We start from the raw sequence: 143,433 nt of genomic DNA on the forward strand, positions 1-143,433 counted from the left end.
AGACAGCATGAAGAGAGACAGAGGCATCATGAACGGGAGGAGAATGAGAGACAGCATCAGCATGAACTGGAGCTGGCGAGGCTGAAGGGCCGCGAGACCCCGGCTGCGGTGAGTGAGGGGGGACCCAGGACTGCACGGAGCTTTGATAAGTGCATCCTGGCCCCACGTAAGGAGGGGGAGGACATGGATGACTTCCTGGATGCCTTTGAGACGGCCTGCGAGCTGCACCAGGTTGATCCTGCGGACAGACTCCGGGTTCTCACCCCCTTACTGGACCCCAAAGCCGTGGCCTTGTACCGCCAACTGGAAGAGGCGGAAAAAGGGGACTATGAACTATTCAAAAAGGCCCTGCTACGTGAGTTTGGGCTGACTTCTGAGATGTACCGGGAAAGGTTCCGGAGTCAGGATAAAACCCCTGGGATCTCATATCTGCAACTAGCCGTCCGCATGGAGGGATACGCCAGCAAGTGGGCTGATGGGGCCCAGACGAAGGAGGACCTGGTTAAACTGCTGGTACTGGAGCAACTGTATGAGCGGTGCCCATCTGACCTGAGGCTGTGGTTGAGGGACAAAAAACCAGAGAACCCGCGACATGCAGGCCGGCTGGCCGATGAGTTTGTAAAGAGCCGGTCAGGGGATAACAGGGAGGAGTCCCAAAGGAACAGTCCCACCACAACGCAGAGAGAGAGTCACCATGGGACCTCCCAGCGGGAAAATACGGAAAACCCCTATCAAAGGGGAACATCCGGCATCAGGGCCATCCGACCCACTCGAGGGGACCCATGGGACATGGGCTGCTATCACTGTGGCCAGAGAGGCCACATACGGGCCCAGTGCCCCAGGCTCAGGGACAGACTGAGCAGACCAAACCCACAGAGGGTTGACTGGGTAGAGACCCAGCCAGGCGAGAGGCAGCATTCCCAGGGAAGGGGGGCTGGCAGAGTACCACCTGCTAAGGAGGGAGGAGAGCTCCCGGCCAGCTCCTCTGGGGGGCTGGATGCTCCAGACTCAGGGTTTTTGGTTTATACGGTGGGCGCGGGGCGGTCCCTCCGGAGAGAGTACCTTGTTCCCCTGGAGGTGGATGGGAGGAAGGTCGATGGATACTGGGATACGGGCGCAGAGGTGACGCTGGCCCGGCCCGAGGTGGTGCCCCCAGATCAGGTGGTGCCCAACACCTACCTGACTCTGACGGGGGTGGGCGGGACACCAGTCAAAGTGCCCGTGGCGAGGGTACACCTGAAGTGGGGGGCCAAGGAGGGCCCCAAGGACGTGGGGGTACACCCGTATTTGCCCACTGAGGTGTTGATGGGGGGGGACCTGGAGGACTGGCCAAGCAACCCCCAGAATGCACTGGTTGTGACCCGTAGTCAGAGCCGGCGAGGAGCACTGCGCCCTGGCCTTGAGGAGGGTGCCTTGCCTGAGGCGCAGGACCCTAACCTGGTGGGGAGGGACCACCCAGGGACACGGCTCAGGGAGGCTGCGGCTTCAGACCCAGCCGGCGAGAAAGAGCAGGTGACCATCCCTGTCCCAGCTGCCGAGTTCCAGGCCGAGGTGCAGAAAGATCCCTCCTTGCGGAAGATAAGGGACCTGGCCGACCTCGGTGCGGTACAGACCATGGGGAGAGGTGGCCGGAAAAGGTTCCTGTGGGAGAAGGGGTTCCTGTACCGAGAATGGGCTCCCCCAGGGAAAATGGAGTCGGGGGGATCAGGAGGCAGCTGGTGGTACCCCAGAAGTATCGCCGCCAGCTGCTGTACCGGGCCCATGACACCCCCCTCTCAGGGCACCAGGGAACCTGGCGTACCCAGCAGAGGCTGCTACGGAGCTTTTACTGGCCTGGGGTCTTTGTTACTGTCCGGCAGTACTGCCGATCCTGTGACCCCTGTCAGAGGGGGAGGAAGGCCCGGGACAAGGGGAAAACGGCTTTAGGACCCTTGCCCAGCATAGAGGAGCCTTTCCGGAGGGTGGCCAAGGTTAAAAGGGGGGCTCTGAACCAAGAGAGCCCGAAGCACAGACCTCCAGACTGGAGTGCTGGGAGAAGACCCCAGCCCAGTTGGAACCCCAGGGGTATTGGGGTGGGAAAAGGGCACAGGCCGCATAACCCTTCCCACATGCGAACTGCGAATGCCCTCGAGCTCCCCCGACCTAAGGGGGGGCGTGAAACTGGAGGGGCCTGGTGTTATTCTCACCAAGGAAGGGGAGGGATGCTGGGGCATCCATGGGAACGGGGGTAGGTTCGAACTTCCCCGGGTCACTGGCTGAAGTGACCCCGCTCAGTTCGGTCTCGGAGGGGGGAGAGATGTGACGAACTGGGACTGTTCTTACTGTGGTCTGTGAATGCTGACAGGGGTGTGTGGCTAGGATAGTCTGCATTGGGGGATGGGAGACTGACCTACGGAGAATACCTGAGCATGTAACATGAGAACCCAGGAGGGGGCTGGGGCGAGGTGACACCTTTGCCCTGGAAACTGAACAAAGGCTGTGGGAGGGGTCGCTGAAGGCAGAGTCTCGGAGGCTGGCTAGTGACCATGGCTGGGAGGCAGACAGGGCTCTGATCTCCCAAAGGGGCTAGGGTGCCCGGGGACCCCAAGATGGACCTAACTGAGGGGGGTCCTGTTGTCTGTGCCTGCAAGACCTGTCTTGGACTGTATTCCTGTCGTCTAAATAAACCTTCTGCTTTACTGGCTGGCTGAGAGTCATGGGGAATCGCAGGCCGCCGGGGGTGCAGGGCCCTGAGTCCCCCCATACTCCGTGACAGCTGCCCAGAGAGATTTTGTTTGTTTATCTTTTACCATAGAACTCATAGAATGCACAAGCCTCTGTTGGCAGTGTAGGCCTCACTCAGAGATGTCCTTAGTCAGTCATGTGTTATAGCTGGAGTTATTTTGAGATGATGGGAAATAGGCCAGCTCAGTGAAACCCCAGTTTGTGAAATGGGTTACGTAACAGGCCAGGTCCCTTGCATCATCTGTAAAGCACTTGGCCCTTCAGACCCTTCCAGGCCTGTGAGTGTGTACATGTATTTATAGTGTTATCCTTGGATCGTAGCTCAGCTCCCACCCCTGGTCCGTGGGGGACCCAGGCCTCTCCAAAGCCTGCTCATTGCAACCAGAATTTTGGGTGAGAGAGGAATTGTTGGCAGCAGGTATGTTGGAGTCTTGCCAGGCATTTCAGTGTTTGCAAATGGACTTATTTCTGAGTCTTCACTGTCTCCTCAGGGAGTTTCTTGTGCTAGGGAGCCCTGTGCTGTTGTAGCTCCAGAACAGGCTCCTCTCCAGTGGGGCTGGCAGAACCTGGCACCATCTGTGGGGGTGTAAAACTTCTGAGATTTCCTTGCTGTACAGACAATTGGAAGTTGTGCCTCAACGTCATTATTGCTGTTTTTTTTCAAAAAGATCTACTCTCTGAATGAGCCTGGGGAAGTTCTGGGGCCTGTGTTACATGTGGGCTTGGGAGAGTTTGACAATTAATATGGATTGTTATTTTTTAAAAGTTTTTCAATGTTTAACTATTTTTATTTGTACAGTGGCTGGAAATTAAGGAGGTGGGGTTGGGCTTAGGGCAGTGCCGACAGCGGGGCTGCAGGGGGTTCCCTGGTAGGGCAGGGGCCCAAGACACTTGGGCGCAAGGTGCAGAGGAGACTGCGGAGCAGAGTCCCCAGCCAGGGGCTTGTCCACAGGGGAAGCCATCCTGCTGCTGAACAGCTCCTGCCTGGGGATGGCTTCCACGCCTCTGACTGGTGAGTGAACAGGGCCATGACAGAGGAGCTGCAAAGGGCTGCGTGCATGGCCACAGGGCCAGTGACACTGGATCCCTGCAGTCGCAAGGGTGTAGGGAAGGCTGTAATCCTGGCAGGACAGAGCAGAGACCCTGCAGCTGTGGGCACGAGGAGGAGTCCCTGCGGTGGGGGAGGCCACTTGCTGATGAATGGCTGCTGCCTGGGACAGAGCCATTCAGCAGTGTGGGGGCTCCTCCTTCTTCTCCCAATCCTGGCCCGGAATCTCTGCTCTGCACCATGTGCCTGCGGGGATCAGGTGTCACTGGCCCTGCAGCAGCAAAGGGAACCCTCTGCATCTCCGCTGTCAGATCAAGGGAGCGGGTCTGTGACAATGGGGCTGCAGCTGTGGTGCCAGGGACATGGGATCCCTGCAGACCCAAGGTGTGGGGGGAGGCTGCACTCCTGTTGACTGTTACTGAGCAATATTTTTTTCGTTGATTTCAGTATGTCAGCAGAAATAGATGTTTACTGACATCTGTCAATTAAAATCCAATCCTGCCGAGCCTGCTTATGCAGGGGCGCAGACTAGATGATCGCAGTGGTCCCTTCTGGTCTTGGAAACTAGGAATCTATGCTGCTTCCCGGACCAACAGCAATAAACCAAAACCAAGCAACGCTTAGAACTCATGCTCCAAACTGAGAACTTGCATTCCGGTGGCCTCCCTCCTGGTTTTGCTTACAAAAATGGGTCTCTCAGTTCCAAAATCACTGAGTCTGGGAGTACTGCCATTATGTGGGAGCAGATTATCAGGAATAGCAGAGCCCAGTTTAGTATGCGTAGACAGGGGAGAGCATGTGCATTTTATCTACCCTCTGGGGGCACTGTATAAGCTCTCAAGACTATTTAATTGTATTTTTAAGGGGTATGACTGCAACCCACCTCTCAAGTGAACCAGCTTTTGCAAGGGGTTCCACATTTTAACAGAATCTAGTTTTGTTCCATGGGCTGCAAAGGCAGGCAATATTCCACAGGTGAGGGAGAGGCTGCTCCCTCAAATACTCTGTAGACTAAGGGAAAGTGCAGAGCTGGGAATCAGGAGGCTGTGTGTTCAGGCCTCACCTCTACTGACTGCTCTTTGTGTTTCCACACTCTTCCCTGCCCTTATTATTGACCAGAACCTCATAGCCTGGAGTAGAGTCCTCAAAGGGCTAAGTGGCCTAGCGCTTAGTGCACCCAGTTTTTTTCCTCCCAGACGAAAGGGGGGCAGAAACGTCTGGCTCCTGCCCCTAGGCTGGAGGAACCACAGCCTCGGTCTGTTTTGGGGCCTTGGTGTCAACCAGCTGTGGTGGGGGGACCTGGAGCCTCTCTCTCCACCTGGTCCCAGGCCAGGCTCTATTGGGGAGCTGTACCAGCAGAGTCCTCTACAACAAAACTCCTAGTCTGCCACCCTGGACCACTTCCTACTTGTTCTCGCCTTCAGTTTGGGGTGCAGTCCTCTGCAGTCCAAACAATCAGGAACTTCACAGAGTTCAAAACTGAGCCAGGGTCTCCAAAGGGTGTTGTGGAAGGCACTGCCAGGCAGCCTCCCCAGCCCTGGGGGCCCATCTCAGGCTCAACTTTCCATCTGGTTTTGTTCTAGGGAAGGGCTTATATTTCCTCCAGCCCATTTGCCTCCCCCTTAACCTGGGCTTCTGGGGTCTTTAAGCTGCTCCTCCAGCCAGAGTGTACTCTGCAGGCCTGGGAAGAGGGGGATTGGCCCAGTATTGTCCTTGAGCCCTTTTAGGCCCAGTGCAGTGTGTTCCCCTTCACATACCCAACCTATCCTTCCCCACTTTACAAATAGATTCACACAGTTAACTGGACATTGTTACTGAAACATGCCTGGGAACAGAACCCAGGTCTCCAGCAAGACCAGGCTAAGTTTTAGCTACTTGGCTGCTCTGCCGCTCCCATTAGGTATGCCACATGTATGTCTAGTTAGTCTGGCTCTAACTACCGCACCACATTCTGCTCCCAGCCCCAGTGATAGAACCCAGGAGCACTGCTCTCCAGTATTTACTGCTGACTAGCAAATAGCTGTTTCACCCACTGTCAGAATGTGTTTCAGGTTCCCCTCCAGTGCCTGATCCTAAGGCAACAGGCCCAGGAAGCTGTTACCCATGTCACTGAAGTGATAGAGGTTTGTGCTGTAATCTGAAAACTCAGGCTTCACCCCCTTCTCATGACTAGGGGGCCTGTATGGTAGAACTGAGTTTTCCAGTTTTCTTTTTTTTAAGTGGGTTTAATTCACACAGTGAGACAAACATTAGTTAGGATCTATCAGTTATGGGGTGACAGGGACAGGTGGGTTTGTAAATGGGATGCTCTCACCTGAAAGGCCCATTTGAGGCCTTTGGTCCAGGTTCTGAGTACTAGTGTTACATGCTGGCAGGTCTGAAGTGCAGCGTAGCCAGCAGCCCTACTGTGACTGTGCAGTCCAGCCCAGGAGTTCAGAAAACCCCGTGGACGTGGTAGCACAAGCCAGGAGCAAGGCAGAACCACAGGGTGTGTCTGTGCCTGGCAACCTCAAAACCTCTGCTGCAGGGGGCACTACAATAATGGAGCCACCATTTTTTGAAATTGGTGGATGCCAAATTCTAGCTTCCTCTTCCCCCCCAGTAGAGAGGGCTCAGAGCCAGATAGAGAGAAATATCCTGGTCCTGAAGTCAGGCATGTGAACATGCTGACTCACCCAAAGTTCCTTGTTCCAGTCAGGGGTGAAAGTAATATAAAAGACTTACCGGTATGGGGCCCTGGCTCCAGGTCCCTGGAAGGGGCAGGGCCTCGGGTGGAAGGAACAGGGCTGGGGGTCAGCCTCCCCAAACCAGCCCTTCCACCCTGCCCAGCCCATGCCCCCTAGGGCTCCGGCGGCGATTTAAAGGGCCCAGGGCTCCAGCCTCTGCTGTGGTAGTAGCAGCGGCGGCCGGGAGCCCCGGGCCCTTTTAAATCACTGGGCCCCGGGGCAGCTACCCCTTTTGCCCCCCTCTCCACCCCGTCAGTGGCCCTGGTTGGGGACAAAAGGGGCAGTGATGTTAAAGTGCATGCCATGGCAGCTGTGTACGGGCCGGTACCGGCAGCCACTTCTTACCGGTACGCTGTACCGGCCCACTTTCACCTCTGGTTCCAGTGCATTCTTGTGTACTTTATCTAATCCAGTTTCATGTGAGGCAGGGCTCTTCTCATTTTTGGATACTATTCAGCAGTATAATAGGCCTCTCCATTCACCCCAAATTTTCCTTAGCTCAGTTTCACCCCATAACTACCAACCGGTCAGCCTCACCTCAGTCCCTGGAAAAATCATGGAGCAGGTCCTTAAGGAATCCATTTTGAAGCACTTGGAGGAGAGGAAGGTGATCAGGAACAGTCAACATGGATTCACCAAGGGCAAGTCATGCCTGACCAACCTAATTGCCTTCTGTGATGAGATAACTGGCTCTGTGGATATGGGGAAAGCAGTGGACATGATATACCTTGACTTTAGCAAAGCTTTTGATACAGTCTCCCACAGTATTCTTGCCAGCAAGTTAAAGAAGTATGGATTGGATAAATGGACTAGAAGGGGATAGAAAGCTTGCTAGAACGGGTAGTGACAAATGGCTCGATATCTAGTTGGCAGGCAGTATCAAGCAGAGTGCCCCAGGGGTTGGTCCTGGGGCCGGTTTTGTTCAACATCTTTATTAATGATCTGGATGATGGGATGGATTGCACCCTCAGCAGGTTCACGGATGACACTAAGATGGGGGGAGAGGTAGATATGTTGGAGGGTAGGGATAGGGTCCAGAGTGACCTAGACAAATTGGAGGTTTGGGCCAAAAGAAATCTGATGAGATTCAACAAAGACAAGTGCAGAGTCCTGCACTTAGGAAGGAAGAATCCCATGCACCGCTATAGGCTGGGGACTGACGGGCTAAGCAGCAGTTCTACAGAAAAAGGACATGGGGATTACGGTGGATGAAAAGCTGGATATGAGTCAGTAGTGTGCCCTTGTTGCCAAGAAGGCTAACGGCATATTGGGCTGCATTAGTAGGAGCATTGCCAGCAGATCGAGGGAAGTGATTATTCCCCTCTATTCGGCACTGGTGAGACCACATCTGGAGTATTGTGTCTAGTTTTGGGCCCCCCGCTACAGAAAGGATGTGGACAAATTGAAGAGAGTCCAGCGGAGGGCAATGAAAATGAGCAGGGGGCTGGGGCACATGACTTATGAGGAGAGGCTGAGGGAACTGGGCTTATTTAGTCTGTAGATGAGACGATTGAGGGGGGATTTGATAGCAGCCTTCAGCTACCTGAAGGGGGGTTCCAAAGAGGTTGGAGCTCGGCTGTTCTCAGTGGTGGCAGATGACAGAACAAGGAGCAATGGTCTCAAGTTGCAGTGGGGGAGGTCTAGGTTGGATATTAGGAAAAACTATTTCACTAGGAGGGTGGTGAAACACTGGAATGGGTTACCTAGGGAGGTGGTGAAATCTTCATTCTTAAAGGTTTTTAAGGCTCGGCTTCACAAAGCCCTGGCTGGGATGATTTAGTTGGGGTTGATCATGCTTTGAGCAGGGGATTGGACTAGATGACCTCCTGAGGTCTCTTCCAACCCTAATCTTCTATGATTCTATGATAACTCTTAACTGTAGTCCGCTAGCATTACCCTAAACCAGCCAGTCTCAAATCTGATCCACTGCCCTTTTCCTGGTGGACCTCAGAATGAAGCATTTGAGGAAGCACATTCTGGGGTGATTGAACATTTAGGAGAGGAGGGGGTCTATTTTGTTTGAAGTTGTCCACCTAACAAAAGAGCTGGAAAACCACTGCTGGAAACACCTTGTGAGGGACAAACCTCAGCTAGTTCAGAAGTTCAGTTCAGAGATTAATTCAAATCTCTTTGTTCTGCAGAATCATACTAGAAATGTCATAACAACGAGATTTGTGGTGCTTCCTGCCTGGTCAGAAATACTGCAAGAACAGTCTGTTTCCCACTATCATTTTGTCATTTTGGTTATGGTTCCAGCCACAGCCTGGAACTCAGAGGAAAACAAAAATGGAAAATCTAGGGGAAAACAGAAAATGTTCAACTATCATTGTCAAATATCAACGAAGTTCTATAGCAGTAGAGCTGGGCAAATAAGTGATTTTTGGGGGTTAGTGGCCAAAACCAAAACAATTTCATTTCAGGTCCAATGAAAGGAAACGTTTTATTTCAGGTTTGGGTGTTTGGTATTGTTTTGTTAAATCTAGCTAAATTTCTAAATTTCAGAACATCATTTTAGAAACAAAAAGCCCAAGGGGTCCCAGAGGATGAAGGAGGAAATTTCGTGAGCCCCCAGCTGGTATGGCAGCAGGGTCTGTTCTCCCAGTACCCAGTGCTGCCCTATGTAGTCCCCCAGGGTGTCCAGCCACATCTTATGAGCCAGGGGCTTCCCCTTCAGCTTCTGGGCGATGGTCTCCCCGCTCAGGACAGCTGCATGGCTCCTGGAGCTGGCACCTGGCTCGGGACAGCCTGGGGCCAGGCTTTTCCCTTGCTCCTGGTGCTGCAGCTCCGCTGGGAGCCCCTGGTGTTCTGCCTGGAGTTTCCAGGGTAGCATGGGGCTGGGCTTTCCCCTTGCTCCTGGCCCCAGGCTGCAGCAGCTGTTCCCCTGTGAGCTGCCTGGAGTTCCCAGGGAGTTTCTAGCCACCCAGCCCTTGTGGGGAAGTTTCACTCGCCTTTGGATGCACCACCCCCTCTCCCCCCCCCATCCCCGGCCACCCAGGAGTTCACCCGGCCACGCTCCATGGCGCGCGGGCATGCAGGGGAGCAGGAGTGCCGAGATGGGGGAGAGAGCCTCTGGAGACCTGGCTGCCCTCCCCTTCCACCATGCACTGAGAGGACTTGGCTGTGGATGTCAGATCGTGTGTGCATTGCTGGTGAGGGAGGAGTGACTCTGGCAGGCTCTGGAGCGCCGGGACCGGTATACAGTTTGGGGGCAATGCCCCTGCATGCCCTCCAATCATCGCCTGTGGCTGGCCCCACCGAGCCCTGCTGTGCCCCATTTTTCTGCCCCTGCAGCTTTGCGCTTTGGGCGGCTTTGCACCCTGGGCTGCTGCCCCACTTATGGCCCTGGGGCTATGATCTCTGACAGGGACAAGTAGGGGCATCAGCCAAAGAGGACACAGTTAAGGTTGTGTGGGGGCAAGGTGTGGGAGAATCTATTGCCTGGTTTCCATAGGGTTAAGTTTAGCCCCCTGCATTGTGGAAGAGTACAAGGCAGTGCTAGGCAACCTGAATTCTGTGTTAACAATGGCTTTTGTTGGTGAGTTTCCTTTGCTTTTTGGTGAAGTACTGCTAGTGATGTGGCATGAGAGGCAGCTGTGGTGGGGAATGAAAGGTGTGTTCCTGTGCACACCTCACCCACTGACAGCTCTACTGTCCTAGCCCCTTCCTGCCCCCAGCAGGGCAGGGGGAAGGAAGGTGGTAATTGATGGGCTTTGAGGAGCACATCCACCAGTTGGAGGTGGTAAGGGGCAGGGAGACCCCAGACTCCACTCTTCCTTTGTGGCTAGTGTAAGTGGAAGGGGCTCTGCACAACCCTCTGCAACACTGGAAGATTGCAGAGGTGGGAGGTGTCCCATTCATCTCAATGGGATGTTCGCACCTGAATGGGAACACCCCATGGAGATCAGTAGAGCCTGTCACAACACCTCAATGAATATGCTCCTCCCCCCATCTTGATCTCATGCCTATAGCATACACGGAGCCTGTTTAGTCACCGTCTCTGGTCTCAGTACCTGTGGCATACACTGAACATGCCCATTCTCAGCTCCCAACCCTAAACTCATCTGTAGTGTGCACTGAGTATCCCTGTTCCCAATTCTCAGGGCAAACCTGGTCTGTCCTGCCTAGTGATGCCTGGCAGGAGTTCAGGAAGCTGGCATCATCCAGGCTTCATATTCGACATGCAGTGTTGCCCACCGAGCCATCCCAGGTGGGACTCAGATAGATGGGGAGAGACTTTGGGGTATGTTTGTAGGGTGCTTAAAATGTCACCCAGAACTCACTTCCAGAAGGAGACACCAAGAAAAAGGCTGGTTGAGAGCACAAGTGTGCACAGGACCAGAGCTGGGCAAGTAACTGATTTTTCAGTTCTAAGTTGTTTGCAGGTTAGTTGTAACCATTTTGGCCCCAGGATATGACAGACAAGGAGGATGAGGTCATATTTTTTATTGTATCAACTTCTGTTGGTGAAAGAGACAATCTTTCATGCTCCACAAAAGACCAATCCGGTATGGTTGAACCTGCCAGGAGTAAAAAGCCCCCACTAACACAGACTGAGGTAGAGCAAGCAAGCTGTCCTGCCCTGACAAGGACAGGGAGCCACCTAAAGAGGAAGCAAACATCCAGGAGACAGAAGAAGATCTTGATATCAACACAGACACACCAATTAAGGAAGAAATCATTCAAGCCATCAAATCCTTTAAAAATGGGAACGCTCCTGGCAAGGATAACTTGAATGTGGAATTGTTCAAGCTAAATCCTGAGTTGCCAGCATCTATCCTGGCCCCTCTATTGAACCTGGCAGGTTCAATTCTGTTTCTATTTACATCAGTCTGGGAAAGGGAAAAGCTGTGGACCAATGGAGTTATAGTGAAGATACCAAAGAAAGGAGCTCTCCGTGTTTGTAATAACTAGCGTGGTATCACACTTTTATCTGTGCCAAGCAAAGTATTGTGTAAGATCATAGTCCAGTGTATTTCAGAGGCAGTTGATAGTGTTCTCAGAAAAGAGGAAGCCGGTTTTCGGAGAGGGCTTGGAAGCACAGATCAAATCTTCACTCTACAAAACATAATAGAACAATGCTTAGAATGGCAACGGCACCTCTCCATAAACTTAATAGATTTTGAGAAGGTTTTTGATAGCATTCACAGGACCAGCCTATGGCACATGCTGCAGGCACATGGAATCCCTCTCCATGTAATCAACATAATCAAAAGCTTCTATTCCAACTTTACATGCAATGTTGATCTTAGTGAGCTCAGTTTTGAAGTCAAAACAGGAGTACATCAGGGATGTGTCATGTCTGCAGTCCTCTTCAACATTGCTATCGACTGAGTAATGCAGCACACAACAGAAGACATGCCAGGAGGCATTAAATGGACACCTTTCTTATCCCTTGAAGACCTGGACTTCACAGATGATCTCGCTCTCCTATCACATACCCAACACCATATACAAGAAAAAACAACTCAACTCAACACATTCAGCCAGCAAATTGGACTGAAAATCAACCGCAATAAGACCAATATCATGACCTTTAATATTGCCTCACCATCACCAGTACGGATAGAGGATTATGTTCTCACCAGTGTAGAAACATTCATATACTTGGGCAGCAGCAGCAGCCAGGACGGTGGAACAAGCCAGGACATCCGGAACAAAATCAATAAAGCCAGGAACACCTTAAGGAGCTTAAATACAGTCTAGAAAGCATCAAAATACACCACCAAACCCAAACTCAAGATTTATCAGAGCTGCGTACTTTCAACATTACTTTATAGTGCAGAACGCTGGGGAATGAGAAAGTATGACGTATCCAAACTGTCTTCATTCCATACAACCTGCCTCAGAAAAATCCTCTGTATCTTTTGGCCCAGAACAATCTCAAACCAAGATCTATTGACACAGTGCAGCCAAGAGGATATGAGCACCATCATTGCCAGAAGGCATTGGAGATGGATTGACCATGTTCTTCTGATGGAAACTGATTCCATCACCAGAATAGCAATAAGATGGACACCTGAAGGCAAGCGAGAACGAGACCACCCAAAAACAACAGGGCAAAGAGCTGTGGAAGCTGAGCTGAAAAACCCAGGGCACAGCTGGGGAACCATTGAAAGACCAGACACAAGTGGAGGAGCTTCATCGCTGCTCTAAACACCAGAGGCATAATGGGAACATGATGATGATGATGGGAGTGGGAGGAGCAGCAGCTCTCAGTCTCTCCTGTTGAAGCTATTCCACTCTTTATAACTAATTAACTAGTCATTGGAGCAGGGACTTGAACTTGTCTCCAGAATCATAGACGAGTTTCCTAACCATCTGGCTTAATCATTCTTAGGGCATGTCTATACTACAATCTTAAGTCAACCTATGTTTGGTGGACTTATAGTCACCGCAGAAGCCGTGAAATTGACAAGAATAACAGCCAACAGTCAATGTAAGGGACACAGTGTCTACACAGACACTGTGTCTCCCTAACTACAAAGACATAAGATCTAAGCCTCTCATGGAAGTGGAGTTATTATGTCGGTGTAGCAGGGCACGTATGTCGGCAGGAGCAAGACTGTAGTGTAGACAGTGACATAGGTCGACATAAACTGCCTTTCGTCGACCTAGCCTTAGGCCTTGTCTACACTACACAGTTTTGTCAGCAAAAGGCAGCTTGCAATGACAGAACAGTGGAGGTGTACACACTACCATGCTCCTCCCACCGATTTAACTCTCCTTCTGTGCCGACAAAACTACCACGATGAGAGACGTAGAGCTTTTTGTGGCAAAGTTAGATAGACAAAGCATCAGTGTAGACACTGCGTTCATTACATCACCATAACTGGCCTCCAGGAGGTATCCCGCAATGCCCACCGTGACCACTCTGCTTGCTGTTTTGAACTCTGCTGCCCTGCATCCAGCTACACAGACGTGCACCCTTCCCCTTTCAAAGCCCCAGGAAGTTCTGAAACTGCTCAGCATGGAGAGCTCACATGGCTACTGCCAAGCTGAGCATGCCGGCTAGAGCGGCAAACACACTCCTGCCTGAACTGCAGGGGAGAGGGTGGATCTCCTTGGTCTGTGGGGAGAGGAGGCTGTGGGAGAACTTGGAGGGAATCACAAAATCATCACATTAACATGGAATCCTGCTCTCCCCGCACTACCACCACAGCGGCAGGCAGGCAGATCAGGGGGAAGAGATTAGTGCTGTGGTGCTGTGCAGAGTCAGGGAGGGAGGGAGGGCGGGGGCTGATGCTGAGCTGGGGTGGGGGGACACCAGCTGTCTGTGCACCAGCTTCTGCCTCAGGATTGGTTGCTTCCGGCTGCTGTCTGAACTTAGAGACAGCATGCTGACACACTCACTGTCCCCCACCCCACACACTGTCTTTGTCTCTCTCTCTCACACACACACACTCACTGTCACACACTCCCCCCCCCCCCCCCGCCCACACACACTTCTGTGGGCTTCTTGTGTTAGTGTTCAGCAATATCAGTTGGTCATATTACCAAGTGCTACTTTAAAACGTGATTTACAATGTGTTACTTTTTGGGCACACACAGCAATCATTACACAGTTCCTAGCACGGTGCAAACAAACAATGCCAAGCTCAGCACGCTACAGCAAGACATATTACTGTGGCTCAGTGTTAATATGCTCCTTCAAGGCATCCCTCAGCCCATTGGGCTCCTTTTATAGCCTTGTGTTCATAACGCACAGCACAATGCTGAACAGCAGTGCAGGATCCATGCTTTTTGACAGAGCTGGCTGGCTCGCAGGTTACCAGGGCAGTTGAAAACCAGCTGACAATCTAGTAGGATTCCCATGGAATGATGGAATTGAGAAACCTTCATTATGTGACACTGTACCTGCCCCCATGCGGCATTGCAAACCCTTCTCAAAGCATCCTGTGGCCAGTTGTACAGTGGGATAGCTACCCACAGTGCACGGCTCTCTGTATCGACGCAAGAGGTGCTATTGTGGTTGCACTCCACCGACACAAGGAACATAGTGTGGGCATGCAACGGTGGTTTAATTACAGCGGTGGCTGGATGTCAGCGTAACTTGCATCGACAAAACTCTGTAGTGTAGACAAGGCCTTAGACATATGCTTGCTCTCTCCAGCTGAATGACTATTCCTTGTCATTCATAGTGGCACTTCATGGAGTGAATAGTCATTATGAATGACCGCTATGAATGACAAGGAATAGTCATTGGGCTCGAGAGACAGCAAGTGAGAATAATTCTATAGCCTGGTGGTGGCCCACTCACTGAGGATGTAAGCGACTCAGGTCCCTTCTCCAAGGACAATTTAATTATTTATACACAGTGGAACAGCTTCCACAGGAGAGATTGAGAGGGTGCCGCAGAATATCCCCTAGCCCAGTTATTTGGGCACTCATCTGTGACATACATCTGAGGGGTGGGGCAGGTCTGTGTTCAAATTCTATCTCCACAGCAGGCGGGAGGGGGGGAAGGGAATTGAATGCATGCAAGTGCCCTAACCACTAGGCTAAAGGTTAGAAGGAAGGCACCTCCTCTTCTAACCATCTCAGTCCCACAAAACATTTTGGGTGACATTGTGTAGCCAGTTCATGTCAAATGCATTTTTCAGTGAATTCTCTATTTGCTGAAAAAGTTTCTCCCAGGTCAACATAAAACCCATGATTCTCAGACTCATGAGCCACTGGGCAACATTTATTCCCTCAGCCATCAAGTAGGGAGGAGGGATAGCTCAGTGGTTTGAGCATTGGCCTGCTAAACCCAGGGTTGTGAGTTCAATCCTTGAAGGGGCCATTTAGGGATCTGGGGCAAAAATCTGTCTGGGGATTGGACTAGATGACCCCATGAAGTCCCTGACATTCTATGAAGTGAGTACGTTACTCAAGCGGTGTCACTTACCGAGGATTTTTCTGAAGAAACAAGAACTTCCAGAGATGAGCACTGGCAATGAAAGCTATAACTTTGGAAATATTTCTAAACTGCTTCTTGCTGCTGCTAAATAGCTGAGCTCAGGGGCAGGGCAGTGACATACATTTTACGAGGGGGGAGGCCTTATTTATTATTTTATTGTATTTCTGTAGTTCTGTTAAAAAAAAGTTGACACCAAAAATTTTAAAAGCAGCTCTTTTTTGGAGGGGTGTGGGGGCTGTTTCCCAGGAATCCCTCCAACAAATGACCCCAAATTTGTACCACAACATTTATCATTACTCCTGTTGTAGACCTATTTTCAAGACAAGCTCCAACTGCACATGGCTTTTACAGCACGCAGAAAAATCAGGTGTACAACAGCGAGCTCCACTCTCCCTGAACTGTGGAAGTCATACACTTCTCCATAACACTGCCTGCATTTGGGGCAAAGTTCGCAACTGAGCCGTAGTAGAGAATAGTACAGTATATACCTGACATTCTCAGGAACCTGCAACGGGGAGGACTTGAACTCTCACTCCCTGAAGGTTCAAGTTGAGGTCTACTGCCTGGTCCCTAAGCTGCCAAGGGATAGTAGCACATTCTGACCTGTCTCTACACAGTTGTGGCCACAGCACAGCCTGGCTTGTGACACAGGCACAGATCCCTTTCCGAGATGCCTGCCAATTTACTGAGGTGGACAGACTTGCTAATAACTTCTTCCAATATTGCTTCTCTGCCATGGACCTGGGTGCCAGACACGAGCTGATTTCAAATCCAATTGGATAATCTTAGGCTGGTGAGTGCCATAGTTTGAGCCACGGGGATGTGCACAAAAAGTTACAAACATCAGAAAATTTTACTGATCAGACCCTTTTCCCTGGGTGCTGTATCTCAGGCATATCTTGACCCAATAATCCCAAATTTGCAGCACTAACCCTTCCCCATGCCCCAGTGAGGCACATCAGCTTTCAAGATAATTTGATTATGCATGTGGATTTTATAGCACTTTGAAAAACACCCTCTGTGGTTTTTCCCATGGGTTAGAGAACTTTTAGCACTGTGGAACAGGTGGGTTGCCGGTGATTTACCGTGATTTAGCTTATGTAGAGGACATCATACAGTGCATAGACACATTTGAATTAATGATGATATTCTTTGCTACCTTGGAACATTGGTGTAGCTCACTTGGACTTACAATAAATGCCAAGACAATGAAGTGGTTGCATCTTGGAAAGGGACGATAGGTAGTGTCGAAATGCAGCCGTGGTGAAGTTATTTCTGCAATAGCAAAGTCAGCCTTCGTGGCTGGGCTGAGACCAGAGGAAAGAGCAGTTGGGTCCCTTTAGTTTGGTTCCTTTTGAGTGTATGCAGCGAGCAGGATTCTGTCTCCAGCCTTTGGAGCAGAGTTACGGTGCTTCCTCCCTGGCTCTTCCCTAGAAGGGGGAAGGGGGTCACTGACAGCTGGAGTAACAGCTTTTGGCACAAGATACTCTATGAAAGGAGATAGGTCTGAATCATTTCCCCATGACTGTACCTGATTCTCTGACACATCACTGAGAATATCTCGTTTGGAGTTAACCTGCTCAAGCACCCAGGGGTGAGCGCTGGCAGGTGCAACGGAGCCCTTCTCCCCACACAGCCTGCTGGACAGAGACCGATCCATTCCCACAGCCCTGACCTTCCAGGCCCCTTTCCCATTGACACCACAGGCTCCTGTGGTTGACAGCACAAGCCTCCCTGGGTAGCCACATGAACAGGCTCCCTTCCCTCAACCCAAGTCCGGTCTCCTGCGAGAGAGCTCCCCACAGCATTCCACACCCAAGGCCTCCCTGCCCCTGAGTAGGAGCATCCCTCCAAGACCAACCCCTGGTTCTGGGCTCAGCTGCCTGCAGCCCTTACTGCAAGGGGGCTTCTTGTGATGTTCCACTCCCCTAGGCTCCCTGCCCCAAAGTCCTATCCGTGCTTCTGGATCCACCCGCTAGCATCAACCCTCTTTCCTCAGGCTCAGCTGCCCTGAACCAGGCAGGTTCTTCCTCTGGATCCTAGGGGCCTCTGCATAAGCTCCTACAATTCAGCAGGGTTCTCCAGCTCTGACAAGGCCTCACCAACACTTCCTTCAGTTTTTGTTCTTCCCAATGGTGCCAGCTACCTTCTGCTGCTCCTATTGCTCCCTCTTCTGATTTTGCCTTCTCGGGCAGCTCTGCTCTATTCCTTTTCCCTACTGACTCAGCCACTGTCTCCCTCTCTCACTGTCACAGGCCCAAGGACTCCCTCCCTCAGGGGGTCCCATGGGGAGGCAGATCAGCATTGTATGTTGCTAATGCGGTTGTAAGCATTGCAAGGCATTTTGGGGGCGGGGGAGGTCAAAGGTGTAAGTGTGGAATGGAAGATTCCCTTGCATGGAGCGAGAGGCCAAGAGGGGGAAGGAGAAAAAGAACAGAGAACGGGTTAACTCGACACTTCAGCTAGCTCCGTGTGAAGATAAGATGCTGGCCCCGGTCCAAGGTCATGGGTGCGACCAAAAATCTGCAGCTGCCCAGCTGTGAGAAGAGGAGAATGAAGTTGAGCAGGGCTGCAGAGATAGCAGTGAGAACAGTGAGAGCGAATGAGACGGCGAAGGCCAATAGGGCGGAAAACAAAGTCTCTGGAGCCGGGGTGTTTTGGGAAGCTGAGGAGGCCACAGCGAGCTGGTTTGGACTGGTACAAAGAGCACCAGGAACAGAGGGCCCTGGACGAAAACACCCCCAAAGGAACCCAGGACTTAAAACCCTCCCGAGAGCCAAAGCAAGGAGGAGATCGCAGCGGATCCTGGACGACCTGTGCACGGGGCAAGAACTCCTGTCCACCCCTCCCCCTCTTCTTCTTCCGTTACACCCAGGCTTGGCCAGCCTCGGGTCATGCGTGTGTGAGTATGAAAGTGGGTTAGGGCTGGGGTACTAACACTTTCTTGCTTCCTTTGAGTAACGTGGGAGCAGTCCCAACACTCTCTGCTGTTATTTTATTATTTTATTAATAAAGCTTTAATACTTAGACACTTGGTGTGCTCCTTCATGCCCTCCCGCACCGATCCTGTGGCCTCAGCCTGATCACCTGACGCCTCAGGCAGATTGGTAACAGAAATCTGTCACATCACCATATATAAGGCCCAGGTGTCCTGTCTTAAGCTCTGTTGGGAGGAAGTTAATCAATCCCAGGTGCACTGGACCCTACTCCCTCTTAAGGGAGCCAGTCACACTGTAACACCTTCCTACAGAACCAGAGAATTATGTCCCTCCCTAGGCATTCTCTGGGATGGTGCTGAAAGCCTACAAGCGATAGGATTTGGGAGTACTTTCTATAGCATCTGATTGATTTCTTCACTGTTACATACACCAGGCCTTTTCCTCAGGCTAGAGGTCAGCAGAGTTACCCCGAGGATGAATTTTGCCCTGTAGGTTTAGATAAAGACAAAGTTACAGTAAAATACTCTGCCTCTGTAAGGCCCAAAGCAAAGGCTGGAGGCAGGTCTGAGCCAGAATCCTTAGGAGGTTGCAATGTAGCTCCATGTGCGCCCCAAATGCCCCCCAGTGGTGGTTCAAATAACTGTTACAAAATGGGGTTAGCACAGACTTTGTATCATGGCTGTTCTACACACAGCAGCCATGGTACACCTCATGGTGACAGTGCAGATAAAACTCAGGCCCTTCTGTTCCAAAAGCTCAGCCCCCTGCCACTTCAGCTAAGAGAGAATCTCTGCTAGCTGTGAGCAGCGTAGGGCCTATAGTGCACAGGTGAGCAGGTCTGGTCCCATCCAACAGGGGGCATAAAGACACACTAGCCATTCTGTTACATAGTAGTACTTCTTATTACAGGAAATGAGCTATTGTTCTATGACCCAGGTGTGAGAGAGATGACAATATCCTGGCTAAACCTTATGGAATTAAGTTTACGTATTGTATTGAAATGCAAATGTTTGTGTACTCTTGTGGGATTGTATAGAACTTCTTTAAGGGGAAGGCAGGATTGATGCACTCTCTAGGAGATATTAGGAACTTCAAAGGACGTTTTGGAACAATATGTGGGAAGTGGATTTCCCAGGCAATACTTGGGGTGAGGGGTATGCAAATGATCCACCTCAAATTCATCCTTTTAAAACTGCACTTTGAACAAAGACTGGTTGATTACCTATTCACACTCTTCAAAGAGCCAGCCGGAGTAACGAGTGACTCTCTTACTCATGGGTGTTCCTGTTCAGGGCCAAAGGGGTGAAATAGGAACTTGAAACAACAGGAATACCTCTGGGTGTGGCTGGAAGGACTGTTTACCAGCCAGAGCCCAGGCTGAAGCTTGGGGGTGGGGATCTCTGGTAAGTTTATTAGCATGTGTGTCAGTTCTTTTACTGTTTTAATATATTTTCTCTGTGATGCTTTTACCTTCAAAATAAAATATGCTTGCTTAGGAAGAGCTGGGTAGTACCTTAGCCCTGTGGCAATTACACTGCATACTGTCTCTGAAGAGAAGGCAAAAGAAGCCTGCCTAGACTGCCTGTCTTTCACAGTATAGTCAGGGGACTGTGCAGCCTGGAAATACCCTGGTCAGAAGAGAAAGAGATGAAGGCAGGAGAGCCAATGGCTGGGGAGCGGGAAGCCCAGAGTGGGTGGCCTTGCTGGACAGTAGAGGGGGAATTCTGGTGCAGTTGCCCTGAGCTGTGACACCAGGATTTACCCACACTGCTCAAGGAGCTGGTGAACCAAGTAATCCCACCACCAAGTAATCCCATCTGTATCCAATATACCACCTCTCTGCTCAGATCAGAGGGCTTGCATCAGCCAAGTCTCATTCAGCCAGGCTTTTATTATACGGTCCAGCAATGGCCTATGGTATGTGATGGGCTTCCCCTGGAGCAAACCCAGAGGCAATAGAGCAGGGCCAACCATGCAGAATACCAGTGTTCTTTAATCAGGCAGGGACTCAGACACTCTCTTTCATCCCTAATGTAAGTGGGAACAACTCACCCAAAGCACAGCCCCAAACGTCAACCAGTTCTCTTGGCTACCAGCACTGCCCAGCCACCTGGCAGGCAGCACTCAGCACTAATCAGCCTGAACGTAGAACTGGTGGGAGCTGATACATAAGTCTGAACAAGCTGTTCTGCTTGATATGAAGAGGTGTGAACAGTTGGGATTCTGGGTGTGGGTGGGAGTGGAAGGGGGAGTGATCCTTTTATGGCTGTCTTCCTTGAGGTTGAAAGTTTCTGCGTGGGTGGTGGTATGATAATTGGGCCTACAAATTTACCCTGATTGGGAGTTCAATAAAATGGCACAAGAACCATCTTCTGTGCATGGGTCTATGCTCAGATTTGTCTCTGGCCAAAATAAGCGCCCTGTTACAGTGTACCGATGCGGTTCTGGCGGGACCCAACGGAGAGTGCCAATTCAGGACAAATTGCTTAAAGCTGGGCAGTTATAGCCCAAGGCTGGGGTTTCTACGCACACCCAGGCAAACCAAACCAGCCAAACAGAGAAGACTTTGGTTTTACCCCACTGGCTAACCATAAGTCACACAAGCAATTCCCTTAGACATTCCAGTTTCCCAGTATCACCACCAGTGCCACTCGTTATGGGGACAAATGGTTATGAAAACCAAGACCCCAGTAAAAGAAAAGAGGTTCTCTCGATCCCAGAGGACCAAGCCCCAGACCCAGGTCAATTTACAAATCAGATCTTACCCACAAATCACGCTGTTGCCAATCCTTTAGAATCTAAAATCTAAAGGTTTATTCATAAAAGGAAAAAAAGATAGATGAGAGATAGAATTGGTTAAATGGAATCAATTACATACAGTAATGGCACAGTTCTTGGTTCAGGCTTGTAGCAGAGATAGAATAAACTGCAGGTTCAAATTAAGTCTCTGGAGTACATCCCCAGCTGGGATGGGTCATCAGTCCTTTGTGTAGAGCTTCCATTTGTAGCAAAGTCCCTCCAGAGGTAAGGAGCAGGATTGAAGACAAGATGGAGACGAGGCATCAGCCTTTTATAGTCTTTTCCAGGTGTAAGAACACCTCTTTGTCCTTACTGTGGAAAATTACAGCAAAATGGAGTCTGGAGTCCCATGGGCAAGTCCCTGCATACTTTGCTGGTTACAAGGTGTATCTGCCTTCTCTCAATGGGTCAATTGTATAGCTGATGGTCCTTAATGGGCCATCAAGCCGGCTAGGCAGAGCTGACACCAAGTTGTCTGGAGTGTCACCCAGAAGCATAGCATAAGTTTGAAATACAGACCATATAGAGCCAATATTCATAACTTCAACTACAAAAATGATACACACATACAGAGAGTATAATCATAACCAGCCAACCATAACCTTGTCTTAGACACCCTATTTGACCCCCTTTATACCAGATTAGGTGCCACTACAAGACTTTGGTTGCAACAATGATCTATACGGTCCCAGTTCATGTCAACAACGTCACATACAGCCACGCAGTAAAACCACCTTCCTGAACAGCGATGAGCCATGCCTGACTTACTGAGGTTGATGCAGTGCGAGTGTAGACACTGCATGACCTGTGTTGACCCTAACAGTCCTCCGGCAGCTGTCCCACTCCCTGCGTCAGTGACCACTCTGGTCACAGTTGTAAACTCCACTGCCCAGCGCTCACAGAGTCTGGAAGCCACCTCCACCCCACCCAGGGGTGGCAGGTTTGTAGAAATGGTGGTGGTGCCCAGAACCTGCCTAAGGCTCTGGGAGGGAGTTTGGGTGGGGGGAGGAGGTCTGGGGTGCAGGATCTGGGCTGGGGATTAGGGTGCAGGAGGGGTGCAGGCTCTGGGAGGGAATTTGGGTGCAGAAGGGGTGAGAGGTTGGGCTCTGGGATGGAGTTTGGGTTCTGGGTGCTCCGGGCTGGGGCAAGGGGTGGGGGTGCAGGAGGGGGTGAGGGGTGCAGGCTCTGGGAGGGAGTGCGGAGGGCTGGGGTGCAGGCTGTGGGAGGGAGTTTGGGGGCAGGAGAGGGTAAGGGGGTGGGGGTGCAGGCTCCCGGCTGGGGCAGGGGGTGGGTGTGCAGGAGGGGGTTAGGGGTGCAGGCTCTGGGACGGAGTTTGGGTGCAGGCTCTGGGCTGGGGGTGGGGGTGTAGGATGGGGTGAGGGGTGCAGGCTCTGGGATGGAGTTTGGGGGCGGGAGGGGGTGTGTGGGAAGGGGGAGGGGGTGCAGGTTCTGGGAGGGAGTTTGGGGATGGGAGGGGGTGCAGGGGTGAGGGCTGTGGGGTGGGGCTGGGGATGAGGGGTTTGGGGTGTGGGAGGGGGCTCAGAGCTGGGGCAGAGGGTTAGGTTGCGGGGGGATGAGGGCTCTGGCTGGGGATGAGGGGTTTGGGGCATTGGAGAGGCTCAGGGCTAGGGCAGAGGGTTGGGGTGCAGGGGGGTGAGGGATCTGGCTGGGGGTGCGGGCTCTGGGGTGGGGCAGGGCTGGGGATGAGTTTGGGATGCAGGCAGGCTGCCCCAGGGCTGGGACCAGAGAGGAGGACTCTCCCCAGCCCTCTCCCTGCCGGCAGCAGTGAGCTCTGGGGGAGGGGCCCCCCTCTCCCTCCGGCAGCACACTCACCCCCACCACTGTCACTGCACGTGCTCCTAGGGCCACTCTCAGGTCTAGGAAGCCCCCTTGCCTCCCCTGTGGTGGGTGCTGGGGGGGGCTTCCATCACATGTGCACCTCCTCCCCTGCTGCTGCCCCTCACTGTAGCCTCGCTGGGGGTGGGGGATGGGGCTGCCCCTTGCCCAGCGTGGGGCAGGAGTGGTAACTGCAGGCAGGGGGACCCCCTGTGCTGGTGGAGGGTCCCGCCAGAAAAGGGAAGAGTCCGAGGCAGGGTAAGGGCAGCCTGCCCTGCCACTATCGGAAGGGGGGCACTAGGACCCTGTGGCAGCAGTTGATGCCAGGAGCCCGCAGAGCAGAGTCAGCGTAGAGCTGCAGGCTCCGGGGCCGGGGGAGGTGCGCGGGGGCAGCAAGTGAGGCCGGGGGACACTCGGGGGAGGCGCGTGGGGGCGGCAGGTGGGGCCGGAGGAGAGACCCGTCCCCAAACATTGGTGGAGCCAGGCCCCAGGGCCCTGAATATTGCTGGAACCCGGGCACCACGGGCCAATACAACTCGCCGCCCCTGACCCCACCACACTCTTTTAAAACCCTCTGTGTATTTTGAAATGCCTTTTCCTGATTGCCCACCTTGGCAAACTCACCTAACAGCTCATCCTTGTTGTGTGCAATTGCCCAGCCGACCATGCTGGCTCCACGTGCTAGACATGTTTCTGCCAGCAGTAGACAAGAAGTATTGGATCTCCCGGGCCGGTGGGAGAAGCAGCTGTGCAAGCACTGATACAGACCAGCCATAGAAACATGGACATCTGTGAGCAGCTTGTGCAGGGGTGACAGACAAAGGGGTATGACAAGGAGCAGCTGCAGTCTTCACCAGGGATACCACAAGGCAAGGGAGTGCAACAATAGCTCTGGTTTAAAGATGGCACTCAGCCCATCCCCAAGCTAATGAAATAACCAGGGCCGCCCAGAGGATTCAGGGGGCCTGGGGCAAAGCAATTTCGGGGGCCCCTTCCATAAAAAAAAGTTGCAATACTATAGAATACTATATTCTTGTGGGGGCCCCTGCGGGCCCCTGGGCCTGGGGCAAATTGCCCCACTTGCCCCCCCAGGCAGCCCTGGAAATAACAGTGTCAACTTTTCATTGGTTGACTCATATGAGAAGAGGTTGTTGCACAACAAACAGAGGTAGACACTCTGCAATCCTCTCCTGAAGGCTTCTAGGGAGGGCTGCCAGAGCCATTGTCGGCCTCCCTGGCCTTCTGGTACGTCTGCCACAGCTACTTGGATTTCACACGGCTCTTCTGCTGGTCCTGTGGTAGCCCTTCTCCTGCATCCTCTGAGCAATCTGCTTATAGATATTCATATTTCTATGGCAAGATTGGAGCTGTGCCTGCCCAGCCTCTTCTCCCCACTGGCCCAGGAGATCCAACACCTCCTGTGTACTCCAGGCAGGAGTGCGTCTGGAGTGTGCAGCTGGCATGGTCAGCTGGGCAATTACACTCAACAATGGAGAGCTGCTAGGTGTGCTCACCAAGCCAGGCAACCAGGAAAAGAAACTTCAAAAATTCACAGAGCTTTAAAGGGGAGGGACGGCTTCCTGTCCACCTGACCCCTGGGCAGCGGAGTTCCCAGCAGTGACCAGAGTGGTCACGTGGGGCATTGTGGGACAGCTCCTGGAAACCAGTAACTGTCGATGTCAGTAACGCAGTGTCTACACTGACACTGCGTTAACTAATTACATTGGCCCTGACTTTACGCTGCTCGGGGAGGTGGTGTTATTAAGTCAGGGTAGTGAGGCACTTACGTCAGCGAGAGCCAAATTTAAGTGAAGCCAATTCCAGAGCTAGGTCCAGGTAAGCTGCTGTGCGCCGACCTAACCGTGTGGTGTAGATCAGTGGTTTTCAAACTTTTTTTCTGGGGACCCAGTTGAAGAAAATTGTTGATGCCCATGACACAACGGAGCTGGGGATGAAGGGTTTGGGATGTAGGAGGGGCTCAGGACTGGGGCAGAGGGTTGGGGTGTGGGCTGGGGCCAGGGATGAGGGGTTTGAGGTGCAGGAAGGGGTTCTGGGTTGGGGGGGCTCAGGGCTCAGGGGATTGGGGTGCAGGAGAGGGTCAGGGCTCTGGGCTGGGTGGGTAGGCTCTGGGGTGGTGCTGGGGATGAGGGGTTTGGGGTGCAGGAAGGGGTTCCGGATTTGTAGGGGCTGAGGCTGGGGCAGGGGTTTGGGGCATGGGGTTGGGGTGCGGGCTTACCTCTGGCGGCTCCTGGTCAGCGGTGCAGCTGGGGTGCAGAGGCAGGCTTCCTGCCTGTCCTGGCACCACAGACCAAGCTGCGCCCCAGAAGCAGCCAGCAGCGGGTCCCACTCCTAGACAGAGGCACGTGACTCTCGCCTGTAGGCACCGCACCCCAGCTCCCATTCGCTGGCTCCTGGCCAATGGGAATGCGGAGGTGGTGCTTGGGGCGGGGGCAACATGCAGAGCCCTGTGGCCCCCCTGCCTAGAAGCCAGACCCGCTGCTGGCCACTTCCAGGGCGCAGCGTGGAGTCAGAACAGATAGGCACTAGCCTTAGCTGGGCAGCACCGCCGATAGGACTTTTAATGGCCTGGTCAGCGGTGCTGACCAGAGCAAGGTGACCCAGTGCCTGACATGCTGTGACCCAGTACTGGGTCATGACCCACGGATTGAAAAACACTGGTGTAGACCAGATGTTTTTCAGGAGGGGAAGCTATAAAAAGGAGGGACAAACACCCCAAGGCACCCCCCTCTCTCTCACTGCCCATTGTATTCACCCTGACGAAACAAAGGAAGCATTTGTTGGACTCTGTGGGAGGGGTTCTGACCTGAGAGTTTGGTCCATAATCTTCTGAAACATGTGGTGAGAAACTTTGCTTGGATCTAGTATAGTGAAGTTACATGCAGTGTAGATGTACCTGTGGCAGTCCCAGAATATTAGAGAGACAAGGTGGGTGAGGTAATATCTTTTATTGGACCAGCTTCTGTTGGTGAGAGACACAAGCTTTCAAGCCACCCAGAGCTCTTCTTCAGGTCTGGGAAAGTTACGCCCAGAGTCACAGCTAAATGCAATGTGGAACAGATTGTTTAGCATAAGTAGTTAGCACATATTATAAGGGGTCATTCAAGGTAGAGTGGGCTATAGTCTTATGACCACATGGGTCATTAGCATGGTTGGAACCTTTAGATCCACCACACAGACCTCTGTGACTTGAGCTAATGGAGTAACTGGTTGCAGTGCTAGGTTGTCATCCTCTATATGGCCCAGCACTCGAGGGGGATGGGACCCTTTGCCAGTGGGTTTCACAGCGATTTGCTGGCAGCAGAGGACAATGAGACTCAGGGATCTTGGGTTCCATTCCAGGCTCTGGAGGGACATGTGCTTTTGTGGGCACAGACTCTTCTGCCCCTTCCCCCCCAAGCTTGACCCCTTCTGCCCCATCCCCTCTAACCTGTCCTTGTCCTAGTTCTCTCACTTCCCCACCCTGGCTGCTCATCTCGGTCCCATTCTAGTCACCACTCTCCACTCCTCAGGCTTTTCATCCAGTCCCAATTTCCTTTCCCATACAGTCCCAGTTTCTGCCTCTCAGCTCTTCCTCTGATCTGTTTCTTTCTGTCTCCTGGCCTGCAGTCACTCCCCATCCTGTCCACATTTCCCAACCCCAATGGCGCCGAGTCCCAGTCTCCCTCTCTGAGCTCCCTGTCCAATCTCAGTTTCGTCCCCCCGCCCCAACTTTTTGTCCCCATCTCTTTGCCCAGCTGGACCCAGTTCTCCCCTCACACCCTGACTCTTCATCAGATCTGTCTCGCCTCCCTCTATCTGCTTTGCCCCCACTGGTTTGTAGTCCCAGTCTCCTTGTCTAGCCAGTCCCAGTCTCCACCAACTCCCAGTCCTAATTTTCCTCTCCTCTCCACCAGCCTCCAGTCCCACTTTCCCTCCACCCACAAGCTCCTTGCCTCAACCCACCCCCTTCACTATCCCTTGCCCCAGAGGTCCAGCTCTTATCCCCGCTGCATTTGAATCAGGTAGCTTCCTCAGCCATGTTGCCTGGGCCCAGCAAGGGGATCATTGAGAGCACAGGAGAAATAGGTTCCCTGTTTTCAGTTCCTGTGCACAGACCCGGAACCAGCCCCAGCCCACAGCAACCAAGAGCTGCAATTGCAGGAAAAGTCCTGTTCAGCCTCAGTCTGGAGCATGTTCTGTATGGATGAAATCTTCAGGGGATTTAACTGCAAAGCTCTAGCCAGCCTCTACTGAGCATGTGTGAACTGAAATTTTTCAAAGGCTTGTAACTTGGCAAAAATTTTGACAGATTTTCATGGGGATGGCAAAAGGCACGTTCCTGACACAATGGCATCCTTGTGCCAAATGTTAAGTCCCTGCTCCATAAGAACGGCCGTACTGGGTCAGACCAAAGGTCAATCTAGCCCAGTGTCCTGTCTTCCGACAGTGGCCAATGCCAGGTGCCCCAGAGGCAGAACAAGTAATCATCAAGCGATCCATCCCCTGTCGCCCATTCACAGCTTCTGGCAAACAGGCTAGGGACACCATCTCTGCCTATCCTGGCTAATAGCCATTGATGTACCTATCCTCCATGAACTTATCAAGTTCTTTTTTGAATCGTTATAATCTTGGCCTTCACAACATCCCCTGGCAAGGAGTTCCACAGGTTGACTCTGTGTTGTGTGAAGAAATATTTCCTTTTGTTTGTTTTAAACCTGCTGCCTATTAATTTCATTTGGTGACCCCTAGCTCTTGTGTTATCAGAAGGAGTATATAACACTTCCTTATTTACTTTCTCCACACCAGTCATGATTTTATAGACCTCTATCATATCCCCCCTTTAGTCATCTCTTTTCCAAGCTGAAAAGTCCCAGTCTTATTAATCTCTCCTCATATGGCAGCCGTTCCATACCCCTCATCATTTTTGTTGCCCTTTTCTGAACCTTTTCCAATTCCAATATATCTTTTTTGAGATGGGGCGACCACAGCTGCACGCAGTATTCAAGATGTAGGCACACCATTTATATAGAAGCAATATGATATTTTCTCTCTTATTATCTATCTATTATCTCCAAAGCATTGGAGCCTTAGACTTCTTAAAGAAAAGGTCTCCAGAATTTTTTAACATGGAGAAAACAACATATTTTCACTAACCTTGTTCTTGGAAATGGTGGCAGCATTTGGCTGACATTTTCCCAAAAATTCAGCCTGAGGTAGACACTTGGCATATCAAATTTCATCCCAAATGATTCAAGTTTGACAAAGGTATATGCAGCTGAAAACAGGGTCTTATAATGGGGAATGTCGGGCAACCGTAGCCTTGCCTATAAAATCTGATCTGGGACTCAGCGCTTCCCAGCATTACAAGAAGGAGCTTGCATTTGGGGAGCCAGAGGAGCTTTAAAATGAGACTGATTGAGGACTAATTAAAAAGTGCAATTGTTCCAATTTTCCCAAGTAGCAAGGAACATAACCTCACACAACAGCAGCACCGATGAGGGGGAATGAGAGGCTGGGTTGTGGAAGAGGTCAGCAACTGACCCACATGATAACAGAAATTCTCTCATTTGGGGTAAATTTGCCATTTTGGACATAGATAAAATTTCACCTTTTCCATCCATCAGACTCTTTTCAGGGATAATAGTGTAATTGTGTGTGCACACTCACACATACACACTTTGCAATCACACATGCTCATATACACATATTCACACACACACACTGTCAAACACAAATTCACACACAGACACATACACACTCACAAAACAATACAAATTTAAATTTAAATTAAAAAAGCACACACTCATTCCCAGTCCAACAACACACAAACTCTCACTCACTCACTCACTGTTGCCTTCAGGGAATCATGAAACTTTATAAAGTCAAAGGATGAGCTTGCACTCTCAGTCACACTGGTGTAAATCAAAGTTTACTCCATTGACTGTTCTGGATTTGCTCCATGTTTTCACTGGTGTAACTGAGAGCAGAATTAGGCCCATTATTTGCCTCGAGAGAGAGAAAGAGATGCTTTTGACCTTCAGATCTGTAAAGACAAGAAAGGACTCCAGGTGTGCCAGTGAAAATACAACCTGGAAGAAGCAATGAAGATGTTTCAGACGTGCTGTTTGAAAGCTGTGCAATTGAAATACAATTTACAGTTAACAGAGAAAAAAATCACAACTTTCCCACTCTGTGGCCTGGTCTACACTATGAGTTTAGTTTGAATTTAGCAGCGTTAAATCGAATTAACCCTGCACCCGTCCACACAATGAAGCCATTTACTTCGACATAAAGGGCTCTTAAAATCGATTTCTGTACTCCTCCCCGACGAGGGGAGTAGCACCGAAATCAACATTGCCATTTCAAATTAGGGTTAGTGTGGCCGCAATTCGACGGTATTGGCCTCCAGGAGCTATCCCACAGTGCACCATTGTGACCGCTCTGGACAGCAATCTGAACTTGGATGCACTGTCCAGGTAGACAGGAAAAGCACCGCGAACTTTTGAATTTCATTTCCTGTTTGCCCAGCGTGAAGCGCTGATCAGCACAGGTGACCATGCAGAGCTCATCAGCACAGCCAGAATCAAAAAAGAGCTCCAGCATGGACCGTACGGGAGATACTGAATCTGATCTCTGTATGGGGAGATGAATCTGTTCTATCAGAGCTCCGTTCCAAAAGACGAAATGCCAAAACATTTGAAAAAATCTCCAAGGCCATGATGAACAGAGGCCACAACAGGGACACAACACAGTGTTGCGTGAAATTTAAGGAGCTGAGACAAGCGTACCAGAAAGCCAAAGAATCAAATGGACGCTCACGGAGGGAGGGGCGACTGATGACTGTAGCTATCCCACAGTTCCTGCACTCTCCGAAAACCATTTGAATTCTGGGTTGAGCTCCCAATGCCTGAAGGGTCAAAAACATTGTCGCAGGTGGTTCAGGGTATATGTCGTCAGCCCCCCCCCGTGAAAGCAAAGGGAAAAAAATAGTTTTTCGCCTTTTTTCACTGTCACCGTATGTCTACTGGATGCTGCTGGCAGACGCGGTGCTGCAGCGCTACACGGCAGCATCCCCTTGCCTTGCCTTGCAGACAGCAGACGGTGCAGTATGACTGGTAACCGTCACCGTCGTCCCGTAGGTGCTCCTGGCTGGCCTCAGTGAGGTCGGTCGGGGGCGCCTGGGCAGACATGGGTGCTCCTGGCTGGCCTCGGTGAGGTCGGTCGGGGGCGCCTGGGCAGACATAGATGCTCCTGGCTGGCCTCGGTGAGGTCGGTCGGGGCCGTCTGGACAAAAAAGGGAATGACTCCAGGTCATTCTCTTCTTTAAGTTTTGTGTAATGGAGATTCAGTCCTGCCTGGAATATCATGCCAGCTGGAGGCTTCTGCCTCAGGCTGCTCTCCCAGTCGGCAGCACCGCACGGTCGCACCTACCCCAGCCTACCCCTTGCTCCCAGGGCTCACAATCAGATACTTAGACCGCTACATTTTGCTGCAAATAAAAAAATAAAGCTGCCGTTTAGAACTGTCCCCCAACATACATATCCTGGGACCTTTTGTATTTTACCAGTGTCAACCAAAGGCCCACACACAAATGGAGATTCAGTCCTGCCTGTGCTTATCACAGAGTCCCATTTTCAGCTATAGGCTGAGCAAGTGCAGAATGGTGATTCACTCGACTTCGCTGTAAGCCAACCGCCCTCCCCTCCCCCCTTTGATCTCTGCTTGCAGAGGCAATAAAGTCAGTGTTGTTTCAAATTCATGCATTCTTTATTACTTCATCACACAAATGGGGGGATAACTGCCAAGGTAGCCTGGGAGAGGAGGGAAGCAATGGGTGGGGCTGTTGTAGGGGCACCCCCTGGAATGGCATGCAGCTCATCATTTCTGCAGGATTGGAGATATATCCTATCTCCTAGAACTGGAAGGGACCTTGAAAGGTCATCGAGTCCAGCCCCCTGCCTTCACTAGCAGGACCAAGTACTGATTTTGCCCCAGATCCCTAAGTGGCCCCCTCAAGGATTGAACTCACAACCCTGGGTTTAGCAGGCCAATGCTCAAACCACTGAGCTATCCCTCCCCCCCGGCTGTGTGGGGCTCTGACCTGGAGTGGCCGTTTGCCTCTCTGGTTCTTTAGTAGGCTTGCCTGATATTCTAGGCAGGACTGACTCTCCATTAGACAAAACTTAAAGAAGAGAATGACCTGGGGAGTCACGCTGGAGGGTAGGGATAGGATACAGAGGGACCTAGACAAATTAGAGGATTGGGCCAAAAGAAATCTGATGAGGTTCAAAAAGGACAAGTGCAGAGTCCTGCACTTAGGATGGAAGAATCCTATGCACTGTTACAGACTAGGGACTGAATGGCTAGGAAGCAGTTCTGCAGAAAAGGACCTAGGGGTTACAGTGGATATGAGTCAACAGCGTGCCCTTGTTGCCAAGAAGGCTAATGGCATTTTGGGCTGTATAAGTAGGGGCATTGCCAGCAGATCGAGGGACGTGATCATTCCCCTCTATTCGACATTGGTGAGGCCTCATCTGGAGTACTGTGTTCAGTTTTGGGCCCCACACTACATGAAGGATGTGGAAAAATTGGAAAGAGTCCAGCGGAGGGCAACAAAAATGATTAGGGGTCTGGAGCACATGACTTATGAGGAGAGGCTGAGGGAACTGGGATTGTTTAGTCTGCAGAAGAAAAGAATGAGGCGGGATTTGATAGCTGCTTTCAACTATCTGAAAGGGGGTTCCAAAGAGGATGGATCTAGACTGTTCTCAGTGGTACCTGATGACAGAACAAGGAGTAATGGTCTCAAGTTGCAGTGGGGGAGGTTTAGGTTGAATATTAGGAAAAACTTTTTCATTAGGAGAGTGGTGAAGCACTGGAGTGGGTTACCTAGGGAGGTGGTGGAATCTCCTTCCTTAGAGGTTTTTAAGGTCCGGCTTGACAAAGCCCTGGCTGGGATGATTTAGTTGGGAATTGGTCCTGCTTTGAGCAGGGGGTTGGACTAGATGACCTCCTGAGGTCCCTTCCAACCCTGATATTCTATGATTCTATGATTCCCATTTTTGTCCAGGCGCCCCCGACAAACCTCACCAAGGCCGGCCAGGAGCACCCATGACAGCAGCAGATGGTACAGTATGACTGGTAACCGTCTTTGCCAACTTGCAAAGCAGCAGATGGTACAGTATGGCTGGTAACCGTCTTTGCTAACTTGCAAAGGCAAGGGGATGCTGCTGTGTAGCGCTGCAGTACCACGTCTGTCAGCAGCATCCAGTAGACATACGGTGACAGTGAAAAAAGGCTGAACGGGCTCCATGGTTGCCATGCTATGGCGTCTGCCCGAGCAATCCAGGGAAAAGGGCGCGAAATGATTGTCTGCTGTTGCTTTAACGGAGGGAGGATTGACTGACGACATTTACCCATAACCACCCGTGACAAATTTTTGGCCCCATCAGGCATTGGGATCTCAACCCAGAATTCCAATCGGCGGGGGAGACTGCGGGAACTATGGGATAGCTATGGGATAGCTACCCACAGTGCAACGCTCCAGATGTCGACGCTAGCCTTGGTACATGGACGCACACCACTGAATGAATGTGCTTAGTGTGGCCGCATGCACTCGACTTTATACAATCGGTAGCCAAAAATCGAATTCTGTAAATTCGGAGTAATCCTGTAGTGTAGACATACCCTGTGAAAGCTACAGAGGGGTTTTGTTTCTTTCCTCTGTGTCCATGAAAAACACAGGGGCTGTTTTCCCTTATGCAAAATTGTTTTTGCAGCACCAGTTTGGGAAGTTTGGTTTGCTCCTTGGGCTTCTATGGAATCATTTGTATATTTTAAAAAAATATCATCTGGATGGAGAAGGAGAAATCTCATCGTTGTCCAGCCCGCAAATTCTCTTGAAAAGGAGTGAGAATGTCCATCCGGTCTCAGCCACGCCCAAGCCAGTGCCTGCATTCCCCTCAGAGAGGCTGCTGTTTCCCTGCTGCTTGGGCAAAACGATAGCGTTGTAGCTATTCAAACCCCTGGCAGCTCCCAAAATGCAATGTCCTGTTTCTGATTCTGCTCTGGGGGGCTTTCCAGAACAGCTTCCCAGCCAGCCTGAGTAGTTATATCTGGAGGGCCAGGGGGGCACTGTCAAGATTAGGGAGATTTCATGCTGCCTTCTGGCTCTTTCTCCACTCTGCTTCTCCCCTCCTAGTTTCCCAAGAGCTGTGTCTTCTGGACCAGGGCTTGATCTGATTATGAGTGACCAGCGGGGCCATGTGAACAGCCTCTTCCTGAATGAGGAGTCAGCCAAGCGTCTCAGCTCCAACAGCCGGGTGCAGCGCTTCCAACAGGCAGTGCAGGAGCGGGCAGCACGGGTCAAGAAGCGGATGCACAGCATCACCAAAGACAGCGCCAAGGGCTTCCTCAGGAGAAATGCCTTCGTCCTCTTCACCATCACTGCTGTCCTACTGGGTAGGGAGCCTGTGCTCTGCAGGGCGGTGCTGTGCTGCCTGGGGAGATTCATTAAGCTAGCACAAAGGGTGATTAAAGAAGCGTGCCAGGGGTCAGGGTTCTGCCACAAGCACACTCTGTGCCCTTGGACAAATCCCTTCATCTCTCAGTGCCTCCATTATCAGGCATTGCATTGCAAGAGCATCTACAGATGCCTGTGAAGGATCAGGGCCTTATTGTACTGTCCGTTGTTCCCACCTGGAATGCAGAGCCGGGCTTCGCCTCACAGAGCTGGCTGGCTCTGCACTAGGAATGTTTTCTGGTGTAAGGATGTTGGGCGGGGTGATTCTTTACAACAGTTTGTAGAGGCAAAAAGTGCTCATTTCGTTGCAGTTATTCCAGAAAAAGGACTTCTTTAGATCATTTCCCTTGGGGACCTGTATAGCTTTACTAGCTAAAAAGCCCTGTGCTGCTATAAGCTGTGCCTCCACTAAGGGGGTTTGCTGCTCCTGGGAAAGTGAGGATGATATGAGAGCCTCAGGCACAAGGCACTGCCTATGTGCAAAGCAGCATGGTTCCAGCACACGGTGGCTCATAACAGCCAGCCTCAGAAGAGAACTACAGAAAGTGACACTAAACCTCCGCTGCACAAGGCTCTCTGAGAGCTTTACAGACAGTCAGTCCCTCAGGAAGCCTCCCAGCCCCAACAGGGTAAGTCTCCTTATCCCCACTGCCCAGAGGGGAAACTGAGGCAGGGAGCCGTCCTGTAACCCGCCTTAGGCCAGCCGCAGGACGTAGGGTAGAATCTCCATCACTTGGATTCTTTAAATCAAGACTGGACGTCTTTTTCTAAAAGATCCACTCTAGCTCAACCATTTCAATTGGCTCGCTGCAGAATCATGGGCTGAAGTCTCTGGCCTGTGCGATGCAGGCAGTCAGATGGACTCTTCTAGCCTTGAAGTGTTTGCATGGGGGAGCTGCGTGGCTAGAAATACAACCCAGGAGTGCAGCAGGGAAGTTTAGAGCAGTGCTGTTCCCCCCCTTGCTAAGAGCTGGCTGGCTGGTGCACTCTCATGGTGTGGCTCCTGTTTACCAGACGGGGAGCTCACCATTTACATGAGCAGCATCCCCTGTAATAAGGGAGGGTCCCAGGAAGCCTTATCCTGGGGAAAGGGCCATTCTCCATGCCCGGCACATTCGTGCTCACTGAGGCAATGGCTAAAGGACAGGCCTCTCACAGGGGGCTGTGTTTAACCCTTTGATTGCACAGATTCATTCCCTCCCAAGTCAGCATCTCACCTCAGCCTGTAATTTAGATGTGGTGGCATCCCAGAGATCTGAACCCAACGAGGTGGCTCTGAGCTCTCAGTGCCCGCTGCACAGGAGGAGCTGTGCCAACAGTGGTGCTAGCAAGCTATAGGGAGCGGAGGGGGAGGTGCCTCTCATCGCTGTAGCGCGATCCCTCTGGCTGCCAAGGAGCTGCACTCACAAGCTGAAAGGCAGCTCAGCTGAGGAAATGGGGAGGAAACTGGGGGGAACCCTTCAAGCTTGAGAAGTGGTTTGGAGGGCTCTGCTCCCACAGGGGTGGGACACTCTGTTATTTGTTTTGTAACTCTCCTGGGGAAGGATCACCAGGTTTGGCACCCCAGCAGCATCAGGCTGCCATGCTCATTGTTCCTAGGGACCCGGCTCCACCGTCATGTCTCCAAAGGGCTTGCACCGCTCGTGGTACTAACAGTATTTCGGCATCTCTGCTCTGAGGGACCAATTGGCCCTGTGCCCATTGCAGGAGGGGAAGGACAGTGGGGGAGGGCCCAGAGCCCACCATAGGCCCTATGTGCATGGTGGGGGATGGGTTTAGGAGGGAGGACCCTTAGCCTGCCATTGGCCTTGTGCACACTGGGGGCGTGGGGAGGACAGGGGTTAGCAGGGGAGGGCCCAGTGCCCGCCATAGGCCCTGTGTACATTGCATGTCTGCAGGGGCAGGAAGCACAGGGATGCCAGCCAACCCTCCGGGTTGTCCTGGTGTGTCCAGGAATTAAAGATCAATCTTTAATTAAAGATTAGGTCATGTGATGAAACCTCCAGGAATATGTCCAATCGAAATTGGCAGTCCTAGGGCAGCAGGGGAGGGCCCAGTGCCTGCCATAGGCTCGGGGTCCAGGAGGCAGCAGGGCCCGCTGTTGGGCTGGTGTGCATGAGGAAGGCAGCGGGGCAGGACCCAGGGCCCACATTGCAGGTGCTGTCGCTTTCAGCAGGATTTGGAGATATTGCTGGGGCAGACACCATCCTGTTTCCCTTCTTATCCCTTGTTTCTCAGGGATCATTTTGGCCTTTGCCCTCCGACCCTACAAGATGACCTATCGCCAGATCAAGTATTTCTCCTTCCCAGGAGAGCTGCTGATGCGGATGCTCCAGATGCTGGTTCTTCCCCTCATTGTCTCCAGCCTGGTCACGGGTGAGGGACCTTTCCTGGTGCTTGCAGCTGTCTGCATCCTACAGGCCATGCAGCACCCTGCAAAAGCGCTGCCAGCCATTGACCCAGCTTTCGCTGCAGGTCCCTGCCTGACCTTGTCCAGGCCTTGGCTGGGACTATGGCAAGTGGGATTGACTTTTCTGTCCCCTGGCTGCCTTGGTGTGGAGGTCAGGGGAGCAGGAAGTCTCATGCCTTTCTGGGAAGGGTGAGGGGGAAGCATGATGGTCCTGCCAGCCCCCAGTGCTCAGGCACCATGATCCAGGCCCTGCAATCCTGAGACTTAAAGATGCACTGTGGGGCGGAGAGGGGCTGGAGGTATTCATTTGCCTTCAGGCGTTAGGAGGAAGTGCCCACCCCCAAAGTGTGTGTGAGCATTGCAAGGTCACAGTGCACCTGAGCTAGCCAGGCAAAACTGTGAGTTGCCCAATGGCTGCTTGGAGGGGGCTCCCTTTCCCCTCCGCTAACACAGCAGCCATTCCAGCACCCTCCAGCCCGCTCCCCATCACTGTCCTGGCTCCCTATCCTCCCTGCCCACCTGCTCTGCCTCATAATTCACATCCCCTCAAGGGCTCTCAAAGGCTCCTGTCTCCAGACCCCCTCCCACCTTGACCAGCCCCCATCTTTCACTCCCTTCTCCTTTACCCTACCTCCTCCTTTTCCCTCTGTCACCCCATTTCTCTGCACTCCCCACAGTCTCCTCATGCTTCTCTTCAGTCTGCCTCATATGTCCCACAAAGTTTGCTTTCTGCCCCCACATTTCCCTACACACCCCAAAGCCTGCCTCCCACACCCCATATTCCTCTGCAGCCTCCAAAATCTGCCTCCCACACCCCCTGCACCCAACAAAGTCTGTCTCCTGCAACTCACATTCCCCTGCTCCCACTCAGTCTCCCTGCCCTTCTGCACCCACATCTTCCTGCACCCCAAACTCTGCCGCCTGCCCCCACAAATGCCTGCACCCCAAACCCTGCCTCCCATCCCCACATCCCCTGCCCCCCAAACCCTGCCTCCGACCCCCCACATCTCCCTGCAACCCTGCCTTCCACCCACACATCTCTCTGCACCCCAAATCTGCCTCCCACCCCCACATCCCCCTGCACCCCAAACCCTGCCTCTGACCCCCAATCTCCCTGCAACCCCACCTTCCACCCCCACATCCCCCTGCACCCCAAACCCTGCCTCCAAGCCCCCCACATCTCCCTGCAACCCAAACCCTGCCTCCGACCCCCCCCCAAATCTCCCTGCAACCCTGCCTTCCACCCACACATCTCCCTGCACCCCAAACCTGCCTCCCACCCCCACATCTCCGGGCACCCCAAACGCTGCCTCCCAACCCCACATCTCCCTGATTCCTCCTCAGATTCCTCCTCCCTTCTTCAATTCATATTCCCTTGCACTCCCACAGCCTTCTTCCACACCCCACATCGCCTTAGAGCCCCCAAAGTCTGCTTCCTGCATCCCACAGTCCCCTGCACCCCCAAAGTCTCCCTCCAGCCCCCCCCAATTGAAGAGGTAGACATTCTTGCCTTGTTCTGTGTGTGGCTGCCCAGGCATGGCCTCACTGGATGGAAAAGCCTCTGGGAAGATGGGGCTGCGGGCCGTAGTCTACTACATGGTGACCACCATCATAGCGGTCTTCATCGGCATCCTCATGGTGATCATCATCCATCCAGGCAAAGGGTCCAAGGACAAACTGCACCGGGAGGGCAAGATTGAGCAGGTGCAAACAACTGATGCCTTCATGGACCTGGTCAGGTGAGTGAACAAGTTGGTATGCGGTAAGAACATGCCCCTGTGATAAGGTCACCATCCTGCACTGAAAGCCATTCAAACCCCTGCACTTGGAGAACATGCTCTGAATAAGCTCTGAAAGGAGACCGAGGCGCTGTTTTTCAGAGTTCCCCGAGGGTGCTCGACCTCCCCTGCTCCACCCCAAGCCCTGCCCTCACTCCACTCCATCCCCCAAGGCCCCACCCCTGACCCACCTCTTCCCGTCCCGTTCCGCCTCCCGCCCTGCGTCTTCCCAGCCCATTCTGCCCTCTCCCCCTGCCTCTTTCTGCTCCGCTCCTCCCCTTCCCCCTAGCGCCTCCTGCACACTGCTGAACAGCTGATCACCAGTGGATAACATAAAACGAGCATCTGAGCAACAATATACTCACACCATCCATTGCAGAAAAACCTGAAGTGTTAGTCCTTGTCCTCCTCATCATACTCACCAGAATCATCATCACCAGTGGCCATCGTCCTGGCATCTCCCAAGGCAGGCAGGCTGGGATACAACTTTTATAACGGGTTATGCTGATGTCCCTATGCCTAACGCATGTTCAATAGGGGTTTCAGCCTCTTTTCTTATCTGTATTTCCTCACCTAATAATGCTGAGGTGCGCTTCTCCCATAAGTTAATAGGCCTTTTACCTCAAGTTCATTAGCATATACATCAATTAGTTACCATGACCTTCCGGTGGTCAGACATCTGCTGATGTTCCTAACTTAAAAATATCTAAAACTGATATCAGCAGGCATCGTGTGGTCATCTATCAGCAGTTAGGTCATTACAGCATTCTATGGTGTGATATCTCATGATCTAGGGTTACTGCTGGTTAGCTATCAGAGGGGTAGCAGTGTTAGTCTGGATCTGTAAAAAGCAACAGAGTCCTGTGGCACATTTAAGACTAACAGATGTATTGGAGCATAAGATTTTGTGGGTGAATACCCACTTTGTCAGACGCATGCTGGTTAGCTGTTTATGTTAAGGCTTTTGGGGCCTTATCTCTTGATTAGTTTAGCTAAGCTATTGTCTTATAGGCCTTGAGGCTTGTAGGGTCATTGGATTACTGCCTTAATTTATGCCTATGCCTTACCTAAGCTTTGTCTACACTGGCAAGTGGAAGACAAACTTTTGTCGTCCAGGGGTGTTAAAAAGCACCCTCCCGAAAGACAAAAGTTTGGTTAACCGCTCCTTGGGGGTGGAAGTTTTTTGTCGGCAGGAGAGAACAGTGGCTACACTGCGTGTCTTTTAGCAGCACGGCTGTAGCGGCACAGCTGTGTCGCTAAAAGCTGTGTAGTGTAGACATAGCTTTAGCAAATAATTATACCTATAGGCTACAGCTCATATACAGTAAGAACATAAGAACGGCCATACTGAGTCAGACCAATGGTCCATCTAGCCCAGACTTCTGTCTTCCAGCAGTGGCTGGTGCCAGATGCTTCAGAGGGAATGAACAGAACAGGGCAATTTATCAAGTGATCCATCCCCTGTTGTCCAGTCCCAGCTTCTGGAGTCAGGTATACGGGGGCACCCAGAGCATGGGGTTGCATCCTTGGCTATCTTAACTAACAGCCATTAATGGACCTATCCTCATGAATTCCTTTTTGAACCAAGTATCAGAGGGGTAGCCGTGTTAGTCTGGATCTGTAAAAAGCAACAGAGAGTCCTGTGGCACCTTTAAGACTAACAGATGTATTGGAGCATAAGCTTTCGTGGGTGAATACCCACATGCGTCTGACGAAGTTGCTTTTTTGAACCAAGTTATACATTTAACCTTCACAACATCCCCTGACAATGAGTCCCACAGATTGTCTGTTGTGTTATTTTATAGACCTCTATCATATCCCCCGTTAGTTGTTTCTTTTCCAAGCCGAACAATTCAAGTCTTTTTAATCTGTTTAAACCATTCCATTCCCCCAATCATTTTTGTTGCTCTTCTCTGAACTTTTTCCAATTCTAATATATCTTTTTTGAGATGGGGCCACCAGGACTGCATGCAATATTCAAGGTGCGAGCATACCATGGATTTATATAGTGGCATTGTGATATTTTCTGTTTTATCCTCTCTCTCTTTCTTAATGGTTCCTAATATTATGTACCTTGAGCAGATGTGTTCAGAGAACCATCCACAGTGACTCCAAGATCTCTTTCTTGAGCGGTAACAGCTAATTTAGACCCCGTAGTTTTGTATATAATAGTTCCTAACATTCTGTTAGATATTTTGACTGCCAGTGCACACTGAGCAGATGTTTTCAGAGAACTATCCACAGTGACTCCAAGATCTCTTTCTTGTGTGGTAACAGCTAATTTAGACCCCATCATTTTATAATAGGGCTGTTGATTAATCGCAGTTAACTCACGCGATTAACTCAAAAAAATTAATTGCGATTTAAAAAATTAATCGTGATTAATTGCTGTTTTAATTGCACTGTTAAACAATAGAATACCAATTGAAATTTATTAACTATTTTTGGATGTTTTTCTACATTTTCAAATATCTTGATTTAAATTACAACACAGAATACAAAGTGTACAGTGTTCACATTATATTATAATTTTTATTACAAAGATTTGCTCAGTAAAAATGATAAACAAAAGAAATAGTATTTTTCAGTTCACCTCATACAAGTACCATAATGCAATCTCTTTATTGTGAAAGTGCAACTTACAAATGTAGATTATTTTTGTTACATAACTGCACTCAAAAACAAAACAATGTAAAACTTTAGAGCCTACAAGTCATAGAATCAGAATCATAGAATATCAGGGCTGGAAGGGACCTCAGGAGGTCATCTAGTCCAACCCCCTGCTCAAAGCAGGTCCAATCCCCAACAAGTCCACTCAGTCCTACTTCTTATTCAGCCAATCACTAAGGCCTGGTCTACACTAGGCGTTTATGTCGAATTTAGCGCCGTTACATCGAATTAACCCTGCACCCGTCCACACCACGAGGCTATTTAGTTCGACATAGAGGTCTCTTAAATTCGACTTCTGTACTCCTCCCTAACGAGGGGAGTAGCGCTAAATTCGACATGGCCATATCGAATTAGGCTTGGTGTGGATGGAAATCGACGCTAATAGCTCCGGGAGCTATCCCACAGTGCACCACTCTGTTGACGCTCTGGACAGCAGTCCGAGCTCGGATGCTCTGACCAGCCACACAGGAAAAGCCCCAGGAAAATTTGAATTCCTTTTCCTGTGTTGATCTGTGACTTTGTGGCGGGGGAGGGCAGTTACAGATCTTATGCAGCGGTCCTTGTCCTGGATCACAGAGCCACGCAGCAGGGGATCTGTAACCCTCCTCCCCCTGCCATAAAGTCACATAGCCCCCACATACACGCAGTCCCGCTCAGGAGGGCTGGCAGGCTCCGTTCAAACAACCAGTCCGCCACTGCGAATCCTGTCATTCCTGGAGTTTAGAAGGATCATTTTCATCAGTACACTACACCCGCTCCCCACCACAGTCTGCGTCCCAGGTTTAAAACATTCCCGCGAAAACAGTAATAAAGACAACGGTGTTCATTAACAAAATAAAACTGATTTTATTTTTTTGGAAGGGGGTGGAGGGGGTCTGTAACTGGAGAGGATAGTCAACATTAACTGGGTAAAGAAACGGTGGCAGGTTCAGCTTCTCTGTACAGAAACTTAAAAGTCACTGGTTACCCTGCTCACTGTGGAACCTAGCTTTCAAAGCCTCCCGGATGCACAGCGCGTCCCGCTGGGCTCTTCTAATCGCCCGGCTGTCTGGCTGGGCGTAATCAGATGCCAGGCTATTTGCCTCAACCTCCCACCCCGCCATAAAGGTCTCCCCCTTGCTCTCACACAGATTGTGGAGCACACAGCAAGCTGCTATAACAATGAGGATATTGGTTTCGCTGAGATCACAGCGAGTCAGTAAGCTTCTCCATCTCCCCTTGAGACGGCCAAAAGCACACTCCACCACCATTCTGCACTTGCTCAGCCGGTAGTTGAACAGTTCTTTTTCACTGTCCAGGGTGCCAGTGTAGGGCTTCATGAGCCAGGGCATTAGCGGGTAGGCTGGGTCCCCAAGGATCACTGTAGGCATCTCCACATCCCCAAGACTTATTTTGTGGTCCGGGAAGTAAATACCTTCCTGCAGCCGTCTAAACAGACCAGAGTTCCTGAAGACGCGAGCGTCATGAACCTTGCCCGGCCATCCGACGTTGATGTTTGTAAAACGTCCCCGATGGTCCACCAGTGCTTGCAGCACCATTGAAAAGTAGCCCTTTCTGTTAATGTACTGGCTGGCCTGGTGGTCCGGTCCCAGGATAGGGATGTGAGTTCCATCTATAGCCCCACCGCAGTTTGGGAATCCCATCGCGGCGAAGCCATCTATGATGACCTCCACGTTTCCCAGGGTCACTACCTTTGAGAGCAGTACCTTAACGATTGCGTTGGCTACTTGCATCACAACAACCCCCACGGTAGATTTGCCCACGCCAAACTGGTTCGCGACAGACCGGTAGCTGTCCGGCGTTGCAAGCTTCCAGAGGGCTATGGCCACTCGCTTCTGGACAGTCAGGGCTGCTCGCATCCGGGTGTCATTGCGCTTCAGGGCAGGGGACAGCAACTCACAAAGTTCAAGGAAAGTCCCCTTCCGCATGCGAAAGTTTCGCAGCCACTGGGATTCATCCCAGACCTGCAGCACTATGCGGTCCCACCAGTCCGTGCTTGTTTCACGTGCCCAGAATCGCCGTTCCACAACATCCACATGACCCATTGTCACCGTGATGTCCTCGGCGCTGGGTCCCGTGCTTTCTGACAGGCCTGTGCTACTCTCAGACTTCAGGTCCTCACCGCGGTGCCGTAGCCTTCTCGCCTGGTTTATCTGCATCTGCCTCTGGTAAAGGTGGATGATAACCTGCGAGGCGTTGACAACGGCCACAACTGCAGCGATGGTCGCAGCGGGCTCCATGCTCGCCGTGCTGTGGCGTCCGCGCTGTCACTGACCGGAAAAGTGCGCGAACTGATTTCCCGCCGGCGCTTTCAGGGAGGGAGGGAGGGCGGTAGTGACGGACGGATGACGACAATTACCCAAAAGCACCCTCAACCCTTTTTTTTTACCCAGAAGGCATTGGCGGCTCGACCCAGAATTCCAATGGGCAGCGGGGACTGCGGGAATTGTGGGATAGCTGCCCACAGTGCACCGCTTCCAATGTCGACGCTTTCCCCGTTAGTGTGGACTCACAAAGTCGAATTACTGTCCTTAGTGTGGACACACACGTTCGACTTTGCAATATCGATTCTACATTTTCGATTTAAGAGAAATCGAACTACCCTCGTAGTGTAGACATACCCTAAGTCAAACAAGTTTGTTTACATTTACAGGAGATAATGCTGCCAGCTTCTTATTTACAATGTCACCTGAAAGTGAGAACAGGCAATCACATGGCACTTTTGTAGCTGACATTGCAAGGTATTTACATGCCAGATAGGCTAAACATTTGTATGCCCCTTCATGCTTCAGCTACCATGCCAGAGGACATGCTTCCATGCTGATGACGCTCGTTTAAAAAATAATGCGTTAATTAAATTTTGACTGAGCTCCTTGGGGGAGAATAGTATGTCTCCTGCTCTGTTTTACCCCCATTCTGCCGTATATTTCATATTATAGCAGTCTTGGATGATGACCCAGCACATGTTGTTCATTTTAAAAACACTTTCACTGCAGATTTGACAAAACGCAAAGAAGGTACCAATGTGAGATTTCTAAAGATAGCTACAGCACTCGACCCAAAGTTTAAGAATCTGAAGTGCCGTCCAAAATCTGAGAGGGATGAGGTGTAGAGCATGTTTTCAGAAGTCTTAAAAGAGCAACACTCTGATGCAGAAACTACAAAACACGAACCACCAAAAAAGAAAATCAACCTTCTGAGGTGGCATCTGACTCAGATGATGAAAGTGAACATGTGTTGATCTGCTCTGCTTTGGATTGTTATCGAGCAAAACCCGTCATCAGCATGGATACATGTCCTCTGGAATGGTAGCTGAAGCATCAAGGGACATATGAATCTTTAGCTCATCTGGCACGTAAATATCTTGCAATGCCGTCTACAACAGTGCCATGAGAAGGCCTGATCTCACTTTCAGGTGACATTGTAAACAAGAAGTGGGCAGCATAATCTCCTGCAAATGTAAACAAATTTGTTTGTCTGAGTGACTGGCTGAACAAGAAGTAGGACTGAGTGGACTTGTAGGCGCTAAAGTTTTACATTCTTTTATTTTTGAATGCAGTTATTTTTTGTACATAATTCTACATTTGTAAGTTCAACTTTCATGATAAATAGATTGCACTACAGTACAGTATTAGGTGAATTGAAAAATACTATTTCTTTTGTTTTTTACACCACAAATATTTGTAATCAAAAATAAATATAAAGGGAGCACTGTACACTTTGTATTCTGTGTTGTAATTGAAATCAATATATTTGAAAATGTAGAAAACATCCACAAATATTTAAATAAATGGTATTCTATTATTGTTTAACAGTGTGATTAATCACGCAATTAATCACGATTAATTTTTTTAATCACTTGACAGCTCTATTTTATATGTAGAGTTGGGATTATGTTTTCCAAAGTGCATCACTTTGCATTTATCCACATTGAATTTCATCTGCCATTTTGTTGCACGGTCACCAATTTAGTGAGATCCCTTTGTAATGCTTTGCAGTCAGCTTTGGACTTAACTTGAATAATTTTGTATTATCGGCAAACTTTGCCACCTCCCTGTTTACCCCTTTTTCCAGACCATATATGAATATGTTGAGCAGCACTAGTTCCAATACAGACCCTTGGGGGACCCTGCTATTTATTTCTCTCCACTGTGAAAAACTCACCATTTATGTCAGATTTGTGTCCATTTATTCTTTTACGTAGAGACTGTCCGGTTTGGCCAATGTACATGGCAGAGGGGCATTGCTGGCACATGATGGCATATATCACATTGGTAGATGTGCAGGTGAACGAGCCCCTGATGGTGTGGCTGATGTGATTAGGTCCTATGATGATGTCACTTGAATAGATATGTGGACAGAGTTGTCATCGGGCTTTGTTGCAAGGATAGGGGTTCGTCACAGATCTTGGGAGACAGACCTGTCCTCGCTTACAGACAGCCCCCCAACCTGAAGCAAATACTCACCAGCAACCACACACCACTGAACAAAAACACTAACCCAGGAACCTATCCTTGCAACAAAGCCCGATGACAACTCTGTCCACATATTTGACATCAGGAATCATAACATTCAAAAACCAGTAGGAGAACACTTCAACCTCTCTGGCCACTCAGTAACAGACCTAAAGGTGGCAATTTTGCAACAGAAAAGCTTCAAAAACAGACTCCAACGAGAAACTGCTGAACTTGAATTAATATGCAAATTAGACACTATCAATTTAGGCTTGAATAGAGACTGGGAATGGCTGAGCCATTACACACATTGAATCTATTTCCCCATGTTAAGTATTCTCACACCTCTTGTCAAACTGTCTGTAATGGACTATCTTGATTATCACTACAAAAGTTTTTTCTCTTAATTAATTAGCTTCTTAGAGTTGGTAAGACAACTCCCACCTTTTCATGTTCTCTGTATGTGTATATATATCTCCTCACTATATGTTCCAATCTATGCATCCGATGAAGTGGGCTGTAGCCCACGAAAGCTTATGCTCAAATAAATTTGTTAGTCTCTAAGGTGCCACAAGTACTCCTGTTCTTTTTGTCTTTTCCTAGTAACTTAGTCCCCTCCCCAAGAGGGGTATCCTCAGTGTGATGACATCATCTGGAAGGAGGGTCCCGAGTATGTGATTGTTTTCCTCCACTATAGTTTGATGTTCTCCTTCCCCGAGACTTTCATCCTCCCCAACAGCACAGAGACTGCCAGATGGGGGCTGGGTCTGCTTTGCTGTGTCCCAAGAAGTCTGATCTATGTACCTCTCTGTCTCTGTCAGCTCCTCCAGTTCAGCCACTCTGGTCTCCAGAGCCTGTAAGCAGTCTCTGAGGGCCAAGAGCTGCTTGCACTGCATGCACACATACACCACCTGCCCATTGGGAGAGGGATAGCTCAGTGGTTTGAGCATTGGCCTGTTAAACCCAGGGTTGTGAGTTCAACCCTCAAGGGGCCCATTTAGGGAACTGGGGTAAATATCTGTCTGGGGATTTGTCCTGCTTTGAGCAGGGGGTTGGACTAGATGATCTCCTGAGGTCCCTTCCGACCCTGATATTATGCGGGGTGCATCTGATAGCCCCACTCTGCTACTGGACTTCTGGCTGGGGCTTTTTGTTTGTTTGTTCCGTATGTGAGTGTGTATGAAAGGCTCTCTGTAGAAAGCTGGAGTTTCTGTTCCGATACACGGAAGGAGGGAGAAATCCCTAGTCATGAGGCTGAGCAGTTTCCCTATCATGGGTCAGCATATTTCAGCAGAGCATGGGGAGGTGTCTCCGGGATACTGCAGGGTTCGGTCCTAAGACTGGAGTGATGGTTACAGGGTGAGCTGCAGTTTACGTCACTTTGCAGTCCCTATCGAGTGAAATCCTCGTCTCCTGCCAGGCTAGAACCCTGCTATTCCACCATTCTGGGGCTGGCTCTCTGCCTGTGTAGCCCGCCACCAATTTCTCCACCATGATAACACAACAGGCTTGGCTAAATTTGGCACCTGGAAGAAAACTTCCCTCTGGGAGCCTGGGACCCACAGTTGATTAAAGTGACCCAAAAACAGCCTTCAAAACCAATGTACTGTTCATTCACCCAAAGGCATATAGCAAGCAGAGAAAAGGGTTACCACAGCTAAAGTCTATACACATCTGGGCTCAGCTAAACTTTATCCTCTCTTTGCAAGTTTGGAGAGACAGACAGCCCCCGCACCATTCTCTTAGCATCTTACCCACTCACCCCCCTTCTTCCTTGCTAGGCAGGGGTCTTTATTGGTTCAGTATCCCTTTGATCATAGGCTCTGGCCTGGGGAAAATAAATCTATTAACCTGGCTGGAGCTAGGTAGGTGACATTTCCCAATTAATAGCTCCCCTACTGGTCTCTGAAGGACCCTTGATATTCTCTCTGGAGATATTCGCTCTGTCATCTTCTCATTTCATGTTTGTTCTCCCTAACAGCCTCCTTTGATTTAATGCTGTGTCGGCAGATAGAATAATATCAAACAGGTAAACTGAGGTGCATATCGTATTCATAAAAATAATACAGATATGTCCCTCGTTCTCCTTGTCCAGTCATATTGAATCTCTTTAATCATGCTTGGGAAGAGAATAAAGAGCTTCTCACAAAATACCCTGAGGTTATGAAATCCTCCCTGGGAAGAGCTGCAAATAGTAGGGGTGAGAGAAACAGTGCAAAGGGGGGATTGAAAATAGGGTCAGCAACTAGATCTCTCTGAAATATGCCTGGGGAAAAATAATCTGAGGAAGCCCCTTTTCCACCACAGACACAGGGACACTTGGGAAGCAGGAGCTGCTGAGAAAAACTAGGGCCTTACTCTCCCCTGCCCTGTACTTTGTGCAGTCTTTACACCAATGCAAGGTAGAAACGTAGGACTGGAAAGGACCTCGAGAGGTCTTCTAGTCCAGTCCCCTGCACTCATGGCAGGACTGAGTATTATCTAGACCAGGGGTTCTCAAACTGGGGGTCGTGTGGTTATTATATGGGGGTCGTGAGCTGTCAGCCTGCACCCCAACCCCCACTTTGCATCCAGCATTTATAATGGTGTTAAATGTATAAAAAAGTGTTTTTAATTTATAAGGGGGGTTGCACTCAGAGGCTTGCTATGTGAAAGGGGTCACCAGTACATAAGTTTTGAGAACCACTGATCTAGACCATCCGTGACAGGTGTTTGTCCAACCTGCTCTTAAAAATCTCCAATGATGGAGATTCCACAACCTCCCTGGGCAATTTATTCCAGTGCTTAACCACCCTGACAGGAAGATTTTTCTAATGTCCAACCTAAACCGCCCTTGCTGCAATTTAAACCCATTGCTTCCTGCCCTAGCCTCAGAAGCTAAGCAGAACTATTTTTAGTAGCTGTAAAGTCCTTCTATTCTGATGTGGTAGAAATTTACACCCACTTCACACTCACGTAGCCCTGGTGTAAATGGCTATACAAGGCACAGACACTCAAGAAACCAGCCAATAGGCTTAGAGCTGACAGCGAATTAGACATGAATTTGCACTAAGACATGGCTACAAAAAGCCCAGTGCAGTTTGATGCTGTATGATACAATGGCATCATGTCTCCGTGCATGGAAATTGTAGTGCCTTTCTCGATGGCTCAGGTGTGATGCACCTGAAATGTTGCCTTCAGTTCGGTGCATCCTGCTATCAGAAAGGCAGTGATGAAATGGAGGGAGTTCAGGTGGGCTGGTTGGAACCCCAAATTCCCATTCCACAGGAAATTCAAAAAATTTTAAAAAATTGTTCCATATTGGAATGAAAACTCACAATTCTGACATTTTCCATGGAGCAGGAGGAGTCCAGAATTTTCGTTTAAAAAAATTGAAATGACATTCTGTGTCAACTTTTTCTAAACAAAATTAATGAGACTCCCTGAACTGTCTGTAGCTCTGTCTGCCTGCTGGGGGAGAGTGGGGGCCACTGAGAAGCCAGGAGCTTGTAAGTGATTGATGAGCTAGAGAAAGGCACCATTTGGGCTGAATATTGGGGGTGGGACAGTGAGATGTATCAAGCAGGGGAACTCATCTTGCAGGAAGCAGTGAAAGCTGCACAGCTTGGGACACTTAAAATTGGACTGTGCCAGAGAATGGAGATGGAGAGGATGGTCTGGTCTTTTCCTTCTCTAACTTTGATGATCCTAGGACCCTATCCATAGCTGCATAAAACCTAGCTCACACAGACCAGTGTCCCAGGGCCACGTGCTGCCACTTGGGAGCACAGCCACGTTTAAATGTTTCAAGAAGTAGGACTGAGTGGACTTGTAGGCTCTAAAGTTTTACATTCTTTTATTTTTGGGACTAGAGTGCTTTCTTGCTTGGCAGCATCTGGAAGGGCGCTGAATAACCTGTAAGAAGACTCAGTGCTATTGGCATTGAGCTCTTACTAACCTTGACTATAGCCAGCGCTTAACCATGAGTATCAGGCAATGGGCCTGCTCACCTGGCTCTCAGCCAGATGGCAGCGTAACCTCCTTTTTTTATCTGCTGCAGGAACATGTTCCCGCCGAACCTAGTAGAAGCCTGCTTCAAACAGGTACGGACACCGGTTCCCCATGCCTGCTTCTTTCTGCCCATCACTCTGATTGTCCTTTATGCCTGTGCAGAACAGGCTGCACTCTGAACTGCCCCTTTCTGGAGATGCAGCCCCAGGGATGGGTTTAGGCCACCTTTGCACCTCCCAGAGTGCGCTGCTCCAACAACCACTGCAGCCACCAGTATAAATTAGAGCAGCTCTCAGGCAGCCTTGCCCAGTTGTCTATAGATTGGTCAGCAGCCGGAATTGCTGGAGCACAGACTGGTCTGGCCACTACCCTTCCTGCTCTTGGCTTGCTCCTCTCAGGGGCCTGCCAGGGGGCAGTGTGGGGCCTTATACGCCAGCCCTGTGCTGCCTGTGAACAAGGGGAGGTCCCTCAGGGCTGTTCCCCCGCACCTTTATAGTACCTGTGCACTCAGGAGCAGTATGAAAGGCCCATAGCAGGAGCCCGAATATCTGGCCCAACGGTGTCAGTTGGATGTAAAATGACACCAAATGGAATTCCCCACTCACAGTGCTAGCCATTGCACCATCCCCTGCTGAGCTGTAGAAGAAACTTCTTTCCCTGAGTGTAAGTAGCACAGCATCTAGGTCACTTGGTAAGCTGGTCCCATTCAAACAGTATGTGTTTTAATACAGCCAAATGCAAAGTCAGACATCTAGGAACAAGGAATGCAGGCCACGCCTACAGAATGGGGGGGCCGGATCCTGTATCCAGTGACTCTGGAAAGGATCTAGGGGTCATAGTGGACAAGCCATGGAACACAAGCTCCCAGTGTAATGCTGTGGCAGGAAGAGCTAATGCGACCCTTGGATGGATAAAGAGGGGTGCAGTGAATAGGAGTTGGGAGATGTTTCTACCTGTGTAAACAGCAGTATTGAGACTTGCCCTGGAATGCTGTGTCCAGGTCTGGGATCCACATTTTTAAAAGGATGTTTTAAAAATTGAGAGGGTGCAGAAAAAATCCACGCAAATCATTTGAGGCTTGGAGAAAATGCCTGACAGTGAGAGACTTAAAGAGTTCGATCAGCTACCCAGGGAAAAGGTGGATTCTCATCTCTTGATGTCTTCAGATCCAGACCGGAATCTTTCTGGAAATTCTGCATTGGCTAAACCCAAGTTATTGGGCTCAACAGGGGGAACTGGGTGAAATGTAAGGGCCTGTGCTATACAGGAGGTCGGGCCTGATGATCTAATGGTCCCTTATAGCCTTACACTCTATGATCTAGACATCTATGAATCCTTGCATTGAGCCAGGTAATTAGACAGGCCCAACAGTTGTCAGCCAAGTCACTGGGAGTTCAGGCTCAGGCCCTTTATGCTGCTCAGCAGCTGTGGAGAAGTGCAGGGTTATCGTACAGAGGCTTGTGGGCACAGCTGATAATAGTGTATCATTTCAGTACAAGACGCAATACAGCACCAGGGTCTTCACCAGAACCATCCTCCACAGCAGCAATGTCACAGCAGGGACCACTGCCAACTCACAGGCTTCCATGCCCGAGAATGTCACCGGCACTCTGGAGAATGTCACACGCACCCTTAGGAGCCTGCAGGAAGTGCTGAGCTTTGAGGAAACCATCCCCATACCTGGCTCGGCCAACGGGGTGAATGCGCTGGGCCTGGTGGTGTTCTCCGTGTGCTTTGGCCTGGTGATTGGCAGCATGAAGCAGAAGGGACGGGCCCTGCAGGAGTTCTTCAACTGCCTCAACGAAGCTATCATGAGGCTGGTGGCCATTATCATCTGGTGAGGAGCAGGGTGGGTGGGGCAAGGAGACCTGATGAGAGATGGGGGTAATTTTAAAGGTGACATGCATGGGGAAAACAAATGTGTGTGGCCCCTTAGTGCTGGAGGGAGAAGCCTGGATGGGATTTTCATTCACAAGCGTGTGTTGGGTTTTGTTTGTTGTTTTTATCATAGATATATCAGAGAGGCCAGGACATGACTTCCTTGATGCTGCTTGAGGCCTCCTTGGAGGACTAGAGAACTGGAGTGGGGGGTCACTAAGCCGTTACCTAAAGGGGCAGGCTGTGAGTGTGGCACACACAGAGATTTCCTCCTAGCTGTTTTCCAGGAGCTTTAGTTAATGTTGAATGGTGTTGGGCCAAGTACCAAACCCTGTGGAACCCCACTAGAAACATCCCCATTCAGTGAATCCCCACTGACAATTACTTTTTGAATCTGTCCATTTTTTAATCAATTGAACATGTGCTCTGTTGAGATTGTATAGTGCTAATTTTTAATTAAAATATGTGGTACTAACTCAAATGTCTTACCAAAGTTTAAGTATATTATATCTATGCAGTTATTTTTATCAACCAAACTTGTAATCACTTCAAAGAATGAAATCAGTTTTGTTTGACAAGATGTATTTTCCATAAAACTATGTTGACTGGAATTAATTGTATTCCTATTCTTGGATTCTTTGTTGATTGAATCCTGTATCAGTTTTTCCATTATTTTGCCTTCATGTAAGGCTAACTGGCCTATAGTTACCCAGGTCATCCCACTTGCCTTTTTTGAATATTGGCATAGTATTAGCACTCTTCCAGTGATCTGGAATTGTCCTGGTTTTCCAAAATGTATTAAAAATTAACATCAGCAGGCCAGAAATATCCTCAGCCAGCTCTTTAAGCACTCTTGGGTGCAAGTTAACTGGGCCTGCTAATTTAAAAATATTTATCCCTGGTAGATATTAACATCCTCCTAATTTACTAATCAGGTTGAAAGCACTTCATCATCCCTATGTGATACGAGTACATCATCCTGCCTCTTTCCAAATACAAAATAGAAATACTTATTGAACCGGGGCAGTGGAACAATGGGTGTAGGGGACTAGTGCTCCCTCAAGGGAAATATTTTGGGGGGGGCTTATGTACGTTTCTGTCCCTCCCAATGTTTCCCCCCACAATATCTCATGGAAATGACAGTGGGATTGGGAGGAGGGGCTGGAACATCCTATGAGATCAGGTCGGCCATGAGGAGCAGGTAGGAACACCAGTCCTGTGCCTGCCTTCCAGCCACCGTGGGTCCTGGTGGAGACACTTGGCCCAGAGAGGGGCAGGAACATATGTGCCAGCTGTCAGAGTAGGGTGAGGGATGGGAGGAGCACAGGGCACTGGGCACCAGCTGCCAAGGAACTGCTGTAGGAATGCCAGTAGGAACTGCTGGGACACCCTTTCCCAGCCTGTTGCCAGCTGCCCCTCTCCCATCCCTCCCCACACCAATTCTCAGTAGCTCAACCTCGCTCCCCCTCCTATCCATCTGCTGCTTGCCCATTCACAGCAAGCTTCCGTACTGAACCCTTCTGCCTTTGTGCATCATTATTAACATGTTTACCATGTCCATCTAGTAATGGGCCTATACCATTACTTGGAGTGATTTTTTACCTAATATACTTAAATTTCTTCTTAACATAAGAACAGCAATACTAGGTCAGACCAATGGTCCATCTAGCCCTGGATCCCGTCTTCTGACTGTGGCCAATGTCAGATGCTTCAAAGGGAAGGAACAGAACAGAGCCTTATTGAGTGATCCATTCCCTGTCGTCCAGTCCCAGCTTCTGGCAGTCAGAGGCTTAGCGACACTCAGAGCATGAGGTTCTTGTGTTATGTGAAGGGGTAAATAAAGCTTCCTTTCACTACACCAGTCATGATTTTTTAGACCTCTATCGTATCCCTCCTTAGTGGTCTCATTTCCAAGCTGAACAGTTCCAGTCTTTTTAATCTCTCCTTATATGGAAGTTGTTCCAGCTCTTAATAGTTTTTGTTGCCCGTCTCTGTATCTTTTCCAATTCCAATATATTTTGTTTGAAATGGGCAGCCAGAACTGCATTCAAGGTGATGGCGTACCATGGATTTGTATAGTGGCATTGTGATATTTTCTGTCTTATTATCTATCCCTTTCCTAGTGGTTCCTAACATTCTGTTAGATTTTTGACTGCCACTGCAAATTGAGTGGATGTTTTCAGAGAACTATCCACAATGTCTCCAAGATCTCTTTCTTGAGTGGTAACAGCTAATTTAGACCCCATCATTTTATATGTATAGTTGACATTAGGTTTTCCAATGTGCATCACTTTGCATTTATCAACATAGATTTTATCTGCCATTTTGTTACCCAGTCACCCAGTTTTGTGAGATCCCTTTGTAACTCTTCACAGTCACCTTTGGGCTTAACTATCCTGAGTAATTTTGTATTGTCTGCAAATTTTGCCACTTCCCTGTTTACCCCCTTTTCCAGATCAATTATGAATATGTTGAACAACTCTGGTCCCAGTACAGATCCCTGGGGCACACTGCTATTTACCTCTTCATTCTGAAAACCATATATTCCTATCCTTTGTTTCCTATCTTTTAACCAGTTACTGATCCATGAGAGAACCTTCCTTCTTACTCCATGACAGCTTACTCTGTTTAAGAACCTTTGGGAAGGGACCTTGTCAAAGGCTTTCAGAAAGTCTAAGTGCACTCTGTCCACTGGATCACCCTTGTCCACATGCTTGTTGACTCCCTCAAAGAATTCTCATAGATTGATGAGGCACGATCAGGGCCGGCCTTAGCGAGAGCGGGGCCCGATTCCTGGGGGCGGGGCTTGCCGCTGGCAAGCCCCGCCCCCAGGAATTGGGCCCCGCTCGGGCTGGGATCGCGGGGTTTGGGTCCGGGCCGGAGCCGGGCCGGAGTCGCTGGGCTGGGGAGGCGGCCGGCGCCCCGGGGCCCGAGCCAGAGCCGCCGGGGCCAGAGGGGCTCGGGCCGGGGCCCGAGCCGGGCCGGGGGTGCTTGGCCGGGGCCGGAGCCGTGGGGCCCGAGCCGGGCCGGGGGTGCTCGGCCGGGGCCGGAGCCGTGGGGCCCGAGCCGGGCCGGGGGTGCTCGGCCGGGGCCGGAGCCGTGGGGCCCGAGCCGGGCGTGCTCGGCCGGCACCGCTCGGCCGGGGCCGGGGCCGGCGCCCCGGGGCCTGAGCCAGAGCCGCCGGGGCCTGAGGTGTTCGGGCCGGGCCGGCGCCCCGGGGCCTGAACCAGAGCCGCCGGGGCCTGAGGTGTTCGGGCCGGGCCGGCGCCCCAGGGCCTGAACCAGAGCCGCCGGGGCCTGAGGTGTTCGGGCCGGGCCGGCGCCCCGGGGCCTGAACCAGAGCCGCCGGGGCCTGAGGTGTTCGGGCCGGGCCGGCGCCCCGGGGCCTGAACCAGAGCCGCCGGGGCCTGAGGTGTTCGGGCCGGGCCGGCGCCCCGGGGCCTGAACCAGAGCCGCCGGGGCCTGAGGTGTTCGGGCCGGGCCGGCGCCCCGGGGCCTGAACCAGAGCCGCCGGGGCCTGAGGTGTTCGGGCCGGGCCGGCGCCCCGGGGCCTGAACCAGAGCCGCCGGGGCCTGAGGTGTTCGGGCCGGGCCGGCGCCCCGGGGCCTGAACCAGAGCCGCCGGGGCCTGAGGTGTTCGGGCCGGGCCGGCGCCCCGGGGCCTGAACCAGAGCCGCCGGGGCCTGAGGTGTTCGGGCCGGGCCGGCGCCCCGGGGCCCGAGCCGGGGGTGCTCGGCCGGGGCCGGAGCCGTGGGGCCCTGCTGGGGGTGCTCGGCCGGAACTGGGGCCACTGCCCCGGGGCCCGAGCCGGGCCGGAGCCAGAGCCGCTCGGCCGGGGCCGGGCTGGCGCCCCGGGGCCCGTGCCGGGCTGGAGCCAGAGCCGCTGGGGCCGGGGGTGCTTGGCCAGGGCTGGACTGGGCCGCGCCGCGCCTCCCCTCCCCGGAGCCCTCCTCGCGCCCCCCCCCCCCCAGCTTACCTGTTGCTGCTGCTGCCTGCCCGCCCCTGCTTCTTTTCAGGCTTCCCGCGAACATCTGATTCGCGGGAAGCAGGGGAGGGGGAGGAACAGGGGGCGGAGCGTTCAGGGGAGGGGAGGAGGGGGAAGTGAGCTGGGGGCGGGGTGGACAGCTGCGGGGCCCTCTTAGGCGCGGGGCCCAATTCAGCCGAATCGGCTGAATCGGCCTAAAGCCGGCCCTGGGCACGATTTCCCTTTACAAAAACCATGTTGTCAAGTATCAGGGGGTAGCCGTGTTAGTCTGTATCCACAAAAACAACAAGGTGTCCGGTGGCACCTTAAAGACTAACAGATTTATTTGGGCATAAGCTTTCATGGGTAAAAAACCTCACTTCTTCAGATGCATGGAGGGAAGATTACAGATGCAGGCATTATATAATGACACATGAAGAGAAGGGAGTTACCTCACAAGTGGAGAACCAGTGTTGACAGGGCCAATTCGATCAGGGTGGATGTAGTCCACTCCCAATAATAGATGAGGAGGTGTCAATTCCAGGAGAGGCAAAGCTGCTTTTGTAATGAGCCAGCCACTCCCAGTCCCTATTCAACCCAAATTAATGGTGTTAAATTTGCAAATGAATTTTAGTTCTGCTGTTTCTCTTTGAAGTCTGTTTCTGAAGTTTTTTTGTTCAATGATAGTGACTTTTAAATCTGTACTAGAATGTCCAGGGAGATTGAAGTGTTCTCCTACTGGCTTTTGTATGTTACCATTCCTGATGTCCGATTTGTGTCCATTTATTCTTTTACGTAGGGAATATCCAGTTTGGCCAATGTACATGGCAGAGGGGCATTGCTGGCATATGATGGCCTATATAACATTAGTAGACGTGTAGGTGAATGAGCCCTTGATGGTGTGGCTGATGTGGTTGGGTCCTCTGATGGTGTCGCGAGAGTGGATATGGGGACAGAGTAGGCAACGAGGTTTGCTACAGAGATTGGTTCCTTGTTGGTTCCATGTTGGTTCCTTGTTGGTTCCATGTTGACTCTTGCTCAACAAATTGTGTTACTTTTATGTGTCTGATAATTCTGTTCTTTACTGTAGTTTCAACTAATTTGCCTGGTACTGAAGTTAGGTTTGGCCTGTATTTGTCAGGAGTGCCCCTGGAGCCTTTTTAAAAAATGTGTCACATTAGCTACCCTCCAGACATCTGGTACAGAGGCTGATTTAAGCAATAGGTTACATACTACAGACCTGCGGGTGGCTATCTTACAACAGAAAAACTTCAAAAACAGACTCCAACGAGAGACTGCTGAGCTGGAATTGATATGCAAACTAGATACAATCAATTTAGGATTGAATAAGGACTGGGAATGGCTGAGCCATTACAAACATTGTTTCAGAGTAGCAGCCGTGTTAGTCTGTATCCGCAAAAAGAACAGGAGTACTTGTGGCACCTTAGAGACTAACAAATTTCTTAGAGCATAAGCTTTCGTGGGCTACAACCCACTTCTTCGGATGCATATAGAGTGAAACATATATTGAGGAGATATATATACACACATACAGAGAGCATGAACAGGTGGGAGTTGTCTTACCAACTCTGAGAGGCCAATTAAGTAAGAGAAAAAAAACTTTTGAAGTGATAATCAAGATAGCTCAGTACAGACAGTTTGATAGATAGATAGATTCAATGTTTGTAATGGCTCATTGAATCTATCTGCCCTTGTAAGTATTTTCACACTTGCTTCTTATCAAACTGTCTGTACTGAGCCATCTTGATTATCACTTCAAAAGTTTTTTTTCTCTTACTTAATTGGCCTCTCAGAGTTGGTAAGACAACTCCCACCTGTTCATGCTCTCTGTATGTGTGTGTATATATATCTCCTCAATATATGTTTCACTCTATATGCATCCGAAGAAGTGGGTTGTAGCCCACGAAAGCTTATGCTCTAATAAATTTGTTAGTCTCTAAGGTGCCACAAGTACTCCTGTTCTTTTTGCGAATACTACAGTTAGTAGTTCTGCAATTTCACATTTGAGTTCCTTCAGAACTCTTGGGTGAATACCATCTGGACCTGGTGACTTATTACTGGTTAATTTAACAATTTGATCCAAAACCTCCTCTACTGACACCTCAATCTGCGACACTTCCTCAGATATGTCATCTAATAAGAATGGCTCAGATGTGGGAATCTCCCTCACATCCTCAGCAGTGAAGACCGATACAAAGAATTAATTTAGTGTCTCCGCAATGGCCTTATCTTTCTTCAGTGCTCCTTTAGCACCTCGATTGTCCAATGGCCCCACTGATTGTCCTTAGCCCTGCCAGCTATGGATTTTTCCCTGATGTCTTTACTTTCCTTATTAATTTTCTACCCTTTGTTGTATTTATCTATTCCCCCTTTTTCCATTTGTTATATTATGCTTTTCTATTTCTAATCGCTGCCTTCACTTCCCCATTGAACCATGGATGGGCTTTTAGCCAAAGTTGTCCTCTTTCATGTGGAATTGTGGCTTTGGGGCATCTAATTAATGCTTCTTAGAGAACTCACCATTGTAATCCAGATTTTTCTGTCTACATTTTTCCTCGCAGTCAATTTTGCTCAGACTTTTTCCTCAGTGTTGGGGAATTAGGCCCTTTGAAGTATGTATATTACTGGCTGGGCCTGTCCTCTGTTTACCCATATTGAATGTAACCGGGTCATGATCACTGGTCCTTAGACAATCACCAGCTCCCAGCCCTGTGATTAATTCATCTGTATCCAGTATAGCATTCCTTCATGTTGGATGCAATACCTTTTGTGTTAGAAAATTATCTATATTTTTTTAGAACTCTAACAATGTTTTACTGCTGGCTGAATGCAACCTCCAGCGTATGTCTCCCAGATTGAAGTACCTCATAACAACACAATTTTTCTGAACACACATAACAGACCGAAGTAACTCATACTGTTCTCTGTTTGATTCAGTGGTCTGGGCTTTGCTAATAGCACTTTGATCCATATGCATACAAGATCCTTGGGTCTGAGTTATCGATACCTCTAAAACAGGTAATGGCATCTTTTGCCCACTCAGATCTTCCTAAACAGGTTATAAGCAGTGACTTTAACATTCCAGTCATGTGAATTGTCCTACCAGGTTTCAATAATACCAATCATATCGAATTTCTTCTCTATCAATGAGAATTTCCAATTCCTCTTGCTTGGTACCCAGACTCTTAGCTTTGGCATTAAAACAACTGAAAAATTTCTTCTCTTCTCATTCTTTGCCACATCAGTTCAATTTGTTCCCAGCGTACTGCATTTGAGTTTGTACCACATTTGCCTTCTTAGTATCCTCCCCTTGTGTTGCTAGCTTAATGTCCTCCTGGCTGCTCCAGCTAGTCTCCGATGAATGGGCCACTTCACACCTCTCAGCCACCTGTGCTGCAGATTGATGTGCCCAGCCTCTTCCCCAAACACTAGGACCAGATTTGGGGCAGGGACTCTGCATCTCCAATCTTCTGCCTCCAGCTGGTTCATGCTCTCCTCTCAGCCCCCCCTCCCCCTCCCGCCCCGCTTCTTTCCTCCTTTCTCATAGGCCCTCCAAGCTTACCAGGGCATGAAGTGGCAAGAAGAAGAGTGGAGCTGGTGTGTAGTGTCCGGAGCAGTGGGTGGGCTCAGAGCAGCAGGGGATGTCAGACTGCAATGGACATAGTGCAGAGAATGTTGGATATGGAGCGGCATCAGAGCAGTGGGGGGGAGTCTGAACAATTGCAGAGCATATGGGGTTTTGGAGCTGTTGGGGTATTAGAACAGTGCATGAAAGAGTGGGGAGAAAAGGAGGGGGTCAGAGTTGTGCAGAAGGGGATGCTGGGGTGGTTTTGTCAGTCTCCCAAAACTCTCACATCCATTCCCAACCAAGTTTGTCCACCTCTTCAACAAAAGTCCCCACTGACTCCATGCTAGTCCCTGCACTGCTGCTGCATCCTCACCCTGCACCCACAGCTCCTCAATGTGGGTCCTGTGCTGACACCTGCCTCTCTATGGGAAGGAGGGCGAAGCAGGGTGTGCTGGAGAGGCAGAGACAGGAGGTGATGCAGGGGCAGTGAAGGGACTAATATGGAGCAGCGTGTTCTGTGGCCAGGATAATCATTGCCAAGGAGCCAGAGACAGTGAAGAGGGTGGGAGTACATGGGGGTGCAGAGAAAATATTCTTTTTAAAAGCAAAGGAATTAAATGCTCAAAAACCTTAATGCAGTGTTACAATTGGCCAGCAGTGCCCCATATCCTTCCAGAGTGTGGAGAGAGACTAAACAAAGAAACCTCTGAAAATTAGGAAATACAAAGTTAAGATACATGCCACAACCCTTGTTAAGTTGTTCCAATGGTTAATTACCCTCACTATTAAAGATGTGTGCCTTATTGCTAGTCTGAATTTATCTGGCTTCAGCTTCCAGCCATTGGGTCATGTTAGACCTTTCTCTGCTAGAGTGCAGAGCCCTCTGGTATCAAATTTCTGTTCCCGTGTAGGTACTTAAAAATGTGTATTGTTTGCCTGTGCCCAGCTTCCCAAGCAATCTAGATCACCCTGTGTCAATGCCCTGGCCTTTTTATCCAGATACTCCTGTACTGAGACTAATAACTTGTGATTGACTACGGCACCCTCCAGAAGGGTGTCCAGTCTGGATTTGAGGAGATCAAGAGGTAAAGACTCCACCACTTCCCTTGGTAGTTTGTTAACCTTTAACCCATTCCTAGTGGCTGTTATCAGCTCCGGCAGTTGGCACAGTTAAGGTTGCATTGCAGGGCTGGCATGTACCTTAACTTTGTATTTTCTGATTTTCAGAGGTTTAGGTTTAGCCACTGTTCCCATTCTGGAAGGGCAGGAAGCATCACAGGGCAACTTTAACTCTGCATTAATGAAGTTTTGGGGCATTTAATATATATTTGCCCCTTGAGCTAGAAGTGTTGTTGGTAGCAGTAGTAGGCAGTTATCCTCTATATGGATCAGCCAATAGAGGGGTGTGTGACACACGTTTTATCAGTGGACAATACATTGCTTGCCACACAGCAGTAGAATGTTGGGTATCAGGACTCTTGGGTTCTGTTTCTGAGCCTGGGACAGGAGTGGTTAGAGCAGTTGTTACAGCCAAGAGAGCCAAGTGCATAGGTTCAGCAGACTCTAGTTGAAAGGATGAGTGACTGAATCTTGGATCTGGATATTAGACATCTGGCATCTGTTCCTAATTGCCAGGAGTCCTGTTCGCTGTAAAATGGGGGGATGATACCAGTCTCCCTAAGGCAAGGGTCTGAAGCCTTGCCCAGCGAAAAGGGCTGTGAACTCAAAAAGTGGTGCATCCAACATGGGGGAAGTCTATATTAGACCTTGTCTTGACAGCTAAAGAGGAACTGAGCACAGAACTAAAAATGAATGGTAGCTTAGGCACAAGTGATCATGACTTACCACATTTATAATGTGCAAACAGAATAGAGTTCAGACCAGTGATATCAATACTTAGTGCTTTAAAAGGGCCAGTTTCACAAAGCTGAAAACAATTATGAGCCAAGTCAGATGGGAGGAAGAATTGAATCAGAAAAAAGTGAATGACTGTGAATTAAGACCACTTTACAAGGCTATGTCTACACTACAGACCTTACAGGGGCACAGCCCTATCGCTGCAGCAGCACTGCTGTAAGGTCTCCCATGTGGCTGCTCTCCCGCCGGCATAATTAAACCACCCCAACGAGCAGCAGTAATTCTGTCAGCAGGAGAGTGTCTCCCGCCAACATAGCGCTGCCCACACCGACGCTTTTGTCTGTGAAACTTATGTCTGTCGGGGGGTGTTTTTTCATACCCCTGACTCAAAGTTTTACCGACAAAAGTGCTATTGTAAACATAGCTCTAGTTGCCCCAAAAGCCACAATTCCCCAATCAAGGAAGAGGCCATATTGGTTAACAAAGGACATTTTTATTAAAAATCGATATAGTTGTAAAATGAACACAGTACACATTAAATGGATTAAAAACTGACTAACTGATGGGTCTCAAAATGTCATTGTAAATGGGGAATCATTGAGTAGGTGTGTTTCTAGTGGGGGTCCACAGGGATCAGTTCTTGGCCCTACGCTACTTAACATTCTTATCAATAACCTGAAAGAAGACATAAAATCATCGATGATAAAGTTTGCAAATGACACAAAAATTGGGGGAGTGGTAAATACTGAAGAGGTCAGATCTGGATCGCTTGGGAAGCTGGGAGCAAGCAAAATATACTTTTAATACAGCAAAATGTGTTTGTGTACATCTGGAAACAAAGAATGGAGGCCATACTTCCAGGATGGAGAACACTATCCTGGGAAGCAGTGACTCTGAAAAAGGTTTGGGGGTCATGGTAGAGGTGGACAATCAGCTGAACATGAGCTCCCAGTGCGACGCTGTGCTCAAAAGGTCTAATGCAATCCTTAGGTGCATAAGCAAGGGAAATCTTGAGTAGGAGTAGAGAGGTTATTTTACCTCTGTATTGGCCTGGGTGTGACTGTTGCTGGAATCCCGTGTCCAGTTCTGGTGCCCACAATTCAAGAAGGATGTTGGTAAATTGGAGCGGGTTCAGAGAAAAGCCATTAGAATGATTAAAGGATAAGAAAACCTGCCTTGTAGTGATAGACTCAAGGAGCTCAGTCTATTATAACAAAGAAAAGGTTACGGTGCGACTTGATTACACTCTAAATACCTACATAGGAAACAAATATTTGATAATGGGCTTTTCAGTTGAGTACAGAAGGTCTAACACTATCCAATGGCTGAACATTGAAGATAGCCCCATTCAGATTGAAAATAGGGCACACATTTTTAATGGTGAGAGTAATTAACCATTGGAACAATTTACTATGGGGCGTGGTGGATTCTCTATCATAAACAATTTTAAAATCAAGATTGTTTTTTTTCTAAGGGGTCTGCTCTAGGAGTTCTCCTGGGGCTGTTCTCTGGCCGGTGCTCTACAGGAAGTCAGACTAGATGATCACAATGGTCTCTAATAGCCTTGGAAGCTATGAATAGGTGACAGCATTGACTGGAGATTCTGAGCCTTGAACTCCTGGCACTCCTGGCTCCTAGCTCAGGGCACCTCGGCTGGTGGGTATTTTGTGGGGAAGGGACCCTCAGACTGTTGAAGAATGGAGATTGAAGGAGGCAGGCCTGTCCTACAAAATTCAGGACCCCAAACTCATGGACCCACCAAAAATGTTGCTCTAAAGCCAACTCTGGAGTCAGGACTCCTGGTTCTTATCTTCCTCTCAGCAACTGGGTCACTTTGTGATGCTGGGCAAATCACATAACCTCTGTGTGGCTCAGGTTGACTATCTGTTCAGTGCTGTGACGGCTTTGTATGGAAGGATTAAGAGCACAGTGTTTCCTTTCACAGGTGGGATGTGGGGTTTTCCCTTTCCCCTGGATTAATGGAATGTGCTGGACTGGCAGGCCTGGTCTCTCTGCTGAGACTATTTTGTGTGATGGTTTTGTTGGGAAATAGCCACTTGTCCACTGCATTGGGACCATCACAGTGATTCGGAAGGGAAGGCTCCTTGCAGCACTTGCAACACTGAGCCACCTCCTTAAACAGGAATGCACCGAGTCAAGCTAGTGCGTGCAGCTTGTGAGGAGCCCGTTCTTCTCATGCAGGGCTGGAACCAATAACTCCCTCCTCTGATCACTGACATCAAAGTCATTTGGCTTCGAAATGCTTTGCTCTCATGCATGCCCAGCTGAAGGAAAGGGCACATTCAATGACTGCAACCTGAGTTGCAGGAGATTTCTACTATGCAAGGGCCAGGGTGAGTCGGGGAGAGCTATGGCAAAGGGCGTTGCCAAGGGGCATTGGGGCAGACAAGCCCCTAAAACTATGGCACATTATCCAAATCAGGTCAAAATCTCCGAAGGACAGGCTTCCTCCGGGGAGCCCTAGCTGCTGCCTCCTGCTGGGAATGTGCTTTCACGCTGACTCCGGGAGGGGCAGAGGAAAGCAAGATGCCTGAACTTTTACAAACTTCCCATGGCTGAGTGTGAGCCCTGAGCCTCTTGAGTGCGAACGTTTGACTAGGAGTCCCTGGGGTGAGCCCTGAGCCATGAGTGTGAGCCATGAGTGTAAGCCTCAAAGCCACAGTCTGAGCTCTGAGTGGGAGCCTGGAGTCCTGAGAGGGACCCTGAGAACCTGAAGGGTGTGCCCATGGAGCCATGGTTCTCTTTTGTCTAATATCTTTCCCTAACTTCACCTTCCTGTGATCTCCTCCATCTCGGGGCTAGGGCGCCTCCTGCTGGCAGGCAGTCCTGCACTCACAGGACGGATCAGAGCCAGGAGACCTGCACTCATGAGATGGGAGCCCTGCGCTGCCAGGATGGGATGGGACCTGAGAGCCCTGTGCTCGCGGGATGGGATCGGGGCTGGGAGCCCTGTGCTCGCGGGATGGGATCGGGGCTGGGAGCCCTGTGCTCGCGGGATGGGATGGGACCTGAGAGCCCTGTGCTCGCGGGATGGGATCGGGGCTGGGAGCCCTGTGCTCGCGGGATGGGATCGGGGCTGGGAGCCCTGTGCTCGCGGGATGGGATGGGACCTGAGAGCCCTGTGCTCACGGGATGGGATCGGGGCTGGGAGCCCTGTGCTCGCGGGATGGGATCGGGGCTGGGAGCCCTGTGCTCGCGGGATGGGATCGGGGCTGGGAGCCCTGTGCTCGCGGGATGGGATCGGGGCTGGGAGCCCTGTGCTCGCGGGATGGGATCGGGGCTGGGAGCCCTGTGCTCGCGGGATGGGATCGGGGCTGGGAGCCCTGCGCTGCCAGGATGGGATGGGACCTGAGAGCCCTGTGCTCGCGGGATGGGATCGGGGCTGGGAGCCCTGTGCTCGCGGGATGGGATCGGGGCTGGGAGCCCTGTGCTCGCGGGATGGGATCGGGGCTGGGAGCCCTGTGCTCGCGGGATGGGATCGGGGCTGGGAGCCCTGTGCTCGCAGGATGGGATCGGGGCTGGGAGCCCTGTGCTCGCGGGATGGGATCGGGGCTGGGAGCCCTGTGCTCGCGGGATGGGATCGGGGCTGGGAGCCCTGTGCTCGCGGGATGGGATCGGGGCTGGGAGCCCTGTGCTCGCGGGATGGGATCGGGGCTGGGAGCCCTGTGCTCGCGGGATGGGATCGGGGCTGGGAGCCCTGTGCTCGCGGGATGGGATCGGGGCTGGGAGCCCTGTGCTCGCGGGATGGGATCGGGGCTGGGAGCCCTGTGCTCGCGGGATGGGATCGGGGCTGGGAGCCCTGCGCTGCCAGGATGGGATGGGACCTGAGAGCCCTGTGCTCGCGGGATGGGATCGGGGCTGGGAGCCCTGTGCTCGCGGGATGGGATCGGGGCTGGGAGCCCTGTGCTCGCGGGATGGGATCGGGGCTGGGAGCCCTGTGCTCGCGGGATGGGATCAGGGCTGGGAGCCCTGCGCTGCCAGGATGGGATGGGACCTGAGAGCCCTGTGCTCGCGGGATGGGATCGGGGCTGGGAGCCCTGTGCTCGCGGGATGGGATCGGGGCTGGGAGCCCTGTGCTCGCGGGATGGGATCGGGGCTGGGAGCCCTGTGCTCGCGGGATGGGATCGGGGCTGGGAGCCCTGTGCTCGCAGGATGGGATCGGGGCTGGGAGCCCTGTGCTCGCGGGATGGGATCGGGGCTGGGAGCCCTGTGCTCGCGGGATGGGATCGGGGCTGGGAGCCCTAGCTAGGAAGCACTGAAGGGTGAGACGGGAATGGAGGAGCAGAGAGGCAGGGTCCACGCAGGAGAGGGTTGATGCAAACATAATTCAGACAAAATGTTTCCTGACCAGTCCCTCCTTTTACTTCTCTGCTTGGACCCGAGTTCAGCAGCGCTAGCAACATTTGCTCCTCTGAGTCCCACTGATATTTCAAGAAGTGTTTACGTGAAAATATCTGCGTAGCCAGTGTTTCCATGATGCTTCTGCCTGCATCTCGTCCCGAGTTAATGCTACCTTCCGGGTGGAGGGGCCTGGCTGGGAGGGGACAGAAAAGGATTTGGGAAGCCCGTCATGCAGAGGCCTGTGCCATCATGGAGGGGTGGATTTCAGTGGAGCAGCAATCCCACCCAGTGCCCCAGCCTGTGCAGTCAGCAGGGAACTGAGGCCACTGACAGACAAACAGACATTGCTTGGTCATTTGAATCCACAGGCAGCTCTCTGCTCTCCCTGCAGCTTCCAGGAGGGGGCAGCCATAGCCCCATCTGGCAACTCCGTGAGTGGCCTGTGTCTTTGGGTGCCCCAACCTCCTGTGACTCTGTCCGGAGCAGGGGAGCCGATGCAGTTATGTGCGAGTCTGGAGGCCAGTTCTAAGCCCTAGTCCCTGTGTCCTGTGACAGGTACGCCCCAGTCGGGATCCTATTCTTAATCGCTGGCAAGATTCTGGAGATGGACGACTTAGCAGTGATGGGGGGCCAGCTGGGAATGTACACGCTCACCGTCATCGTGGGGCTGCTCATACACTCCCTGTGTGTCCTGCCTCTGCTGTACTTCATCGTCACCCACAAGAACCCGTGGGTGTTCATCGCAGGCCTTCTGCAGGCCCTCATCACCGCATTGGGCACCTCCTCAAGGTATGCTGCTTCCCAGGCAGACTGCGCTGGGGAGGGGCACTGCAGCCTGTGGGTAGGTTTGCCAGGCATCCGGTTTTCAACCGGAATTCCTGGTCGAAAAGGGACCCTGGTGGCTCCGGTCAGCACTGCAGCCCGGGCTGTTAAAAGTCCGGTCGGTGACACAGCGGGGCTAAGGCAGGCTCCGCACAGCTCCCGTAAGCAGCCGGCATGTCCCTGCAGCCCCTAGGCACAGGGGTGATCAGGGAAGCTCCGTGCACTGCCCTCATCCCGAACACCAGCTCTGCAGCTCCCGTTGGCCAGGAACCACACCAATGGGAGCTGCGGGGGCGGCGCCTGTGGATGTGGGCAGCGTGCACCATGCAGAGCCGCCTGGCTGCACCTCCGCCTAGGGGCCAGATATGCCAGCCGCTTCTGGGAGCAGCATGGAGCCATGGCAGGCAGGGAGCCTGCCTTAGCCCCACTGCGCCACTGACTGGGAGCCATCTGAGGTAAGTGCTGCCCGGCTGGAGCCCGAACCCTCTGTCCCAGCCTGGAACCCCCTCCCCGGGCCCCTTCAGGGCCTTCCTCCCTCCCGGAGTCTGCACCCCGCACCCCCTCTTGCACCCCTACCCCAGCCCGGAGTCCCCTCCCACACCCTGAACCCATCATTTCTGGCCCCACCCTGGAGCCCACACCCCCAGCCCAGAGCCCATATCCCCTCCCACAGTCCAACTCCTTGCCCCAGCCCAGTGAAAGTGAGTGAGGGTGGGGGAGAATGAGCAATGGAGGAAGGGGGGCTGGATTGAGTGGGGGGCAGCGCCTCAGAGAATGGGCAGGCCCTCGGGGGAGGGGCAGGGCAGGGGCGTGGCAAGGGTGTTCGGTTTTGTGCAATTAGAAAGTTGGCAACTCTACCCATGGGGGAGGGCTGGGGAGCTAATTAGACATGATGGGACACATGCTCAGAAGCTCCCGTTATTCTCAGTGGATGCTGAACTCTTGCCACCACCAGGCCATGGTGTGGGAGTCCCAGCTTCTTGCCCTAGAACCCAGTCCCAAGCCCAGCAAAGTCCCCATGGCCTTCCTTGGGCCCTGGATTGGGGCTGTGATCATGAGGGCATGCTGCCTCCATCTACGTGCATTAGTGAATGTCCCAGCCCTTTAAGGGGGGTTATGTACCTGTCTGGGAAGGAGAGTGGTGGCGACTTAGCTGCTGGCCCTGGACTGCATGCCTGAGCTCAGGGCCCAAACTCACATAGCACTGGCCTGGCCTGGGGGAGACTCTCAGCGTGCCACTCACACACACACACACTCACGCACACACTCACATGTGCTCACACACACACACACACACACACACACACACACACACGCACTCTCATAGACACGTAGTAACACACACAAACGCTCACACACACTCACATGTGCCCTCACACACATGCTCTCATGTACATGCACTCACACACATGCTCACGCACTCACACACATGCTCTCTCACACACTCGCTTTCACGCATTCACACATGCGCACTCACACATGCACATTCACACGCTCTCACACATTCTCACATGCATGCACTCACCATCATACTCACACATACACACTCACACACATGCATTCACTCTCACACATGCATTCACACATGCTCTCACAAACGCACACTCACTCTCACATGCACTCACACGTGTTCTCACATGCATGCTCACACACATGCATTCACACATGCTCTCACACTCACACACTCACATATGTTCTCACGCATACACACACATACATTCACTCACACACAGTCATGCACTCACACATGCTCTCATACACATGCACTCACACACACGCTCTCACATGTGCTCTCACACACTCACACAAACACACTCAGACAAGGCTGTCTAGTCTTTCTCAGTGATTGGGGAGAAGGTCCTCAAGACCCTTGTCTAAGACTGGTGCAAAGAAGCTCAGGATGGTGCCACCCTCCTGCAGAACAAACAGCTTTCTGTGGAACCCACTGCTAGGCCCGCTCCTGGCCTGACACCATCACTCCCAGCCAGCAGCAGGGCTGGGAGTCCTGACACTCTCAGGCAGCTGCAATGTGCACTATACTATCAAGAGACCCACTCAGCCTGCACCCCCTCCCAGCAGCCACTTCTGACCTCCCCCTCTACACCTTGCAGGGCAAGAAAGCACGGATGTGGGATAATAACAAACCAGGGAAGGGCCAAGCATGCTGGAGTGCGTGGCCTTTGCTATTTCCGAGAGGAAGGCAGCATGGTCTAGTGGTTAGAGCTCTGGGAGTCAGGAAACCTGGGTTCTGTTCTTGGCTCTGAGCTTAACTCTCCATGTCACCTTGGGCAAGTCCCTTTCCACTTTTGTGCCTCACTCTACAATACAGAGGTTCTTGGAGGCACCATGCCAGGGGCCAAGCCCTTGGTCCTTCCCCCCAGCGTAGGCTCCAGTAGCCTTCAGGGCCTATTGCTGAGGGAGTGGGGTCACAAAACGCCTCCGGCCAGAGCCCGCTCCCTAGTGCAGAGGTTGGGTGTGGCTTTTTCATGGTGTTTGGGGTTTCCTTTCAGCTCGGCCACGCTCCCCATTACATTCAGGTGCTTGGAAGAAAACAACGGGGTGGACAGGCGCATCACCAGGTTCGTTCTGCCCGTAGGCGCGACCATTAACATGGATGGCACGGCTCTATACGAGGCCCTGGCAGCCATCTTCATCGCACAAGTCAACAACTACGAGCTCGACTTCGGGCAAATCATCACAATCAGGTGACTGGGCCCAGGAATCTGTGCCGCTGAGAGGGAGTCTGGCACTGGGGGACTGCCAGGGCTTGACGGCAGACCCCAAAGGATCAGGCACCTGTTCTGCTTCCAAAAGGGACTGAGAAGAGGGGGAAACAACAAATTCAGTCTAGAGAGGGCCCCACCACAGAGACCCCACCTACCTCATCCCTTTCCCCATTCTGTCCATCTCCACCATGTTCCTAATGCAGTCCCTATAGTAGTGAGGTGCCCTGATTGTCTGGAGATGAGCAGAGGGGAGGAGCTGGCTGCCCCATCCCTCAGAGCCCAGAAATCTCCCTTTGAAATGGGTGAGTGCAGGGGAGGGCACATGCTGCTGCTGGGACACCGTAGACCAGAGTATGGATTCAGGAAGCAGCCTGGGTTCATGGCCACTGCAAGTGTGCACTGTGCTGCATGCCCGACCAGTCACTGCCCACGGGGATGGCAGGGGCCTGCTTGGTGACCGAGGCCAGAGAGCTGTTGAAACTGCAGCTGATGGGATTTGAGCACCTTTGTGATACACTGAATTTATTACTCGCGCTACCTGCCTCTTTGGGTGACACTGGCTCTGTGAACCGGTGCTGGACTAGATTGGCGCATAGGAGAACTCCTGCCTCTCTCAAAGTTTGCAGGAGGGTTCTTCACCCCACGGCAGGGGCTGGGAGTTTGACTCCCCCGGGCTAGGTTGTTCCATTCAGTCCCGGCTCGGGTGGATTGTGCTGTGGCTCTTGTTTGTAAAAAGGGATGAGATAGCACCAGGATCTGAGCAGTCCTGCACTTTGTGGAGTTTGAACTCCGCACCAAAGGTCATAGCTCCAGCCCCTCTACAGGCTGCATGTTTATATCACAGATCTTTCCAGCTGCTGACCAGTCTCTGTCCATAAGTCCCTTCTGAGCCATTTCTCACTCTGGAATCATAACCCAAAGCCAGGGAAACTGCTTCCCTGCAGGGCCTGCCTTAAAACTTGAGACCCTTTCGGGTATGTCTATACTGCCATTAGACACCTGTGGCTGCCCCATGCCATAGAACAGGGGTGGGGAACCTACGGCCTGTGGGCCAGATCCGGCCCATTGCTTAATTTCATCCAGCCCATGCATCCCATTGGCTGGGGAGGCTGTGCCTCCCCAAACAGCCAGGCGTGGACCTGCCCATGCTCCTCCCTGCCCAGGCCCTCTCCCCTCCTGTTCACCGCCACGCAGTGTGCAGTTCCTCCAGTCCCCCTGTGCTCCAGCCAGGGCTGGGGGGCTGCCCACCCGCCCTCCTGGCACTCTGGGGCTGGGCAGGCTTGTGCGCCATCCACCCTACTTTTGGTCTGGCCTAGTATGGCCGTTCTTATGTTCTTGATGAGACCTTACTGGATACTGTGTCCAGTTCTGACCTCCATGCCTCAAAAAGGATGTTGAAAAATTGGAGAGGGCTCAGTGCAGAGTTACAAGAATGATTCAAGGTCTGGAGAACCTACCTTGCAGTGAGAGCATAAAGAAGCTCAATATATTTAGCTCATCAAAGAGAAGGGTCAGAGGTGACTTGATCACAGTCTATACGTTCCTACCCGGTGAGAAGATTTCTGATAGCAGAGAGCTCTTTAATCTTATAGATTCATAGACATAAGGTCAGAGGGGTCCGTTTTGATCATCAGTTCTGACCTCCTCCATAACTCTAGCCATAGGTTCTGGGAGAACTAGAGCAGATCTTTTAGAAAGATGTCCAATCTTGATTTAAAGACTGCAAGTAACAGCTAATCCACTATGTTCCTTGGTAAGTTGTTCCCATGGTTAGTTACTCTCATTATTAAAAATTGTTCCTTACTTCCAGCCATTGGATTTTTTTCTACCTTTGTCCACTAGATTGAAGAACGCTCTAGCATTATATATTTTCTTCTTATAGAAGTACTTACAGACGCCTCACCACACATGCAGTGCAGGGTTTGGATGGTGGCAGTAAATAAGGCAGGGGCTACACACTGACTGAGGAATACTGAACAAGCTGCCTCCTTCACTGAGCATTGTCCGTCCTTTGCACTGAATGAGGTGCAATACTGTGGAAACATAGTGTGTGGTTATGGAATTAAGGAATGTACCATAATGCCTAGACACAAGGGGGCAGCGCTAGGCTTGCACAGGCCACCAGAGATCTGCCATTTCCTACCTTTGCAGTGTGTGACTTTGCAACCTTAACGTTTTAATATAGGTTTTTTTGTGTGCAATTAAAAAATAGAATAAAAGAAAAATAAGTGTGGAACCAAATTTGGGGCTTGAACCTGCTCCATTGATGCCAAAGGCAAAGATCTCGGTGGCTTCAGTGGGAGCAGAAGTGGGCACTGATTAAATGCAGACCTGCCCCTTTGCAGGGCATGGCCCACACCTTTCTTTCTCCTGCTGATCACTGTGCTTTCCTGTCCTCCCCAGCATCACTGCCACTGCAGCCAGCATTGGAGCGGCAGGCATCCCCCAGGCAGGCCTGGTGACCATGATGATTGTGCTGACATCGGTGGGGCTGCCAACCGAGGACATCACACTAATCATTGCGGTGGACTGGTTTCTGTAAGTTCCCTGCACAGGGGCAAGCACTGCTCCAGCTGCAGAGCCGGTTCCTCCCTGCTGCGCGCAGGAGTTTGCTGTGCTCAGCCCCTGTTCCGAGCAGCACAGTGAAGGCTCTAGGACCACCTTGTATCACTAGGCTTGCAACCTATTTCTGTACCTGTGGGGTCCAGCCAGGGCTCCTCAGCACATATCCCAGAGACTCCAGGCACCAGTGACCATGCTCAGAGCAGCCAGGTCACTGAGCAAAGTAGGCTCCATTTGCTCTAAACTGGCCAAGTCCTAAAGACTTCCTAGAGCTTCAGGGCCAGGTTGTCCCCAAAAGGCGCAGGCCTGCATTGGGGCAGTATTGCACCCAGGGAGCATGGGGAGGGCTCATGTCTCAAGGAGGCAAAGGGCCCCCCAGGGACAGCAGTGTGGTGTCGGAATAGGGAGGGCCAGGGGGCCATGGCCCTCCCACTTTTTGAAAGTGGACAGGTTAGTCCCGCCCCCGCCTCCAATCCTGCCCCTGTTCTTCCCCCCGAGGCCCCGCCCCCCGGCCAGGCTGGCAGCTGGAGCCCAGGGTGGGGAGGCCAAGAGAAGCCCCCGGCCCGTGTCCCCGTTCCTGGGCCCCCTGCCCAGGGCAGGTGGAGGGTCCGCGGCTCCTCATAGCTGTCTGGCCACGCGGCTCTTACGATGGCTGGGCTGCGGCTCCAAGGCCTCAGCCCCTGGCAAGAGCCGCGTCAGGGTAAGAGCCATGCGGGCAGCTGTGGGGAGCCACAAATCCTCCACTTGCCCTGGGCGGGGGCCCACAAGGCGGGAACATGGGCCAGGGGCTGTTCTCGGCCCCCTCACCCCGGGCAGGGTGGAGGGACTGCGGCTCCCAGCCTGCTCTGGGTTCTGGCTTGGCCGGGAGCGGGACCATGGCGCGAGTGGGGTCCCTGCTCCCCCACTTTTGGGAAGGTTCCGCCGGGGCTGGAATGTGGCCATGGCAGACAGCAGAAATATTTGTGTATTCTGCATGTTGTGATGTAGACTGAAGCGGATCACACTAACTGTGGGCATTAAAAATTAACAAATGAATAGACTGAAAGAGCAGCTCCCAAGTCTAAGACTGTGTTGGTAAGAAGGAAATTGACCAGAGCTGCAGGCAGATGACAATGGGTGAGTGCCAGAAAGTGCATCCCTGCAACACAGAGCAGGGGATGGAGGCTGGCTAAGGGTCTCAGGCCTGGAGTTGGCTGAGGAAGGTGAAGGAAAATAGGGAGCGGGTGAAATGATGTTGGCTGTTGTGTTTAAATGATTGCACCGTGTATGAGCACCCCCTCATGGCTAGAGGTCATGCTGCAGCAGCCTGCCTCTGTTCTTTTCTTTGGGGCCCTTTAGTAACTCACTCAGTTAACTGATGCTGAAGCGTTTTCTGCTCACTGCTTCACAGGGATAGGTTAGAGCAAGAGAGGGCGTAGGCTGGTGCTAGGGTGTCTGTAGCGGGCACTCAGAGCTGTGTTAGCACAGTTCGGGGGTCATCCCCCAGCAAAGCTCCATCCCCCCTCCTATGTGCACGGGCCCAGCACCCCTCCCTGTCCCCTCTGAGCCCCTGCCCTCGCACAATGCTAGGCCCACTCACGTCACGCAGGTGCTTAAACATTCCAAATCCGAGGCAATTTGCACACAAACCCCTCTGTTGGGAAGCAGTTCCAGCTGCCACACATGCAAGTTACCTGACAAACCACAAAGGCAAGGAAATGAAAAGTTAAAGCACCTAGCAGTATGTGCCCTCTACTCCATCCACAGACACACACCTTTTCACTACCACAATTACCATACGCCACACTGCGCAGCCTTAAATGTCCCCAGAGGGATTCCAGCCTTCTACCCCCACATTTTTCAACATGTGTAACATAGAGTGTCGTCTCTATAGCAAAGTGTAGTCAAGTCAGAACATGACACAGGCTCGATCCACCAGCTGGGCCTCTGCTGGTCAAGAATCAGTTTTCATCCCTTTCATTCCGGAACTGATGCTAGGCTAGCTGGGCATCGTAGAGCACACACAGGTACCCACCAGCATTAGCAGGGACAGTCTGATCGGCACCAACACAGAGGCCAAGAAGGGGGTTTGTTTGGGGTCCTAAGAGTTACAAGTTCAAGGAGAAATGACTTCTGCCTAGATGTGCCTCCCACAGTCAGCCGAACTGGAGGAGTAAACCTGGGTATACTCCGGTGAGCTGTGGAAGCGCAAGGTGAAGAAACAGGTCCTGCTGGCAAGAGTGCACGTGGGGTAGGCGGCTGCCGTCCCTGAGGGCGGCGTTGGGGTAGGTGTGGCAGTCACAGGCGTGCCAGCGGGTGTAGAGGGAGTGTACCAGTCCGTGGCTTCACTCCTCACTCCGTGGTTTTGTGTCAGGTGTGTTTTGTGTGTGGCCACCTTGACTATTTCACAATGACCTTTTTTTGTGTGTATAAACAAGTAGTAGAATGATGACATAACAGTGACCAGCAAAGAAACCAGAGCAATTTGGTGGGAAATGATTTGTAATCAGATTATGTCAAACTCTTGGTGGGGGCAGTTTGTTTGTTTGGTTTTGTTCAGGCTCGTTTTAAAGCACAGTTCTGCTCAGAAACAGCTTGGCAGGGGGGTGTCCTTGTTTGTCTTTCAGTGAGTCCAAATCCAAAGCCAGCTGCCAGCCCTGGGCCCTGCACCATCACCAGCAGAAAAGGTTCTGCAGGCCAAATTACCCCTCCAGGAGAGCTGTGCAGCCCCACTGCTGGGAGCGGGATTGCACAATTGGGAAGTGCCAGACTGCAGTTCACTCGGTCTCAGCCCAGCTGGCTCTGCCAAATGAAAACCGTTATGTGAGACACTAAAGGCAGCAGAACTGAGAGCGATCCACAGAGCCTGATTTTCGTCTCTCACCAGTTGTAAACTGAGAGCAATTCCTTTGAAACCAGTGGAACTATACTGGTCCTATTGACATTCCAGGGAAGTGAGAGGAGGGAGCAGATGAGTTGAATAAGAAGGAATCAGTTTAAAATTACTTCTCTGAGTCAAACTGAACTTCAGGTTTCCCAAGTCAGGGGGGCCATTCCGCAGTTGCCTAGAGCTGCCTTAGGAAGATTTTCAGCACAAATTTCTTTTTGATCCTTTGTCTAACGCACCAGGCACTAGAGCTGCTTGAAAAATGGGGAACATTTCCCTGAAAATGTTTGTGAAAAATGTGTCCCTTTTTTTGTTGAAATTCTGACATTTTTCAGCCTGCTCTGGTACCAAAAAGTGATGACATTTCCCTGAAAGACTCATCCCGTTTTTCCTGGTCACTCTTCTCTGCTGCTTTTCAGGGACCGTCTGAGAACCACCACCAACGTGCTGGGGGACTCCCTGGGAGCCGGGATTGTGGAGCACCTGTCTCGGCATGAGCTGGATGCACAGGACAGCGAGCTTGGGAATTCTGTGATTGAGGAGAATGAGAAGCCCTACCACCTGATCTACCAGGCGAACACCCACAAGCACCGCAGCGAGACAATCATGTGACACCAGGGAGCAGGGTTCAGATTGAGCCTTTAAAAAGGTCAAGACTGGAAGACAAACCTCTCAGCAGCAGGGGATGGAAAAAGAGTCAAGCAGAAGCAAACTCTCCCCCCCACACATTTCCCCACGCAGCCTCCCTGCCCTGCCTCTTTTAAACCTAAGCTACAGAGAAAACAAAGACTTAACCCTTTCCTTACCTAGAGAGTTGGATATTCATTGTGACCCTCCTATTAGAGAAGCAGGACTGAGAGGTCCTGGCTTCGTGGTCCACTGCCCCTCCCTGGACTAGACTAGGAGTGGGAGGATGATAGTATTTAGATTAGTAACTGTTTCTTCTCTGCACGTTGAGGCAGAAAGCTGGAGCAGCCTCTGTCTCCCATTTCTAGACATTGTCTGAGGCACCATGTGTTTCATGAGCGTCTTTCTTCACATTTGTATCTGCCTTTCTTTGTATGCTTGGCATGTGAAGGGTTAAGAACCAAGACAACTGGCTCCCAGAATTAGTTGGTATTTTGCAATAACCAACTAGGATCTGGTTGCTTCCATGGTACGTCCCTGTCACTATACAGCAGCATTTTTCTTGTGAAGTCCTGGCTTTCTAGTTTCTATTGTGATCCAGGGATCAGACCTGAGTATGTTACATTCAAAGGTAGAGTTGGCCTAGCAACTCCCCTGGTTCTCAGCTAAAGCACTACCCAACCAATAACTGGAGCTAGATTAGTGATTTGATTGTCACTGTGGCTGCATAGAAGCATTGTCACACAATTCTTAATGGCTTGTCCTCTTGCAGAGATGCAGAGCCAAACAGCTGGTCAGGCTCCACGGGTCTGAGGATCACCACTGGGAACCCGGTTTATGTTAGCAAGGGGCACACAAGGAATCAGTGGGGAGTCCCCAGAAGAACTCCCCAACTTCTTAAGTGTTAATTATATTTATATTTATATCAGAATAGCAGCAGTGACATCATAGCAGCCTGGGGTTCCTGAGGGCCTGTCTTATGCAGTATCCTGGCAACCTTGTTACAGGCAACTCTCGGGGCTGCGTGGCTTTCAAGGGGCTGGGAGACTGTGGACAATATGGACATTCTGACTTTTCTTTTACTCTTTAGTTTGGGACAAAATATCATTACCTGTGAATATGGGCTAGGCTGGCAGAACCAGGAAGGGGTTGAATGACTTCTGTTCATCTGAAAAGCTGCTAGAGGTGGGCACACGAACACAGACAAAGAATTGATTGGCATTGGTTAAAGCATCTAGCAGTCTGTAGGTACTCCAGGTTCTTGTGGCCCATCAGGACTTGGATGGGAAATCAGGCTCCTTCTAGGGGGTCGTGCCTTGGTAGCCAATAGCTCCTTGTTCTGACTATCATAGCTTTTTTCTGCCAGGGTTAGCTTCTGAGAATAAAAGGCACAAGGGTGGAGTAGAGGTGGGGGGCTTGTTGACCTATGGCAAAGTTTGAGGTGTGGGCCTCGATTGTAAATGGTTTAATGGAATCTGGGTGAATCAGGATGAGTGCTGAGGTGAACTTCTGTCGATCAAAGGCCGACTGAGCCTCTGCACCAGGCAAACCGGGGCTCCCTTTTACATGAGCACCATTAACCATGCCGCCAGGCTAGAGAATCCTTTAATAAATTGCCTGTAGAAACTGGCAAACCCCAGGAATTGCTGCATCCTGCTACCTGCTTAGGCACGGCCCAGTTGGATATTGCTGCCACCTGACATGGGTCCATGGTGAGTCTCTTGTGCAAGACGATATATCCCAAGAATTCCACTGTGTCTTTATGGAACTCAGTTGTTCTCCACGCTGGAGAGGCAGGGCCAGACCTGATCAATTTGCATGGGTTTGGGCACTGGAGAAAGGACTGGTGAGGGGGGCCTGGAGCCAGCAGGGCTGGTGGATGCTGGGAGGACTATATTTTTTCTTGGCAGAATTTGGTCAGGCAGTCCGTTGATCTTGATGCATAGGTCGACTAACCCATCTGGTTAATGGAGTCATTTTAGGCCAGGCTGGAAATGATAATTCTGGTCAGCCTCATTGCACTCAGTGTCTGCTGCCAAGCATTGGCACTCTAGCAGCTGGCTGGCATCCCTGCTAAAACCTGAAGTGCAGCTTCAGCTGCACACTCGAAGCTCACTGCCATAGCTTGAATGAAGTCCTTACATTGTCCCAGAATGGCTTCAGGATTGGCGACGCCAAGCTAGGGCCTCCCCAGTAAGCAGGCTAATAATCTGTCCCACTCCGGGTTGGTCAGTGGGGTACATAGAATCATAGGGTTGGAACTGAGACCTCAGGAGGTCACCTAGTCCAACCCCTATCTCTGAGCGTATCAGAAATAGGAGCCAACATTGATTTATTTCAGAGTAGCAGCCGTGTTAGTCTGTATCCGCAAAAAGAACAGGAGTACTTGTGGCACCTTAGAGACTAACAAATTTATTTCAGCATAAGCTTTCGTGGGCTACAGCCCACTTCTTCAGATGCATAGCATTGATTTAGGAACCCACGAAATTTATTGTGATGGCCATTGAATTTATCAATGGGGGATGGGGGAGCTTAGACTCACAGGGAACGGGTCAGAGCTGAAGGCAGTGTGGCTTGAGCTTGAAGGACTGCATTCTGCGCCTGCAGGGTAGCACCCTGGGCCGGCACGGTCTGTAGGACTCTGGCTAGCTCTGTTAGAGAGATATTGGCCTTTGTAGGTTCTGCACTCTCTGCCTCAGCTCTAATTCTCCTATTGTTTATATTGGGCTGGCAGTGACCGGAACATGGGTGGTTGGGCTTAGTGCTGGGAGCAGGACTAGGGCCTAGTGGTTAGGGCAGGAGTCGGTAGGGAGGAATTGCAGCCCAGGGTCAGAGCTGCAGTACCTGGAGGGAGACAAGGCTGGGGCCAAGGCAGCAGCAAGGCTGGGAATAGCAGGCACAAGAGCTATTGCAGCTGTAGGCGAATGCTTTGAGTAGCTGCTGAACTGCTGCTGCTTCTGCTGGGCATTTTTTTTTTTTTTTTTTTTAATGGAGATATCCCATCTCCTAGAACTGGAAGGGACCTTGAAAGGTCATCAAGTCCAGCCCCCTGCCTTCACTAGCAGGACCAAGTACTGATTTTGCCCCAGATCCCCAAGTGGCCCCCTCAAGGATTGAACTCACAACCCTGGGTTTAGCAGGCCAATGCTCAAACCACTGAGCTATCCCTCCCCCCAATGACTGACTTCTCCCACCAATCCAGCGGCGTAGACAGACAGGCAGCCTACTCCAGGCCAGCTGCACTCATGAGGTTGCCGGAGATTGGCTCAGCTGCAGGCCCTGCTTCCAGACTGTGGGTCCCAATAACCACTCAGACACATGGCTGAGTGAAGGGGTAGTTTTACTAGGGATGCAGATACCCTAGGTATAGAGGCTTAAGCAGTTACAGTTCAAGGTGTGTAATAGAGGTTCCTGTTGGGGTCCCTGGCCAATCCAGTCCAGAGCCAGGGCTCTTCTAGCCCACTGCTTAGGGTGCCCTCTCCAGTCCAGTCTCTACTCCAGCAAACTGGAGCTTGCAGGTTTCCAGGCCAGGCTCAGTTAGTGTCTCTCATTGAGGCCTCTCTACACTGTCTCCCTGCCCAGCCACTGCCACTCCCACATACGTCCCACACAGACCTGCACCCACCTGTGACGTCCAGCAGTCACAGTCTGTTCCACGCGTGGCTGTCCAGTTCTTTGGGCTTCTCTCCAGCTCCCTGCTGCCATGCAGCTCCCCCTCCTAAACAAAGCCTGGCCACTTCTGGTAGAGGGTCTTTCCCCTTACCTGGCCAGGAGTAAGGGGAGGTGTGGTAAGGAGGGGGCTGACAGGATTTGTAGCCCCCTGCTCTGCAGAGCCAGCACACTGCCTTTCATGGGAGCTGTGCAACCAGCACCTTGGGCAAGGCTTGGAAGCATTGACAGCTTCAGACAGTTGGGTCTTATTTTTCTGATTTATTTTTGTAAGTGAAATATCTGCACAATTCTATCATTTGAAAGCAGGCTGCTGCTCCCCTGGCAGTAACTTGATTCATGTCCTGCTGGAGCGATGCCACACTGCAGACCGGTCTCTCGTGACAGTGATAGACTGGCACAGTGCAGGCTGTAGGGCTTCTACTCCATCTTTTAAATCAGTGCCTAAATAAGGAGAGCCCAGAAAAACTCTGTCCGTTTGCTATTTACACAATGTGGTGGCGTGAACACCCCTAGCTGAGCCATCTCCTAGTGGACTGCCATTTAACACAGTAAAGACCCAAGCTAAGGAAACTAGAATGTAATACCCCCCAGGCTCCAACAACGTCACAGTCTGACAAGCCCAGGGAGTGAGGAAAGTAGGAGTTACAGTAACATCCCCTTCTTAATTTCCCCACCCAGAGGGTAGATTGATCGTGCATGTGGGCTAGGGGACAGAGTACCAGACTAGATCTGCAACTGACCTGCTGCGTGTCCTTGGACAGGTCACCTTCCCCCTTTGTCTCAGTCTTCCCATCTGAAAAATGATTCTGATTCTGACCCACCTAGGTAAAGCACTTGAGAAGTGCAGATAGAAAGTGCTATGTAACAATCACTCATTTTAGAGAGGGGTAAACTTAGCTGCAGCCTTAATTATGGAAAGGCAGACACCTGATCAGAATTGGAATCTCCATCCTTAGAGGTTTTTAAGGCCTGGCTTGACAAAGCCCTGGCTGGGATGATTTAGTTGGGGTTGGTCCTGCTTTGAGCAGGGGGTTGTCAGTGATTTTCAAACTTTTTTTCTGGCGTTCATGCCCACGACCCAACAGAACTGGGGATGAGGGGTTTGAGGTGTGGGAGGGGCTCAGGCTGGGGCAGAGGGTTTGGGTGCGGGGGTGAGGGCTGCGGGGTGGGGCCAGGATGAGGGGTTTGGGGTGCAGGAAGGGGCTCTGGGTTTGGGGGGCCTCGGCTGGGGCAGGGAGTTGGGGTGCGGGAGGGGTTCAGGGCTCTAGGCTCGTGGTACAGGCTCTGGGGTGGGGCCGGGGATGAGGGGTTTGGGGTGCAGGAAGGGGCTTCAGGTTTGGGGGGCCTCAGGGCTGGAGCAGGAGATTGGGGCACAGGCTTACCTCGGGCGGCTCCTGGTCAGCGGCGCAGAGGGGGTGCTAAGGAAGGCTTCCTGCCTGTCCTGGCACCGCAGACCGGGCTGCGCCCCAGAAGTGGCCAGCAGCAGATCCAGCACGCAAGTGGCTCCGTGCAGCTCTCGCCCGCAGGCACCGCCCCCCAGCTCCAGAGTGTGGAGATGATGCTCGGGGCGGAGGCAGTGCGCAGAGCCCCGTGGCCCCCCCCCCCCGCCTAGGAGCCGGACCTGCTGCTGGCTGTTTCCGGAGCACAGCTCGGTGTCAGAACAGGTAGAGACTAGCCTGTCTTAGCCGGACAGCACCGCCGATGGGACTTTTAATGGCCCAGTCGTCGGTGCTGACCAGAGCCACTGAGACCCAGTGCCTTACATTCTGCGACCCAGTACTGGATCGCAACCCACAGTTTGAAAACCAGTGGACTACATGACCTCCTGAGGTCTCTTCTAACCCTAATCTTCTATGATAATTCTGAGTTAACATGTTAATCGGTAACAACCATCGGAACAATTTACCAACAGTTGTGGTGGATTCTCACTGGCAATTTTTAAATCAAGACTGGATGTTTGGCTAAAAGTTCTGCTCTAGCTCAATTACGAAACCTCCCAAACCTTCACCCAAACTTCAAAAGCAAGAACGTTTGAGTCATGGTGACTTTTGTCATGCTTCACATTCCTTGATTCTGTAGAGCTATGGAAGCTGCGGTAACAGCACCAACAAGGTATTGAGCTGCACAAGCAGAAGGCTAGACTCTAGAACGAGAGAGCAGTTCTGTAACTGTATAAACCCAATACGGGATACTGGGTGCATTTCTGGGCACAGTCCCAGCAAGCTCATTCCCTGCAGGAGACATTAACAAAGAATTTAGGAGAGGATGAAAGGTTTAGGCAGTCAGGCTTATCCTGCTGCTGAAATGATCTTAGTAGAGATTTACAACAACCCTACATTGCATGAATTTCAGGGCCTCAAGAGACCATTATGTTAATCTGACTTCCTGCATAAGCACAGACCAGAGAATCACCAGGTGATTCCTGCATCAAGCCCATAATCCGTGGCTCAGCTAGAGCAGATTCTGCCCAGTCCTGATTTAGAGACTTCAAGGACTTGTCTTCACTGCAAAATCAACTCAAGTTATAATCTGAGTGTTGCTCCTAACTTGAATCCTGTCCACCCCCATACCCTTCACTCAAGAGCAGTGGTGTTTTTAACTTGCATTGACTGCCCCAGAAGAGGTATAGACTAAAACCCGAGTGACTTGCTAACAAGTCCACTCTGTAAAACAGATTCAGGTTAGTGCTATTCAAATGCTGCTAGTCTTTCAAGTGCTAGAGAACTTGCCACCTCCATGGCAATCTGTTCCAGGGGTTACTCGCTCTGCTGAATAGCTGCATTCTATTCCCAGAATCAGCAGAGATTTTATTTTCATTTTGGTGTTGGTGTCCAAACCTATTAATTAGGGACCTAGTAATTTGCTAGCACCTTTCATTCCAGACTCTGAAAGTGGTTAACAGTTCTTAATTCATGAGCCTTCACACCCTCTGCCCAGTGCTGTGAGGCTGCAACGTAGAGGTGGGGAAAATAAGAAACTTTGACAGATTTATTGAAGTGAAAGTAAGACACACACAGAACAAATCAGAAGAGAAGGCAGCTGAACCAAATAGTTCACTGCAGTCAAGAGACCCCTAGTTTTGTGTCTGGGGAGCAGAAGCTAGTGTTCTAGCAAAATAACTAGAACATTTAAAAATGGGCAGGAAGTTGGGGCCAGGCAGCTTTTTCCTACCCCTAATATTTCTCACATCTGTAGTACAGGGAGTAATGTACTCTGCTGAGGATGGCTTTCAGGAGGTAGAGGGTAACCAAGGCATTGCATGTGCTTTCTTCATTAGAAGGTCCTTTTATTCAGAGCATATAAAAAAAGTAAATTCTTCTCATTTTCCCAAAGATAGTTTTGCTTCGGAGGCAAAAGGTAAAACCCGTTATGGCTCTCATCTGCCCAGTTGTTGTTAGCAGGTACTTAAATGCATCTTGTGCTAAGTGAGCCCTGCATCCCATTGCACGAATACAAGCTGACAGGCAAGGCTCCCACAGAGCAGTATGCCTAAAGCCTTGCCTCTTGCAGTTGCCTACTTTGGGAAGGAGACTCGGGAAGGAACAGCAGCTGAGCAGCGGCCTGCAGTCAGCTAGTGCAAACCTGGCTCACCCGGGGGGGATTTCAAAATTCAAGCTGAAGAAAGATCTTTTTACCTTGATACCTTTTCGCCCCAACCCTGGCATTTTTCTTCAGGTTGCCAGCTAATTACATGGTTAAGACTGTAGGTCTTTATGTTTACACTATCCAAAGGGTAAAAGATTGTCAGAAAGGTGTGTACATCTTTCGCTTTCGCTCACATTTTTTTGCTGCTACTTCCAGAATGAAGGGAGGTGCAGATTCACAAAGATACTTGTGTGTTGTGATGCTGATCGGATTGGGCCCCACGTGTGAGTTAGGTGGGCGAATGCTGATCTGCCTTGGTTTGTGAATCACTCGGAGGGTTAGGCAGTAGGTTGGCGCCTGGGCACCTAGAAAGAGGCAGCAGTGCATATGCCTTGAGGCACAAACACAGGCATCAAAGGAACTTTTTACTGCAAAAACTTAGGCACTGAGTGAATAGGCACATGCAGAGTTAGTTCAGTGGGAGTTTTGTGAATCGCAATGGAGCCTAAAACTGGGATATAGGCACCTACACCCCGCCTTAGCCACCTAAGCACCTTTATGACTCTAGGCTGGAAATACAGAGCTCCCTCTCTGTAAGACTGCACACTCCATTCTAGTGCTTGACTCAATTAACCAACTAACTCCCTCCTTAAAAACAGACGCCTTTGGGTGGTCGTTTTGACACTGCGATGCCCAAGACCAGCCTTGCTAGGAAGGAGCACCGTACATATATTCAGTTTATGTCATGTCAGCTGGTGGCATCTCGAGGATTTTGCAATGTATGGAGAGGGTGGAACATGGTTCTTTACTGGGAATTGGGATGCCCAGTTATATCCCACGCTCCTGTTGTGTTTGTCTTTGTTACACCGAGTAGGATAGACTAAGGCTGTCCAGCCAACAAACCATGGGATTTTGAACACCATCCTCCAAACCGAAGATCTAGCTTTGCCTCAGTCCTTGAAAATTTGATATTGAAAGTGTTTGTGTTTAAAATCCTATTGTCAAGAGGTACCTGAGGGTATTCCGACTGGTCTGTCTCTGTTACCTAAGTGATGCTTCTTTCTATAGGATCCTTCCAGTTGTTTTTGTATTTTAAACAAGTCACGTGTCTGCGTCCATGTGACTGCAGTGCAGTCTTGTTTCTAACTATTGGGTGTGCGATGTGTGGGCTTGAACAAGGAGTTTGTTCACTGCTTTAAATATGTAAAGAACTGCTTGGCCAACACCCAGCTTGTTAAAAATGGAGAAAGACAGAATTTCCAGGACAAAGGCAACATTTTGCACTGGAGAAAGCAAATTTACACACAGGAGCCAAAAAGTGTAAAATGGGCCGTTTGTTCCAGGAGCCAAAATTTTGCCCAGTGGATCCACTTCTGGAACAAGGGCCTGTCCGTCCACGGCTGCACATAGGGATGGAAGTAATTGACAACTGAAAACCATTGCTTGATAGTATGTTCATAATGTGCTCACAAGTTGGCTGTGTTTATGCTTGAGGGCTGCTTCTTCATGCTTTGAGTTTCAGAGATTTTAATGGTGGAGATTTTGTGTATTTGAAAAATAAAAGGAAACATTTTCCATGAGTCCTGCCTTGGAAGCATGATCTGACAAGCTTCAGTGTCTGAGATTAGAGACAATGCCTCTGGCATCATTCATTACAACTCTTAGTGTTCACTTGTCCATGTTGTGGGAACCTGCACTCAGGGCCGCCCGGGGGGGGGCAAGTGGGGCAATTTGCCCCAGGCCCTGCAGGGGCCCCACAAGCTCTGGCCGAGAATCCCTTTCCTGGCTAGAGGCGCCTTTTTACTTACCCGGGGGCGCTCTGGGTCTTCGGCGGCATTTCGGCGGCGGGTCTTCCGTGCCGAAGAGGCGGAGCGACTGAAGGGCCCCCCGCCGCCGCCGCAGACTCTGAGTGCTGCCCGGTGAGTACAAGCTCCCCCGCTTTGCCCCAGGCCCCCTGAATCCTCTGGGCAGCCCTGCCTGCACTAGATGTAAATCCTCACCAGCAAGCCTCTCCCCTGACCTCTAGACCTTGCCAAATTCCTCATTACAGGCAGTTACAAATTGTCTTCCTTGCACTCAGGTGTCAAGTATATTCTTTCCATCTCTGCAAACCTTGTCCAAGTAGTAATAGCTTGTGCTTAGCTCCACTTACTGGATGGAGGATGAAAGTGGTTGGAGGGAGGACCTGTTTAGCATCCACCCTCCTCTATGAAAAGACATGTCCCAGTACCATAATATACAGTCAGCATTTTGAGGTGGGCCTGTGAACCAATGGCTCAACTCTCTGTTCACTTCAAAACCTAAATGACTCCTGTCCATCCTGATCATTCAGATTTCAAGGCAGGTCAGGGAGACAATTCATTGGCCTGTGCCTCAAACTTAACTGACTCATTTTGCATGAAAAGTGTGGGTGTGTGGCTCAGCCTCCTATTGCAAGAGTCTGCATTGCCAACTCTCACGAATTAATTGTAAGTTTTGAGATATAGCTGGTGTTTTTCTTAAAGGCCCACCTCCTGGAGCCATATGATTGTCAGAATCTCGGTTTTCATTTAAAAGAAAAAGTAAGCTTCTAGTCCTCCTGGTTGCAAAGAAAAGCTTTAGACTGTGAACCTTAACTCTCAGGTGCCCAAAACTGCGAGTCCTAGCGATAGGCATACATAGGTTTACATTTTCAAGGCTCTTTCAAGAAAAAGAACTAGGAACTTACATTATCAAAGAAAAAGGTACATTCCTAGTTTCCTCAGCTCAGGAGGACCATGGGGGTGGATTTTGCAGCTCTGGTGCCTTTAAGTGTGTGAGCAAATTGCTGAAAAATGTACTAATGTGATCCCATCACAATTACAGGGCTAGCTGTACCGCTGACCACTTACTGGTCTTTTTAAGTGCACCCCCCTAGGTGTCAGGCCTCAGGCCCTCATCTCTCCCAGGGTGGAATTCCACCATCCCCCCACTCTTTGAGCTGGCCTTGGGCTGCAGCACCCTGTGCATCAGCTGTGCTTATCCACCAGGTCTGACTAAGTTTGGACACCTGCAGGCATCTGGGGCCAGTGGTGTATATAGTGACCAGGCAACCTGCTTAGACCAGAGTAGTGTTATTTCTGCTGTTAAAGTAACTCAATCCAGAAAAAGGATTTAAAAAAAAAAAACAAACACAACACAACACCACACAAATGGTCTGCACAAATCTCTATCTTACTGAAGCCCAGCATCCTCCTCATGGTGTGCTAGGCAGGCCTAGCTTCTTCAGGCAACTGCCCCTGGAGTGCTAACCCCTCTCCTGAGAGTTCCTTTTTAAACTGCTATCGTCTTTTGGAGCTTCTGGTTCCCAGGCCTTTTCCCATAATGGCCTTGTCTCTTAACAACCCACCCAGGTTTGCTGAAAAGTGGCTTATCTTGAGCCATTCTGTTTCCTTCCTGCTTGTTTTCCTAATAGTCCCTTATTAGACTTGTGATGGGATCCCTGGGGTGCAGCCTGGGACTGTGGGACTGCTTTGCCCCCTTAACTCTCCAGCCTGGGCTGTCTCTCACAAGCTTTGCTAGTGACAAGCAGCAAACCCCTCCAGGCGCTGTTATCACTCACCATAACCACATGTGGAGCCCCACACCCAGCTAGATTGCATGAATGTTCCCAGAGCCACTCGAGTATCACAAAGAGAAACCCACCAGCCAAATCCCCCCAGCTCCGAGCCTTGTACCTCAGGAATATACCGCCTTGCACTGCTCAAGACCCTTTCTTGAGCAATGCAAGTTTATTATTAGTTCACCACTTCATCAATGGAAAGTAAATATACACCAGCCTTTGTAAACCTGAGCAGATTTACCAAGCACTTTGGGCAAACTCACTGGTAAAGAAACAGTAAAACAAGTTTATTGATTACAACAGATAGATTTTAAGTGATAGGCAAAAAGTCAGAATGGTTACCAAAATAAAATAAAATATAAGCTCACAGTCTAAACCGTAACCCTTATCACACTAAACAGTATTTAGATCAAGCAATGTTCTCACCCCACTGGATCTTACAGTCCTTAATATACAGGTTTCTCCCTTAAACCTGAGCCAGTCTGCTCTGTTGAAATCATCAGTCTTCTGAGCATCCTTGTTACTTGCAGCGTAGGTGTGGGGAGGAGAAAAGGCCAAGCATGGGGCCCCTGTGTTCTGTTTTATACTCTCAGTCCATGTGCTTGGAGAGCACAAGTCCAGGCACAGGTCTGGTGGGCATTGCTGAGTCACCCAGCAAGGTTGAGCAATTCCCCAGGTGTGGCCTTGTGAAGGTGAGTCATTGCATTGTAGTTCCCTTGCTGGACAATGGCTGTTGATGGTTGTTTGACAGCCACCCGGGCATTGGTTATCCCCCTGGTTATTGTCTTTGGGGAGCTAGTATCTGGGCACTTCCCAAACCCACAGCATATTTTAGTGACAGCCATACAACACAGTCTCATAACTTCATATGCATTAATAAGACACATATTTAGATAGAAAAATGACTTTTGGCAGATCACAACCTGTCCCCTGATACCTCACACAGCCTGCTTTATATGCAATATCACAATGATATACAAATGAGGAATATGGGGGTAACAGGGCACTCCCCTGGGGTGTATAGTGTCAGCTCCACTGTTGTCATGCTGACTGTCACTTACTGGCCTCTCCAGTCATTGGCACTGGAACTCCTGCTTATTGGCCACAATCATCTCTTGGGAGGCCTCATAAAGAATGATAATTGCGCTGTGCTCCTCACGCCCTTCCACAATGGGAGAGTTTAATTCCCCAAGGTCAAGTGTTGGAGCACCAGGAAATTCGTAGTTCAGGCCCCAAAAGAATATTGGCATTACAAGAAAAGAATAAACACAAACATTAGCAAAGCAGGAAATGCAGAGTTCAGGTGACACTTCCCACACAGCACAGCCACACACCCTTCATGCTATCCTTGTGGGGACAGCAACAGGCACTGGGAATCCAGAAGTACCTCACCTCTCCTTAACCAAACCTGCCCTTCTCTCTGCACCAGCCAGGACACCAAATCAGCCCTCCCGCCAACCCGCACTAGTGATCCTTGCTGCCCGCTGGCAGAGATCACACAGCCAGCTCAGGAAGCAGCAGGTTGCCAATGGATAAACAGGGCTGTGGGGCTCCTTTCCCTGCATTCCTGGCAGGACACTCTGAACAGACATTGTGCAGCTATAAATACAATCTACTACAAACCATTGCACTGATCTGTGATCAGCCTTCTCCTGAAATGCTTTGAGCAGCAATAAAATAATTAACAATGCTGGCATGGACTCTAACCTAGTCAGCAAACAGCGCCAGCGAGCTTTTAAACGTCCAAAGGCACATTCTACCACCATTCTGCACTTGCTCAGCCTATAGTTGAACTACTCCTTACTACTGTCCAGGCTGCCTGTGTATGGCTTCATGAGCCATGGAAGCAAGGGGTAGGCTGGGTCTCCAAGGATAACTATTGGCATTTCAACATCCCCAACGGTAATTTTCTGGTCTGGGAAGTAAGTCCCTTCTTGCAGCTGCTCAAACAGCCTGGAGTTCCTAACGATGCAAGCATCATGCACCTTTCCCGGCCATCCCATGTTGATGAAACGTCCCTTGTGATCCACCAGTGCTTGCAGCACCATTGAGAAGTACCCCTAGCGGTTTATGTACTGGTTGGCAAGGTGGTCCGGTGCCAAGATAGGGATATGCGTTCCGTCTATCACCCCACCACAGTTAGGGAAACCATTGCAGCAAAGCCATCCACTATGACCTGCACATTTCCCAGAGTCACTACCCTTGATAGCAGAACATCAGTGATTGCATTGGCTACTTGAATCACAGCAGTCCCCACAGTAGATTTGCCCACTCCAAATTGATTTCCCACTGACCGGTAGCAGTCAGGTGTTGCAAGCTTCCACAGGGCTATCGCCACTCGCTTCTCAACAGTCAGGGCAGCTCTCATCTTGGTATTCCTGCGCTTCTAGGCGGGGGGAAAGCAACTCACAGAGTTCCAGGCAAGTGGCCTTATGCATATGAAAGTTTCGCAGCCACTGGGAATCATCCCATACCTGCAACACTATGTGGTCCCACCAGTCTGTGCTTGTTTGCCGGGCCCAGAGTTGGCGTTCCACTGTATCAACCAGCCCCACTGCCGCCATGATGTCCCAATTGCCACAGCCCGTGCTTTCAGGAGCGTCTGTGTCCATGTTCTCCTCACAATCGTCCTCGTGCTGCCGTCTCTTAGCCAGGTTCTGCACATACGGCAGGATAATGCACGAGGTGTTTACAATGCTCGCAACAGCAGAGGTGAGCTGAGCAGGCTCCATGCTTGCCATGCTATGGCGTCTGCACAGGTAACCCAGGCAAAAAGGCACGAAATGATTGTCTGCAGTTGCTTTCACAGAGGGAGGGAGGGGAGAGTGACAACATGTACCCAAAACCACCCACGACAATGTTTTTGCCCCATCAGGCATTGGGAGCTTAACCCATAATTCCAGCGGAGACTGCGGGAACTGTGGGATAGCTTCCCACAGTGCACTGCTCCGTGAGTCAATGCTAGCCACAGTAGTGAGGACGCACTCCGCCGACTTAATGCGCTTAGTGGGAACATACACAATCGACTGTATAAAATCGATTTCTAAAAATCAACTTCCATAAAATCGACCTAATTTCGTAGTGTAGACATACCGTAAGTAATATCAATCCCTTGTGTTGATTATCAGTGGGCGGTAGCACTACTAGAGCTAAGGCTGAGACTAACTTACAGTTTAACAGCTGACTTTTCTAGTGCAGTAAAATCCACATGCTTACACCAATTGACAGCCGTGCCTCAGCAGGGCATGGGGGAAAGTTACTGGTCCAAGATGAGGTCATTTGAGCAATTTTAAAGATGAAGTGCCCCTAAAATACGACCATTAAATTTTCCAGTTCTTAGAATGTTTTCTTGCATATACCTGCAGTCTCCAACTCTGGTACTGGGCCTCCGCAAACTGCTCTCACTCAATGGGATTTGATCTGAGCTCATGCCTAGCACCCGCTGCCCTTCCAGGGGATCAATAAAACACTTCAAGTTAGCACTACAAACTAGCATCTGGGCAACATGCAGCAGGGAGTGATTTGCATACGTGCAATGGAAAATGTGCATAGAGGTTGATTGCTCTCAGCATTATTGGAGCACTCAGGGCAAAAGGCTCAACCCCTTGACCTTGAGCAATACTCAAGGATGCTGAGTTCAATTCTTGCCCTTGGCAGATTGCTGAGAATGCCTGCTGCTGTGCGCACTACTACTCCTTTGGGAAGTTTTGCCCTGGGTAGTGAGCTTTTTCCATTAAGAGCTGTTATTTCAGTGTTCTGGCATCCATCTGTATACTCTGATTGTATGCCTCATCAGAGGCAAGGGAGGAAATAGTGGTAGAAGTTTAAGGTTGTTTGGTCAAGGAGCTCCTTAGATACAGGCTCCCAATAAATAGCTTACTTTAACATTCAGATTGCTCTCACACCATGTGCATAGGGAGGAAGGTACAAGACAGGAAGCCTCCTAATTCATACTGAGGCCTGGTCTAGACTAGGAGGTTATGTCGAATTTAGCAGCGTTAATTCGAATTAACCCTGCACCCGTCCACACAACGAAGCTATTTATTTCGACATAGAGGTCTCTTTAAATCGATTTCTGTACTCCTCCCCGATGAGGGGAGTAGCGCTAAATTCGACATGGCCATGTCGAATTAGGGTTAGTGTGGACGGAATTCGATGCTAATAGCTCCGGGAGCTATCCCACAGTGCACCACTCTGTTGACGCTCTGGACAGCAGTCCGAGCTTGGATGCTCTGACCAGCCACACAGGAAAAGCCCCGGGAAAATTTGAATTCCTTTTCCTGTCTGGCCAGTTTGAATCTCATTTCCTGTTTGGACATCGTGGCGAGCTCAGCAGCACTGGCAACGATGCAGAGCTCTCCAGCAGAGGTGACCATGCAATCGCAGAATAGAAAGAGGGCCCCAGCATGGACTGATCGGGAAGTCTTGGATCTGATCGCTGTGTGGGGCGATGAGTCCGTGCTTTCGGAGCTGCGATCGAAAAGACGGAATGCGAAGATCTACGAGAAGATCTCAAAAGCCATGACGGAGAGAGGATACAGCCGAGATGCAACGCAGTGCCGCATGAAAATCAAGGAGCTGAGACAAGCGTACCAGAAGACCAAAGAGTCAAATGGACGCTCCGGATCCCAGCCCCAGACATGCCGTTTCTACGAGGCACTGCATTCCATTCTAGGTGCGGCCGCCACCACTACCCCACCACTGTCCGTGGACTCTGACGATGGGGTATTGTCGACGGCCGCTTCCTCGGAGCTGTTCGCGGACGGGGAAGATGAGGAGGACGAGGCAGTCGACAGCACTTTCAACGCTGATTCCCCCGACAGCCAGGATCTCTTCATCACCCTCATGGAGATCCCCTACCAACCCTCCCAAGGCAGTAACCCGGACATTAATCAGGGGAAGGATCAATAGATAAGTGTTTTAAACATTTATTTTGAATAGAATAGGCATGGTATGTTAGCAATGGGTTTTTAATGATTAGTTTGCCCTAGGCGCTTAACTTTTTAGTCCTTGCCAGTGCAGCTACTGGAAAAGTCTGTTAACATGTCTGGGGATAGAGCAGAAATCCTCCTGGGACATCTCCACGAAGCTCTCCTGGAGGTAATGTGAAAGCCTTTGCATCAGGTTCCTGGGGAGAGTGGCCTTATTGCCTCCTCCATGGTAGGAAACTTTTCCGCGCCAGGCTAGCAGCAGGTACTCTGGTATCATTGCCTGGCAAAGCATGGCGGCATACGGCCCTGGTGTTTGCTGGCATTCACGCAGCATGCGGTCTTTCTCTGTCTCCGTAATCCTCATCAGAGTGATATCACTCATGGTGACCTGCTTTGAATTAGGGGAATTTTAGTATGGGGACTGATTGCCTGTTCCTTTAAATAACTGTAACAGGCGGTTTACAGCCACGCGGTGGGGGCAGGGAGGCGGATTGCCGGCAGCGTGCAGGGATCTTTCCCGAGCCCAGCCACGTGGTGGGGGCGGGGAGGCGAACCCTTCCTGCTGAGCGGTTCGCCGGCAGCATGCAGGGATCTTTCCCAGGGACAGCCGCGACGGGGGTGGGACAGGGGCAGAGTTCATGCTGGCCGGATCGCTGGCAGCAGGAACTGGCCAACGCTAGGAGCATTGCTTGGAACGTGAAAGGAGGGCACTGCTGTAAATTAAGCTTTAAGCAGCCAAAAGTCTACGGCTTACCATGGCCGCCTGCTAGCAGAATTCCATTGTCCGGCCCCGCTTGTGTGATCTGTACAGCAAGACCCCAGGCACGCAATGTGAAGACAGAGAATTCGACCTTGTACTGAGTGCACATGTGATAGGTACTGTGCATGGTCGTGTTTGCAAAAATGTATCTTTTTGAGGAATTCACTCCCTTTTTCCCCATCCCACAGCTGCGAGTGTCTCCCGAGCTATCCCGGCATCCCCCTCCCAGAGGCTGGCACAGATCAGGCGGCGAAAGAAAAGGACATGGGACGAGATGTTCTCAGAACTTATGGTCTGTTCCCGAGCCGAGGCAGCACAGCAGACCCAGTGGAGGGAGACATGTCACAATACCAGCGATCACACAGCGAACGGGAGGACAGGTGGCAGCAGGAAGACCAGCAGGCGACTCAAACGCTGCTTGGACTAATGAGAGAGCAAACGGACACGCTCCGGCGCCTTGTAGATGTTCTGCAGGACCGGAGGCAGGAGGACAGAGCCCCGCTGCATTCTCTCTCTAACCGCCCTCCCCCGCCACAAAGTCCCATCCCCCCTCACCCAAAGTCCCAAGAAGGAGGGGCAGCAGGGGCCGTGAAAACAGTCACTCCACCCCTGCAGACTGCTCAAATTGCAGAAGGCTCTCATTCCCAAAGATTTGATACGTCCTTTCCTTCCCTCCAAATGCACCTCACCCAAGCCCCCGTCCCAGTTTCATCCCCTAACTGTGTAGTTCTTAATAAAAAATATGTTTCTGTTAATTACTGTTTCCGTCATGTTCTTTTAGAGGACAGTGTGTTTGAAGGGGGGGAAGGGGGTTGGTAATTGGACAGGACAGTCACCTTTACCAGGGTACAGACAAGGGGGCAGGTTCAGCAGAAGGTCACACACACATTGCAGTCACTAGGCACCCTGGTCAGTCTGGGAGGTGGTTTTCATGTTCTGTGTGGGGGGGCTATGTGAGTTTGTGGCGGGGGAGGGCGGTTACAGATCTTATGCAGCGGTCCTTAGCCTGGATGACAGAGCCACGCAGCAGGGGAGCTGTAACCGCCCTCCCCCGCCACAAAGTCACATAGCCCCCACACACAGAGTCCCGAAAAGGAGGGGTGGTAGGCTCTGTTGAAACAACCAGTCCACCACTGCGGACCGCTCTAGGAGCAGGAGCCTGTCATTCCTCGAGTTTAGAAGCGTCCTTTCCATCACTACACCCGCTCCCCACCACAGTCTGCATCCCAGTTTCAACCCTTTACCGCGAAATCCTTAATAAAGAAAACTGTGTTAATGAACAAAGTTTCATTTATTTTATTTTTAGAGGTATGTTGGAAGAGGGGGGGGGAAGGGGGTTGGTAACTGGAGAGGATAGTCAACATTAACTGGGTAAAGAAACGGGGGCAGGTTCAGCTTCTGTTTAAAAAAACGTAATAGTCACAGGTTACCCTGGTCACTCTGGAACGTGTGTATCCACACTAAGGACAGTAATTCAACTTTAAGTATCAGAGGGGTAGCCGTGTTAGTCTGAATCTGTAAAAAGCAACAGAGGGTCCTGTGGCACCTTTAAGACTAACAGAAGTATTGGGAGCATAAGCTTTCGTGGGTAAGAACCTCCCTTCTTCAGATGAGAATCCAGGGAACTACAGACTGCTCAGCCTCACCTCAGTCCCTGGAAAAATCGTGAAGCAGGTCCTCAAAGAATCCATTTTGAACTACTTGGAGAAGAGGAAGGTGATCAGGAACAGTCAACATGGATTCACCAAGGGCAAGTCATGCCTGACCAACCCGATTGCCTTCTACGATGAGATAACTGGCTGTGTGGACGTGATATACCTTGACTTTACCAAATATTTTGATATGGTCTCCCACAGTATTCTTGCCAGCAAGTTAAAAAAGTATGGATTGAATGAATGGACTATAAGATGGATAGAAAGCTGGCTAGATTGTCGGGCTCAACAGATAGTGATCAACGGGTCGATGTCTAGTTGGCAACTAGTGGAGTGCCCCAGGCAGTCAGTCCTGGGGCCGGTTTTATTCAACATCTTCATTAATGATCTGGATGATGGGATGGATTGCACCCTCAGAAAGTTCGCAGATGACATTAAGCTGGGGGGAGAGGTAGATACACTGAAGGGTAGGGATAGGGTCCAGAGTGACCTAGACAAATTGGAGGATTGGGCCAAAAGAAATCTGATGAGGTTCAACAAGGACAAGTGCAGAGTCCTGCACTTAGGAAGGAAGAATCCCATGCACCGCAACAGGATAGCGACCGAATGGCTAAGCAGCAGTTCTGCAGAAAAGGACCTGGGGATTACAGTGGACGAGAAGCTGGATATGAGTCAGCAGTGTACCCTTGTTGCCAAGAAGGCCAACGGCATATTGTATTAGTAGGAGCATTTCCAGCAGATCGAGGGAAGTGATTATTCCCCTCTGTTCAGCCCCCCTCTTCCCCAGCAGCACACTCACCTCGCACCACTGTCACTGCATGTGCTCTTAGGACCCCTCTCAGGTCCAGGAAGCCCCTTTGCCTCCCTTGTGGTGGGTGCCAGGGGGGGCTGCCATCATGTGTGCACCTCCTCTCCTGCTGCTGCCCCTCACTGTAGCCTCACTGGGGGTGGGGGATGGGGCTGCCCCTTGCCCAGAGTGGGGCAGGAGCAGTGACTGCGGGTGGGGGGACCCCGTGTTGGTGGAGGGTGTGACAGGTTGGATCACAGAAACCCCCTTGGGAATGAACAACTGATGTGCCAAGACTACTTCTGCCCCTGCTTTCCCTGCCAGCCTGGGAATCCAGCACCCTGTCTTATTGAGCCAGACACTCCAGTCTGCTCCAACACAGACCCAGGCCCTGAACCACGTGCCCCAAAGCTACAGACTTAACTGAAAGCAACTTACAGAAGTGTTCCGGTCTTTAACACTCAGATGCCCAACTCCCAATGGGGTCTAAACCCCAAACAAATCTATTTTACCCTGTAAAAGCCTTATACAGGGTAAACTCAAATTGTTCGCCCGCTATAACACTGATAGAGGGATAGGCACAGCTGTCTCTCTCCCCCCCCCCCCCATATTAATACATACTCTGGGTTAATAAATAAGTAAAAAGTGATTTTATTAAATACAGAAAGTAGGATTTAAGTGGTTCCAAGTAGTAGCAGACAGAACAAAGTGAATTACCAAGTAAAATAAAATAGAACATGCCAGTCTGTCTAAGAAAACTGAACACAGATAAAACCTCACCAGTTCCAGTAAGCTTCCTTTTACAGATTAGTCTCCTTCTAGTCTAGGTCCAGCAATCACTCACACCCCCTGTAGTTACTGTCCTTTGTTCCAGTTTCTTTCAGGTATCCTTGAGCCACCTGAAGACAAAATGGAGGGGTCTCCCAGGGATTTAAGTAGACTCTCTCTTCTGGGTGGAGAGCCCCTCCTCTCCCCTATGTAAAGTCCAGCTCCAAGATGCACCTTAATGACTAATATGCCCAAATAAATATATTAGTCATTAAGGTGCCACCGGACTCCTTGTTGTTTTTGTGGATACAGACTAACACGGCTACTCCCTGATACTCAGCTCCAAGATGGAATTTTGGAGTCACATGGGCAAGTCCCATGTCCATGCATGACTCAGTTTTTACAGGCAGCAGCCATTGCTTACCTGCTCCCTTGAATGTCTTTGTCACAAGGTCCGCACCAGGTCTCCGCCCTCTCGAGCTGGTGCCCTGGGTTAGCTGGTTAAATAGAGCGTCCTCCCACCTTCTTTAGTACTTCACCCTTGTGTCTTTATTTACAGTGCAACAACTATCCCCAGTCAGAGCCTTCCCAGGGTCTCCTGACCTGTGAGGCGCCTTGCCTTTGGTGAGAAAGCAGAGATGTCAGCCTCCTATCCCCCTCCCAGGCTAGCCTCCTGACTGAGCTTTCTCCAGGGCTTTTATATCCCTCCCCTTCCTCAGCCCAGCTGTCTCTACTTAGCTCAAGTCATTGCTGTGAGCTGGCCCTCGTTAGGGCCTGCAGCTGGGCTCTCTGCTGGCTGCCTGGGCCCGTGCACCTGGCTTCCCTACCAGAAAGCAGGGCGTAGCCAGCATTTTAGCAGGGCATTCCAGGGGTTTACCCCTGCCCTGCCACAGTCCTCATGTAGACTTCTTATGTGGATTGGAGCCTCCCAAGATCCATTGTCCCTTAAGTGCTTCTTGATTGGGCACTTAATTTGCACATTCCTTTCTCAAGAAGCTGACCAAATGCTTTACTAAGGCTACTTAAAAATCAAGCCAGTGCCCAGCCAATATTCATAGCTTCGAATACAAAAATGATACATGCAAACAAATAGGATTAATAGATTCAGTAGATCATAACCTTTACAGAGATATGTTACATGGCATATGTAGCATAAAACATTTTCCAGTTATATCATATATACATTCATAAGCATATATCTATGAAGCCTTATGGGGTACACCGTCACAGATGATACCGCCGCAAAAGGGAAGGGTCCATCCGTCCGAGGCGGAAGGGCAGAGTCAGGGTCAGCCTGCCCTGGCACTAGTGGTTGGGCTAGGACCCTGCGGCGGCAGTTGATGCTAGGAGCCGGCAGAGCAGGGCGCAGGCAGGGACGCTCGGGGGAGGAATGTGGGGGTGGCAGGTGGGGCCGGGGGAGAGACCTGGCCCCGAATATTGGTGGAACCAGACCCCCAGGCCCAGAATTTTGCTGGAGCCCAGGCACCATGGGCCCATACAACTCACTGCCCCTGCCCCTGACAGACTTTGTGCCACTCTTTCCTTCTGATGAGATGGCGTACTGCAGATACAGAACATGGGGACAGGAAGAGACGGTGTCCTCACAAAGGCAAAAGTTTAATTTAGGGCAGGCTTCCTGAACACCAGCTGGCTGCTCCCGCCTATACTCAGCAACTTCAACTACTCTGCATACACCATCCCCTACTGACCAGATGTTACCACCCCTTGTCTGTTGCTCTAAGGCAATGGTCACCAACCGGTTGATCGCGATCTCTGGTGGCACAGTGGGGCTGCTGCTAAAACAGGCTCCCTGCCTGCCCCACCCACACGCCGCTCCCAGAAGCAGCCAGCGCAGCCCCGTGGGCGGGGGGCAGGGGTTTCCCTCTGCACGCTGCTCCGGCCTGCAAGCACCGCCCCCGCAGCTCCCATTGGCCAGGAACGGGGAGCTGTGGCCAATGGGAGCTGCGGGGGCGGTGCTTGTAGAGAGGGGCAGCGCGTGGAGCCACATGACGCCCACCCCACCCCCAGGGGCGTGTTATCCCCTTCCAGGAGCGGCGTGGGGTCAGAGTAGGCAGGGAGCCTACCTTAGCGGTAAGTGCTGTCCGGTGAGAGGCCGCAACCCAAACCCCAGCACTGAGCCCCTTCCCTGAGCCAGCACCCCATATCCCCTCCTGCACCTCAACCCCAGCCCTGATACCCCTCCCGGAGCCAGCACCCCAAACCCCCTCCTGCACCCCAGCCCTGAGCCCCCTCCCAGAGCCAGCACCCCATATCCCCTCCTGCACCCCCAATCCCCTCCTGCACCTCAACCCCAGCCCTGACAGCCCTCCCAGAGCCAGCACCCCATACCCCCTCCTGCACCCCAAGCTCCTGCCCCAGCCCTGACCCCCTACCAGAGCCAGCATGCTGTACCCCCTCCTGCACCCCAACACTCTGCCCCAGCCTGGAGCCCCCTCCCAGAGCCAGCACCCAATATCCCCTTTTGCACCCCAACCCTCTGCCCCAGCCCTGACCCCCCTCCCAGAGCCAGCATCCTGTACCCCCTCCTGCACCCCAACACTCTGCCCCAGCCTGGAGCCCCCTCCCAGAGCCTGCACCCCCTCCCAAACCCCAACCCTCTACCCCAGCCCGGTGAAAGTGAGTGAGGGTGGAGGAGAGCAAGTGACGGGGTGTGGGGATGGAGAGAGTGGGGCAGGGTTTTGGGGAAGGGGCGGGGCCTTGGGGAAGAGGCGGGGTAGATCCTGGGTTGCCCTTAAATTCAAAAAGTGATCTTGAGCGTAAAAAGGTTGGAGATCACAGCTCTAAGGATTCCCATTGGGACATCCCTTGCACTGTCATGTCTGCTGCCAGCCTGCTACAAATCCCTTGGCAAGAAAAGGCCATTCTGCTTCTTTGCTTGCCCAACTCACGTAGGTCAGTGCAGAAATGAGGGCCTCCTAATCCTTCTTCTCCTCTTCTCATATCACAGTCTGAGGTGGGGCAACCTGCCATAAGTAAGCCACACACCAGTCAACAGAGCTACCCTAACACAGTACAGGCAGCTGGAGGGACAGAGGTGATGTTAGTCGTTCTTCATGTTTGCTCATTTTGCAGCAGCTCTCACTGAACCATATTTAGAGGCAATTGACAGCTCCAGGGCCACAGTTCAGGTTGTGGTACAGAGAAGGTGTGTACCTTAGATGCGGAGTTCCTGATTTCCAGTTTGTTTTACCTTACCTCTTTATTTCCTATTTGTAGAGGTTTAAATATGTGCATGACACTCTGGAAGGGCATGAGGCACTGCCATGCAAACTCAATTCTGTATGAACGAAGTTTCTTAGCAGTGACTGGGGGGCTAATACTAGGAGACTTGGGAGTCCAGTCTGTGGTGCATCTTCAACAGCAAGAGGCTGCAGGTTGGGACTGTGATCTATCTTTAGGTGTATGTCAGGATTGTGGCTCATCCCCACGCCATCTCCAATCCCCATCATCTTTCCCATCCCAGTTCAACACCCCCCCCCCCCCCCCCCCACACACACACACCTTAGAGAGGAAGACTGTGCTGCACCAAATGCAGAGAGATGTGAAGCTGCTGAATGAGAGAGAGGATGCAGGTACAGTGAACACACGTGCAACCAGTGCCTTCTGTTTCACTGCCAAACAACATTGGTAGTGCAGAGTAGCATTCCTCCTGTGACCACTTATGTTGATTTCCATGTTCTTTTTGAGTAACTGTTAGTATTGCAAAACTGGGTCAGGCAGGGCCTGAGAGCACCATGGGGGCAAGTCTGGGAGGGGCCTGAGGGCACTATGGGGGGTTTCAGCAGGGCAGGGCCTCAGGGTACTATGGGGGTGGGGCTGGGAGGTGCCTGAGCGCACTATGGGGGGTGTGTGGCAAAGCAGGGCCTGAGGGCCCTATGGGGTTGCTGGGCAGGTCAGAACTGGTTTCCTCGGGGGGCCCTGAAGGTGAGCCTGGGTAGAGCAGGACCTCAGGGTGCTATTTGGCACTGGTGAGGTCACATTTGGAGTGTTGTGTTCAGTTTTGGGCCCCCCACTACACAAGGGATGTGGACAAATTGGAGAGAGTCCAGCGGAGGGCAACAAAAATTATTAGGGGGCTGGAGCACATGACTTACGAGGAGCGGCTGAGGGAACTGGATTATTTAGTCTGCAGAAGAGAAGAGTGAGGGGGGATTTGATAGCAGCCTTCATAGAGCTTCATAGTTCCATAGAGCATAGGCCCCGACTTCTACTGGTGCCGGAGGGTGCTCGACGCCCCTCTGCCCCTGGCCCTGCCCCGACTCCACCCCCACCCCCAATCCAACCCCTTCCCCAAAGTCCCCGCCCCAACTCGCCCCTATTCCAACTCCTTCCCCAAATCCCCACCCCGGCCCTGCCTCCTCCCCTGAGCGTGCCACGTTCCCGCTCCTCCCCCCTCCCTCCCTAACCCTAACAGCTACAGCTGTTTGGCGGCGGCAAGCACTGGGAGGTAGGCGGAAGAGCGGGGATATGGCGTGCTCAGAGGAGGAGGAGGAGTGGGGTGAGGTGGGGAACTTGGATGCAGGTGGGTGCAGAGCACCCAGTAATTTTTCCCCATGGGTGCTCCAGGCCCGGAGCACCCACAGAGTCGGTGCCTATGCCATAGAGGATGGATTTAGACTGTTCTCAGTGGTGGCAGATGACCGAACAAGGAGCAATGGTCTCAAGTTGCAGTGGGGGAGGTCTAGGTTGGAAATTAGGAAAAATTATTTCACTAGGAGGGTGGTGAAGCACTGGACTGGGTTCCCTAGGGAGGTGGTGGAATCTCCACCCTTAGAGGTTTTAAAGGCCCGGCTTGACAAAGCCCTGGCTGGGGTGATTTAGCTGGAAGATAGCAAGTGTGAAAAATCAGGACGGGGGTGGGGGTAATAGGAGCCTATATAAGAAAAAGCCCCAAATATCAGGACTGTCCCTATAAAATGAGGACAGCTGGTCACCCTAGATTTAGCTGGGGTTGGTCCTGCTTTGAGCAGGGGGTGGGACTAAATGACCTCCTGAGGTCCCTTCCAGCCCTGATAGTCTATGAGTCTATGGGGTGGGGCCAGGCAGGGCGGGGCTTGTGACTTTATCGGGGGTGGGGCCAGACCTAGGCGTGGCCCAAAGACGTTGGGGTGGGTGAGGCCTGAGAGCGCGCCGGGAACTGACGCCCATGCGTCTCTTCGCCAAAGACGACAGCGGACGGATCACGTGACGGGGACGGGCCCATCGCACCACACGCGCGCGCCGCCTACCTCCCTGCGCTTGCTGCACATTGGCGCCGTCACCCGAGTTGGCATTTCTGCGCACGCGCAGCGATGCCCACTGGGAGATGCGTGCATTCGTCATATGTGTGCGACCGCCCGCAAGGCGGGGCTAAGGTATCGCAGTGAGCGCACGCCAGCGGAATGGCAGCGGCCCGCTACCTGCGGCTGTGGCGCTGCTGGCGGCTGGGGCTGCCCGGGGGCCTCGCCCCGCTCGGTCCTGCTCGTCGGCGAGTGTACGCGGCTTGCTCCTCCGCCTCCCCGTGGGCGCTGTGGGCTCCGCGGGGCCCGGCCCCATCTCCCCTCGCCGGTCTCAGCGTCGGCCCCCGGCGACACCTGCGTGGCCCGGGCAGTCTCGGCGGTGGGGACGGGCTCGAGAGCGGCGGAGCCGAGGATGGGGGGGGCGGCGGAGCCGATCCCGCCGGGGCCCCCCCGGCCATGACGGCGCTGACCCCGCTGCTCATCCCTGAGCGCTTCCCCAACGTGCCGCTCATCGCCGTGACGCGCAACCCCGTCTTCCCGCGCTTCATCAAGATCCTCGAGGTAACGGGGCCAGACTCCGCGGGCAGCCCGGCGCTTCCCCCCTCCGGGCCGACAGCCGCCACGCTCCCTGCCGCCCTGTTGGCCAGCCCGGCTCCCCACATCCCTTATTCCTACCCGCTTCTCCCGCAGGGCACCCACTCCGTGCCTTGGGGCTGGGACGCCATCCCGTGTGCCCTGCCCGGGAGGTCACCATCTGCAGCCCCGTTCTCCGTTTCATCACAGTAGTCGCGACCCTTTCTCCTTTCCCAGGGTTGGGCACTGCTCCTCTTTCCCGGCGGAGACACGGACTCTTTCCGCCCCCCCCCCCCCGCTGGGCGGCCCTAGCCTCCCCTCTTTGCCTAATGCATCGAGGTAAAGGGGTCGTGCTGCGGGGGCACAGACCCTCCTACTTCCTTTGTATCCTGCCAGCTCTGGGGAGACGGAGAGTGTCTGGCCCTGAAGCCTGTGTCCCTGCAACCTGAGCTAAAGCTTCTAGACCCACACTGAGGGAGAGGAGCTCTCTGCCCGCCTAGAATAGCGGGATGTTGACTGGCAAAGTAATATTAAAACCCAACCCTTGCTGCATCCCAGTCATGCAGAAGATGAGCTTGCCTTTCTGGGAGCCCACCTATTGCAGTCGATGCTGCGCCCTGATCTATGCACAGACTTTGTAGTAGAGTAACTGTCAGTTAGGGGTGTGATTCTTATACTGGTACAACCCCTAGTATGTTTGCAGTTATACTGGGGTAATGGGTCGTCATAGGGGCTGGCATAGCTTATTTGCTATCCCATATATAGTTAAAGCAGAACAACTTTTGTCTGTAGACAAGCCCAAGATTGGACATGTTAGTAGGGACAGGGAGCCAGGATTCTTGGGTTCTGTTAGCAAGTCTGTGGCAGAGCTATAGTCAAAAGAAGGTTAAAGTATTATTACTATTGGAGGCCAATTGTTCTACTGACATCACCTCTCACCTTTGTCTTGGTAGATAGGAAGGAAAGGGGTATGCAAGGGCCATGTGACTAGGCAGGGCACAAAACCAGGAGTCCAGAGAGAGCTTTGCTTAGCCTCTTGGACCCAGACGCAGAGGACTTGCATAGTTAGTTTATTTTATCTCTTCCCAGTTCCAGCTGTTCATCTTGTTTACCACTATGTAAAACCAACTTGTGGCAGTTGGAGATTGCACTGCAGCTAGATTTACCAAGTAAATTTTAGGTTGCCCTTGAATGTCAGTGTTTTTATTACCATAGTGATTGTGTCCTTGATTCAGCCTTGGGTGCACATGTTCAGATGTATGTGGACATGATGTATTCCTGATGTCCTTAAAGTGGCAGTGATGAGTCTCATTTCCATAGTTTATTGCTTACTTTTTATGGTTGCATCTTTCAGTCAAAACACCAAAGAAACCACAGAGAGAGAGTGAGTCACATTTCGGGGCATGCTGACCTTGATAGTGACCTTTCTAGTTATATGCCTGGCCATGTTCACTTTGGAATATGTCCTACTTTTTTGTGCAGCTGTATGGTTTGGAACCCTTATCACACAATTTGCAGGTATTTAACAACGCATCTAAATCCGAAACTGAATATGCTGTTTGAGTCAGGAGGATGGATGGACTTTATTTTGTGGATATTAAGCATTTGGAACATGTAAATATTTATTCTTAGCACCTAGTAGTGCTGTATTGACAGTTTTATTGACGCTGATCTTAGAGTGAAAATATCAAAAGTCAGAGCAATGTAACTTTTAATTCCTGTATGGTTATTTATTATAATTATGTTCATAAATACTATATGTTTGGGTTTCAAAGTCAAACACTCAAATATTAGGAAATGCCAAAATTTGGGTTTCTTGTGCCCCCCTGTATATAGATAGGCTTGGAAGGATTAGATTTTTATTAATAAGTGTTGGTAAATGTCTATTTCACCATACACGCACTCAAATCTATGAGAAACTAATTCCATGGATGATGATGATGATGATAGAAATTTACAGATAGAAAAAGCAATAAAATTGCTGCCTGAGAACTTACTAGTTTGACTTAAGGATATTTACTTTGTATATTTTAACACATCATGACAGTTTGTGTTTTAATGGTTAAAAAGCTCAATGTCTACTATCATTAAATAATTTTCTGACTCCCTGATTGTCTGATTCCTCCGTAATTTCCCACAGCTGTGAAAATGTGTATATATAAACATTTTAAACACTTAACCCATAATTTTGTGTAGCTGTGAATATTGACATAATTTTTTACCTTTTTTTTCTATTTATATCTATCATTCCTCAAAATTATTTAAAAAAATCAAAATCTGATAAGCCTCTATGTATGCATTAATGATGGCCTTTAATTACATGATGCTATACTAGGTTCCATATTCTCCCACCGCATTCATTCAGTGCACTGGATGGATGATGCTTTGGGGATGAGGCATCTGTTAAGTATTCCTTCTGTCCTCATCTCAGCATTCAGTGTGTAGCTTCAAACTATTTACTACCACAAGTCGAACCCTACTCTGAAAATGTAATTATTCATTTCCTCGTTGTCTCTTCTAAGGTGCGCATCACCGTAGTAGCTGGGTGCCTTACAAATACTCTTATTTAGCACTGGAGATACATTAGTATTATATTCCCATTTTACAGCTGGGAAACCTGCGACAGATGCCTCAGGCCACACAATGTCAGTGACAGAGCTGGAATAGGGGCCTACTGATTCCCAACTGTGTGCTTATTCCTCCTGATCACACTGCCTTACTGCCAGAGGCACTGAGCAGCCACAGGTCTAAACTACTTCTGTTGCAATTGTGAGTGCTCAGTGCTTCTGCAAATCAGGCCTCTGGTATCACAGGTTGGGCACCCAGAAAATGAAGAACACAGTTAGTGACCAGTGAAAAGTTTGGCTTAAGTGACTTATACACATCACATAGGAACTCTGTGGCAGTGGCAGGGATAAAATTGAGTTCTCTTGTGTGACGTTCACCTGCTTAACTGCTGGACCATCCTTTCTCTTCATACAGTCCCTTGCTTTGTTCTGTATAAACTAGGGCTGTGAAGCGATTAAAAAAACTAATCGCATGATTGATCACGCAACTAAACAATAATAGAATACTATTTAAATATTTTTGGATGTTTCCTACATTTTCAAATATATTGATTTCAGTTACAACACAGAATACAAAGTGTACAGTACTCCATATTTATTTTTATTACAAATATTTGCACTGTAAAAAACAAAAGAAATAGTATATTTCAAGTCACCTAATACAAGTACTGTAGTGCAATCTCTTTATAATGAAAGTTGAACTTACAAATGTAGAATTGTGTTTAAAAAAAAAAAAAACTGCATTCAAAAATAAAATAATGTAAAATTTTAGAGCCTATAAGTCCACTCAGTCCTACTTCAGTCAATCCCTCAGACAAACGAGTTTGGTTACAATTTGCAGGAGATAATGCTGCCCACGTCTTGTTTACAATGTCACCTGAAAGTGAGAACAGGCGTTTGCATGGCACTGTTGTAGCCAGCATTGCAAGATATTGACGTACCAGATGTGCTAAAGATTCATATGTTCCTTCATGTTTCAACCACCATTCCAGAGGACATGTATCCATGCTGATGACAGGTTCTGCTCGATAATGATCCAAAGCAGAGCAGACTGACGCATGTTCACTTTCATCATCTGAGTCGGATGTCACCAGCAGAAGGTTGATTTTTCTCTTTTAGTGGTTTGGGTTCTGTAGTTTCTCTTTTAAGACCTCTGAAAGCATGCGCCACACCTCATCCCTCTTAAATTTTGGATGGCACTTCAGATTCTTAACCCTTGGGTCGAGTGCTGTATCTATCCTTAGAAATCTCACATTGGTACCTTCTTTGCATTTTGTCAGTCTGCTGTGAAAGTGTTCTTAAAATGAACATGTGCTGGGTCATTATCCGAGACTGCTATAACATGAAATATATGCCAGTATGTGGATAAAGCAGAACAGTTCTCCCCCAAGGAGTTCAGTCACAAATTTAATTAACACATTAATTTTTTAACGAGCATCATCAGCATGGAATCATGTCCTCTGGAATGGTGGACGAAGCACGAAGGGCCATATGAAGGTTTAGCATATCTGGCACGTAAATATCTTGCGATGCCGGCTACGACAGTGCCATGCAAATGCCTGTTCTCACTTTCAGGTGACACTGTAAATCAGAACCAGTCAGCAGTATCTCCCGTAAATGTAAACAAACTTGTTTGTCTTAGTGATTGGCTGAATAAGAAGTAGGACTGAGTGGACTGGTAGGCTGTAAAGTTTTACATGGAGTGCTATTATGTAACAAAAAAAAAATCTACATTTGTAAATTACACTTTCAGGATAGAGATTGCACTACAGTACTTGTATGAGGTGAATTGAAAAATACTTTCTTTCGTTTACAGTGCAAATATTTGTGGGGGGGGGAAAAGTGAGCACTGTACACTTTGATTTCTATTACAACACAGAGTACAATATATTTGAAAATGTAGAAAAAATCCAGAAATATTTAATAAATTTCAATTGGTATTCTATTGTTTAACAGTGCAATTATCGTGATTATTTTTTTTTAGTTAATTACGTGAGTTAACTCCAATTAATGAACAGCCCTAGTATAAACCTTTCAACTTCTAGAGCAAATGAGACTGAGATCCTACAAACAGCGTCAGTCATTACACAGAGTTGATTTAATTCCCAAGGCATGTTCCGTCTTTTCACTGAATGAGGCTGGGGAGGTCTTGTTTTAAAAAAAAAAAAAAAAAAGTGTCATAATTAAGGCTACAATTTAGACATGGGTATTTTTAATAAGTCATGGACAGGTCACGGGCAATAAATAAAAATTCATGGCCCGTGACCTGTCCATGACTTGTACTATAAATACCCCTGACTAAATCTTAGCTGGAGGGGAGGAGCTGCCGTTCCTGGGGGGGGGACCCGAGGGGAGCACCGCTGCTCAGGTAGTGGGGGAAGCCACCGCCCCGGCAGGGGAGGGCTGTCGCTGCTCTGGGGGGAAACCTGGGGGGGCGGGGCAGGGCCAGCAGCATCAGGGGCCGCCAAGCAGCACCTGCTCTGGCCCCCCCGCCGCTGATCCAGCCACCCCTGGGACCGCTGTGGGGGCCGCCAAGCTGCGGTTGCTCCTGCCGCAGAAGTCACAGAAAGTCATGGAATCCGTGAATTCCGCAACCTCTGTGACAGACATGGAGCCCTAATCATAGCTGTTAGAAGAAAGCTATTTACATTGCAAATTCAAGTACTTAAAAGTTAAAAAAATGCCAATATTTAGGTTTCCTGTGCAACATTCTTTCTGCCTGCTTCTGCTCTGCTTCAGTCCATTGAAAAGTGACTGATGGCCTGGATTTGGCCTGCCTATTGACTACACCTGCTGTAAACGCTGTTTGCCATTCTGAACAAATTTGGAGTGAAATAGCATGGAGGGTGATTGAAGCTGATTCCCTTTCCATGACTATATTTCACTTCAACAGCTCAATGTCATTTACAGGCAAAGATGGGATTTTGGCCTTGATCTTTCTGAAACTCAAGCTCTCTGAAGACTGGTTTTTATTTTTCTTGTTGGTTTTGTAACCCTATAGTCCCACAGACTTCCTACACTGGCATCAATAGCAGGACAGTATACTAAGAGTTGATTAACAGAAATAGCAGCATCAAGGCAAAAACAGGGACTGCATTAAATCAACCAAGAGTTTATTGCTCATTGTAGCATTTACACAACACTTCAAATTCAGCACTACTATAGGGAGAGATTTGTTGACTGGTTTTTCAGTAGCACTTGTTCTGCAGCGAATGTTAAAACTGTCTGTTGTATAGAGAATGCAAACAGAAGTTACACACTTGCATGCACTGTTTTAATATTTGGAGTGCTCTCATGATTAGTGTTGGTTTGGTCCTGGTCATGGAGCCATTAAGGAATGGAATAGGAGGATTTGCTTGTAGCAGTAGGCCTTGCACATCTAGGGGGAAGAGGATTGGAAGAAGAGGCAGTTTCTTTGCCTTTTTCAAGATGGTGTAAGACAAAAGCTGCAAAGTGAAATCTTTTTTTTTAAAAAGTTTCTTTGTTCATGTATCATCATAACCTGCCTAGGGAAACTTTAATGTTTACTTATCTTAAATACTCATATTCCTTTTAATATTCTCTCATACTTCCTTAGTGTTTGTATCTAGCTTAAATCTGAATTAACACACACACTGAGAAATTCCCTCCCTTGCTGTAGTTCTCCATACTCATCAGTACTCACTGTGCCCAATGTCTGTCTAGGAAGGGCAGATATGTTCCAAATAGCCAACTGAACAAATTTGCCTTAAAGATGTCTGTTCTATTCTCTATAGGTTCTTGTACTGTGCTTATCAGTGTAGTATTTGAGCACCATTCAGTAATGTGTTAAGCAATGTAACTAACATGTCACATGTTTGTTCTCATCCTCTTCCCAGAGGGACAAATGTGTGCAGGGAGTATGTTGATTTTAAAATTTGTATGTGTACATGCTACTATATATTTGTTAGAGAAGGCAGGTCAAAGAAGTGCACTGGGAGAGGTTTGTGATGGCCAGTAGTTTCTGAGGGAGTTCGTTCCACAGCCTTGGACTGGGCCCCAAGAAAGCTCAGTGTGTTACTTTGCACTTGCCATTACTGAATTTCATCTGCCATTGTGCTGCCCAGTCACCCAGCTTAGTTAAGTCTTTCCGATGTTCTAACTTCAACAATTTTGTGTCATCTGCAAACTTTGCCACCTTGCTGCTCATCCCCTTTTCCAGATTTTCAATAGATGTTAAACAAGCCTGGACCTAGTATGGAGCTATGTAGTACTCACTGCTCATCTTTAGCCATGGGGGAAATTGACCACTTATTCCTACTCTTGATTTCCTGTTTTACAGGAAACCGGAACCCATGTTGTAACCATGTTTTAGTTTAGAAGCCTCCCAAGGTTCTCTAACATGCTTTTCTTGCTTGTGTAGGGTGTCAGTACAGGCAAGAAAAACTAGTTTATCAGGGTTACCCAACAGCCATGTTTCACAGCTGTGTGTGTGACTTTGGTGGGTCAGAAAGGACTGGAGTGGCTTGCTGAAGGTCCCAGGAGGTCTGTGCCAGAGTTGGGAAGGTAGCCCAGATTAGATTTCCTAACTCAGTCCTGGTCTGTAACCACAAGCCAATCCTTCCTGTGTGACAGGAGCTGAAAGCTTCTGGGAAGCCTGCTCTGAATTTTTACTTAAAACTCATTGCTATCCTAGGTGAAAAATAAGAAGCTAGTGGAGCTCCTGAGGAGAAAAGTTCGCCTTGCCCAGCCTTATGCTGGTGTCTTTTTGAAGAAAGATGACAAGTAAGTGATATCTCTTTCTATATATAAATATACTAATGAGGTTGATGTTTATGCTGGGAGTGCACTAGGAAAGCTGAGTCCCTTAATTCTTTCAGTGGTCACTATGGTGGAAGATGTAGTATAGTGGTAAATAGGGCTGAACCTTGTCTGATACCTTTGTTTACCACTGCTACATCTTCCACCATTGCTACTGCTGGTAGAGAATTATGGGTCTTGGCTTTTTCCTTCTGTAGAAAAGGCCTTAAAACCGTTGATCAACAGTAAGTAAGAGGTTCCAAGTATTCATTAGAACTTTGAGTGGAGACCACATACACAATGGCGTGAACAAAACAATTAGTATCCGACAATAGGGAGAAGGAGTCTAAGGAGTCAGTGTTGACCCAGTGTGTTGCTCCTTCATCACATTTTCCAGACTGAATATCTCCGAGGCAGATTCTGAATGTCATAGGCTGTGTCTACAGTGGTGACTGGACAGGGGTTTATATGCATGGTTGTGCCAGAACCCCCTGCCATCCTCATCTAAACCAAAGAAACACGGATTTTGAGGTGTGCATGGGGCAAGAATACTAGCATGATGAGTATGAACACGCCATGAGCTGTGGCACAGCCCAGTACCCATGTCAATTTGTATGGGTAAGGGGTGTGTACCGAATCCTAGTCCTCCATTCCCATTCCTACAATGCACTGACCCTTTCCTGCTTGACCCTTACCCAGATCTATAAAGGTCCTGGTCCCCCACCTCTATCACCAGTAGTGAGCTGTGCTGACCACTACAGAACAGTTTTTTTTGTTTTTGTTTTTTTTTTCCCCCCCACGGAACTCTTTTCACCACTATAAGCGAACATGGAATCTGCTCCAAGAGTTGCCATGTGGTCCGCTGAGCACACCCGCTCATCAATGTGTGGTCAGCATTCACTGTCCACAACTTCTCCCACAGCACCAAGAACATCCATCTTTACCAGGAAGATTCAGAGAGGCTGGTGCAGGTGGGCATTCACCAGACTGGCTCAGTGCCAGGAACGGGTAAAATACGTCAGGCTGTGGAACTGAAAGGCAAAAGACTCCAGCGGTCACTCCGGAAGGAGTTCTCCAACATGCCCCGTCTTCAAGGAGTTGGACCTAGGGCTTTCCAGGGTCCCCAGTACAGAGCCTGAGGTGACTCTCAACCCCACGGGCCTCACAGTCTGACAGCCACGTCTACACTGTCAACTGGACACAGGTGCATGGGTGTCCGCATCTAAACCCAGGGCAAGGAGGCAATGGGGATTGTGGAGGTGGCAGCCACAGTAGACCCAGAGGAAGAGGAGCAATTTATCCTGCACCTCTGCCTGAGGAACCAGCTCAGCAAGCCCCTCTGGATGAGCCAGAGGAGGACCCCAAGACTCACCAGGAACCAGAACCCAAGGCTGGTAAGTTAAATCCCACCCACCCTGCCAATATCCCCTCCCTCTTTCTCCGGGGCTATGCAGGACTGGAAGGCTACTCCCTCTCCTCCCCATCTCAAATGGTCCCTGACCAAGACATTCAACATTTTATTGAATTACCACAAATCACCATAAAGTTTATGGCAGAAGTTATTGAACAGATTATCAGCAAACTATCGTATTGTCCCTGGGTCTGAGAGAGTTCATCAGCCAACTGGCTGACAGCAAGGGTGGGGGTAGAAAGGTCAAGGTGGAGGACAGGGCATTTGTACAAGATTAATGGTTCTTCAAAGTTGCAACTGTTTTGTCTTTCAAGATCTCAAACTTCTGTTACAGTAACATCCCCCCTGCCCCTCACCAAACAGGAGCCATACCGGGGGTGGAGCGGGGTGTTTAGTATCAGGAATGGTGAGTTACGTACAGGAGGGAGAAGGAAGGGGAACCATTGCTTCTCCGAGGAATGGGACAACGGTTATCTGTCCTAGTGTCTGGGGTCTCCCTGCTTGGAGCCAGGCTTCGCAAGCCAGAGGAAGGGGGGCAGATGGGGGTTCCACTCTGGTGGCTGCACAGACACAATACTGTGTCCCTTTGCAGTGGGGAGGAGAGTGGCTTGTGGTCTTGGCTGGAAAGTTCGTGGAACAAAGTACAGTTGCTGTGTGATTTCCTCTCCCCCCCACCCCCCCCCCATTCCTGTCTCTGCTCTTCGCTGAACAAAGAGGCCCAGGGGCTCACTTGGTGGTGGCTAGGCATTTGCAGTGGTTTTCTTCTCCCCCTCCACACAGGCTCCATCAGCTATCTTAGAATGTAGTCTGTTTCCATTCAGATTCCCTTCCAGTCCCATAAGCGTACGTCTGCACATTTCTGGTGCAGCAGAAACTCCAGCTGGTTCTTAAGGTTCAGTGGCAGCACAAATGTGCTTGGCCCACCTTTCCAGCTCACCATCCCTTCCATTCAGCGACATGTAGAGAGGTGAGAAGCAGCACAAACGTCTCTCTGGCATAGATTGCTAGGTCCCCACCATGGGCCTGGAAAGGCACCTCCCTTTCTCAGTCTGATTACTCTCAAACATGTTTCATCCAAATGATGGCCAGCCTTGAAAGAAGACATTATAATGGTTAACATTGCCCCTGAAATAAATGCACCCACCATCCCAATCACACATTTAAAGACAGTAAATTTTTAAAAACTACTATTTCATGCTACCTACCGCTTTCAGGAGGTGCTCCTTTCTCGGGGGCTGTAAAAGTTGTCTGAGAAAGAAGGGTAATGAAACAATCATTCCTGAAATGCTGAACGGTATCTATATTGTGACCTTCAACAGCAAAGTTGTATTATGTAGAGAGGATTTCTTACACACTTCGAAAGGAAAGAAAATGATAGAATGCTGGTCTTTTGATTGACTTGGCAGGTCCTTCTGCTGTGTGAACCCATTCCTCCTGGGGGCCAGGAGCAGCAGCAGCCCAGGGACAGTAGGGGCAGATGAAGGACACTGCTCATTGGCATCAACAGAAGAAACCAGGAGCAGTTTAACTGAGGGAAAAGGAGGAACAGGGTGTTGAGCAGGAGGAACACTTTTTCCAGAGTCAGGAATACAAGGAGCAGGAGCTTTCCCGAAGGGACCAGGAGCATGTCCTGTTGCAGTTCCTGGCACAAGTGGTGTGGAAAGGATTTGGGTCCCACCTGCCGCAATAGCCACTGCCAGGGTCCAGGAATTAGCAACTTCCTCCTCATCCCCCAGCTGCTACTTCTCCTGCAGGCCAGGGTGTTGCTCAGGCAGAGGATCCAAACAGCCCCTCCTCCCCCCCCCCCCAATATGACAAGGGGGAGGCTGAAAGACTTCAGGGACAGCATGCTGCACCAAAACCCCTCCTGGGGGAGCACTGTGACCATGCAGGAAGCAAACAATAAGCCCAAGACTGTGCCTGAAGGCCAGCATATGTCTGCTCTCAAACCATGTGCAGGAGTTGTCCCCATTTGTCCCGCTTGTCTGCGGGAGGGGGGAGATCAAAGCCAAGGACACCAGGTCATATGCTTTGAAGTTTAATGTTCTTGGGAGTCTGATCCATTCTGCTGTCTTTCATAGTTCCTTTTGAAAAACTGTTCAGAGTTATGCTATATGTACTAGTTTCAATAAATGTTATTTTCCTTTACATATGTGTGGACCCTTCATTCGGGCTGTGATGAAAGCGTAAAATTTGTCTCCCTCCACCCCCTTTTGGCTTGGGCCCTACCATTTGGCACCTTGAGTTGCGTAACTCCCCAGGGCAAAACACTGCCAGGTCCTCTCTCTCCCTCCAAACTTACCCCCTCCTCTCCGTCCAGGTATGAGAATATAATGTAATAAGCCAGAGACAGTTGGAAAGTGCAATGTGCACAGAAATAACGTAACTTTATTAACTGGGGAAGGAGGAGGAAAGAGTGGATAAAGTTTCCAATGGGTTTGACAAAACAGAACAGGAAAAGCAAAGTGGAGTAACTGCCACTGCTTATGGAACAGTGCTAAAATGGCCCCTCAACTCTCACCCACCAAAACTGACCACTCTGAACCATGGGGTTACTGATGAGTTAACAGCCTGTAAGTGCCCTTATCCCTGCACATCTCACAGATGCCAGTTGTAAAAGCCCCTCCCAACACCTTCTTCAACTATTCTCTGGGTCCTACAAGCATTGAGTAATTTCCCCCCCCCCAAACTGTGGTCTGGCTAACAGTTGTGACCATTAACACAAAATGGAAAAAACTATGAATGCAATTTAACTGGGCAGAACGGTCATAAAGCAGAAGATGTTATAACTGTGGAGGTGCCCTGCCCCAACTACCCATAACAAGTCATTATCTAAATGACAGGCTAATGACCATCAGCAGGAGGGGAACTAAACTGCTAATTGAAACACAAGTGAATGGGAATGTTCCCTGTTGTCTTTTTTACTGCATGTGGATGGGGTGTGGTGCTTAGTTTGGGACCTGGCTGAGGTGACTCACCCTCTGCCTGCCTGCTGTTCCAAGATACAGGCATGAATTGCATCCTGGATTTCCCTGGCCTGCTGTGATCCAGCACCAGCATGAACATTCACTGGATCATGCTGTCTGTAAAGGCTTTGCACACCAGTCCTGTCCTGTGCACTCTGTCCTAAAGTACTCTCCTTTATTCTCGGAAATGTTATGAAGCACACAGCTGGCCACATAATGCAGATGGCATTGGCATCCAATTGGTTGTGTAGATATAGCTAACAAGTCTTCAGCCACCCAAAGGTGCACTCTATCATCCTGCAGCTGCTTAGTTTGAAGTTGAATTCAACTGGATTGGTTAGAGTAGGGTTTCATTAGCCAGTGTAGGAGCAGTATGGAGGGTCCCCCAAGTAACTCTGGGAATGGAGACACTATATAGACCCATGTCATTTCTGGGGAATAAAGTCCCTTCAAGTGCAATCCCAGTCTCCTCAACACCTTGGCATCATGAACCTCTCCTTTATGTCTGACATTAGTGTTCACGAACCTGCCTTGGTGATCTACTAAGCCTTGAAGAATGCCTGAATAGTAATCTTTTCAACTGACATTCTCACTCGTTCCTTTCAGTGGACAAAGTTTGGGGATTTGAGTGCAGTTAATACCCTCCACGCGGTTCAGAAACCCCATTCTCTGGACCCCAGCTATAATTTCTGGCCATGGGTTTGAGAGGGTTGATAGCTACCCAAACCTGCACTACCACAAGCCTGACAGTGGATTTCCCCACTCTGAAGTGGTTTGTGATTTACTGGTAGCTGTCCAGCATTGACTGTTGCTCTCTGGAAGCTGGCACTTGCTTCTGCATCAGTATGGTTCTCTGGATCAGAGAGTTCTGCCACTGTAGGATTGGGGCCAGCTCTCACAGGACACCATGAACATCTGCTTCCTCATTCTGAAGTTCTGCAGCCACTGGTCATGATCCCAAGTTTTCAAGACAATGTGATCCTACCACACTTTGCTGGTGGTTCTGGTCCAGAGGCGGCAGTCCACCCATGGTCATACAGTCACGACACTGGCAGTTTCTTGCTTCTTTGTCTCACAGGGTGACAGTGCATCAGTCACCTTCCCGGTCACCCGTCTTTGGCGTGTGAGAGAGGTCCAAGTACATTCACCTAAGATTCTTGCCAGGTGCATGCTGCAATGCACATGTTTGTCCTGAAAAAAGGAGCAGGAGCAGAAATGCATTGTCAGTCACTTGCTCCATGTCTTCTACTAAGTTGACCAGGAGAAAAGGGTGAGTGGGCACTGACGTCAACAAATGTGTGAAAGTAGCGGACAGGACCAATAACACACTGCAGGGAGGGTCTTCTTGTGATGCACCCCTGAAATTCTAATGCTAAAGGTATGTAGCAAAAAGGTGGCAGAGTGGATGCAAGTATGCTTGTGTGATAGGTTCCCCCTGGGGTGTCACTTGGAACTGGGGTGCCACTGAGCACCCTGGCCCACCAGCCTGTGACAAGCTGCAAAGCCCTCCAGCTTGCACTTTCATCAGCATTCACCCAGGTAGGGACACCCAGCTGCAGTTTCATGCAGATTCTCTAACCACCAGCTTCCCAGCCCAGGACCCCAGAGCAGTACTGTCCTGCTCTGGTTAAATCTGGCCAGTATATGGGTTTAATACCCGGTCTGTCTCTTCCCTCAATGTGAAGAGAACAATGCATACTTGTGGTAACCAAGCAGAGATTTTCCTCAAGCACTCCAGTCAAAGCTCACTGGTTTAGATTAAAACAAAAACAAGTTTATTAACTACAAAAGATAGATTATAAGTGATAGCAAGCAGATCAAAGCAGATTACCTAGCAAATAAACAAAAAATGCAAACTAAGCTTAATATACTAAATAGACTGGATATGAATTAGCAAATTCTCACCTTAACTGATGGTACAGGCAGACGTGTAGATTCTTAAGGCACAAGCTACACTTGCTTTGCAGCTTGGAATCCCCAGGTGTTTCGTACGCAGGCTAGAAATCCCCCAGTTCAGTCTTTGTTCCTCAGGTGTTTCCAGAAGTCTTCTCGTGTGGGGAGTGAAGAAGCCTAGATGATGTCACTCCCTGCCTTATATAGCTTTAACATATGGCAGGAACCCTTTGTTCCAAAACCAGTTCCCAGACCAGTGTGTGGGAAAAATAGATACCCCAAAATAGTCAGTCATGTGGCCTGGTCATATGTCCTTGTAGAGTCTGTAGCGTTCTCAGGAAGGCTCACCAGGTGGGAGATAAGTGTCTCCTAAGGCCCTATTGTTCTTTCTAATGGCCCATTGTCCTGAATAGGCCCTTCTCCACCCACTATCTAGACTGAAAGCATCTTGACTAGTGGGTGTTACCCAGGTGTAACTATATTTGAAGTACAGATACATAGTCAGTATTTATAACTTCAGATACAAAAATGATACGTGCATACAAATAGGATAATCATATTCAGCAAATAACTTGTATAATGACACCTCACATAACTTATCTTGCATAAAATAATTGTTACAATCATAATATCACTATGAAGAATATGGGGTGCAGTGTCACAGCTTTTACCTGTGTCCAGCATAGCATAGGGAGATACATGCATGAGCATATGAATGGGTAAATACACAAGTGTGTGCGCCAGTGTAAAGGTAGCAGTAGAGGTTAAGGCCTGGAAGGACTACTGGATCCTCTAGTCTGAGCTCATGTATTTCACAGGCCACCAGTACCTGCACACTAAACCTGTATCTAAAATTAAATGCAAATGTTACATTCCACAGAAGACTAAGCTGTTATATGCCACTAGCCAAGAATAGGCAGGACCGAGGTGCCCCAGTGCCCAAGGCCTCTGCAATGGCAGGGCTTAAGTGAGATGTACCTAGATAATCCCAGCAAGTGTGGCCTGTGCTCCATGCCTCAGAGGAAAGTGAAAAACTGCCTATCTGATCTGGGGCAATTAGACCTGAGCATGTGAGCACGAACCAGCCAGCCAGCATCTGAGAGAGAGAATGCTCAGTGCCACCTCAAAGCCCTGGCCCACCCCACCCAGTGTCCCATCTCCAGATGTGGCCATCTCTGATGCTTTAGGACATCCCCACCCCCTGCAAAAAAAAAAAAAAAAAAAAAAACCCACAACAGAATACATGGGGGCCGGGTGCTGGGGTTCAGGGAGGGAGTTGCCAAAAACACTGTATCACCTTTGGGCAAATGCTGTTCACAAAGCGATCACCCCATATCTGATCTTTCAATACTTGTTCCTCAAGGGAAACCTGTGCAACATCTTCAAAAGATGAGCCTGGGAACCTAAATTAATAATTCTGCTAGAACCAAAAGCCATGGATTTAACAGGGGTTTATGGCTCATTACAGCTATTTGTAACATGCCACACTGTAACATCAAAAATAACAGGAGTACTTGTGGCACCTTAGAGACTAACAAATTTATTAGAGCATAAGCTTTCGTGGGCTACAACCCACTTCTTCGGATGCATATGCATATGCATCCGAAGAAGTGGGTTGTAGCCCACGAAAGCTTATGCTCTAATAAATTTGTTAGTCTCTAAGGTGCCACAAGTACTCCTGTTATTTTTGAGGATACAGACTAACACGGCTGCTACTCTGGAACACTGTAACATGTTACCCTTAATTGCCCACTCAAACCCTTTATGCATAACAATCTAACGTGAGTTCTTCCAACATATTACCCCTTCAGCTTGTCTGTTCCAACATGTATTTAACTCGGACACACTGCTACCTTCCCCACACCTGAAGAGCTCTTTGTAGCTCGAGAGCTTGTACCTTGGAAGTTGGTCCAAAAAAATATTACGTCACCTACCTTGTCTGTCTCATGTTTATGTAATGTTTAACTTTAAATTTTATCAGCAATGAATCTGACGTGGTGGAAAACCTGAATGAAATCTACCAGACAGGAACTTTTGTCCAGATCCATGAAATGCAGGACCTTGGAGACAAGCTGCGCATGATTGTCATGGGGCACCGAAGGTAACTGCATCTGCTACAGAGCCCACGCATGTGTCTGCCATTCTTGGTGGGCAGGCACATCCTTCAGCTCTCGCCACTGCACGTATGTTACTGTACTTGTAATGAGGGGAAGAGGGTCATGGGGTGCCATCTGAGGTCTCTTTGGGGAGCTTGCTATTGTCAGCTAAGTGTTCGCTCAAAACTGAAATCTTGTATTTACAATCTGTGCTGCACTTTGCCCCACTCTGTTCCTGATAGAATGGGGGTACACGTCTCCAGAAGATCTCCCACTCCTGGGATTGAAGTTTCTGATCTAACAGATCGGGTTAGTGTCTGAGGAAGCACAGTCTGGGTGATATCCTCTGGCAAGGGTAATGGACTGCCTAATCCAGGGGGATAATCCCACTGGTATAACAGGTGTTCTTGTTTTAGTCCTATAAGCACTTGAGATAAATGCTAGACAAGCTCCTGCTCAGAGGAGCTTAGTAAGATAGACAACCAGATTGGAAAAGCCTTTGGGTCAGATCTAAAGTTACTTGTTTACTGATTTGCATTGTGGTGGCACCCGCTCCATTGTGCTGAGCTCTGCAAAGACATATAGCAGAGATGGTCCCTCAAATGAAAAGATTTCAGTCTAGGTGTGTCCATCCTTATACTTAGACCAGGATGTGATGAGGGAGCCCAGGGTCACAGATTCAAATCCAGTTTTTTTGCTTACAGATAAAGCATGTGTTTTCTTTAAGGGATTGATTCTTCAAAACAAAATGTTAAACTCTAATTCCACTTTGATGTAGGGCAGAAATACAAAGGAGCTAACTCAGCAGCCAGTTTCTCTCTTTCATGCTTCAGTTTATTCTTTTTAGTATTTGGTTTGCAAATCCCATGGGGGTTCACAGCTGCCTGATTCTTAGTTATGCTAAATCAATCCTCAGTGTTCCTGATAGAGCCTTTAGAAAGGGTGACACCGAAGCATAATATTGAATCCAGAGACTACAAGTAACCCTGCCCCTCCCCATTCTAGTACGATAGTCACATACACCAATGTTAGACTGGCAGTGCTGGCTACAGTTGTCTTCTCTTGGTCTTCAGAATTTGTATAAACAAGCAACTCGAGGTTGAGCCGGAGGAATCGGAGTCTGAGAACAAACAGAAAGCGAGAAGGAAGCTGAAGCGCTCCAAGAGAGAGGCTGAAGAAGAGGAAGGACCCAAGGACCAAACTGTGGAGCTGGTGCTAGAACCGGTGGCTGCCTCGCCAGAAGAAGTGCTCATGGTAGAAGTGGACAATGTTGTCCATGAAGATTTTCAGATCACAGAAGAAGTGAAAGTAAGTGAAGAAATCGCACCAGCCTCATGCTGCGTGTGTGTGTGTGTGTGTGTGTCCTGATCTGTGCCTGAGCTATTGGGGATGTCCTGCAGGTGCTGTTCACAGGTCTATTCTACTGTCCATTCATTTAATCTCACCCCATGGAAGGTGCCTGCTTCTCCTAGTCCTAATATACGTGTCTGCATGTTAATCCCATTACAATGACCCTTCTCAGTGCAATAGCTCTATTGCTCAGAATGCCTGGCCCCTCATTAACATCACTGTAAGGATGGATTGTGCTGTGCGTGCATCCCATGTAATCGCTTGTATCCTGTTGGGCATTTATTTTAACTAGCTTGGCTAAAGAATAATTATAACTTCTTTCAAGGGTGATGTCTGAAGGGCCAACCTGAGGGTGTAGATTTAATGGAAGTAGATTTAATGAACAAGATGATAATAAAGGGCATGATATGAAACTTAAATGTCTAGGAGGGTAGGCTCACAAGTGCATGGGCTAAAAACACTAACCCTAACTGGTGACCTGGGTTCAGATGTAGCTTGGTCACCTGACATGGGTCTTAGCCTAAGACATGTTACAACAAAAGCTTGCCACAACTGCCGAGCTAGTTTACTCCATGCAAGAGCCCAGTCTCCAGGCCCGCCCGCCCTCCCTCCCTCCCAGAACGATGGGAAATGGAGGAGGGCAAGCTTCCTTAACAATAAACAGAGTTAAATGGACACATGCAGCAGGGACTCCTGCCCATCTTATTGGTGTTTCTGGGCCCTGACATGGGAGGAGGGAGCCATGTTGTGCTTGCATTTTCACTCAGGACTTGTGGGTTTCAGACTCTGTTGTTTTGTTTTGTTAGGCGCTTACTGCAGAAATTGTCAAAACAATCCGGGACATCATTGCCTTGAACCCTCTCTACAGGTACGTTTACCCTGTCCAGTTCTATCTCTGGCTTTCAGCAGTTCTCAGGCATGTTCAGTACTTTGTAGCCATTCTTTCTAGACTCAGTAAATGTCTGCGTGCTGTAGCCTAACCAAAGGACAGCAGTAACTGGAGAGTTTTCCACCTAGGATTTAGCTTCAGGATGGAAGTAGATTTAATGAACAAGAAGATAATAAAGGGGATGATATGAAACTTAAATGTTTAGGAGGGTAGGCTCATGAGTGCATGGGCTAAAAACACTAACCTTAACTGGTGACCTGGGTTCAAATGTAGCTTGGTCACCTGACATGGGTCTTAGCCTAAGACATGTTACAACAAAAGCTTGCCACAACTGCCAAGCTAGGCTTAGGATTCCTGAGATGCAGAGGTGCTGCAGAGCTAGGGGGGGACACTTCCATAGATCCTGCCTGCATTAAGGCTGGGGTTAGCCACCAATAATTCCTCACTTTAGTCACCCCATGAGCGCTGGTTGAACTGGCCTGAAAAATGACGTTATTTCACTCTGAACTGCTGTTTCATCTCACCCATCTTGTTGGCTGTATTGAGGAATTTCTAATATGGTATAATTCCAATTATCTGAAAAGCCTAGTTCTCTGAATCCATAGTGTCCCCACGTAGTCCTATGTTGCATCTGAAGCATTAAAATAGCATGCCTCTTTAGCCGAACATTATTAGCATTATCCAAAAGTTTCAGCTGCTCCCTAGGCCATGTGGGAAAATGGGAGAGTACTGTATTCTTAGAATATTAAATCAAAGAAACCATTTACTTTTTATTAGACATTTTGATTCTTGTTTCTAATTGACCTTTCAGAGAGTCTGTGCTTCAGATGATGCAGGCAGGGCAACGAGTGGTAGATAATCCAATCTATCTGAGTGACATGGGTGCAGCGTTAACGGGGGCAGAGTCGCACGAGCTGCAAGATATCCTGGAAGAAACCAATGTAAGATGAAGAAACTTTTAACTGATGAATCACCTCATATAGCTGCCTCTTTCAAAGCAGATACATCATTACTTGTCATGACTTCTCTAGTGTCCTCTACACTGAGGACACATTAGCTCTGCATTTGGTTATGGGTTGATTTCAGTGGACAATTAAATCTGTGTGTGTGTTACGCGCACACACAGATGGTTTCCATTGCGAGCTAAATTGGAATGGTAATAAGTGGGCATCTCATGACACTTATTGTATTAGGTAAAAGAAACAAAATCTGTTCAAAATGGATCATAGACTGGAATAATCCAGTGGTCTCACAAAAATGGAGCTCCCTTGCCAAGTGTTAAATCATTAAGGAGTTAGTCCTTTTTATCACATTGTATCCTTGCGGGAGGGGTGGAGCACTGCAGGAGGGCATTAGCTCTGTCTCTTCTTTGAAAATACATCCCTTGTTATCAGCCTGAGTTATCCTTTGAGAGGTAAAACAAATCTTTATCTTCTTTCCTGCATTTGAATGACAGTAGAATCAGTGAGAGGTGGCTTGTTTGATAGCAAACAGCTGAGTTTTCCCATCAGTTCCATATTGCTAGATGTTGGCTGTCCAGACTGATCATGCCACGTTATCCCTTATGCATTGAAGTCATTGGATGTGCTTCTGTACATGCTTATCTTCAGCCTGTGAGTGGAGAAGTTATTTTGCACCAGTCTCACCAGAACTGTGGATGCTGGAGAATTGTAGGTTCATGGAAGAACATTGTGGCAGCTCATCAGCCTCCTTTTGTGCCTTTGTCGTTAGGCAATAGCCTTTCTCGCCAAGTGCTGACAGGCCTGTGATGACTCTGAAGACATAGTTTGTTGCTGGGTTGTGTTTTTTTTTCAGATTCCCAAACGGCTTTATAAGGCCCTCTCTCTCCTGAAGAAAGAGTATGAGCTGAGTAAACTCCAGCAGCGTCTTGGACGGGAGGTGAGGCTCTAAAGGAACAGGGCACATACTCTATCTTACAAGTTCTTATACTGCACTCATTGCTGCAATATAGATGAACACTAAGTAGTTACGTGGTGGCATCTCATGTCTCTCAGCTGAACAGTGTCATCTGTATTTAGTCTTGTGAAGTAGAAACCTCACTAATTTGCATTAATTACTTGGGCATGCATTGTAGATTATGAGAAAGTGGACAGAAGTTGAAGGAAGTGTAGTACTTTTGACAGGTATACGTCACTTTTAATATACAAAAACTTCATATTGCACATGTAAATGTTCTATGGATTTAATTTCAATGAAGAATTGTGTACACACACTGAAAACAATACAATTGTTTTTTAAAATAATATACGCTCAAGGGAGGAATCCTAATGATTCCTAATCTTCCTTTTTAAAAATAAGATGAAATTAAAGCAATGTGACGCCAGTTACTGTAAAAAAAAAAAAAAAAAAAAAAACCTCTTTAATACCTGAGCAACAAAGCCAATACTTGTGCCATTTCCTGTTAAAGTGAGTTGTATGTGACTGACTTTTACAAAACATGCAAGAAGGGTAAGAAAGGGGTGTGATCTAGATATTGGAGCTTTGAAAGGGCCTCGGTTCTAGTTCCAAGAGCTGAGAAATAGATGATGCCTTGTTAAGTTGCTGGAGCCACCTTTACTTGTAAACTTGAGTGCATGTGACAAAGAAATAATTGAAATGCAATAAATGTGAGACTCCACAATGCTACTCTTGGTCACTTCTTAGAGCCTTAGGGTATGTCTACACCCAGCCGCTAGTTCGGCGGCTGGCAATCGAAGTTCTGGGTTTGACTTATCGCGTCTTGTCTGGACGCGATAAGTCGAACCAGGAAGTGCTCGCCGTCGACTGCGGTACTCCAGCTAGACGAGAGGAGTACCGCGGAGTCGACGGGGGAGCCTGCCTGCTGCGTGTGGACCGAGGTAAGTTCGAACTAAGGTACTTCGAACTTCAGCTACGTTATTCACGTAGCTGAAGTTGCGTACCTTAGTTCGATTTGGGGGTTTAGTGTAGACCAAGCCTTAGAGTAGAGCTACACTGCAAGTGCTTTCCAAGGGGTATTTGTATCTTCTCTTGCTGGGGAACTCCCAGTTCATTCAGATCTCTTTGGAAAGTGGTTGGAGGCGTATGGTGTTGGGTCAGGGAGTGGGGGGGGGTTAGTTGCAACAGGTTAAAGTTACCGTACACATTGTGTCTAGGTTGAGGAGAAGATCAAGCAGACTCATCGCAAGTATCTTCTCCAAGAGCAACTGAAGATTATCAAGAAAGAGCTAGGCCTAGAGAAGGAGGACAAAGATGCCATAGAGGAGAAATTCCGAGAGCGGCTCAAGGATCTGGTAGTGCCAAAACATGTCATGGAAGTGATTGATGAAGAGCTGAACAAACTTGGTTTGCTGGACAATCACTCCTCGGAATTCAAGTGAGTGCACACTAATGCTCTGTGCAATGAGGATTAATTAGAGCTGTATATGAAATGTGTGCAGTGCCACAGGGCACCTAGAGCAGTGGTTCCCAACGTTCTTACAAAGGGATCCTCCAACTGCCTTTTGTCTCTTATTGTGACTCACCAATACATAGTGTGTGTGTGCGCACCCCTCCCCCCCACTTCCTTCTCCTCTGCTCCTAGGGATGCCATTTCGGTGGTGGGGAGGGGACACCTTTCAGTGGGGGTCCAGCAGCCACTTCGGCCCATGGAAGCTCTTAGACAGCTTTTTAGATTTTAACCTTCAAAAAATGCATTTTGGAAGCGTTTGTTGTGATTATTTCCCATACCATCCAGTAGTGCCCCCAGCCTTATACTCATCCCAAGTCACTTGGCAGCATCTTGCACCCCCAACCATACCTGGCAGCTGCCCCTCCCCTCAATCGCAATCTGCTCCATGTTTCCGTGAGCTTCCCCCGGTCGCTGTGGGGGCGGGAGTCAGGGAGCCTTCGGCAGCATGCTTGCGGGAGGTCCACCAGTCCCGCGGCTTTGGCGGCAATTCGGCAGCGGGTATGCCGAAGCTGGGGGACCTCCTGCAGGCATGCCACCGAATCCGCGTTACCAGCGGACCTCCCGCAGGCGCGCCACCGAAAGCCGCCTGACTGCCGTGCTTGGGGCAGCAAAATACATAGAGCCGCCCCTGAAAAGGATCTCACAAAACTGGGTGATTGGGCAACAAAATGGCAGATGAAATTCAGTGTTGATAAATGCAAAGTAATGCACATTGGAAAATGTAATCCCAACTATACATATAAAAGATGGGGTATAAATTAGCTGTTACCACTCAAAGAAAAGATCTTGGAGTCTTTGTGGATAGTTCTCTGAAAACATCCACTCGATGTGCAGCGGCAGTCAAAAAAGTTAACAGAATGTTGGGAATCATTAAGAAGGGATAGATAATGACAGAAAATATCATATTGCCTCTATATAAATCCATGGTACACCCACATCTGGAATACTGCATGCGGATGTAGTCACGCCATCTCAAAAAAGATATATTGGAATTGGAAAAGGTTCAGAAAAGGGCAACAAAAATGATTAGGGGTATGGAACAGCTGCCATATGAGGAGAGATTAATAAGACTGGGACTTTTCAGCCTGGAAAAGAGACGACTAAGGGGGGATATGAAGAGGTCTATAAAATCATGTCTGGTGTAGAGAAAGTAAATAAGGAAGTGTTATTTATACCTTCTCATAACTCAAGAACTAGGGGTCACCAAATGAAATTAATAGGCAGCAGATTTAAAACAAACAAAAGGAAGTATTTTTTTCACACAACGCAGTCAACCTGTGGAACTGTTTGCCAGAGGATGTTGTGAAGGCCAAGGCTAAAACAGGGTTCAAAAAAGAACTAGATAAGTTCATGGAGGATAGGTCCATCAATTACTATTAGCCAGGATGGACAGGGATGGTGTACCCCTAGCCTCTGTTTGCCAGAAGCTGGGAATGGGCGACGGGATGGATCACTTGATGATTACCTTATCTGTTCATTCCCTCTGGGGCACCTGGCATCGGCCACTGTCGGAAGATGGATCTTTGGTCTGACCCAATATGGCTGTTCTTATGTTCATATGAGTGGTGTGGGTCTGAGATGGGCTCGTGGTGGTAGTGGTAGACCCTTCCCACAACCCTTTGGTTGGTTAGGACACCTCGCTTGGGAAACACTGACCTACAGTGTGGGGATTGCTCTCCTTGCTCCATAGTATTGTTCTCTTCGCATTGTGTAGAATCAGTATCCAGAAATGAAAGGGTAACTTAGCTCTCCCCTATGGACTTACTGTAGTTCCTGTAAATAATTGTTCCGTTGATTTCTGTTTTCACTGTGTCAATTTACTTTCAACTGTTTTCTTTGGGAGTTCTAGAAATCCTTTCTTACAACCTAATGGGGTGAGCAAGGGTTATGTAGTCCCATCCCCCACTCCTCAGTTCAAGGCTCACACAGTGCTCACATGCTCACTCCCTAAGCAGCTCAGCTTTGGCTCTCAAAAGAGGGCTCTAGATTTCATGAGAAACAAGAGGCTAATCTGTCACATGACCGTGGCGCTGCAACATAACTCTTGTTAATTGATTGAAAATGCTTGGGCAGGATGGGAATTGCAAAGGGCTGAATCACTCTTGCAACATAATCAGTTACTCATTGATGTGGGCTTTCAGGAGCATAGAGCACACCTTTTACTAAAGGGGACCCATCAACTATATTTGGTCTTTTTGGAGACCCACCATTGTGTATATATTCAGTGTGTGTTCATGTGCGCACACACATACATACACCCTTCCTCTGCTCCCTGGGGTGCCATTTCAGATTTCAGTGTGGGGGCAACTTTCAACAGGGGTCCAGGGGCCACTTAGGAGAGTCAGGAGCCATCATTTGGAAAACACTGGCATAGATCAACCTGTGCCCAAGCTTTTGGGATTTCACTGTGACCAGGGCTCCATCAATGCAAAGCAGCATTTTGTGTAGTTGTCACACAGTGAATGCCATAACATCTCTTTGCATCTAAAATATACTAAATATTTTTGCTGGCATAGAAAGAATTCTCTGCCTTGCCGTGCTGGAAACCCATTTTAGATTTCCAGCCCCAGTATCTTGGTATCTGGACTGTGAGCACTTTGCTTTTCTTTACAACCTTAATAATGTTCTTTTCACATAGTTCTGTTTGTGTGCAGTTTCCTAGTTTTAAAAAAAGTAAACTGAAAAAACAAATTCCATCTTGTGGCATTATATTGATACCCACATGGGTCATCAGCAGGGTTGGAACCATCAGATCTGCCACACAGACCTCTTCCACTTGTGCTGATGGAGCAACTGATAGTAGTAGTAGGCTGGTATCCTCTGTGTGGACCAGCTCTAGAGGGCAAAGAGACACTTTGACTATTAGTTTCACAGATGTTTGCTGACAGCAGAGGAATGACAAGATTCAGAAACCGTGCATTCCATTCCAGGCTCTGGAGTACAGTGTGTGCCCTAGTGGGCATAGACTTTGCTGCTGCCAGTTCCCCTCAAAGGTGTGAACCCTTCTGTCCAGTCCTATCTCTTCCCCACTCCTGTCTTCTCATTCTAGTTCCAGTTTCCTTGCCCAGCAAGACCTAGTCTTCTCACTCCCACTCTGTCTCCTTGCCTAGCCAGTCCCAATCTCCCACCAGTTTCTCAGCCGATCTCTGTCCCTCACCCTGGCCTCCAGTCACCTATTTCCCATTAGCTCCCAATCTCGTTCTCAGGTGCCTCCTCCAAACTCAGTGTCCCATCTCTTCTCCCTTGGACCTTCCAGATCTTTCTCCCAGTCTCTTTGCCCAGCTAGTTACAGTTCTACCCTTGTACTCCAGTTCCTCATTAGATTTGTCTCCCTTACCACCCCCACCACATTTCCTTTCCCCCACTTCACTGGTTCAGTCCTAATCTCCTTGCCCAGCTAGTCCCAGTCCTCCCTCACCAATCGTGACTCCTTATCCAATCTTGTCTGCCCTATCTTGTCTCCCCTCCCTATGTAGGCTCCCAGTCCCAGTTTTCCTCTTCCCTCCCCCGTGCAGGTCCAGCTCTTGACCCCTCTGCTTTCAAACCAGGCAGCTTCTCCATGCTGCTTAGGCCCAACAGGAAGGTCATTCAGAGCATAGGAGAGACAGGCTCCCTGCTCTCTGCTCTGGTGCCTGGACCTGGCACAGCCCACCGCTGCAATTGCAGGGAAAGTTCTGTTCAACCTTGGCCTGGAGCATGCTCAGTGCAGAAAAAATCCTTGGGGAATTTAGCTGCTAAAATCTAAAGTCTCTACTGAGCGTGTGAACTGTGATGTTTTTTTCCTCAAGTCCCTGCTTCAAAGCATGTGGGTACTAGAGCTTTTAAAAGAAGAGGTTACTAAAATTCTTCACATGGATAAAACAATGTGTGTTCTCAGAAATGGCTGAACCGGTTGGCTGAAAAATTCAGCCTGAGGCAGATACCCGACATGTAAAACTTCAGTCCGAAAGGTTAAGGTTTGCAACATTATAAGCAAGGGTAAAGAGTCTTTTAATGGGAAGGGTCAGGCAAACTTAATAGGTGGTGCTGCCCATCCCACCTATAAGAAAAACTATGGAACATTAATATATAAACTGTTACAACTGTGGAGTACTGTGTCCAGTTTTGGGCCCCACACTACAAGAAGGATGTGGAAAAATTGGAAAGAGTCCAGCGGAGGGCAACAAAAATGATTAGGGGGCTGGAGCACATGACTTATGAGGAGAGGCTGAGGGAACTGGGATTGTTTAGTCTGCAGAAGAGAAGAATGAGGGGGGATTTGATAGCTGCTTTCAACTACCTGAAAGGGGGTTCCAAAGAGGATGGATCTAGACTGTTCTCAGTGGTACCTGATGACAGAACAAGGAGCAATGGTCTCAAGTTGCAGTTGGGGAGGTTTAGGTTGGATATTAGGAAAAACTTTTTCACTAGGAGGGTGGTGAAGCACTGGAATGGGTTACCTAGGGAGGTGGTGGAATCTCCTTCCTTAGAGCTTTTTAAGATCAGGCTTGAAAAAGCCCTGGCTGGGATGATTTAGTTGGGAATTGGTCCTGCTTTGAGCAGGGGGTTGGACTAGATGACCTCCTGAGGTCCCTTCCAACCCTGATATTCTATGATTCTAACTGTTCAATGAATGTTCTTCAGGTTGCAGAATCAAGCACCTTAAAATTAGGAAATGGCAGACTCACGTTTGCTTGTGCAACTTTAATTCTGCCTCTTGTGATTCTGTCCCACTTGCTGAATGAGGCAGGGGTCCTATGGAAAAAAAATAGCATGTGACCATGCAGTTAAACTGTATGGGGCATACCACAAGGGCTCAGATTTAATGTTGCAGGGGCCAGAGTAAATCTGGTTTTCTAACTTTCGAGAACTTGCCTTTGCCATCTGAATAATGTATTTTTAAATATATTTTATAATTTTCTGTGTGTGTATTCTTTGGGGGGGGAGACCCAAACTTTTACTTACAACTGTAACAACTCTCACCCCCCCATCATGCATTGTCAGCCAGGTTTGAACTGTAAATCGTCAGTACATACAGCAGCACAGACAGCTACCACTTGAGCTACAGGACTAACTGCATTAACTGGCAGCAGGAGAAGGCTATTATCCCAGAGGGCGTGGGGTGGGCCATTGGAGACAGGAGCCGAGGGGGGGAATGGGGGAGGTGCTGTGACTCCCCAGTAGCTAAGGGTGCTTGGTTGGGGAAGCCCAGCCTGGAAACTTTTCCCCATTCCCTATAAATCTGCCTTGGCAGCTCCTCCCAGGTATTGCTAGTACAGTGCCCTCTGCTGCTGCTCCAGTGGCAGCATTAGCCCAACCTCAGAATGTTCATGTGCAGTTGTTATTTTGGGAGACTGCCAAAATCTCCGTGCACGATGCAAACAGAAGAGAGGTGTGTGTTTTTTTTTTAAGTTTGTTTCAGCCAAACCTGAACAGAATTTTAAGTGACAAAAAGACACTTCCTAATCCAAGGGCTTGTGCCCTGCCAGATATCAAAGACCTTCTGCAAATGGAGATGTTCATATTTTTCAAAACAATGTTGCAACAGTAGCCTAGGGGTAGTTACTCATTCTCCTGGGACAAAGCTGATAGGACATTCCATCCATTTTCCCCTGCGCCCCCATGAGTACAGGTTAAATCCCACTCATCTTAATGAAACTCTCTCTTTCACTGGTGTGTTGGGTTTTTGCAATATTGACTGTTTTGATTGTGTGCTGCTGCCAGTGTTACCCGGAACTACTTGGATTGGCTGACATCCATCCCATGGGGTAAATGCAGCGAGGAGAACCTGGAGCTGAGCAGAGCTCAGGCAGTTCTGGAGGAGGATCACTATGGAATGGATGATGTCAAGAAGCGAATTCTGGTAAGGCAGTGTATGCCATTCTAGGTGGCATTGTGCAGCCTGGCTCATGGCTCTCTGTACAGTTTGTTTCCTCATGTGTCTAATGGGGGAGATGCATGAGCCTTGGTGGGGTAGGGTGGGTAGCGGCATATTTTAGTGCCTCTGTCTGTATAAGGGTAGCAAGGGTAGTTTGCTTATTACTGTTCAGTGATCTCAAACTAGAGCCCAAGATTTTTGTTCCTCCTCTATTGACTTGTCATTGACATCTAAAACAGTGGTTCTCAATGTGTGGGGTGCATCCCCCTAGGGGGGGCGCAGAGGAATGTTGGGGGGGGCATGTGGCCAGGTCGGGGCCAGTCCTCATAGGGAGTGGGGAGGGAGTGCCACACTTCCAGCCCTGCTCTGCCCCCAGACCAGCTCCGCTTCCAACCCCATTCAGGTCCTTGTCCTGCTCCATCTCCAGGCCCAGCTCCACCTTCACTCCGTCTCCGTCCCCAAACCAGCTCCGACCTCAGTCGCAGCTTCACTCCGGCTCTGCCCTCATCCCCTCTCCACCCCCAGACCAGCTCCTCCCACATCCCCAGCTCCATCTTCAGCCCAGGCTCCGCTGCTGAGGAAGCCTTGGCTGTGCAGTAATGGAAGGGGGGCGCGGACAGATTCCGTTACTGGTAAGGGGGGTGGGGAGCGGCGGTGGCGGCAACTAGAAAAGTTTGAGAACCACTGACCTAAAAGAATGTTCTTCCGATTTTAAACCGCTGTGTACCATTTTGCCACTGGGTGGGACTGAGCAAATGAGAAAACGCTGTAGGGAAATAGTTTCCTGATTAACATTTATTCACTGCCCAGAAACGTCATAAATGCAGAGTTCGGGTTTACCAGCCATGCCTCATACCCTTCCAGAATGTAGAGTGCATCTATATTTAACCCTCTAAAATCCAGGAAACACAGAGCTTAAGGTACACACCAGGCTGCCCTTGCACCTTAGCTACCTCCTGCAGCTGGAAAAAGCTGCTGTGGATATATTGTAAGTATGTTTCAGCAAGGCTGCCCTATAATAAGCAGACATGAGAGAGAACTATGTAAATGTGCCATTTTTTTGTGTTGTGCTGTGTCCCACAGAATTGCATTGTCATTCATCTGCATGCACTCCAACTAAACTGCACAGTATTAGGGTGGCTGTGTTGATTGGTGCAGGGGCCACTTGCATCAGGTAGCCACAGCTCACACTGTGATATGAGGATAGGTGCATCCACACCCAGAGACAGCAGACACATTGTTTCTGCACTGAGTTATGTGGATTTTGCAAGCAGAGGAGCGCAGTGGCTATTCTTGCCATGGTAGCACACTGGTAACATGCATGACAGAGCACTGAAGGGCACGGGTGAACGCTTGTCTTAAGGACTCCCTCTGGGACAAAGGGTAACTGTAGGGTGGGCTGTGCAGAGCAGGTTGAAGTGGCTGAGCATAAGCTGGGAGCAGCCAGCTGGTGTTCTCTAAGCCTGCCCGAAATGAGACTTTTGCCTTTGTGAGGACACCGTCTGACAGTTTCTTGTACTGCATCCTCACGGTCCTCCTCCTCATCAGAAAGAATAGTGTTACCACGTCTGCCAGGGCAGTTGAGGTGTCATTCAGAGGGCAGAGTTCAGATTGTAGGGCAAGGATGGTATATACCGTAACTATCTGGGGTACCCTGTGCTCAGACAACCTCAAACCACTTAGAGGCATGCTGCTCCAGCCTGTTGTGGACACACAGGCCCACACTCCGTGCAGCCGCCATCTGTTACAGCAACTTGCTAGAACCAGAGAACCATGCTTCTGCAACTGGGTGAAACTGACAAGAGCTATGTCCTGCAGAGTGAAACATGCAAGTATTGGTCCAGTTTCATTTTGCAGCAGAGGCAAGACATTTCTCTCTCTCTCAATGGGGAAGTAGTTCAGGAACACTGAACGGTAGGGGCGGAGTGCACACTGACTGGGAGAGGCAGGTAAGAACCAGTGAGGGTAGGAGAGAGGCATAGAATCCCACTTCCTAAGTCACAGGGGAGAAGCGGCTCCATCCCAGCAGACAGTGGAATGGCGGGGCTCCATATATAGCTGTCAGCTTGTTGCCCTATGGGAGCCTGGTGTGCCCCGGCCAGGAGAGGATGTGCCGTAGGATCTTTACCAGCCCTGTCCTTCGAGGTTAATCTGAGGAGCTATTTCTTACCTATCTCCTTGGGTATAAATGGTGTCAGGTAAAGTCCTCCAGCCCTGCGTTACTGAAAAACTTCCTCAGGGTAACTGTGATGTTCTTTTTCTCCTGGTTGAATGTGGGGCTGCCCAGTACTTGCCTGTAATGCATTTTCTGTTCGTCAGGAATTCATAGCAGTCAGCCAACTGCGAGGATCAACCCAAGGGAAGATTCTTTGTTTTTATGGCCCTCCAGGGGTTGGCAAGACCAGCATTGCCCGCTCCATCGCTAGAGCCTTAAACAGACAGTATTTCCGCTTCAGTGTCGGAGGAATGACTGATGTGGCAGAAATCAAAGGGCACAGGTCAGTTTAACTCGAGAATTTCTCACCCCAACGAGTTTTTATCAACCTTTACAGTGACCTAGTTGCTGATGAAATGTGCATGTAATTTAAATTCCCATAGTCGGGGGCAGCAGGTTTGTATAATTTTTGGTGGTGCCAAGAATGGGTCCAAGTCCTGCCTCCCCACACCTGCCTTGTAAGCCTATATATCTATCTATCTATATATCTATATCTATATCTATATTTTAAAATAATGTAAAAATGTGAGGGCTCTGGGGTGGGGTGTAGGAGGGGCTCAGGCAGAGAGTTAGGCTGCAGGGGTGTGGCCGGCGATGAGGGTTCACGGTGGAGGAGGGGGCTCAGGGCTGGGGCAGAGGGTTGGGGTGTGGGGGCTGGGGGTGCAGGCTCTGGGATGGGGCGGGGCCAGGGATGAGGAGATTGGGGTGCAGGCAGGCTGCCCCCGGCTGGGGCCAGAGAGGAGGACTCCCTCCAGCCCTCCCTGCACCAGCAGCAGCAAGCTCCAGGGAAGAGGCCCCCCTCTCTCCCCCAGCAGCACACTCACCTCACACCACTGTCACAGTACATGCTCCTAGGACCCCTCTCAGGTCCAGGAAGCCCCTTCGCCTCCCTTGTGGTGGGTGCTGGGAGGGCTGCCATCATGTGTGCGCCTCCTCCCCTGCTGCTGTCCCTCACTGTAGCCTCGCTGGGGGTGGGGGATGGGGCTGCCCCTTGCCCAGCGTGGGGCAGGAGCAGTGACTGCGGGTGGGGTGGGGGGGGGGCTGTGTTGGTGGAGGGTCCCGCCGGAAAAGGGAAGGGTCCATCCGTCCGAGGCAGAAGGGCATGGTCTGGGTCAGCCTGACCTGGCACTAAGGGTTGGGGGGTGCTAGGACCCTGCGGCTGCAGTTGATGCTGGGATTCGGCAGAGCAGGGAGCTGCAGGGTGCAGCTGCCCACTGCCCAGGGCACAGGCAGGGACACTCGGGGGAGGCATGCAGGGGTGGCAGGTGGGGCCGGGGGAGAGACCTGGCCCCGAACACTGGTGGAGCTGGGACCCGGGGCCCTGAATATTGCTGGAGCCCAGGCACCACGGGCCCATACAACTCACCACCCCTGCCCATAGTCAAGAGAAGGATCATATGGATATAGCAGATGATTTGTCTTTGGAAAGCGATTAAAGTGATGACCTGGGCAGGATTTTAAAATAAACAAATATCAATTAAAAAAATATATATATATATATATTAAAGTACATCATGCTCTCTGCTCCTCTCTGGCTGTTCTATAACTTTGCCCCAAATACCTTTCCAATTACTCTATGAAAGGTGCTGTTGACTAAAGGATGTAGCCGATTGTTTGACTACATTTGCAGTTCATTCTTAAAAATGTTCAAGACCAAGTAACGAAACATAGCCAAATGTATTGCATAAAGACAAAGCAGAACAATACAAAATGGAGACATACAGACCCTCTTTTGGGAAGCAAATTCTTGCAGTGTGTTCACCTTCCACAGAAAGTGCACTTCAAGGATATATGGGTGAGGTAATATCTTTTATTGGACCAACTTCTGAAACCTTGTATCTCTCACCAACAGAGGTTGGACCAATAAGATATTTCCTCACCCACCCTGCTTCATAGATACGCATTTCAGTTAGTAGTATTTATACCTGTCATTAAAATCCAACTCACCAGTTCATAATAATTCCTTAACTCGTTGTTTTGTTCTGTACTTTTCTTATCTTGGTTTTGGACACTACACTCCAAACCAGTTGGGTATAGAGATACAGTCCAACCAGTGCTAGGATGCAGCATTCATGTATCTTGACTTTGACAGGCTTCCTATCTTCTAATGCCAAAGCTGACTTCAGCTTTGCAAAGTGTTGTGGGATACTTGACATGGGTGAACAGAATTGTGGGAACATTCATTTTGGAGAGATCCTATCTCCTAGAACTGGAAGGGACCTTGAAAGGTCATCGAGTCCAGCCCTCTGCCTTCACTAGCAGGACCAAGTACTGATTTTGCCCCAGATCCCTAAGTGGCCCCCTCAAGGATTGAACTCACAACCCTGGGTTTAGCAGGCCAATGCTCAAACCACTGAGCTATCCCTCCCCCCAGTTAATGTAATTTCCCAAAACCTATAATATATAAAATATATATTATATTAATACCATGCACATAATACCTATGCGTAATATGTGTGTATTGGCTAACACTGCTTAGACACTAGCCATATAGTATTAAAAACGTACGCATGTGTCTTCTGTACTATTTATTAGTAAGTGATATTTGAACATTCCACACAAAGCCATCACCATTTCACAAGTGTATCCAAATCCAGGAACTTCAATTTTTAAACATGCTAACCTATTTTGAAATACATCTAAAATGAAACCTCAAAGACCTCAGCCCCAAATGCTTGTTTGCAGTGGAGCTCGAAAGCTCCCCAATGTAAATGCTGACACCACTGAATTATGGTGAGGTGAGTGATGCCATTCGGATGTGTTGGAATGTTGGTGTTGGTGTGCTCAGGGCTCCTGTCTAAGGAATTATTTTAAGATGCGGACGAGTCAGCTTGGGAAGGACAAGAACAAGAGGATTCCAAATCACCCAATAAGTGAGCGCACCAGCCTGGCATGTGTTCCCCTTCTCCTGTAATACGGAACTGGGGGCACTCAGTGAAATGAAGACAACATTTTTAAAATAGCAAAACAAAGGGCAACTCCTGCAGAGTAAAATTTACTTGTGAAACTCCCTGCCACAAGATACATAGGGAGAAAGAAGTAAACATATTTCAAAGGTTCTTAATCCTGCTGTGCATGAGTGGTTTCTCCCATCCAGCATTGATGCCTCAGTTACTCCTCATTTGAGGCCTCTGCTTCTTTGTGGATACCAGCTCCTCCTTGCTGAGAGTGCCAGTTATTCTAATGTGATTTAGCCCTGTAGTCAGATTGAGACATCCAGTCCTTTGGGGATTAAAACAAAAGTCCAAGCTAAACAAAATGATCTCCTGCCCCTTCCCGAGCACTCGAGCTGCACCTGGACCTGAGTGCACTGCTTAGCTCTAAATAGTTGTTCTTCCCTTTGTTGCAAGGGTTTCTGCCCCACTTTTCTCAGTGATGCTGTAGGTGGGCCCCCTGGCTTTGGACCCTCAACCATGGGTAAGGGTACGATTCTGTCATGGAAGTCATGGATTCTGGGACCTCTGTGACTTCTTTGGCAGTGGCAGGGCTGGAGTAGCTGTCAGCCCCAGGGCCGCCAAAGCAGCGGCCCCAGGGTAAAGGAGTGGTCGGGGTTGGGTCAGCCCCCCTGGGCTTAGAACAGTGGCGGTAAGCCCCTGCCACAGAAGTGGCAGCAGGGCTGGAGCAGCTACTGACAGTCACTTCCGTGATTTTTTGTTTACTGCCTGCAACCTGTCCCTGACTCTTACTAAAAATAACTGTGACAGAATCTTAACCTCAACCATGGGCCACCATCCTCAAACTCAAAACTGTTCTGGTCCACTGCTTCCCAGGGCCACTTCCTATGGTGTCTTCTTCCCTGTTTGTGTACACATGCAGCCAGGAAGCCTCCACTGATCCTGCCTTCCCCAGATCATGGTCCCTGGAGAGCATCCCAAAACAGTAGTGCTCATAGTGAGCACAGGCTGCCCTGTCTAATTCCCAGCAAGTCTGGCTCTTGGTCACATGCTCTCTGGGAGGCAAACTAGAGCCATGTGAGACTGAGCCCAAACTCTCATAAAGGGCCAGCTTACTGTGTGGGGTGGAGGTTGATCCCCCCAACTGAGGGGATGAAGAAATCCCCTGCTCTGCCCTCTCTGCCCCCGGTATAAAAAATGCATTGAGATTCTCCACAAAATACAATGGAATAAAAACCAGTTGTCCCAAAATTCAAAACAAACTTAAGAAATAAAACTGCAGTCCAGGCAATTTGTCCAAACATGTATCTAGCCCTGACCACTGTTGGAACTAGGCAAGATGGGTTTTTGATGGGGATGCTATAGAGCAGTCATTGAGAATATTCTTGACAGAGGTAAAAAAATGAAGTGCTGCCTCTTAAGCACATTATTCCCTCAATTGCATGATATGTTGTCTGATATGTGCACGACCCTATCTCTCTTCCCTGAATATGGTCTCTCATAAAACAGGAGGACGTATGTTGGAGCAATGCCAGGGAAAATAATCCAGTGCCTAAAGAAGACCAAGACAGAAAACCCCCTGATCCTGATCGATGAGGTGATGTATCTGATAATTCTCCTGGCTCTTCCCCAGGCTACAGGGAAACGCCAAGGGTAACTTTTCCAAATCTCCAAAGTCCCATTGACTTTCAATGGGGTTTGCGCTCCTAAGTCACTGAGGCAGTTAACCCAAATGTTTAGTCTCCTGTCATACACGTGTCAATTAAGATTGCTGCACTAAGGCCTTTCAGATCAAAGTCTGGCTTGCTACTGCCCTTGAACACCCAGTGTAATCAGCCAGCACCCACATACACACACTCTCAGTGGCAGACTCAGCATAGGTGGTGAAGGGGGTGAATGGGCACAAAACCCCAATTTTTCTTCTGGCCCTAGGGGGTGAGGAGGAAATTCCTCTAGGTTGGATTTAAAGCAGTGGCATGAGGAGTAAGAAGCTTACCTTGTCACCATCTGTGCTGATCCCGATTCACAGGCAGTTATAGGACTCTGGGTTGTCAACCCAACACTTTCCACTAGCATGAAAAAATATTTCAAGAAGGCAACCAGTGTATAAAGTTGCAGTATAATAAAGTCAAGATAAACCCATCACAGACCCTAACACAGTTTCAAATGGAGTTGATGACTAATGCAGTGTGATGTTGCATTAGTCCATCAAAGCAGACACCACTTTCAAAGAAAGAATTGGGACTACTGTAAGTGGCCACTCTTGATGTGCTGCTGCCACACATTTTTGTTCCCCCTGACACTTTAGAAGCCCCCGTGGGTCACTTCTGTACAACTTTTTTCCTGTGAGTACTAACAACCACCCCATTTCTTGCCAAGCATGCTAGTTCCTAGAGGCCATGGGGACAGGGTGCTGCCGCCTGGGTACACCTGAGTAAGGTGGTCTTTGAAGAAGCTCAGTCTGGTGGAGCAAGGGTGTGAAACAGCTGCTCGTCATGAACAAATGCACTCAAATCTTTGCAGTAAAAATGAATCCTGGTAAGAAGCTTTTCATGCTACTACATTTTCTTAAGTTCTTCTGTCACTTGTAGGTGGATAAAATTGGGCGAGGCTATCAAGGTGACCCATCCTCAGCCCTTCTAGAGCTGCTGGACCCAGAACAGAACTCTAACTTCTTGGATCATTACCTTGATGTTCCTGTAGATTTATCAAAGGTATCGTTCAATTGGGTGTTTAAGATGGAAGCTTACAAATATATTGAGACGCCCCAGCCATTAAAACTGCTGAGGATTCAGTGAACAAGATAGTAGGATAGAACACACTCTCTGTGCCAAGGGAGATGTAATTGAGACACTGGGTTCCACATAAGTCTTTTTAACTGGAGTTGATTGTGGGTCCAAACCTATACACACTGTACTGAAAATGTTCCATCTAACTAGGTACCTCCCAGTCCTATGGGTGCCTGAGCCTTGGACTGGGAGCCAGCTGTACACTGCTGTCATAGCATCATCTGCCAGCTAGTGAGCACAGGGCCTCCTCTTCCACTTCTAACTGGCCAAAGCGGGGCTTGCTTTCAGCGACAGGATGCCAGTGCCCTGCCTATATAATTGCTTTCCGAACTGCTGCAAGGGAGACTTTCAGTGTGGATGTTCATCTGGGTTTCTTCCACATGCTGCTGCTGGGGTCCCTGTTCTCTAGTTACAGTGGCAAATGCCGCTTCCCCATGCTCCCATCAGAGCATTCCGACTTCCCACTGTATGCCGTGTGATTAATTGACTTGGGGGCAGAGAACAGCTTGCTCTGGAATCTGACTTCCCAACTGTAGGGGGATAGAACTCGGGGATAGAGTAAAGTGAAGCAGCATGCCCATGAGAAACACCTAACCAGGCTTATCTTGTCATATCCAGGTGCTCTTTATTTGTACTGCCAATGTGACAGACACCATCCCAGAGCCGCTGCGGGACAGAATGGAAATGATCAATGTGTCAGGATATGTCGCACAAGAGAAACTTGCAATTGCAGAGGTGAGACGCTATCTCACTAACGAACCATTAAGTGCTGCTGTGCACAGACTGCATCAAATGACAGAAAAGGGTATTTTAGCAGAGTAAACCTGAGCGTCTGCTCTGCACAACCAGTCAACTTGGGTACAGTGTTCAAGGGAACACTGCCATGTAGAACAGGTCCAAACAGACCTGCACTCCCAACTGGATAATACTGGATTTCCAATGGAGACAAGTCCTAGGCGTGTCTAGAAAGCATTCATTGAGCAGAATGAAGTTGGGTGAAATGGGATGACCAAGCATTCAGTTGTAGGGACTAACAGGAACACATGGTGGTTGATTTCTTTCAGAGGTACTTGGTCCCTCAAGCACGTGTCCTGAGTGGTTTGGATGAAACCAAGACCAAGATCTCATCAGATGTGCTGACTGTTCTCATCAAGCAGTACTGCAGGGAGAGTGGAGTGAGGAACCTGCAGAAGCAGGTGGAGAAGGTGAGGGTGCTGTGAATGTCAAGTCGTCTTCTGTGTGCTTTCTGCCTTGGCAGCTTTCTGCAGTAACTAATCACTCTCTTGCACAGGTATTAAGGAAATCTGCCTATAAGATTGTCAGTGGAGAAGCAGAGGCAGTTGAGGTAACTGCTGAAAACTTGCAGGACTTTGTTGGCAAGCCCATCTTCACTGTGGATCGGATGTATGACATCACTCCTCCTGGAGTGGTGATGGGCCTGGCCTGGACAGCTATGGGTAAGATGCAGCTGCAGCAGAGTCAATGGGGGATTAGCAAGGTGGGCATTTGTCCTGGGTGGTCATGCTTCCAGGAGAAACTCGCTTCCTTTTTGCCAGTTAGGCAGAGTTACTGGTGCTGAATGGGGAGCAGCAGCTGGGGACCTGAATTACTGCTCCTCGGAAATTTCCATGCCTTTTTTCTAAAAGCAGCTGTGCAGGAGAGGAAGTAATATGTCCCCCCTTGGTCCAGTGGGGGAGCCTTATTAGCATTACTGAAACTCCCTCCTGTGGCTACTTTAGCTCCTGACTTGTTCTCTGCTGAAAGCTGATGCTCATTTCTTCCCTCATATCAGACCCCTCTTGGCTTCAAGCCAGTGTTCTGCTTCTCCAAGGCTTCATATTGTGGGAGGGACTAATGCTGAATGTAAAGACTTTTGTAGGCGTGCATGCATGAGCCCGTTATCTTCCAGCAGCACGATGTGCTGCCTAGGTACACAAGCATGGTGCACCATGGCATATGGACTGTGTTTCACCAGAGACCTTGCTTCCTGGTTTGAGTGCCAGTAGCATGTGCTGGCCCTCTTGCCTCCTCTAAAGACTGCTGCTGTACACTAGTGTTCTGTCAGAGGGGGCTCCTGATAACCCAGAGCGCTTGGTTATGTGCAGGGGGAAATATTCACCAAAATTAATATGGAGTGGTGGGCGCAAGCTGCTTCTAGTCTGGTTCTTGTTGAACTTTTCTAAAGATTCCTATGTTCATTTTTCATAGGAGGTTCCACTCTATTTATTGAAACGTCCCTGCGGCGACCCAAAGACAAGGAAAACAAGGACGGGTCCCTTGAAATAACAGGCCAACTGGGAGATGTGATGAAAGAGAGCGCCAAAATAGCGTACACATTTGCGCGAGCTTTCCTGATGCAGAAGGAACCCACCATTGACTTTCTGGTGACCTCCCACATCCACTTGCACGTGCCAGAGGTAAAGAGGGGGCTGTATAAGGACCTAGACAGGTAGAGCTGGCATGTAGAGGTAGAGCCTCTTAGCCCAGTTGCATGCACTGTGTAGAAAACCTGCTTTCAGCAGCAATACCTGAGTAAATTAAAAGATGGCATTTTTCCTGGCAACTCCTGAAGATATTCACATGAGCTTTGCTGCCAGCTCCTTTCCTCAGCAAGCACATGGCGAGGTGATACTATTCACACTGCTCTTTAGCTGGGATCACTTTTTGGGGCAGTAGTGCCCCCGTTGGGTAGATGGGGAAAGCCAGGCACAGAGGTGAAATGACTTGCCCTTTGACTAAGCGGTAGCCTGGAAACTAGAAGACCTGGGTTCAATTCGCTGCTCCACCAGAGTCCCTGGGAAAGTAAGCTGGGGAAAGTCACATTGGTAAAACTTCCATCCTCATAGGCCTCTAACTCACACCAGGAATGTGTACACTGCCCGCAGCAGTGAGCCTCCCCGCCTGGGTGACAGACTCAGGCTTGCGGGACTCATGCTAGCTGGCCTAGAACTGGCTGTGTGCAGAGAAGGGGATCAGCTGCAGAGCCCCAGCTCCAGCCTGACCCAGAACCTCAGAGCGCCTTCTACTCAGCTGGTTTTAGTGTGTTTGCACAAGCCCTGCTGGGCAGCGTCTGTTGACCCAGACCACAGGCTGTGTAGATGTACCCTTAGTGTTCCCCTGTGTCTCGCTCCCAGTCTGCACAGTGGGGATAATAGCACTTCCTACCTCCAAGGCAGGCTGTGAAGATAGCATGAGGCGCACAGATACTATGGTAATGGACCGTGCTTGAGAGAGAAGATACTTGTGCTATCCTCAGACCCTGAGCTCTGCTTGCAAACTGCCAGATTTAACCCAGGGACAAGGTGTGCCTTTGGAGGCAGTGAGTGTCCAGTGAGAAGGACTAAACACTGCAGAGAGACGGGCCTGGGGAACTCGGGGACTGCGGTTCACTGAATGCAAGGCAAGGTTTGTGCTGGCAGTTGTGAGGAGTTGGCTGGTGAGGCAGACAGACTGGTGTGGCCGGGGGCTGTCTCAGTCGAGGCTCCAGCAAAGCTCTTGCTAAGTCAGAGAGATAACACGGTGGCTCATGGTTCTGGTTGTTCTGAGGAGAGTGTCACACAAGGACACTCAAATACCTGAGAAAACTTGCTTCAGTACAGGAAAAAAAAAACCCACTGACTGCACACCACTTGCCACTTACCACCCCCACTGGAACCCATACAGATATCATCAGTTACAACCCATACTTGGTGGGGACTGCATCGTGAAAGAAATCTTTCCTGAACCCCTTCTTCTAGCCTTGAAACAACCCAACCCCCCACCTGCCAACTGATCACTTGTAGGCAATTCCACAGGTGTACCTCAGTCTGCAATCTCAGCCTTCCACGACAGTCCACGTGTGTCTGAGCCTGTTGGGTCACATGTCCGCTTGCACCCAGGTGGTCCAGTTTGCCAGGTTGCGCCTTCTCCCTCTTCAGATGTGGCTCAGAACAGTTTACCACTCTGCCCTGCATTCTCTGTACAGGTTGATTCGCCTTCCTCCACCAGTTCTGGAGTCCTTGCGTTGGTGGGAGTCCCCACCCACCCAGTGTTGCCAAGGAGTCCCAATCAAGTTGGAGGTTACCAACACTTCCTTTCTGGGTTTGGCGGCACATTTGGACTTGTTGAGGGTGCAGGGCCTGTGGCTGGAAAAGGAAGCCTCACTCCATATCAATGTGTTAGAGCTCCAGGCCATCCCCAACATATGTTGTGCCTTCCAGGACTGTATCAGGCATTCAGTAGTTCACATACTCACTGACAATACCACCACAATGTACTATGTGAACTCTGCCTAGAGGCAATCAACCTGTGGCAGTTCTGCATCGAAGAGGACATCACCCCAGTAGTTGTCCACTTACCAGGGGTGCAGAACCATCTCAGAAGGATCTTCTCCCTGAACCACAAATGGCCCCTGAAGGTTTGTGTCCTTCAGATTATTTTCACAATTTGGGGCATTCCCACAATAGACCTGTTTGCGGCAAGGGAAAACTGGAAGTGTTGCCTGTTCTGCTCTTGGACCGGGACTCAGCGCAGGCTCCCTCTCCAACACCTTCCACTGTAGCTGACAGTCGACTGCTATATTCCTATTCCAGTCATTCCCCAGATCATCGCCAAGCGCAAGGCGGATCAAGCCAGACTCATCCCGATTGCCCCGGCGTGACTGAGACAGTGCTGGTTCTCAGATCCCCTTGTTCTGTCAGTCCAGCCTCCCATGCCGCTTCCTCTCCATCCCGATGACCTCACACGGACCACAGCTACATCTGGTGATCAGCTCCATTCACCACCTGGCATGGCTGAACGAGGAGGAAGAGCATTGTTCAGAGGCTAGCCAACAGGTCCTACTTAACAACAGGAAGTCTTTCACTAGGACGGCCTATTTAGTGAAGTGGAAGAGGTTTTTTGTGTGATGTGGAATCTGTCCGACAAGGACTTCCATCCAGGACGTCTTAGAGTATCTGCTGCACCTTCAGAAATCAGGCTTGAAACTTGGCAGCAATATCAGCGTTTCATCCCCCTATCCAAGGGAAATCAGTGTTCTCCAACACTATGGTGATGAAATTTTGAAAGGATTTCTCCACCTGCATCCTCTGGTCCGAGAGCCTGTCCCCTTGTGGGGCCTGGACACGGTTTTAACAGCTCTGATGGGGCCTCCATTTGAGCCTCCTGCTTCCTGTCCACTGCCCCTCGTCTCAAAAAACTGCATTCTTGATAGCCCACCTCTGCCAGGCCCTGATGGTGTGGCCTCCTTACACGCAGTTCTCCAGGGGTAAGGTAATGCTTTGGCCACACCCAAAGTGGTCTCCCAGTTTCATCTGAATGAGGCTGTATATTTGCCTGTGTTCTTCCCTAAGCCACATTCCTCCACAGCGGAGCAGCACCTCCATATGTTAGATGGTGTCTAGCCTTTTATCTGAACAGGACTGAACTGTTTCGTGCTTCACCTCGCCTGTGCATATCCTATGCAGACCACATGAAGGGACACGTGTTCTCTGCACAAACCATCTCTCTAGAGGGATAATATCTTGTATCAGGACTGTGTATGAGATAGCATCGGCAACGTCTCCTCAGCAGATATGGGCCCATTCGACGAGAGCACAAGCAACGTCAATAGCCTTCCTTAATGATATTTCCATATTATACATTTGCAGGGCGGCCACATGGTCATTCCCTCTCTGGTAAGTAGTCACACAGGCTGTAAAGCCCCTGGCCTGGCCTCTCCCCACCTCCTGAGTGGGGTGAGTGGAAAACGGGTGTCATGCAGGATACAAGGAAGTGCTTCAGGAGGTGCTTACATCTCTTTGAGTTTCTAGATTACTCTTCACCTGTAAGCGCATCCAGAATCTGTGGTATCTTTAATCCTAGTGTCCTATGGCTTAGTGCAGAGGTTTTCAACCTTTTTTCATTTGCAGACCTCTAAATTTCAAATGGAGGTGGAGGATCCCTTTGGAAATCTTAGATGTAGTCTGCAGACGCGCCCCCCCATTGACCACAGGTAGAAAACCACAGGCTGAGAGAACTGCTGAAGCTAATGTTAGCGCTGTATCGACAATCGTGATGTTTGAGCAGGGCTACATCCAAGATTCCACCAGTGACATTTCAGCCAAACATCCTTGCAGTAAATCAAATGTTGCAACATCAGCCAGTAAAGCTGGAGACCTGCTGAAGTCTGGAATTGGGCTTCTGTTCCCCTGACCATACTAAGCTGGTGACAACAAAGGTGTGGGAGTGGGCTCTGCTGCTGATCTGTGTAGCATCATGATGATTGTATTTCACACAAGCTCTGATTTGGTTTGAATGATTGTCACAATGTGGCTTTTTTTCTCTCCAGGGAGCAACTCCAAAGGATGGACCAAGCGCAGGATGTACCATAGTAACGGCCTTACTGTCATTGGCCATGAATCGTCCGGTGAGGCAAAACATGGCCATGACTGGAGAGGTGTCGTTAACTGGAAAGATTCTTCCTGTTGGTGGAATCAAGGAGAAGACTATTGCAGTAAGCACTTTCCCCTTATGATCATCTGCTGGTGCGTAACAATGGGGATGGCCCTAGAGTGCTTGCTATGATTGGCGGCACTGTAATGCTGGACCACTTACTCCTGGGTGTTAACAGTGGAGACAAGGTGGGGGAGGGAAAACCTTTTATGGGACCAACTTCTGTTGGGGAAAGAGACAAGCTTTCGAGCTACACTGAGCTCTTCTTCAGGGCTGTCTCTTTCCCCAAAAGAAGTTGGTCCAGTAAACTATATTCCTTCACCCACCTTGTCTCTCTAATAGGCTGGGACCACCATGGCTCCAACAACACTGCAAACAGGCCCAGCAGTGTGAGCATGGAGATCTTGCCTGTGGCCACAAGGTCAGCTTTTATTGGCACCAATGCTGTTCCTGTGCTGTATCTAGCACAGGGGTGGGCAAACTTTTTGGCCCAAGGGCCACATGTGGGTGGGGAAATTGCATGCAGGGCCATGAATGTAGGGTTGGGGAGCAGGAGGGAATGCGGGGTGCAGGAAGGGACTCAGGGCAAGGAGGTGTGGGGTGTGACAGGGCTATGGCCAGGGGGTTGAGGTGCAGGAGGGGTGTGGCAGGGGTTCAGGCTCTGGCCCAGCACTGCTTACCTGGAGCGGCATGCAGCAGGGCTAAGACAGGCTCCCTGCCTGCCCTGGCCTGGGGGAGGGGGGCAGAGGGCTCTGCATGCTTCCCTTGCCTGCGGGTACCTCCCCCGAAGCTCACATGGGCTGCAGTTCCGTTCCCAGCCAATGGGAGCTGCAGGGGGCAGTGCCTGCAGGCAAGGGCAGCGCACAGAGCCCTCTGCCCCCACCCCCAAGGGACATGGGCCTGTGGTGCCATGAAGATGGCAATCTGATGGGCTGTAGTTTGCCCTTAATCTAGCATGTTGGAAAACCTTGCATGGTGGCAGTATTTGGTAACTCTTTTGCCCAGGAATAGGAGGGTAGAGGGAGACTGGTAATGGAAGATTATCTAGCTTTAATGGCTTCTGGAAGACTGAGGGGCCTATTGTGGGTTTTTAAGGATAGGGGTAGGTTTGCATCTCCGAAGGAGGCATTGGTAACTTCTACTGATAGCAGGCAAAGTGTAGCCTGCTTAGCCCTTGCCAACCAGTGCATTGTCTCTAAATTGCACAGCCTGACCTTGTTTAGAGCAAGGTTTTAAAATCCTACAGACTAGGTAGACCTTGTCTAAACTACCCAAGCAAAAAAAAAATTTTTTTTTAATTCAGGTCCGCTAAAGCGTTTCCTAAGACCAAACATGGCAGCCTTAGATACTTTCCATTTCAATTGTCCCTGGCATCTCTTAATGTGGAGGAAAATTTTTGGATAGTGACAAAGATTAAGATAGAGGCCTTAATCTGTAAAATCCAGGACTATGCAAAATGAAGGGGACCTACTTCTTCTAGCAGAGACATGTTACACAGATTTTCCTTTGCTAAATACACTTCCTACAACTGTTCTTTCCTTCCTAGGCCAAGCGAGCTGGTGTTACCTGTATCATTCTCCCATCGGAGAACAAGAAGGATTACTATGACCTTGCTGACTTCATTACAGAGGGACTAGAAGTGCATTTTGTTGAGCACTACAACAAAATATTTGACATAGTGTTTCCAGAACTTGGTACCTCTGGAGGATGACTGACGAACCATTTGTACTGAGAAGGGGTCTCTCCCTGTCTGCTCTACACTACCCCAAAAGCAAGATGGCCTGGGGCAGTTACCACCTGGAGCATAAATATTGCTGCTGCGCAGCCACTGAAATTGATTATGGCTTAATTTACTACTGCCTTGGTTAGTGTGAGGCATTGCCCACTTATGTTTACAAAGTGATTTGAATTATGACCTGATTAAAATATTTCTAATAGGATGTGGGTCTGGGACTTTCATTGCACTAGCCATGGAGCTAGCCTGTCCTGCCTCATCTACTGAAGATAGTTTTTAATCACTTATACATCAGTCTGTATCCCAAGTTTCCCTATGAAGCTAGGAATAGTGGTAGCAGTTTATTCCCCACTGAAATAGGCATGTACATAGTCAACGGGTTATGGCAGCTTAGAGAAAGCTCTGTAAAAAGGAACAGGGCTAGATCCTGGCTTTTCACTTCATCTTACATGGTAGCTGCAGACTTTTTTTTTAAGCTTGGTGCAGGTGAGTCCTTTACTCTAAGCACCTGTACCCTAGAGCTGAAGTGATTCTTTGAGAGCAGCCAACCCTAGCTCCTTTCTACAGGAGGTGCCCT

At 49.9% G+C, this 143,433-nt stretch overlaps 2 protein-coding genes across 2 annotated transcripts; both read left to right on the plus strand.

Annotated features, from left to right (window-relative positions):
• Positions 1-18,221: 18,221 nt before the first annotated feature.
• On the plus strand, positions 18,222-74,032 carry LOC135894000 (excitatory amino acid transporter 1-like). The gene is made up of 10 exons (XM_065421967.1): positions 18,222-18,299; positions 33,173-33,432; positions 35,732-35,869; positions 37,438-37,642; positions 48,845-48,887; positions 50,289-50,632; positions 65,000-65,233; positions 67,777-67,971; positions 70,396-70,530; positions 73,840-74,032. Exons 1-10 carry the CDS (start codon positions 18,292-18,294, stop codon positions 74,030-74,032), a joined length of 1,755 nt encoding a protein of 584 aa, XP_065278039.1. The 5' UTR covers positions 18,222-18,291.
• A 25,247-nt stretch (positions 74,033-99,279) lies between these two features.
• Positions 99,280-143,061, plus strand: LONP1 (lon peptidase 1, mitochondrial). Its single transcript, XM_065421926.1, has 18 exons — positions 99,280-99,583; positions 106,817-106,905; positions 115,172-115,291; positions 116,360-116,594; positions 117,443-117,504; positions 118,337-118,466; positions 119,341-119,424; positions 120,660-120,880; positions 126,659-126,797; positions 129,132-129,310; positions 133,431-133,518; positions 134,513-134,635; positions 135,329-135,445; positions 135,775-135,915; positions 136,002-136,167; positions 136,919-137,127; positions 141,018-141,182; positions 142,668-143,061. Exons 1-18 carry the CDS (start codon positions 99,479-99,481, stop codon positions 142,830-142,832), a joined length of 2,538 nt encoding a protein of 845 aa, XP_065277998.1. The 5' UTR covers positions 99,280-99,478; the 3' UTR covers positions 142,833-143,061.
• The last annotated feature ends 372 nt before the right edge of the window (positions 143,062-143,433 follow it).

Source organism: Emys orbicularis, chromosome 24, assembly GCF_028017835.1.
Source record: "Emys orbicularis isolate rEmyOrb1 chromosome 24, rEmyOrb1.hap1, whole genome shotgun sequence".
NCBI lineage: Eukaryota > Metazoa > Chordata > Testudines > Emydidae > Emys > Emys orbicularis.

Excerpts from the sequence above, each read along its gene's own strand:
- LONP1 (XM_065421926.1), top strand. The coding sequence starts at position 99,479 with ATGACGGCGCTGACCCCGCTGCTCATCCCTGAGCGCTTCCCCAACGTG. Across the intron at positions 116,595-117,442 it reads AGATCACAGAAGAAGTGAAA|GCGCTTACTGCAGAAATTGT; the intron begins GTAAGTGAAGAA and ends TTGTTTTGTTAG. Across the intron at positions 119,425-120,659 it reads AGCAGCGTCTTGGACGGGAG|GTTGAGGAGAAGATCAAGCA; the intron begins GTGAGGCTCTAA and ends CATTGTGTCTAG.
- LOC135894000 (XM_065421967.1), top strand. Across the intron at positions 37,643-48,844 it reads GCCTTCATGGACCTGGTCAG|GAACATGTTCCCGCCGAACC; the intron begins GTGAGTGAACAA and ends TATCTGCTGCAG. Across the intron at positions 65,234-67,776 it reads GCATTGGGCACCTCCTCAAG|CTCGGCCACGCTCCCCATTA; the intron begins GTATGCTGCTTC and ends GTTTCCTTTCAG.